Source organism: Pan troglodytes, chromosome 21 (assembly GCF_028858775.2).
Source record: "Pan troglodytes isolate AG18354 chromosome 21, NHGRI_mPanTro3-v2.0_pri, whole genome shotgun sequence".
Lineage (NCBI taxonomy): Eukaryota > Metazoa > Chordata > Mammalia > Primates > Hominidae > Pan > Pan troglodytes.
Window position 1 is genome coordinate 12,090,440 of NC_072419.2, and position 144,179 is coordinate 12,234,618.

The 144,179-nt window shown below is 42.5% G+C and overlaps 1 protein-coding gene and 2 pseudogenes across 6 annotated transcripts; 2 read left to right on the top strand and 1 right to left on the bottom strand.

Annotated features, from left to right (window-relative positions):
* Window positions 1–15,375: 15,375 nt before the first annotated feature.
* Window positions 15,376–15,857, top strand: LOC100612520 (small ribosomal subunit protein uS13-like; annotated as a pseudogene).
* An 11,098-nt stretch (window positions 15,858–26,955) lies between these two features.
* Window positions 26,956–93,679, bottom strand: GPCPD1 (glycerophosphocholine phosphodiesterase 1). Of its 6 annotated transcripts, none has more exons than XM_009436763.5 (21): window positions 93,421–93,679; window positions 87,846–87,904; window positions 86,983–87,059; window positions 81,333–81,429; window positions 75,866–75,950; window positions 68,716–68,791; window positions 66,799–66,840; window positions 62,870–62,993; window positions 61,242–61,473; window positions 58,686–58,848; window positions 58,283–58,415; window positions 56,785–56,839; window positions 52,950–53,042; window positions 49,998–50,075; window positions 49,248–49,287; window positions 47,533–47,594; window positions 43,989–44,054; window positions 42,462–42,598; window positions 41,201–41,336; window positions 40,463–40,623; window positions 26,956–30,371 (listed from the first exon to the last, which is right to left on the bottom strand). In XM_009436763.5, exons 3-21 carry the CDS (start codon window positions 87,029–87,031, stop codon window positions 30,182–30,184), a joined length of 2,019 nt encoding a protein of 672 aa, XP_009435038.1. In that variant the 5' UTR covers window positions 87,032–87,059; window positions 87,846–87,904; window positions 93,421–93,679; the 3' UTR covers window positions 26,956–30,181. The 6 variants fall into 6 exon arrangements, with proteins under 6 accessions (XP_009435038.1, XP_063658568.1, XP_514503.2 ...); XM_063802498.1 differs by lacking the exon at window positions 93,421–93,679 and adding an exon at window positions 92,223–93,306 and having other exon boundaries at window positions 87,846–87,926; XM_514503.6 differs by lacking the exon at window positions 87,846–87,904 and having other exon boundaries at window positions 93,421–93,655.
* On the top strand, window positions 30,710–32,020 carry LOC104003520 (eukaryotic translation initiation factor 4E-like; annotated as a pseudogene).
* Window positions 93,680–144,179: the final 50,500 nt, after the last annotated feature.

The window sequence follows — 144,179 nt, forward strand, 5'->3', positions numbered from 1 at the left end:
AGATACAAACAGACTCCTTTAAGGAATCAAAGTTGACTTATAGAGCCAATAAAAACCCCTTGAGAAAACTGGCCTCATACCTAGTCTATACAGTTCCTGTACAGGGTTCCTAACCTGTGATAAGTAAAGAATATCAGTTCCTAGCAGGCCCAGAAGGCCCAAGTTATATTAGGACCTCAGGAGGAGAGAAATTTACTCAACTCATACAGGTATGTGATGGCAAAAAACCGTGGCTGGGCTCAAGGCTTTAAAGTCTTATCTGAGATTCCTCATGGAACAATGTTTCATCAAAGCCAATATAAAAAGGAGCCTATATGGCAAACAATTATTCTTGCTGTGCTTTATGCAAATAATCAGGCCAAGTATAATAAGACTAAAGCTTATTTTGCAAACCAATCAGTCCTATCATGGTCTGTTTTTAATAAAAATGAGGACTGGAGAGAGGAAAATTATGTTTTAAGAACTATGGGGCCAGTTGCGGTGGCTCACGTCTGTTATCCTAGCACTTTGGGAGGCTGAGGCAGGCAGATAACCTGAGGTTGGGAGTTGGAGACCAGCCTGACCAACACGGAGAAACCCCGTCTCTACTAAAAATGCAAAAAATTAGCCAGGCATGGTGGCACGTGCCTGTAATCCCGGCTACTTGGGAGGCTGAGACAGGGGAATCACTTGAACCTGGGGGAGCAGAGTTTGCAGTGAGCTGAGATCACGCCATTGCACTCCAGCCTGGGCAACAAGAGTGAAACTCCATCTCAAAACAAAACAAAACAAAAAAACTATGACTATGGTACACCTGTTATTAGATTCTAGTCTCATCAATTGTTTTTGAGGGTTTTTTTCCTGCAATTTAGACTGATCCTGCTTACTTCTGTGAACCAACCAGTAATCTCTGGCTACAGCTCAGATGAAATAAGAGGCATGGGTAATGTAAAAATCTGGATCAATATTCTAATTCTGGGCACATATTGGAATCAGCTAGCAACCCCAGGCACCCAAGTCTTACCAGGTATGACAATAGCCATGAGCTACCTGGGCATGTTGGCAGCTTCAGGATTTTTTGAAGCTGTCCTCACCGACTTATTTCATTTGGACATCTCTACTTGTCTTAAAACCCAAGGAGCCATCTATATTTGTGGCCAATCAGTTCACCAATGCCTCCCCACTAACTGGAATGAAACTTGTACCATAGGCTATGTATCCCCAGATGCCTTCATAGTCCCTGGCAATCTCTCTCTTCCAGCACCAATCTACAGGCATCCTATCTTGCCCAAGGTGAAGAGGGCTATCCAATTAATTCTGCTTCTTGTGGAACATGGCATTATACCCTGTATGGAAATCAGAATTGCTGGAATCACAAAAGTCTCCTTGATCTATAGCCAACTCACAAAGGAAATAGCCGACAATATTGAGGCCATGGCTAAAATTTTAACAACGGTGTAAGAACAAATTGACTCTTTAGCAGCTGTAGTCCTCCAAAATCTCCAAGGACTAGATATGTTAATGGAAGCACAGGGAGGAATTTGCTTAGCCTTAGATAACAAATGTTGCTTTTGGGTAAATGAATTGGCAAAAGTACAAGACAACATCAGACAACTCCTATACTGAGCCTCTAGTTGATGGGAACAAGCATCTCAGGGTTTGTTAGATTAGGAAGCAACATGGAAATGGTTCTCTGGGTTTTTCCCTTTTTAGGTCCACTTGCTAATCTCCTACTTTTGCTCCTTTTTGGTCCATGTCTTCTAAATCTAATCACCTGATTTGTCTCCTCTCACTTTGGGGCTGCCAAGCACCAGATGATCCTCGGTGAGGGATACCATCCCCTCAATGATCAAGAGTCACCCTTCTACAGAAGATCAGTAGACTGCCCATCAGTGGGACACGGCAGAGGTGAATTCCCTGTCTCTGTTAGATCTGGCTGGATACTGTTTTCATCAGTCTATGGAGTCACCCTGCCCTGACAGCTAGCAAGAGGCCAAAACCCACAGAACAACCACCACCACCCCTCTGCCAGCAGGAAGCGGCTACAGAAGACTGACCTTCATCCATTTTTTCCAGAATTGGGTCTAGAATCTCGAGGGGGGAAATGTTACAGTAGGTAGTTAGACAGACATGAGCAGGGAAGGAGAGGCCCCCAACACCACCAGGACTGTCAGACAACCATCAGGTGATGGTTAGGTGGTTGTTAAACTGTCTCTCTAAAATACTAATTGGTCACAGCTGGCACAAGGGAACGGCCGTCTCCCAATAGATACAAAACACCTGAAGCTGGTGATTAGCCGCGTTAGCAGTTTCCTGATAAGATCTCAGGAGTTGGGTGAATGAGCTCAAGCATGCCTACTAAGAGGCAAAATGGCAGAGTTTAACTGGTATATGACCTTCCTCTAGGAACATTCCACTGGTAAGTGAAAAACACTTCAAGTGAGCATGCATACAACTTCAGTAAACACACTGTGCATGCAGACCCTCCCAAGTGCTGGTAGGCCACTCTGCATGGGGATATCCCACCCCAAGGGAAGAATAAGGGAAAGAGAGACACAACCCTCCAGAATCATGCCAATGTACAAAACCCCAAGTCAAAGGGCAATCTCTCAAGTTTCCTGCTTGGCCCTTTTCCAAGTGTACTTTACTTCCTTTCATCCCGCTCTAAAACTTTTTAATAGACTTTCACTCCCGCTCTAAAACTTGCCTTGGTTGCTCACTCTGCCTTCTGCCACTCAGATGAATTCCTTCCATCAAGGAGGCAAGAATTGAGTTGCTGCAGACCCATATGGATTCACCGCTGGTAACAGCATCATGAAAGATAGTCATTTTGATGGAGGAGGAATGAGAGCTGTATTCCTATGAATAGCCCTACAGTTACCAGTCACTGAGTAAAAAGTGAAGAGTTAATATTAATGCAAGAATCCAAAGTATTTGCAAGGAAGTAGAATAGGAGGAACCTGTTTTCACTGGGATGGGGGTGGCGGGCAAATGTCCAAATTAGTATGACCACTTTGGAAAACAGTTTGGCCTTATCCAATAAAGTTGAACATGCAACTCTTGCCCTGCAATTCCACTACTACATAGCACTTTGCACATGTGTCCTGGAAGACAGGTAAATATTGATCAAGGCAGCAAAACTGAAAACAATCCAAATGTACATTAACAGAAGAATGGAGAAATGATATGCGCTACAGCCATTACAGTGGAATACTGCACAGGCTCCATGCTCCAACATGCAGAAAAGTCACAAACAAGGTGTGGAGATCCAGAAGAACAGTAGGGCATAAAAAGCTTGCAAAACTATTCCATGTAATCTATGCAAATACAAAGAATTGAAGCAGACTACAAAGAAAGGCAATTGATTGAAAAACATAAAATTCTGGATAGTGGTTGCCAAGGTGGGTACAGAGAGGTCTGCAAAAATAGTCACAGAAGTTTGTTTCTGGAGCTGAGCAATGGCTACACTGGGATGAGTTCTGGAGTTAGTTCTCTTTCTGCATAACATATATGTGTTTATATGTACTTTCATGTTGGCTACTGTATTTCTTTTTTTTTTTTTTAGAGACAAGGTTTTTCTCTCCATCACCCAGGCTGGAGTGCAGTGGTGCTATCACAATTCACTGCAGTGTTGACCTTCCGGACCCAAGTGATCCTCCCACCTCAACATTCCAAGTAGCTGGTACCACAGGTATGTGCCACCATACGCGACTCATTTCAATTTTTTTTTTTTTTTGAGACAGAGTCTCACTCTGTTGCCCAGGCTGGAGTGCAATGGCATGATCTCAGCTCACTGCAACCTCCACCTCCCAGGTTCAAGCAATTCTCCTGCCTCAGCCTCCTGAGTAGCTGGGATTACAGGTGCGTGCCACCACACCCAGCTAATTTTTGTATTTTTTAGTAGAGACAGGGTTTCACCATGTTGATCATGCTGGTCTCGAACTCCTGACCTTGTGATCCGCCTGCCTTGGTCTTCCAAAATGCTGGGATTACAGGCGTGAGCCATCGCGCCTGGCCTAATTTTTGTATTGTTAATAGAGATGGGGTTTCACCATGTTGGCCAGGCTTGACTCTAACTCTTGGCCTCAAGTGATCCATTTGCCTTGGCCTCCCAAAGCGCTGGGATTACAGGCATGAGCCACCATGCCCAGCCTCATTTTTTTTTAACCTTTATTTTGTAGAGACAGGGTCTCCCTATGTTGCCCAGGCTGGTCTCAAACTTTTGGGCTCAAGTGATCCTCCTGCTTCAGTCTCCTGAGTAGCTAGGACTCCAGGCATGCACCACCATAACTGGCTACTTTTATTTTTTGGAGAGATGAGGGTCTTGCTATGTTGCCCAGGCTGTTCTCAAACTCCTGGTCTCAAGTAATCCTCCTGCCTCGGCCTCCCAAAGTACTGGGATTACAGGTGTAAGCCACTTCTCTCAGTCCTATATTTTATTTTTTTTTAATGGAGAAAAAACCTCACAGACAGAGACCTTGGCTTCCCATGATAATTCATCAGAATCTGGACCACAGTGCTTCTTCATCTTTCTCTAGACAAGCTTTCTGCTAAAATCAACTTAGGAAAAACTTGCCACATTCAGACATAAAAGTTAGCAAGAAAGAATGACCTGGAGAGAAGTACAAAAATCATATAAAAAGAAGAATTGAAAAGAAAAGAAAAAGCAAAGCAAGGCTTATGGAGAACATTCACCAGAAAAGCACTGCCATAGCCTAGACAACATGGCAAAACTGCATCTCTACAGAAAATACAAAAATTAGCCAGGTGTAGTGGTGCATGCCTGTGGTCCCAGCTACTCGGGAGGCCTGAGCCCAGGAGGCAGAGGTTGCAGTCAGCCAAGATCATGCCACTGTGCTCCAGCCTGGGGCAACAGAGCAAGACCCTGTCAAAAAAAAAAAAGAAAAAAGAAAAGAAAAGAAAGAGAGGAAGGGAGGGAGGGAGGGAGGGAGGAAGGAAGGAAGGAAGGAAGGAAGGAAGGAAGGAAGGAAGGAAAAGCATTGCCTTAGAGCAAAGACAACTGTGACCCGAATTGTTGCAACAAATTATGATGTAATAATCCTGAGATCTAGCCACTTACAGAACAGAAGGGAAGACAGCAGGCTGCCTTGAAATCGAGCTGGCAGATGTGGGTCATTGGGGGATGGGTATAATATGAGAGAAGCTCCTTGTGGCTCAGCTCGGAAAGGTTTGCATGTGTAATACCAATTATTCCGGAGGCTGAAGCAGGAGCCTCGCTTGAGCCCAGGAGGTTGAGGCCAGCCTGGGTAACACAATGAGAGCACCCCTTAAAAAAAATGGCTGGGCGCAGTGGCTCACACCTGTAATCCCAGCACTTTGGGAGGCTGAGGCGGGCAGATCACCTGAGGTCAGGAGTTCGAGACCAGTCTGGCCAACATGGTGAAACCCCGTCTCTACTAAAAATACAAAAATTAGCTGGGCGTGGTGGTGCACTCCCAGCTACTCAGGCGGCTGAGGCAGGAGAATAGCTTGAACCTGGGAGATGGAGGTTGTGGTAAGCTGAGATTGCACCACTGCACTCCAGCCTAGGCAACAGATCAAGATTCTGTCTCAAAAAAAAAAAAAAATGAGACAGAGAGGAGAAAATGGCATCCTGGCCGGGCGCGGTGGCTCATGCCTATAATCCCAGCACTTTTGGAGGCCGAGGCAGATCACCTGAGGTCGAGAGTTCGAGACCAGCCTGACCAACATGGAGAAAACCCATCTCTACTAAAAGTACACAATTAGCTGGGCGTGGTGGCGTATGCCTGTAATCCCAGCTACTCGGGAGGCTGAAGCAGGAGAATCGCTTGAACCTGGGAGGCAGTGGTTGCAGTGAGCTGAGATCGCTCCATCGCACTCCAGCCTGGGCAACAAGAGTGAAACTCTGTCTCAAAAAAAAAAAAAGAAAAGAAAAGAAAAGAAAAGAAAATGGCATCCTAAGGGGCAGGTACTGGGGACAGGCAAGGGGAGGAGTTTGCCGTTTCCTGAAATAAAACCTCTTAGAAGTTGACTGTTCAATTCATGCAAAATCTGAATAAGATATCAAAATAATAGAAAGGAACCTCTTTCCTGATCATCACCCAATGCCTGTCACACAGCACCAGGGACTGAGAGACCCTCCTCCCCATTGTCCTGCTCCCTTCTAGGACACCCCACCAGCACAAAGTTTTCCATTGTCAAGGCCCATGTGTGTCTTCCTGGGGCTGATCCTAGTGTTAGAATCAAGGATACAGGAACGTTCTCAGCCCCCTTAGCCATGACTCCACCTGCTGTCCTCCCAGTGTCCTATATTCCTCAGGCTCAGAGCCCCAGGCCTCAGCACCTCACCTTTCTTTGTTGAAGTCCCCAAGGCCTGACCATTCACCCGGGGACTCTGCTCTCTCTGTTCCTGCTCATCACATCTGGGCTGTCAACCTGTGGCCGTGTTACCCAATCTGAGCCTCAGGTTTGTCTCTTGTGCAAACTTAGGACAGGGAATAGAATAGGCTCATGATGGACAGGCGGAGGTGAGATGGGGTGAGAGAAACGCAAGAGCCAAAAGGAGGAAAAAACTCAACGAAGGGGTTCCTCTGAGACTGAGAGGTAGGCAAAGGCAGGTTGAGAGTCAGTTCCCGGACTCAAGTACCTGAGGGAAGGGCAGTGAAGTCATGAAGATCCCTTTGTGACACCAACATACCGGGAGGTAAAGCCAGAGACTGGCCAGGCAGGCTCAGAAAGGAATAAAAGGCCAGTTGCTTGGCAACCAAACTAGAACTCGGCAACAGAAAGATCGGAGGAAAATCTCCAAAGCACTTAGAAACTAGCCAATGTATGCTAAATAATCCATGGATCAAAGAGGAAGTCTCAAAGGAAATTTTTAAAATAGAATAAAACAAATGAAACTGAAAACACAACATACCAAAATTTGTGAGAACAGTTAAAGCAAGGCTAAGAGGAAAATGTGTAGCACTAAATGCATACCTCAGAAAAGAGGAAAAGTCTCAAATGAAAAACTTAAACTCTCCTTCAAGAACTTAGAAAAACGACCAAATACAGTGGCTCACGCCTGTAATCCCAGAACTTTGGAAGGCTGAGGCAGGAGAATCACTTGAGCCCAGGAGTTTAAGACCAGCCTGGGCAACACAGTGAGATCTCATCAATATTTATGTTATTTTTAAAAAAGAAGAAGAACTTAAAAAAAGAGAACAAAATAAGCCTGAAACCAGCACAAGAAAGGAAATAATAAAGAGCAGAAATCAATGAAATGAAAAACAGAATAACATTAGAAAAAGTTGGTGGAGTCAAGAGTGTGTTCTTTGAAAAGATCTGTAAAACTGACCAAGCTCTGACAAGACTGACAAAGAAAAAAATTACTAATATCGCTTATAGATTTTAGAAATTATAGTACACAGTTACCAATATCAGGAGTGAAACAGAGGAAATCACTACAGACGCTGCGGACATCAAAAGGATAACGAAATGCTACAAACAACTCTGCATACATAAATTTGATAACTTAGATTAAATGGACCAATTCCTTGTAAAGTACAAACTACCGCAACTCACCTAATTGAAATAGGTAATTTGGATAGCTGCATAACTATTAGAAAATTGAATTTTTAATTAACTTCCTGAAAAAGAAATCTCCAACCCAGATTGTTTCACTGGAGAATTCTATCAAAGATTTAAAGGGGAGTTAAGACCAACTCTACAGAAAATAGAAGAAAAAGGAACCCTTCCCAACTCATTCCAGAAAGCAGGTATTACCCTCATACCAAAGCCAGACAAAAACAGTGTAAAAAGACCCGGCACGGTGGCTCACACCTGTAATCCCAGTACTTTGGGAGGCTGAGGCGGGTGGATCACCTGAGGTCAGGAGTTGGTGACCAGCTTTGCCAACATGGTGAAACCCTGTCTCTACTAAAAAGACAAAATTAGCTGGGCGTGGTGGCACCTGCCTGTAATCCCATCTACTTGGGAGGCTGAGGCAGGAGAATCGCTTGAACCTGGGAGGCGGAGGTTGCAGTGAGCCGAGATCGCACCATTGCACTCCAGCTTGGACAACAGAGCAAGACCTTGTTGCAAAAAGTAAGTAAATAAATAAATATATTTGAAAATCAGTCAATAATTTAATTGAATCTACCATATTGGCTGAGCGTGGTGGCTCATGCCTGTAATCCCAGCACTTTGGGAGGCTGAGGCGGGTGGATCGTTTGAGGCCAGTTCAAGACCAGCCTGGCCAACATGGTGAAACCCTATCCCTACTAAAAATGCAAAAATTAGCTGGGTGTGGTGGTGCACACCTCTAATCCCAGCTACTCAGGAGGCTGAGATACAAGAATCGCTTGAAACCAGGAGGCAGAGGCTGAAGTGAGCCAAGATCATGCCACTGTACTCCAGCCTGAGCAAGAGTGAGACTCTATCAAAAAAAAATTTTTTTAAAGCCACCATATTAACAGGCTAAAGAAGAAAAATCACACAAGCATATCAATCTGCAGAAAAACCACTTGACAAAATTCTGTACCCATTGATAATAAAAATCTCTCATCAAAATAGAAATAAAAGTGAACTTCCTCAACTTGATAAATAATATCTACAAAAACCTTACAGCTAACATCCATCATACTTAGTGGTGAAATACTGAATGCTTCACCCCTAAGATTGGGAACAGACCAAGCATTTCCACCATCCAATGCTATCCAACATAATACCAGCAGTTCTAGCCAGCTCAACAAAGTAAGAAAAGGAAATAAAAGGCATACAGATTGAAAAAGAAGAAATAAAACTGTCCTTTTGCAGACTGCATGATGTTCTATTCAGAAAATCTCAAGGAATCTACAAAAAAAGAAGAAAAAATCCCTCCTAGAACTAACAAGTGAGCTCAGTATACAAGATCAACATATAGTAGCAATGAACACTTAGACACCAAAATTAAAAATCCAATGCCACTTAAAACCACTAGAGAAAGAAAAGAAAGAAGAAAGAAAAGAAAGAAAGAAAGAAAGAGAAACAGAAAGAAAGAAAGAAAAAGAAAGAAAGAAATTACTTAGGTGCAAAAGGAAAATAACATGGACAGGATTCTTGTATGCTGAAAACTACAAAACCTGAAAGAAAGTCCTAAATAAATGGAGGAATATACCATGTTCATGGATTGGATGACCCAATATATTAAAGATGTCAATTTTCCCCAGGTTGGTATATAAGTTTAACATGATTCCTATCAAAATCCAAACAAGACTGTTTTTGTAGATTTAGGCAAGATTATTATAAAATTATATGGAAAGGCAAAGAAACTATAATAGTTAAAACAATTTGGAAAGGAAGAATAAAGCAGGAGGAGTTAGTCTGATCTCAAAACATATTATATAGCTATAGTCATGACTGTACAGTATTGGCTAAGGGATAGATAGATCAGAGGAACAGAATACAAAACCCAGAAATAGCCACACATAAGCACAGTAAACTGATTTTTAGCAAAGATGAGAAAGCAATTCAATGGAGAAAGGAGAGGTTTTTCACCAAATGGTGCTGCAGCATTGGACATTCATAGGCAAAGAATGAATCTTGACTTAAGTCTCACACCTAATACAATTAACTCAAAATGAATCATGAACTTTAACGTAAAACACAACACTATAAAATGTTTAAGAAAAAAATAGAGAAGAAAAAAATCTTTGGGATGTGGAGTTAGGCAAGAGTTATTAAACTTTATACCAAAACTCTGATCCATAAAAAAAATGATAAATTGAATCTTACCAGAACTGAAAACTTTTCCTTTGTAAGAAATGCTTTTGGCTGGGCACAGTGGCTCACGCTTGTAATCCCAGCACTTTGGGAAGCTGAGGCAGGCGGATCACCTGAGGTCAGGAGTTCAGGACTAGCCTGGCCATTATGGTGAAAGCCTGTCTCTACTAAAAATACAAAAATTAGCCGGGTGTAGTGGCGGGCGCCTGTAATTCCAGAAACTTGGGAGGCTGAGGCAGGAGAATTGCTTGAACCCAGGAGGCAGAGGTTGCAGTGAGCCCAAGATCACTCCATCGCACTCCAGCCTGGGCAACAGACTAAGACTCCGTCTCAAAAAAAAAAAAAAAAGCTTTTAAATGGATGTGTCTCCAGACTAAAAGAAAATATTGGCAAACTACATATCTAACAAATGACTAATATCTAGACTATACAAAGGATACTTAAAACTATTAAAGTAATTTTAAAAACCCACAAAGCCAAATTAAAATGGGCAAAAGATGTAACTAAACATTTCACCAAAGAGGATATACAGATGAGGAATTAACACATGAGATGTTCAACATTATGAGTTATTGGGAAAATGCAAATTAAGACCACAATGAGATATTGCTGTATAGCCATCATCATAGCTAAAATAAAAAGAGTGACAATACCAAGTGCTGACAAAAATGAGGAGCAACTGTATCACTCATACATTGCTGGTAGAAATGTACAATGGTACAGCCACTCTGGAAACAGTTTAACAGTTTCTTTAAAAAGCTAAACATTTCTGGGCATGGTGTCTCATGCCTGTAATCCCAGAACTCTGAGAGGGGGAGGTGGATGGATAACTTGAGGTCAGGAGTTTGAGATTAGCCTCACTAACATGGTAAAACCCTGTCTCTACCAAAAACACAAAAATTAGCCAGATGTGGTGGTGTGCCTGTAATCCCAGCTACTCGAGAGGCTGAGGCCCAAGAATAACTTGAACCCTGGAGGCTGACGTTGCAATGAGCCAAGATCCTGCCACTGCTCTCCAGCCTGAGTGACAGAGTGAGACTCCATTTCAAAAAATAATAAATAAATAAAAAGGCCACGCACAGAAAAAGGCCGGGCACAGTAGTTCATGCCTGTAATCCCAGCACTTTGGGAGGCCAAGATAGGCGGATCATCTGAGGTCAGGAATTTGAGATCAACCAGGCCAAAATTGTGAAAACCCGTCTCTACTAAAAATACAAAAATTTGCCAGGCATGGTGGTGTGTGCCTGTAGTCCCAGCTACTTGGGAGGCTGAGGCACAAGAATTGCTTGAACTTGGGAGGAGGTGGTTGCAGTGAACTGAGCCGAGATTGTGCCACTGCTCTCCAGCCTGGGTGACAGAGCAAGACTCCATCTCAAAACAACAACAACAACAACAACAACAAAACTAAACATGCAGCTGAGCACAGTGGCTCATGCCTGTAATCCCAGCACTTTCGGAGGCCAAGGTGGGAGTATTGTTTAAGCCCAGGAGTTTGAGACCAGCCTGGGTAACATTGGGAGACCCCCTATCTCTACAAAAACTTTAAAAAATAAGCCAGGTGTGGTGGCCTCCCAGCTATTCTGGAGGCTGAGGCAGGAGGATTACTTGAGCCCAGGAATTAGAGACAACCATGAGCTATGATCATGTCACTGCACTCCAGCCTGGGCAACAAAGCAAGAACCCATCTCAGAAAGAAAAAAAAAAGCTAAACACGCAACTACCATATGACCTAATACTTAACTGTTCTTGGAATTAGCCAACAGAAATGAGAACTTAGTTCACACGAAAGCCCGTACACAAGTGTTTATAGCTGATTTATGCATAATAGTCCCAAACTGGACACAACCCCAATGCCCTTCAGTGCGTGAATGTCCAGAGCAGCCTGGGGACTGACACTGCCATGCTCTTACTTGGAATGTGTGTAGCTTTCCAGAGAATGAGTTAAGGTGTTTGTTGAGGGGCTGGGAGCGAGCAGTGCTGGCACACCAGCAGAACTGAGGAGTTCAGTCTAGAGTTGGGTACATCTTGAGCTGAATCTCCAAGGCCTTCAGTTTCCTAGATCTGCTTCCCTCGGAAGCACTTAGGAAACAGGGCCTCCCTCCACAGGACAGCCCCCTGGGCCTGCAAAGGGGCATGTGTTTCCTCCTTAGGCACGGATGTGCCTTGTCCTCTCTTCTACACTTAGAGTAACCTGTGAATAATTTGATGGGTGAAATAACCCACTGTCTGGGACACCATTTTTGGTGTGGCTTTATGGGTGCCTATGTACCGTGTGTATGCATGTAACATGTAACCCTGCTCAAAAAGGTTAGAACTCACCCAGTCAGCTAGCGACTCCAGAATAATCAGATACATGTTCCCCCAAGGTACCACAAGATGGCAGCACATGCACACAGCATTTCAAGCTCCTGCACACTGAGATGACAGCAATTAATCTGCTCTCTAATAATGCCTCTGCCATCCTGGAAAGCCCTACACTTAAACGGTTATGATGCCTGTTTCTATGATAATGTGTTGCAAACACACGCAGCATTTCTGAGGTAGATGAAGAGATTCAAAGGGTAACAGGAGATTATGTAGTTCAGCATTCTTCACCTTTTTTAAAAAAAAATTATTTATTTATTTATTTATTTATTTTTCATAGAGACAGGGTCTCACTATGTTGCCCAGGCTAGTCTTGAATTCCTGGGCTCAAGCGATCCTCCCACCTCGGCCTCCCAAAGGGCCGGGATTACAGGCGTGAGCCACTGAGTGTGGCCAGAATTCTTCACCTTTTGGTGCAGAGTGTGTATGTCGCACTTGAAGCCAGAAGTCAATGATACTCGATGAAAGGGTTTGTTCAGCGCAGATGACCTACTTGGGTTCATGGCTTGCATGTGTTATAATTGCTGCTGTTTATTTCCTGAAAATTTAGACGATTTGGGGCACATTATCAATGCCTTACAGGCATGGTCACATTAAACTTTACTGCAGCCATCTGTCATAGTGATTATTATCCTCATTTTACAGATGAGGAAAGAAAGAATTAGACCTTCAGGAACTTTGGCAATGGCACGCACAGCGAGTAGAGGCAGAGAGAACCTGCTTCCCTGACGGCCCACACTCCCCCGGCACACAAGGCTCCCTCTAGGTGGCGCGCGCGTCTCAGCTTCTACTGCGGAAGTCTCGGTTATATGATTATGTATACGCTCAATCCTACACCAATTGAGAATGGCCCTTAGCTTGGAATTAGTAAGAACAGTAATTAGCAATTTATTGTCAGAAAAAAGTTCATAAGATTATCGGCCGCAGTCTCTTTGCTGCACATCTTTCTCATCTAGACAGGACAGCCACAGGGAATCCAGGTCTTCTCCACCACCCCAGGCTCAGCAGTTCATGCTTACCCACCCAGCTCAGGCACAGATGCGACATTCAGCTTAGGATAGGGTGAACAGGCAGAGCTTTCCCTCTCTCTTATTTTTTTTTTTTTTTTTTTTTTTTTTTTTTTTTTTTTTTTGTACAGACAGAGCCTCGCTTTGTTGCCCAGACTGGTCTTGAACTTCTGGCCTCAGGTGACCCTCTGGGCCTCCCAAAGCACTGGGTTTACAAGCATGAGCCACCATGCCAGGCCTAACATCTCTAATTTTTTAAAATTGTTTTTAACATAATGAGACTGAGCTTCACCATGTTGTCTAGACTGTTCTCAAACTCCTGGGCTCAAATGATCCACCCACCTTGGCCTCCCAAAGTGCTAGGGTTACAGGTGTGAGCCACCATGCCCAGCCAGCATCTCTAATTTTTGACAAGCAGACTTTTGATATGTGATTTACCTAAGTTGTGTAAAGTTATATTCAACAATATCTGCCTTTTACAAATCAAGAAAACAGGGTATCATTAACTTTCCTAAGTGATATATTTAGGGGGAAAATGAATTTAGCAAAAGTGGAGGTCTTTTGTGTCCTTTTACAGATAGTAAAATAGCATCTAGGAGAATGGGAGGTTGAAGGGAACTGTCATAGATTTGGGGTCAACTGAGGCCAGTTAGTGGCCATGACCATGAGGGACCTTAGGTGCTGCTTGCTTTCCCCAGCCAGGTTCAGCTGTGTGGGTGCAGATTCAGACTTGGAGGTGAGATGAAAATAATAAGAGGGATGTGATGGAGCAAGACAGGGCAAGGGCCTTGAGCACACACAAGGAAGAGATTCCAGCAGCTGACAGTCTCATTACAGCTGGCAGGGCAGTCAGTGAGAGCATGAGATTAGGTGGATCATGCGCAGAGAAGCTGGGATGGATGCACTGGTGGCCTCAGCACAGGGAGGGCGCCAGGGGGAGTGAACAGTGGAGGGGAATGGGATGCATGTCATTTCCGTTATGGAAAGGGTGTCGCTACTTGATAGGACAGCTCTGGGATATGACCATGGGAATGAAAGGCTGGGGAGATGACAGGATCACTGGCAGGAAACTGAGAGGCCAGTATTTTGGAAATATTATTTACAAAGCTACTGATATCACCAAAGACAGGAAAGTGTTAGAGAAAGTGGCGATGATTGATTCTGAAAGTGAAATCTCCAAGGAAGAATGTTTGTACCCAGGCTTTGGTAGATGAAGGTAACCACAGGGTGTGGGAGAAACAGTTTGTTATGGGAAGGAGGAAGAATGTTCCAGGAAAGCAGCAATGACTGGCAGAAAAGACACTCACCCCACCCACCCCACCCTCAAGCCCACAGATATTCAAAAAGCACAGGGAAGAAAACATTCCCATTTTGAGAGAGCCGTAGGGGAAGTGTGGTTTCACACAGAGCTGCAAAGTCCATTGTGGCAGCCATCAACCACATGTGGCAACCAAGCACCTGAAATGCGGCTCCTGTGATCAGGGACTGAATTTTTAATTGAATTTAATTCAAATTAACTAAAAACTGAGGCAGTAGAAAATATTTTTCTGTTAATCACAGCTTTATTGGTTTGGTAGGACTTCATTTCACTTTAACCATTGAAAAGCCAAACTGGCCAGGTGCAGTGGCTCACGCCTGTAATCCCAACACTTTGGGAAGCCAAGGCAGGAGGATCACTTGAGGCCAGGAGTTCAAGACCAGCCTGGACAACATAGCAAGATCCCATATCTTAAAAAAAAAAAATTAGGCCCGGTGCGGTGGCTCACACTTGTAATGTCAGCACTTTGGGAGGCCAAGTCAGGCGGATCAGAGTTCAAGACCAGCCTGGCCAACATGGTGAAACCCCATCTCTACTAAAAATACAAAAATTAGTCAGACACAGTGGCACGTGCCTATAATCCCAGCTACCCGGGAGGCGGAGGTTGTGGTGAGCCAGGATGGCGCCACTGCACTCCAGACTGGGCTACATAGTGAGACCCCATCTCAAAAATAAATAAATAAATAAAATAAAACTAATAATAATAATAAATAAATAAATAATTAGTTGGGCATGGTGGCATGCTTCTGTAGTCCCAGCTACTCAGGAGGCCGAGGCAGAAGGATCCCTTGAGCCCAGTAGATCGAGGCTACAGTGAGCTATGACCATGCTACTGCACTCTTGCCTTGGTGACAGAGCAGACTCTGTCTCTAAAAAAAAAAAAAAAAAAAAAAAAAAAAAAAAAAAAAAAAAAAGAAGGGGTCATTTCCCTTCTGTCTTCCTTCCACCAGAGACCTACACACCACCACTTGTGCTGCCACCATGTCTCTAGTGATCCCTGAGAAGTCCCAGCATATTTTGTGAGTACTCAACACCAACATTGATGGGCATCGGAAAATAGCTTTTGCCATCATTGCCATCAAGGGCGTGTGTTGAAGATACGCTCCTGTGGTGTTGAGGAAAGCTGACATTGACCTCACTGAGAGGCCAGGAGAACTCACTGAGGATAAGGTGGATGTGTGATCACCACTATGCAGAATCCATGCCAGCCCAAGATCCCAGACTGGTTCTCAAGCAGACAGAAAGATATAAAGGACGGAAAATATAGCCAGGACCTGGCCAATGGTCTGGATAACAACCTCCGTGAGAACGTGGAGCAACTGAAGAAGATTTGAGCCCAGAGAGGGCTATGCCACTTCTGGGGCCTTCATGTCCCAGGCCAGCACAGCAAGACCACTGGCCGCTGTGGCCATACCATGGGTGTATCTAAGAAGAAATAAGTTTGTAGGCCTTGTTTGTTAATAGTTTATACACCTAAACAAAATAAAATAAAAATTTAAAAATTAAAAAAAAGTCAAACTATCATGTGCTCTACACATAAAATACACACCAGATATTAAAGACAGTATGGAAGAAAAAAGATGTAAAATATCTTTTAACATTTCTATATTTTTTGCATGTTGCAGTGTTTTGGGTTATATAAAATATGTTTTTTTGTGTTGGATTTATTGGGCTACATAAAATATATAGTTGAAATTAATTTCACCTGGTTCTTTTTACTTATTTTAATAGGGCTACTAGAAAATTTAGCTGGGTGAGGTGGTTCACACCTGTAATCCCAGCACTTTGGGAGGCCAAGGTGAGTGGATTGTTTGAGCTCAGGAATTCGAGAGTACCGTGGGCAACATGGTGAGACCTTATTTCTACAAAAAAATACAAAATTAGCTGGGCATGATGGCAAGTACCTGTAGTCCCAGCTACTCAGGAGGCTGAAGTGGGAGAATCACCTGAGCCTGGGAAGTTGGGGCTACAGTGAGCTGTGATCGTGTCACTGCCACAAAACAAACAAACAAAAAGAAAAGTTAGAATACATCTAGGGTTGCATTATGTTTCTATTGGGCAGTGCTAGCCTAGAGAAAGAAGATGAAGGGAATGTGTAGAGAGGAGAGGTGGATGAGGACATTTAGCTGATAATTCAAGCAGCACAGAGGAAAAGCTGCAGGGGATGGTGAGAGCTGGAAGAAGGGCTCAGAGAGGCAGAAGCACAATTGTATGGGACAAGTGTCTTAGGGCTGAGGGATCTCCAGGGAGTCCTGGGATTTTCGTGGTGCCTGGAATAAGCAGAGATCAGAGTCATAAAGAAGTTAAGTCCTGATTTTCTCAGTGGCGACCAAGTTGTGACCAGAAGCAGGGAGGAGGTCCAGTTCTGGCCAGAGATTCCAATTCATGCTGGAGAAAAGAAATATTTTGAAAGAAGCACCCTACAGGATTTGCTAATGAATCGGAGGTTGGGAATTAAAGTAAAAGAATCAAGGGTGGGCCGGGCGCAGTGGCTCATGCCTGTAATCCCAGCACTTTGGGAGGTCGAGGCATGCAGATCACTTGAGGTCAGGAGTTCGAGGCCAGCCTGGCCAACATGACGAAACCCTGTCTTTACTAAATATACACAAATTAGCCAGGCGTGGTGGCACTCGCCTGTAATCCCAGCTACTCGGGAGGCTGAGGCAGGAGAATCGCTTGAATCCAGGAGGCGGAGGTTGCAGTGAGCCAAGATCGTGCCACTGCACTCCAGACTAGGTGACAGAGCGAGACTCTGTCTCCAAAAAAAAAAAAAAAAAAAAAGAAGCAAAGGTGACTAAAGATTTGACCTGAGAAACTGGAAGGATGGAGCGCCTGTTATGCGGAAGACAGCAAGTAGAATGTTTGAGAAGGAGGGGTTGCACATGACTTCATACTGGGATATGTTAAGTTTGAGAGACCTGCTAGACCACCTGCTAGATTCTGAGTAGGCAGTTGTCTAATAGGGGTCTGCAGTTCACAGGAGAGATGAGGCTGCAGGTATAAATCTGAGGGTCTATACCACATAGATGGTATTTAAAGCTATGCAACTTGACTTCTGAAATTAAAAGAATTATAGATCAATCCACAGTCATCTCCCTGTCGCTTGCTAAATAACAAAGGCATAACTAACAGCTAATTCATTCTTAAGGGTGCATTTTTTTGCAGATGTATATTTCTATAGACATTTGGCTCAACCTAATATTACAGTCAATGTGTATGCCCTAGACAAATACCAGCTGACAGAGTTAAGAATTCAGAAGCCAGACTAGGGATTCTACATTTCATAATGCAGAAATCCTATAGCAGCTGCTCATCAAAAGCTCTCTACCCTCTGCTCACAAGTTGCTCTTGCCTCATTGCAGACATTTCCCTACATACCTAGAATTTTGTTTACGATGAACAGAATGTTGGGTAAGAGTCTCTTGAGCTGAAACAGTTACACCCCCGCAGCTGGGAAAAGCTATTCCCTCTGCGTTAGGCCAACGGGTGAGTAAGCAATTCTCTCATCTAGACCCACAGCATAGAGAACCCTGTACAGAAATTACCCAACAACATACACTGAAAAAATAAAAAGGTAGTGGGGGGAAAGTGCGTCAAATGAATCCTTCTTCCCCTTTGTAGCTCCTTGGTTAGCTAAGAAAACACAAATAAACTCTTCATTACCACTGTTTAACCCTGGACTGGTTCTGCTTTCCACTTCCCTCAGGAAGCCCACACCTCCTGATACAACCCATACCACGGTTGCCTTCCCTCCTGGATGTCACAGAGAAGGATTTAAAAATGACTCCCGGCCAGCATGGTGTCTCACGCTCATCACATTGGGAGGCCTAGACGGGAAGATCGCTTGAGGGCAGCACTTCAAGGCAAGCCTGGGCAACATAGGGAGACCCTGTCCCTATTATTTTTTTTTTTTGATGTTAAAAAAAATTTAATTTAATTAAATAAAAATGGTTCCCAAGTCAAAGAGAATAAAGAACCACAGAAGTTAGGTGTTAGATGGTCACCACTGAATTACTGATTTTACTGATAAGGAAATTGAAACCCAGAGAATTGAACTAACTTGCTCAAGCTCAAAACTGGTTAGGAGCAGATTCAGAACCAGTGCCCTGGCGCTCCCCTACTTTTTTTTTTTTTTTTTTTTTTTGCTTTCTCTTTTAACTTTTTGTTAGGGAAAATTTTAAACACATGCAAAGGTAGGCAGAATAGATACTCATCACTCAGCTACAATTATAACAATTACCAACAAGTTGCCAGAATCCTTTTATCTATCCTCTCTTTTTTGTACCGGATTGTTTTAAAGCAAATCCAAGATACTTGAACTTCTATTAAATGGGATGGAAACAAATAAAAGACAAACACTTTTTAAAATCCAAGATACTATATCATTTCTCTTGTAAATACTTTAGCATGCTTCTCTAACTGATAAGAATATTTTAAAAACACATGCCATCAAATACCCAATAAAGCTAACACCCAATAAAGCTAACAACAATCCCTTTAATATCACCTACTATCTGTCCATATATATGTATTTTTTTTCTTTTTTGAGACGGAGTCTCGCTCTGTCGCCGAGGCTGGAGTGCCATGGTGCGATCTTAGCTAACTGCAACCTCTGCCTCCTGGGTCCAAGAGATTCTCCTGCCTCAGCCTCCTGGGTTCAAGCAATTCTCCTGCCTCAGCCTCCCAAGTAGCTGGAACTACAGGTGCATACCAACATGCCTGGCTAATTTTTTGTACTTTGAGTAGAGATGGGGTTTCACCGTGTTAGCCAGGATGCATATTTATTTATCTGATTATCTCAGGGTATCTTTTTACAATTGGCTTGTTTGAATCAGGATTAGAAAGGTCCGTACGTTGCATTTGGTTATCATATCTCTTAAGTCTCTTTTATTCCATAGCAATCTTACATCTCTTTTTGTTTTAATGCCATTGGTTTTTTGGAGAGGATGAATCAATTACCTTCTAGAATATTCCGTGTTCTGAGTTTGGCTTTTTGCTCCCTATGGTGTCATCTGCATCCTATAGTACTCTGTCCCCTGTATTCCCTGTACACTGGAAAGTCAGATCTAAAGCCTTGTTCAGATTCAGCTTTCTAGGGAAGAAGAATTGATAAGAGATATTGTGCTTTTGCTATGGCTACCCATCTGGATGGCTCATTACTATGTTTGGTGATGCTAGGGCCAAATGCTCAGCAGGTTCAGGTGTCGTGAGCCTGATCTCTTTATCATAAAGTTCCCTGTAAACCTTTCACATCGTGGTTCTAGCATCTCCTGATGATCATTATTTACATTTATTGTTTCATTCATGCCTGCAAGATGATTTTTTTTAATTCTATCATTCCTTTTGCTTCTATTATAGAATTCTTCTATAAAGGAAAACTTTTCCTTATCACCGACTTGGTGTTTTTGAAATACAGCTGATGCGGGGCACAGTGGCTCATGCCTGTAATCCCAGTACTTTGGGAGGTCAAGGTGGGTGGATCGCTTTGAGTCCAGGAGTTCGAGATCAGCCTGGGCAATATGTCAAAACCCCATCTCTACAAAAAAATACAAAAGATAGCCAGGCCTGGTGGTGCATGCCTGTAATCCCAGTTAGTCAGGAGGCTGCGGTGGGAGGATCACCTGAGCCTGTGAAGTCAAGGCTGCAGTGAGCCATGATTGCACCACTGCACTCCAGGTTGGTCAACAGAATGAGCCCCTGAAGAAAGGAAAGAAAGGAAAGAAAGAGAAGAAAGATGAAAGAAGGGAAGGGAAGGGGGAAGGAAGGAAGGAAAAAAGGGAAGGAAGGGAGAGAGAGGGAGGAAAGAAGCAAGGGAGCTAATATAGAAAGGTAGGATAAATGCTTGATTCTGTCCCTTTATTTCTCAATTGTCAAAGAACTGACCTATTCCCTGGAAAATTCTAGTGGTGACAAATGCGGGGGGTCTTGCTGTTGTTTCATTTTGTAATTTTGTCATTATGATATGTTTCAGTCTATTGTAAACATCTGTTTTGGTGCTAAAACTTGTCCCATCATAGGTGAGTCGGTTCTGGGTTCCTTTGACTTCATCCTATTAGTGTTTGATACCTTCCTTGCTTTCGACATGATAAGCGGTCCAGTGCTCACCTCATTCATGCCCTGCTCTAGACCTGTGAAAATCTATTTTCCTGCTGGTCCAGAGTGACTCATGTGCCATTCCACAGCCTCCCTGTTCGTTGGACTTATTTGGGTCACCGTTGCTGGCAAAGAGCTGTGGTCATTAGAAGTTGGTTTTATTAGGCCGGGCACAGTGGCTCACACCTGTAATCCCAGCACTTTGGGAGGCTGAGGCAGGTGGATCACAAGGTCAGGAGTTCAAGATCAGCCTGGCCAACATGATGAAACCCTGTCTCTACCAAAAAATACAAAAATTAGCCGGGCGTGGTGGCATGCGTCTATGATCCCAGCTACTTGGGAGGCGGAGGCAGGAGAACTGCTTGAACCCCAGAGGTGGAGGTTGCAGTGAGCCGAGATCGCGCCATTGCACTCCAACCTGGGGAACAAGAGCAAGAGCAAGACTCCATTTGAAAAAAAAAAAACTTGGTTTTATTGGCCACGCATGGTGACTCATGCCTGTAATCCCAGCACTTTGGGAGGCTGAGGCAGGAGGATCGCTTGAGCCCAGGAGTTCCAGACCAGACTGGGTAACATGGCAAAACTCCATCGCTACAAAAATTTTTCTAAAATCAGCTGGACATGGTGGCATGCACCTGCAGTTGCAGCTACTTAGGAGGCTGAGGCAGGAGGATGGCTTGAGCCCCCGGCACCAAGGCTGCAGTGAACCGTGATCATGCCACTGCAGTCCAGCCTGGGTGACTGAGTGAGAGCCTGTCTGAGAGAGAGAGAGAGATTGAGAGACTGATGCTCAAACAGAGATTCACACAGGTGGAGGCAGGATTCCAATGCATTGCATGTTGCGGCTGTTGAGCTTCATGAGGGGGTAACCACGTGCTCACCACTGAGCCTCCAGTGCCTAGCCGTGACTTGGTGAAATTCTGTCTAGTAGGTATCTCTGCGTTATGTAAAATCATGAGCAATTCCTGTACCCCAAATAGTGCCCCACAGGGAAACTGGGAACTAAACAATACAAGCTATAGCACTTCCCTGCCCATACTTGAGCTAGTCCAGTACAGGATTCACTGCCAGAGTCACAGTAAAGGAGTCTTAGCTTCTGCATTTTTGCCATCAATAGTCATTGGCTTCCTTATTTCCTAATGTTTCCCAAACTTAAAAATGATTAGTTACAAGAGGTATAAACATTTTGGGGACTCCTCTTTGAGCCAAAGTCATCTCACTAAGACTCTACCAATGTGCTAGTGGAGTTGTTGGTCCAGACTCCACACACTTTGGTGACAACCATGAAATGCTTTCAGAGGGGAAGGTGGGTGGCACGCACCTGTAGTCCCAGCTAGGCATGGTGGCATGCGCCGTAGTCCCAGCTACTTGCGGGGCTGAGGTGGGAGGACTGTCCAACACATGGACATTGGGGAATCTTCCAAGACGCACCTACAAATTCCCAGAAGGGACCAGCTGGGAATTTATGTGCCATGTGCATCTCTGGGATATTTCCTAAGAGAAGAGAGGCTGAGGCATGGTGCACAAATTCCGTATCTCTGGCAGAGTCCTCCACATGAAACTGCCTTTGCAAAATTAGACAGAGAAATCTAACATAGCTGACTTCATCCTTCCTCTAACCTCCAAGCTGTTCTTGGTCATTTCTGGGCATAAGCCAGACTAACTTTGGGAGACATTTAGTTTATAGTTTAACCTTAGACTACCATAGCCCTTCCCAAAACTAAATCACCTTTGTAAAACTAATGAAAGGCCGCAAGGTTAGGAGAATGAGAAGGGCCTGAATTCTGCTAAGATGGAGGCGTAAAGGATAAACAGCCATTGTTCCGGAGGTCACAAGATTTGCAACTTCCCCAATCTCTCTTGTAGATAACATCACTATTGTAGAACCTAAGATTGGTCTTTTGAGGTGTCTTTTCAGACTTCTGCACTTCTGACAATTGGCTAACTCCACCCAGACTCATGACTCATGACTAAGCAGTCCTCTGGGACCCCCACTCAGAGGCAAACCATTTTCCATGCCCCTGTGATAGCATCCCCAACCAATTAGTAGCATTCCCTAGTCCCCTGCCCACCAAACTATACTTGAAAACCCCTAAACTCAAAGCCTTCACAGGGATCAGTTTGAGTAATAACTCCATCTCCTGTGTGGTGGTAGGTCTTGCATCAATTAAACTCTTCACTGTAATGCCATGGTCTCAGTGAGTTGATTTTGTCTGTGCAATGGGGAGGACAAGCCCATCAGGCAATTACAGAAACATGCTGGGAGCCTAGGCACCTCTGCGTCTGCTATCCACATGGCCACTTCCTTCTAACACCAAGCCTGGGATATCTTCATCACACTCATTCCCCAAACCTTGGCCCTTTTCTCATGGAACAACCTTGCTGAAAGTCAGTGGAGACAGACTCTCACTTCTATCTCAACTAGAGACACTAGTTGACACAAGAAACTGTGCTTCTAAAGATCACTTATAAAGTTGGTTTCTAGGAACTTGGAGACCATTTACCCATTGGGTATTTTTTTTGTTTTTTGTTTTTTTTTCCTGAGATGGAGTGAGTCTCACTGTATTGCTCAGGCTGGAGTGCAGTGGCATGATCTTGGCTCACTACAACATCTGCCTCCCAGGTTCAAGAGGTTCTCCTGTCTCAGCTTCCCGAGTAGCTGGGATTACAGGCATGTGCCACCATGCCTGGCTAATTTTGTATTTTAGTAGAGATGTTGACCAGACTGGTCTCAAACTCCTGACCTCAAGTCATCCATCCACCTTGGCTTCCCAAAGTGCTGAGATTACGGGTGTGAGCCACCAGGCCTGGCCTTCATCATGATTTTAATTTGCATTTCCTTAATGGCTAATGATGTTAAATGTCTTATCATGTGTTTGATATTCTTATATCATCTTTAATATGACATATCCTCATATCTTTTGCTCATTTTTAAACTGAATTTTCATTTTTTTTTTTCTTGGTTGTTGTTTTATGACAAGGTCTTGCTCTGTCACCCAGGCTGAAGTGCAGTGGCACAATCACAGCTCACTACAGCCTTGAACTCCTGGGCTCAAGTGATCCTCCCACTCAGCAGTAGTTGGAACTACAGGCATCACTGCACCTGGCTATTAACGTTGAATTTTCAGAGTTCGCTGTCAGAGATTTGTTTTGCAAATTTATCTCTCACTTTGTAAACTTGTCTTTTCTTTTTTTTTTTTTGAGACGGTGTTGCTCTGTTGCCCAAACTGGAGTGCATGGGCACAATCTCGGCTCATTGTAGCCTCAACCTCCAGGGCTGAAGTGATCCTCCCACCTCAGCCTCCTGAGTAGACGGGACTACAGGCATGTGCCATCACACCTAGCTAATTTTCGTATTTTTTGCAGAGATGAGGTTTCACCCCGTTGTGCAGGCTGGTCTTGAACTCCTGGACTCAAGCAATTTGCCCACCTCAGCCTCCCAAAGTGCTGGGATTACAGGCGTGAGCTACTATGCCTGGCCCTTTTTGTCCTTTTAACAGGTCTTTCATGGAGCAACAGTTTTACATTTTTACAAAGTCCAATTTATTGATTTTTAAATTTTATGAATGGTACTTTTGGTGTCATGTCTGAGAGATCTTTACCAAGCCCTAGGTCCTGAAGATTTTCTCCTACGTTATCTTTTTTTTTTGGAGACAGGGTCTTGCTCTGTTACCCAGGCTGGAATGCAGTGGCACAATCATGGCTCACTGCAGCCTTAACCACCTGGGTTCAAGCAATCCTTCTGCCTCAGCCTCCGGAGTAGATGGGACCACAGGTGCATGCTACCATGCTGGGCTAATATTCTAAATTTTTGTAGCAATGAGATCTCGCTGTGTTGCTCAGACTAGTCGTCATCTCAAAGGTCTGGGATTACAAGTGTGAACCACCATACCCAGCCTGTTATCTGCTAAAAGATTTGGGGTTTTATATTTTAATCTATGATTCTGAGTTACTTCTTGAATAGGTGTAAAATTTAGGCCAACGTTCACTCTCGTGGCATTGGATGTCCCATTGCTCCAGCATTTTTTCTTTTTTTTGAGACAGGGTCTCACTCTGTTGCCCAGGCTGGAGTGCAATGGCACAATCTTGGCTCACTGCAACGTCCGCCTTCCAGGTTCAAGCGATTCTCATGCCTTAGCCTCCTAAGTAGCTGGGATTACAGACGCATGCCACCACTAATTTTTGTATTTTTAGTAGAGATGGGATTTTGCCATGTTGGCCAGGCTGGTCTCGAACCCCTGACCTCAAGTGATCCACCCACCTCGGCCTCCCAAAGTGCTGGGATTACAGGCGTGAGCCACCACGCCTGGCCGCTCCGGCATCATTTCTTAAAAAGACCATCCTTCTTTCAGTCCTTCATTGAATTGCCTTTGCATGTTTGTCAAAAAGCATTTGGCTGTGCTTGTGTGGATTTTTCTATTCTAGGCCCCTGATCTATGTATCTATCCTTCCGCCAGTACCAGTTTTGATTCCTGTAGTTACATAAGTTTTAAAATCAGGTAGAGTGATTCCTCCCACTTGCTTCTTGCTCAAAATTGTTTTTAGCTATTCTAGTTCCTTTGCCTCTCCAAACAAATTTTAGTTTTTTCATCCAGGCTGGAGTGCAGTGACGTGATCTCGGCTCACTGCAACCTCCACCTTCCAGGATCAAGTGATTCTCCTGCCTCAGCCTCTCGAGTAGCTGGGATTACAGGCTCCTGCCACCATGCCTGGCTAATTTTATATTTTTAGTAGAGATGGGGTTTGACCATGTTGGCCAGGCTGGTCTCGAACTCCTGACCTCAGGTGATCAGCCTCCCAAAGTGCTGGGATTACAGGCATGAGCCACTGCGCCCGGCCCCTGCTATATTCTTAATATAGCAAATTAGTCCAACACTGATCAGACTCTCAAGCGAACTCTTCTGGCATTTGATAAAGTATCAAGTTATTTACAAATATTTAAAATATTTAAAAGTTATTTTAAAAGTTATTTTAAAATATTGAGCAACTACCCTAACACACATAACATAAAGCTATACTAATCGCATGGATGACTCCCAGGTACCACACACTGAGACAGAACTTGGGAGGAGGTGGAATGGGAGCAGGTTTGGCAGAAGGAAGGAGGAAGGAAGAGCTCTGTTGAGGTATGTTAAGTGTGAGATGCTTATTAGACCTTAAAGTGGAGATGGGGACACAGTTGGATGTATGAATCTAGAACTTATTTGAGAGGTCTGGTCTGCAGAGAGATACATTTAAAACTGTGGGATGCCACCGAACTTTTGCTGAGCTTTTATAGCTTTCTTCCTGTTAAATTAAGTAGTTTGGCTTTGCAAGTAAGCTTCAGAAGTTCACCCATCCGACCCACATTTCTATTTTCATGTTTAAGTAAATTTAGTAGAGGACTAGATAAATTATAGTATTCCTCTTATTATTCCTATACTAATATTACTTTCCTCATTACTTTTAAACACTTGACTTTCATGTCATTTCCCTTCTTAAAAATCATTAACTTTTATCTCCTATACCATGCTAAGCTTCTCTCTGGCATTCACAATATATTCTCCACTGTCAAAATGGCTCCTTCATTCCTCCTGAACACACCACGAGTATGACCCTGGCCTCTGACTTTATGCAGACTGCGCCCCAAACTGGTTTCACAACTCCCTTGACCTGCACCTCTATCTGTAAGAGCTTGAGAACTCTATGAAGTCTCCAACTGTTCCAGCCTATCATCTCCCCTCCTCATCTCCACATACATTTGCATGGTAGTCTTCATCATATGATCTCTTGCATTTTAAAAACCTCAGACCTACTTCTCAAATTGTACAAGCTCACTAAGAGGTCATATTGGAATGAGTTTCCAATCATGAATGCCAAAATCATGCAGTATTTCCAATACAAATACTTTGCTTTCTACCCAAAAATACATGATCCAAAACTAAAATGCAAAGGAATAAATCAACTATATCCAAATCTCAATTAATAGGACTCCATTATCAACCTAGAGTACCAAGCCAGTAATAATGTGAGAGGCAGAATTTAGTCAGAGGCATAGAGAGCGAGCCTAGGCAGAAAGGGCAGTGAGTGTCCACCAGGACTAATGAGGCGACCTGCCCCAGGCCACACAATTCCTATCCAAGGCAGCGCCCTTTTCACTACCAGTCCACCAACTGCGGGATTTAGGTGTGCTGTCCCAGGAAGAGGCAACCAGGCCTGGGGGAAAAACTGTACCTTCTTCTTCCACTTAAATGGAATAACTATCCCTGTATTTCTCCTCAGTCTGCATGGAGCAAAAAATTGGTTTTAGCATAATCCATCAAATACATGACTCCAAGCAACCAGGACAGAGATCTCCATGGGTAAACATACAAACACATGCAAACACACACACGCACATGTGAGCACACACATACTCCAGACATTATGGCCAAGCATGCCATACAAAACTGTGTTTATCGTGAAACAATCTGAGTTAGGAAACTAGGATTGTTGCCACCACCATTTATTTATCTAGTTCATAACTAAGGATAGAACACTATAGCAGTGCTAGAGATGCAAAGACGTCCCTGCCCTTAAGGGGCTTACAATCTTACTGGAGAATATAACAGGCACATAAGAAGCTGGACTACAAGGAAGCATAAGCTAACAAATGCCAGACTTCGGAAGGCAGCGTAGTTTGAGAACATGGGATTCAGAGTCACGAAACCCACATCCTAGTCCCAACCCAGTATATCAGTTAACCTCTCTGGGTTTTTTCCCAGCTACAACATTAAATAGTAAGACTGAGAGGCTGTCTGCATGTTTCCATCATCATTCAGATCAAAAGCTGAGATGAGCTTTAGGGAGGAGGCTGCACCTGAGCGGGACACTGAAGGAAGGCAAAGGAGGTGTTTCAGACAAGCAAAGCAGTACTGAGGTAGCTGTAAGCTTGGAGTCTGGAGGGGAGACGACAGACAAGTGTCACAAGGAGCAACGGCAGAGAGGTGGGTGGGTGGCAGGAAGTACCACCACACTTTCCACACAGGGGTGAGTGGTGTGCCTCACATTTACATCCGATCATTTACAGTACATAATTCCAGAGAGTAGAAAATACCAGAGGATAATGGCGGCATTTTTTCAAACATTTCACTTGATTTCCATAAAGTATAAAATAATTTAACATTATACCTCTACATTTCAAAATTCACATCAATAAACCATCCTAATTGTTAAAATGCAAACCAATTCAAAGTTTACATTCTTAGTAAACATAACTAAATCTCTTAATTCAAAAGGACATTTGATACAAATTATATTACTCCAGTAATTCCAACATTCATTTTCCACCATGTTCCAAGCACTGTGAAAATAAAAATGACTATGACAAGGTCCCTGCCCTTGAAGAGCCTGCAGCCTGGCAGATGAGACAAAGATCAACTCTGCCTACCTAGAACGGAATTCCTGTGATGCACAGCCTGATCAAGGTACGAGCCGTGGAGCACAAAGACGGATTCATCCTTCCTGAAGTTTCCACAAGGGCTCAGGAGAGAGGTCTTGGGCACAAGAAGAAATGAGTTTGGCAGAGAGAAAGTGACTATGGGAGGAGAGGGCTCCCAGGCAGAGGACACACGGGCACAGAGAGGAAGTCCAGGGCCAATGACAGGGACAGGGTGGCTGAAGCAGGGTGTAAAAGGCAACAGCTAGTGATACGAAGGCCCGGACTTAGTCCTGTGAAAATAAGGAGCCATTGCTTGTCATGTTTTAATCATCTACTGACACTGGTTCATAAGGTCAGGAAGAGATAGGACAGAAAGTGAGCAGGAAGGTTCTGTCTGTATTGTAGGCAGTGACTGTCTGCTCTCCCCAGCAACTAAACTGCTCAGAAGCCACACTCCCCATGACCTCCTTCCTTCATCCTTTCTTCTGTCTCCTTTCTCTCTTTATGATCTGCTTCCCCTCTGTCCTTGAGTCTTCAAAATGGAGCCAGCATTGGGAAGGCATAGGAGAGGAGCAAAGGAGCAGGACTAGAAACAAACATATATGGCTAATCGAGTTACTATAAAGAAATGGTAACCGTATTGGACAAAGGTCTGCTGATGAAGGAAACTAATTCTTTTTCAGGAGTTTTCCAAAAGTGCCCAATTCACACCAAAATGTTGGAAAATCTCATACAATGTGGGAAAAGTATACAGAACCCTTGCAGAAGACTCCATTTCCTAAACTATTTTGCATTAATATCAACGTTACAAATGCAATACCATAGGATTTCAGAGCCTATCTTCACACAAATAAGATCTGACCAAAATTGCATTGCTTAGCTTAAAAAATACTACACAATGTATAATTTCAAGTCTTAGGTTCTCAGCTACTACCAAAATATGTCAATATATGAATAAACTGCCTTGTGAAAAACATGCAGTAAAAGGTAGATGCAAATAAGCCATCCCTTTAGGGTAGACACTATATTAAAATTTCTTGTCATATTATAAAACCATTCTACAAAAGTAACACCTTCTTGAAATTTCATTTTGTAATGAAGAAAATAAATCTGTATCATTTTATTTAACATTCATTCTTTAAGTTACAGTTAACACAATCTGCTTCTAATCCAAGAAATCCTAGTATAATCTGAAATACATGCATATACATTTAGTAAGACCTACATTTCTAAATAAATTACATGCATGATATACAATAAAGAATACTAATATGAGAATTCAGGACATTTATTTTTCTGCATGGAAATTTAACTACTGTATAACACACGCACATAAAAAACAAACCCACAAAGCAACAGTGTGTAATAGGTAGTGAGAGACACACAAAATAAGCATATTTAAAACGCCTACAAACAGCCTTTTTTTTTTTTTTAGGCAACAAAATACGTCCAGTCCTTGACATCTTCTCATACTCACCTAGCACCACAGATGCAAGGACCTAACAGTAAACATGTACAATCTCATGCTTAACACCTAAAGCATGCACTGAATTGAATTTGTATGTTGTGATCTATTCTACTAAGTATGCAATACATACTTTTTCTTACTAATATTTTATACATTAAATTACCCTGCAGCATTTTGAAATTTTAACATTGATGTAAAACAACTTTTGAAAGATTTATGAAACAAGTTTCGAGGTTCACCTTCAGGCCGGTTTGGTTAAGTGGAAAAATGGCAGCAGCCTCAAGGTTCATACTGAATGAAAATGGTGTTGTGTGCATGTCAACCCATGTAAAAAATACCTATATACAGGATGGCACAAAGATTTGTGCAGTTGGAATCACCAGTGCAAATGCATGCATTTGAGGTACTTATTTTTTTCATGGTCAGGTATAATTATGCATAGTCATTTTCCTTAAGTGCTAAAGATTTCAGACCTGATCAAATGAAAAGCTCTAAGTGTAAATATGAGCTATTTATATAGTTAATTTCAAAGTGCTATGCTTTTAATGAACATACGTTTAACATTATAGATTTATATATTTAGTTTAAAATATTTATATTACCAACCAATAAATTTTCTCACTATAAAGAGACTGACTGGCAATCATACCTGGCCAAGTAATTTAAATAGCATACTTGCAAGAACTGTAGTGAAAGAGTTAAATACTTCATTATTGCTTCATTGAACTGAGAAGCCCAAAAGGCATAGATCAACAATGCTCAGTGATGAAAAATGAATACCCAGAACAGCGGTGCATGCCCCCAAAATGACCTCTGTGCGATAAAAACTAAGCATTCTCCACGTTATCAATGCCGTTGGCATCCACATGGATATCAGACTCCCCACACAAAGATGAGGGAACAAAGCGGCTAACAGTGGGACACAAACAGCTCTTAAGCTCTGGCAATTCCTGCTTCAGGCGTTCCAATTGCTCCACTTGGAATATATTTGGTTGTTCGGGCATCCAATCATATATCCTATGATGAAACAAATACAAAATACATAAAATACTGTAATTTTATGGTTTACCTAAGACCTGCCTGACTCAACCTTTTCATAAGAATTCATTTACAGAATGCCTGGAACATCCACATCAGAGTTTTTGTTTTGTTTTAAAGATGAAAGTATCCATTCTCTTTTTTAAAATTTCTCTTCTTCCCAGTCTTTCCAATAATCCAGAATAGCAGCATGGCCCTTTTGTACCCCCGATGCAATGGAGCTCAACATAAAGCAGCTGAATCAGAAAATGAAATGTCTAGTTTACTTGTGATCTAGCTTAAAGTATTTGCCCTCCAACTTGCCCTTTTTTTAACAAATGGAAATCTATAAAAAACTGACTGCTCTGACTTCAAAGTCACTAAAGATCAAGATAAGAAGACTGCTTACCAGCGTGGGAACTACTCTAAAGCTGCTCAGTAACGTCAGACACATCCAGAGTGGAGAACTCTGAAAGAGCCTCTGGTGACCTGACACTGGCACTACCCATCAGCAGAGAAAAGATGGCCTCCTGTGCCTGAATGTGACAGCCAGGCAACTATGTAAGGCAGTATCAGAGAATCTTTATGACATCACAGTAGGAAAGAATTTTTTCAACATGATAAAAAATATGGTGACTCTAATAAATATCTGACTGTATTAAAATAAAGAGTTTCTATTAATTATTAAAGACATATCTAAGAGAATGAAAAATGACCTCTGGGTCAAGGTATCAAGACAGAACAGAAGCATCTAACTTCGTTCTCTCCCTATATTCCATTAAAAATAAAACAAAGATTCTTTTTAATAAAATCTGTAAGTATGAGAAAAACCCAAGAGACAAAGCTACAACATTTTGAAAGCTGGAAAACAGATGGATAAATAAGAACTGAAAGTTTGTCAGTGAGAGAACTGAAAAGGCTGGCTCACAGGCCAGTGGTAGGAAACAAGAGCAGAGTTAAAAGCAGGAGCAGATCGATGTAAGACGGCGGACTGTCAAACCAGAAACCACCCCTACTCCTAATCCCCCTATGAAGAGGAGAAAACAGAATCTAATCAGGAGGTTGCTAACCCAGAACACTATATTAAACATCCTCTACAGAACAGATGGGCACTCTGGTTTTTTTTAAAAAAGATAAAAGCAAAACTTGACAAGCAAACCTGCCGCTGATCTCTAAGTTTGATCCTGTTGACTTTTGGGCTCTGTACAACCACATCCAGTTGTCTAGTAATTTAATGTCTAGCTGTGACTACTCACTTTTTAAGGATGGTGTTGAGCCCATGTGGGAAGATGAGAAAAACAAACGGGGAGGATGATGGCTAATTTACATTGAACAAACAGCAGAGATGAAGGGACCTCAATCACTTTTGGCTAGAGACTCTACTGTGTCTTACTGGAGAATCTTTCGATGACTCAGTGATGATATATGTGCAGCTGTTCTTAATGTTAGAGCTAAAGGTGATAAGATAGCAGTATGGACTACTGAATGTGAAAACAGAGAAGCTGTTACACATATAGAGAGGGTATACAAGGAAAGGTTAGGACTTCCTCCAAACATCGTGATTGGTTATCAGTCCCATGCAGACACAGCTACTAAAAACAGCTCCACCACTAAAAATAGGTTTGTTGTTTAAGAAGACACCTTCTGAGTATTCTTCTGAGTATTCTCATAAGAGACCAAGTCAAGCAATCGAGATTTTGGAGCTGAATCAAAGCCTCTTCAAAAACTACTAGAGTGGACTGGATTTAAATTTAATTTCCATCCAAATGTTGCTAAGATGTAAGAGAAGTCTCATTCACTGAGGTGGGAGGACTGGAACTCAGGAGGTCAAGGGAGCAGTGAGCTGAGATTGTGCCACTGCACTCCAACCTGGGCAGCAGAGTGAGAGAGAACCTGTCTCAAAAAAAAAAAAAAAAAAAAAAATCCTTAATGACTTCAGGGAAATAGCATGTTCATTAAATGAGAATAGGATGCTAAATATATGGAAAAAAGTACATTCAGAGAAAAAAAGATAGTTCTTGGAAATTAAAGACACAATAGCAGACATGAGAAACTCAACAGAGGCCAGGCAGGGTGGCTCACACCAGTAATCCCAGCACTTTGGGAGGACAAGAAAGGCAAATTGCCTGAGCTCAGGAGTTCAAGACCAGCCTGGGCAACATGGCGAAGCCCTGTCTCTACTAAAATACAAAAAATTAGCCAGGCATGGTGGCGTGCGCCTGTAGGCCCAGCTACTTGGGAGACTGAGGCATGAGAATTTGCTTGAACCCAGGAGACAGAGGTTGCAGTGAGCCCAGATTGCAGCACTGAACCCCAGCCTGGATGATAGAGTGAGACTATCTCAAAAAAACAAACAAAGCAAACAAACAAAAAACATAAAAGCTCAACAGAATGAGTAGAAAGTAAGATTGAGAAAACCTTTCAAATGAAGCAAAAAAAAAAAAAAAAAGACAAAATAGGAGGGAAAAAAAATGAAAAATCTGGTCCAAGAGCTATTTGATTCAAACAAAAAGACTTCTATAAAGAAAAAAAAAAAATCCAGAAAATTGAAAGGGTCAAAAATCAAAAGAACTATTTTTGAAAAAATTTTCCTGTGTTTAAGAACATGTATTGACAGACTAAAAGGGTTACCAAGTGTCCAGCAAAGTGGGCAAAGCCAGACCCACAAGAAAACACATCTCTATAGAATTCCCAAACTCTGGTAATAAAAGGAAGACCCTCAAAGCTTCCAAACAGGAAACACAGATTACATGTGTGAGAACATAATCAAGGTGGCTTCACACTCAGCAGCAACACTGGAATGGTAAAGATGATGGAGAATGTTTCTAAAATTCTAAAGTATTTCTAACATAGAGTTCTATACACAGCCATGATATTTCTGGACATATAAAACGTCAAAAACATTTACCTCCTGTGTCCACCTTTCTTAAGAAGATGCTGAAAGACATGTCCCATAAAACTCATTGAACCAAGAGAGGAAAAGATATGAGCTACAGGAAACAGGAGATCTAACACAGAGAATGGCAGGGCACAGGATGACAGCTGTGCACAATCAACCAATCAGTACTGGAGCAGCCCGGTGGAGAGGCAGACGTGTTGAGGGCTATTACTCCGAGAGAGACACTGTCACTCTAGCAGCTATGTTAACCTAAGAACAGAGTGCCCTCATGAGCCTGAACTGGCATATTACTTAAATATGGTCTAACCGTGTGCTGATTAAGTTTCCACATTACCTGAAGGATTATAATGCTTTGGCCTACTCCTGAGAACTGGTAACAGGCTACAGTGAGTGTAGAACCAGGAAATACAGGACAGCCCACTCCTGCTATACCTCCGATGCCTGACCCACAGGCAGATGTGCTGAGCTAGAGACCTAGCGGGTCACACAAACAGTTCGGAAAGTGAAGACTAGAATTGAAGCGCGCACACACACAAAGAAGGACACGCATGAACAGGAAGTATCTAAAGGACGCTTGGAATTGTTTCAGGTGCATACTTGTAAATATACCTTATCTGTGTACTGGGTTGCCGCATAAAATAAGCTGGGTGCAAAAAGGTTTGAAAGTCATTGTACTATCAATAATGTTCACAGCAACACTATAAAATAGCAATTACTTGGCAGCAACCTAAATGTTCCTAAATAGCAGTCTAAGTTGTGGTAAAGACAACAATGGAATATTAATAAGACCACGAAAAGGAGTAAGGTATAGCTACATGCAACAATATGTTAATTTTAAGAACATAATTACAAGTTTTATGAAGTATATTTAAAGCTTGAAACTATACAAAACTACAGCTGGGGCAGGAGAATCACTTGAACCCAGGAGCTGGAGGCTAAGGCAGGAGAATCACTTGAACCCAGGTTGCAGTGAGCCGAGACAGTGCCACTGCACTCCAGCCTGGGTGACAAAGACTCTGTCTCAAAAAAATAAAAAGAACGGCCTCTTACTCATCATCCTAAGTGCAAATTTTCCAAACAAAATACCAGAAAATGATATGTAGCAGTTGAGTGTTTGATAATTGAAAACACACTCACACACTCTCACCACACCTCTCTCCAATCCAAAATGCCTCAAAGGCTCCAAGTCACTAATCATTCAAAACCTTCTATGTGATATCTAAATTTGATAATGGAAAAAATAGCATAAGCAGATTATTTAGAAATAGAGGTAACTGCCAGAAGAGCCAAATAAAGATTTGAGGGGACACGGTCTTGGCCAGAGACAATGGAAGAAATAGGTACAAGAAATTATTGGTATTTTAAGACTTATCAAACTATTTGAATTTTAAAACTATATACACATGCTTTTTTGAATAAAATTTAAAAAAAATTTTTGAGGGTAAAAACCAACTCAACACAACCCACCTTTCCCCTCCTCAGACCCTATTAGGAATCCAGTGCCTGGCCACCTCCCTGAAACCCTCAACAGTCATGCCCTGATTTACACTCTTGCCTCTGCCTAGAACACAAATCTTGTCAAAGTAAACATAACCACTCCCCAAATTCCAACTCAATTCTTCCTCTTTAAAGCGCCCAAGCCAGGGAGAACTTTCTTGAGCACCTGTTATATCATGTATCTTCCTATTCTCCATTAAATGTCAACATTTGATTTCAACCAAGTAAAGCCCTTGAGATGAAGAATCTGCCTGAAATTTGTATACTCTACAAAACCATAAATGATATAATCTCATAATATACTTCCTTGTCAGAAAATATTTGTAATCATTCCTTGTAACAAAAATACACATATAACCATACACATTCAAAAATTTGCTAAAGCCAGTACTTGTTCCAAATTATTTAAAATTTTAATTAAATTAGTTGGAAATGCTGAAGAGCGCTATGCGTCACTCATGCTATTTCATGCAAAATTAACCAAATAGTTTAAAAGGCAAGTAGGTAGGATTTACTTGGACTACAATTTTAAAACCAAACTAATTGAGACAAAATACTGGAAGGAAAACAAGCTTTATTCAGAAAGTAATATAACTTTATGGGAAGAATAGTAATATGAACCAAATCTAAGGAATGTATTGTTTAAAGCAGGCCTAGTGAGATTTTATCACTTACTCTTTGTGTAACACTTCTCAAGCACAGGCAATCTTCGTTTTACTGCACTTCGTCTTCTTTTTTTAAATTTCTTATAATTTAATTTTATTTTATATGAGATGGGGTCTTCTCCCAAAGTGCTGGGATTACAGGCATGAACCACCATGCCCCACCTGCGCTTTTCAGATACTGTGTTTCTTACAAATTGAAGCTTTGTGACCACCCTGCACCCAGCAAGTCTGTTGGTGCCATTTTCCCAACAGCATGTGCTCACTTCATATCTGCGTCACATTTTGATAATTCCCACAATATTTCAAAGTTCATTATGATTCTATCTGATATGGTGATCTGTGATTAGTGATCTTTGATGTCACTATTGTAATTGTTTTGAGGTGCCACGAATCATACCCATAAATCAGTGTGTTCTGACTGCTCCACTGACCAGCCTCTCCCCTCCCTATCTTTCTGCCTCTCCTCTGGCCTCCCTATTCTCAGAGACACATCCATACTGAAATCAGGCCAATTAACCTTACAATGGCCCCTAAGTGCTCAGGTGAAAGAAGAGTCTTAAATCTCTCAATTTAAATAAAAAACTAGAAATGATTAAGATTAGTGAGGAAGGCATGTTAAAAACTAAGATAGGCTGAAAGCTGGGCCTCTTGAACCAAACTGTTAACCAAGTTATGAATGCAAAGTCCTTGAAGGAAATTGAAAGTGCTACTACAGTGAACACAACAATGAAAAGAAAGCAAAGCAGCCTTATTGCTGATAAGGAGAAAGTTTTAATGGCCTGGATAGAAGATCAAACCAGCCAAAACATTTCCTTAAGCCAAAACCTAATTCAAAGGGCTTAACTCTCTTCAGTTCTATCAAGGCTGAGAGAGGTAAAGAAGCTGCAGAAGAAAAGTTGGAACCCAACAGAGGTTGGTTCATGAAGTTTAAGGAAAAAGAAGCTGTCTCCATAACGTAAAAGTGCAAAGTTAAGTATCAAGTGCTGATGGAGAAGCCGCAGTAAGGTATCCAGAAGGTCTTGCTAAGATCACTTAAAGTGGCTACATTGAACAACAGATTTTCTTTTCTTTTTTTTTTTAAGACAGAGTCTCGCTCTGTCACCCAGGCTGCAGTGCAGTGGTGTGATCTCTGCTCACTGCAAGCTCCGCCTCCTGGGTTCAGGCCATTCTCCTGCCTCAGCCTCCTGAGTAGCTGGGACTACAGGCGCCCGCCACCACGCCCGGCTAATTATTATTATTATTATTATTATTTTGTATTTTTAGTAGAGACGGGGTTTCACCGTGTTAGCCAGGATGGTCTCCATCTCCTGACCTTGTGATCCGCCCACCTCGGCCTCCCAGAGTGCTGGGATTACAGGCGTGAGCCATCACGCCTGGCCGAACAACAGATTTTCAATGTAGACAAAACAGCCTTCTATTGGAAGATGCCCATCTAGACCTTTCATAGCTTGAGAGATGTCAATGCCTGGCTTCAAAGCTTCAAAAAACAGGCTGCTTCTCTTGTTAGGGGCTAATACAACTGATGATGAGTTTAAGTTGAAGCCAATACTCATTTAACACTCTGAAAATTGTAGGGCCCTTCAGAATTACGCTAAATCTACTTTGTCTGTGCTCCAGAAATGCAACAAAGTCTGGATGACAACACATCTGTACACAGCATGGTTTACTGAATATTTTAAGCCCATAGTTGAGACGTACAGCTCAGGAAGAAAAAATATTACTGATCATTGACAATGCACCTGGTCACCCAGGAACTCTAACAGAGATTGCTGCTTTCATACCTGTTAACACAAAATCCATTCTGCAGCCCATGGATCAAGGAGTCACTCTGACTTTCAAGTCTTATTACCTTAGAAATACATTTCAAAGACTGTAGCTGCCACAGACAGTGATTCCTCTGAAGGATCTTGGCAAGGTAAACTGAAAACTTTTTATCATTCCAGATACCATTAAGAACATTTCTGATTCATGGGACAAGAGCAAAATATCAACATTAACAGGCATTTGGAAGAAGCTGATATCAATCCTCATAGATGCCAGAGAGGTTCAAACCTTCGGTGGAAGAAGTCACTGCAGATGTGGTGGAAATAGAAAGAGACCTAGAAATAGAAGTGGAACCTAAAGATGTGACTGAATTGCTGCAATCTCATGATAAAACTTTAACAGACGAGGAGTTGCTTCTTATGGATGAGGAAAGAAAATGGTTTTTTGAGACAAATCCACCCAACAAAGATGCTCTGAACATTGTTTAAATGACAACAAGAGATTCAGAATATTACATAAACTTAGTGAATAAAGCAGCAGCAGGGTTTGAGAAGATGGACTCCAATTTAAAGATGTACTACTGTGGGGCAGGGAGTGGTGGCCACCTGTAATCCCAGCACTTTGGGAGGTAAAGGCAGGCAGATCACCTGAGGTCAGCAATTCGAGAACAGCCTAGGCCAATATGGTGAAACCCTGTCTCTACCAAAAATACAAAAATTAGCTGGATGTGGTTGTGCATGCCTGCAGTCCCAGCTACTCGGGAGGCTGAGGCAGGAGAATCACTTGAACCTGGGAGGCGGAGGTTGCAGTGAGCCGAGATTGTGCCATTGCACTGCAGCCTGGGCGACAGAGCGAGACTCAATCTCAAAAAAATAATAATAAAAATAAAGATGTTTTGGCAGGGCGCGGTGGCTCACACCTGTAATCCCACAGCACTTTGGGAGGCCAAGGCGGGTGGATCACTTGGGGTCGGGAGTTCAAGAACCTGGCCAACATGGCAAAACCTCTTCTCTAGTAAAAATACAAAAATTAGCCAGGCATGGTGGCAGGCGTGCGCCTGTAATCCCAGCTACCCAGGAGGCAGAAGAATCGCTTGAACCCAGGAGATGGAGGTTGCAGTGAGCCAAGATCATGCCACTGCACTCCAGCCAGGGTATTAAGAGTGAGACTCTGTCTCAAAAAGCAAAAACAAATAAAAAAGATGTTTTACTGTGGGTGAAAAATGCTCTTAAACACCATCATGTGGGACAGAGAAATATTGTGTAAAAGGAAGAGTCCACGGGTACAGCAGACTTCATTTGTGTCTTATTTTAAGAAATTGCCACAGCCACCTCAACCTTCAGCAACCACCACCCTAATCAGTCAGCAGCCATCAACATCAAAGCAAGACCCTCCAGCAGCAAAATGATTATGATTTGCTGAAGGTAGATTGTTAACATTTCCTAGTAATAACGTATTTTAAAATTAAGATATATACTGTGTTTTCTCAGACACAACGCTACTGTACACTTGGTAAACTACAATGTAGTATAAACATAACTTTTTTTTTAGACAGAGTCTCACTCTGTCACCCAGACTGGAGTGCAGTGGCACGATCTCGGCTCACTGCAACCTCTGCGTCCTGGGTTCAAGTGATTCTCCTGTCTCAGCCCCGAGCAGCTAGGATTACAGGCACGCACCACCACACCCGGCTAATTTTTGTATTTTTAGTAGAGACAGGGTTTCACCATGTTGGTCAGGCTGGTCTCAAACTCCTAATCTCATGATCTGCCCGCCTCAGCCTCCCAAGGTGCTGGGATTACAGGCGTGAGCCACTGCGCCCGGCCTAAACATAACATTTATATGCACTCGGAACCAAAAGATTTAGGACTTGCTTTGCTGTGGTGGTCTGGATCCCAGCCTTCACTATCGCTGAGGTACACCTGTATGCGCAAGTCTACTAATCCCTCAGCAGAGTAAATGACATCCCTTCTAACCCCAAATGTCTTTATACTAAAGAAACCTTTTTGACTCTCAGATTAGTGGCTGCCAAAGAAGCTGATGGAAAAAAAAAGATTTGTTCAATAAATTATTTGAATCCCTACTGGATGCCCCACATTGTTCTAACCTCAATAGCAATGAACAAATCAGGCAAACAGCCTTGCCCTCCTCATGGAGCCTATATTCTCATTTGCATGTGTGCATTAGTGCCAAGGAGGATGGAGGAAAGGGGCTAGGGAGAAAAACAAGTAAAATACAACACAGAATATGTGGTGTGTCAGATGATGATAAATGATATGGAGACAAGTCAGGAAGTGCACTGTGAATAGAAGTTGTTATTTGAAATCAGTTATTCAAGAAAGTCCTCACTGAGGTGACATTTAAATTGTTACGGAAGTCTTTCTCCAAAGAATGGGAAACAGCAGATGGGGGAATTTTGTGGAAGGTCAGAGAGGGAAAGAGGGTTGGAAGGTCGTGGGGTGGCAGATTGGCTCATATAGGGCCCTCAGGCTTCAGCTTTTCCTTTAGGTGACACAGAAAACTGTGGGAGAGTTTTAAGTAGCAACATGATCAGAGATAGGTCTTAAAAGCTTCCCTCTCACTACTGTAGTAAGAATAAACAGCCTGACCGTTAAGGGTAGAGGCAGTCACCAGGGGGCAGACTACCTCAACAATCCACACCAAAGATGAGCTGCTTTACTTGAGTGACAACAGTTAACTTGGTGAGTAGTCTGATTCAGGATATATTTTGAAGACAGAACAAAAAGATTTTCTATCTGACTGGATTTGGGGTATGAGATAAAGAACAGTCATGGAAGACTAAGAATATGGTCTGAATTGTCACTTATACTGAAATCAGGAAGACTGTAAGAGGAACAGGTGTCAGTACCTGGAAATAAAAGTCTACAGAGGTCTAGGGAAGGGTCTGAGTTGGACATACGTAAGTGTGAGAACACAGAAAGTTATGAAAAGCCACAGAATTGGACAAGAGGAATGAAAAAGTCGGTATAGACAGAGAAGAGGTCTAAGGGCTGGCAGTCACCCTCACCCTCAGGGTGATTTAGTATATATATCTGAGTTAGGGCCCAGTCATTTGAATCCTTAACAAGCTTCCCAAGTGATTCTGCTATCCTTCAAACTTTGAAAACACCCACAGGCAAATGTCAAGATAACCTCAGGCTGAACTGCAGAATTTTAACTTAACTAAGTTTAATTTTATTTATAATTTCGTAAGATGAAATCTATACTTCTAAATTCCATGAAAATTTTTCATGAAAAACAAATACCTATCATAAATTAGACCATTAACTCCAAGTTCCTTCAATTTCCTTCTGTTTTCAGGATCATTGGTATCATCACCCCAGCAGAATATGACTAGTCCCTTAGCTTTTGCCTCTTGAATATAGGATGGGTTTCTGAGCAAGTCTTCAGTATGTACATTTATCCCCTAGAAGAAGAAAAATTAGTTGTGCATGAAAAAGAAACATTAACTGCAAAGCTAAATGCTCACACTCTAAATCAGTGCTCTCCAAAGTACAGCAGGCGGGAAAAGAAAATGGTAGATTTTTTTCTTCCAATTACTTTATCTTATTCTTTTTAATGGACACTTCATACATAAATATATTCACAATATATTAATATATACATAATGTATAAACATACATATTGAATGTGCAGTCAAAAAATGTACTAATGGAATGCTCTATCAAAACAAGTTCACGTTCATCTGTAAAATGGGAATAATATTTTTAAAAGCATACAGTCTAAACATTTTTAAATTATTCATAAAATCTATTCAGAAAGTTAAACTAAAAAATTTAACGTATGCCTATAACCAATTTTGTACTTAATGTAATTGTTTTTCATCCTGAGATCTAATATCCTCGCTTTTAAGTAGAGCCACTTGTTTGCTACTGTTTAGTCAAAACATTAACATTCGATGGGTAAAGTAATATGAAATCTTTACTACTACTCCAAAATAGAAAACAGAACATTAAAAAGATAAAAATTCAAACATAACTTACCAGTAGATTTTCAAACTGTGCAAAGCTCATTGCAATGGGGGTTGTCCGAGATCTGAGGTCCATGAGTTCAGGATAAATCTCAGATTTTCCTTGAGTTAAAAATAGTATGGGATATTTGTTCTGCTTTTGCCGAACCCTGAAAAGAAACAATTTAAAAAATACCTTTCAGTGGGGGGTAACTGTAATATTCCTTTTTGGAATTTTAGAAAACACTGAAAGTATAAAGAAAACAAATGAGGCCGGGCACGGTGGCTCACAACTGTAATCCCAACACTTTGGGAGGCCAAGGTGGGCAGAGCACTTGCGGTCATGAGTTCAAGACCAGCCTGGACAACATGGCGAAATCCCATCTCTACTAAAAATACAAAAATTAGCCGAGTATCATGCACAGGCCTGTAATCCCAGCTATCGAGGAGGCTGGGGCACCAGATCACTTGAAACCTGAAGGCAGAGGTTGCAGTGAGCCGAGATCACACCACTGCACTCCAGCCTGGGCAACAGAACAAGACTCTGTCTCAAATAAATAAATAGATTTAAAAAAAAAAGAAAGAAAGAAAACAAAGAAACATATTCCCATTTCTCAGCTAAAACCACCATTATTAACATGTGTTGCCTTTTCAGGCCAGGTACAGTGCAGTGGCTCATGCCTGTAATCCAAACACTTTGGAAAGCCAAGGCAGGAAAGTCACTTGAGCCTAAGAGTTTGACACCAGCCTGTGAAACAGGAGGAGACCTCATCTCTACAAAAAAATACAAAATTAGCCAGTCTTAATGGCACGCATGTGCAGTCCCAGCTACTCAAGAGGCCAAGGCAGGAGGACTGCTTGTGCCCAAGAGGTCAGGGCTGCAGTGTCATCATCACACCACTGCAGCCTGGGTGACAGAGTGAGATCCTGTCTCAAAAACCATTTTTTTTAATAAAAGATAAATACAAATTTAAAATTTTTCTATACAAGAGCTAAAATATTCTCAGATATCGGCAGTGATAAATCCCTAGGGAGCTTACAATATGGTAAGGAGTATATGACCTGCCTGTAAAATAAAGGGTGTAAGGCTCTAGGACCTAGTAGGTGTGGACTTCACAGGAGTAGTAGGCACCCTAGCAAGCAGTCAAGAAAGGGCATGAGGAAACACACAACCTGACACGATTTCAGAGGACAGACCATGGGGGAAAGCTGGACAACTACCCCACCTCCAGACTGCTGCCTTAAGTCCTAGACACATTCTAAGAGTATAGGAAAAAATACAGAGTATTACTCACATTGTGCAAATATCTGCATCAAATGAAGAAAACACTATTCTCCTCTTCCCAGAATTTTCTAAAACAGTTTTTAAAATTATATCCAAAAACAGATTCATGTCAAAATATGTTGATAAGTTACCATCCCACATTCCATCCTAGTGAAAGAGAAAGCAAAATAAAAGTCACTGCACATCCTAAAATCAGTGCTAGCAACTCTGTTTTTATTCTGGCAAGCTATGATGAAAAAACTCCTGACAGTATCTAGTCCAACTATTATCTTATAGATGATGAAACCTGAAAAGATTAAGTGATCTGCCCAAGCTCACAAAGCTATTTAGTGATGACACAGGTCATAATTCAGACATAGAGACTCTCATACAAAAAGCAAGTAACTATTAACTATATCATCAATACACTTTTGCATTAATAAAGTTAAAATAAAAGCTAAAACTCTAGAATTTTGCAGTCTGCTATGACTTTATTTCCATAAATTATAAGACACACACATCGTCTGCTAACAAATTAATAAAATGTCCCTACTAATTATTAATTACCAGTTTAAAAGTCTCATTCTTTGGGTCTTGGGCATATCAAGTAACCAAAAATTAATTAAAGTAACTCAATAAATATAGCCAAGACACCAAGCCAGCTCTATTGACATTCAAATGTTAAATGTTTTAAGTATTAGTCACTGAAATAATTCTAGAAGCTCAGAAAACTAAAAATCACATTATTAGGGAAACCTTAGTCGAGAATTCACTACATTAATGAGGACCAGCTTGTCACAAACAGCATAATTTGAGGGCAATTACAGATTATTCTGACCAAAACAAATTCAAGGGTATTGCTCAATGCCCAATCATGACATCTGAATTAACTACTTTCAACAGCCCACACTCTACTACCCCAAGCCCCTTGCAATGCATCCCATCAATCTGCACATATTCTCTCTGATATATTCAATAGTTAGCTAATTGTTTTCCACAACTGAAATATAAGTCCCAGGAAGACAAGGCCTTATTCTCTTTTGTGGACTACTTGTCCCGAGCACTTGGAAAATGCCTGGTCCACAGCAGATTTTCAAAAAATATTTGTTGAACAAAAAAATGACTAAATTTGTAAGTGATTTAAAACAACTGCAGAAATTTTTTTCCTGAGTAATTATTACTAGCTACTGTTAACAACAGAAAACTGCTTAGAAAATTATTTAAAACATCCTTACATGGGAATAAGAAAGTAAAAACTAAATGCAAGAGATGTGACTGTCCACTTTATAAGTATCTCCCCCAAACCATCATATTGTTCACACAAGACACATGTAAACTGAAATTTTTACAATATTCATCATTAATTTGAAATACTCACATACTAGCATGAATGCAAGATATGTTTTATTTAAAGGGTCCAATAAGCATTGTGCTTGATGGAGGAAGCCACAATGAGATTTTAATTTAGCTTATTCCATTAAAATACAAAGACAGGAATGAAAGAATTTTTTAGATAGGCATAGAGAGTACAGAATGTGCTGCATAGAGAATTACTTACCCTTTGTTGGCAGATCCATTTTATTTCAATGTTAAACCCTACATCTTCTGGCAAAGACTCTAAAACCTACAGTTTTGTTTGTTGGTAAATTTTGTTTTTGATGAGATGGATAGCAGAATAAGAAAACAAAAAAAATACAATTATTACTAAAAATAATAAGAATTTATCATTAGTAGCAATAAAATGTTTTGTGCATAATGCACAAACATATTTTGTCATACTCAAAGTGACAACCTGGTAGATGATTATGTTAAATAAGGTCAAAAGAAATTAAGCAGCAAAAGCAGGAGTCTCAGGCACCGTCTGTGATAACTGACCAACACAAAGATGGTCCTTAACCTCAAATCCTTTTCGCCATTACTAGTAAACATCCAAAGTGAACTCTAACACAATAGGCAACATCATGAATTCAAGACATTTGTCATGTATTCTACATTGCATTTGGGGATGTCAATCTACTTGCCTAAAATCTATGGAAAACCATGATTTTTAGATTGTTTTGAAGGTGATGATGCTAAACAAATACCATAACTTCCTGAAAAGATGTATCCCCAAAATGAAAACATTATGCTGCAGCTCATAAATCAAAAAAGTTATAATTTATATAAATGACAAATGCTATCAGTGTATCTAAACTAAATTATCTAGACACTTTGCCATCAGATTATTTTGGCAGTTTTAACTAGAAAATGACATTGAAAATATGAAACTTGGTTAGTAACCTCCAAAGAACGGACTTGTTCAGTCTTAAACAAACATGAAGCCCAGACATATACATAAATATGCTCAGGGCAAAATGAATTTGACAGAGATTATGTTATATTATTATTATTTTTGAGGCATAGTCTCACTCTGTCACCCAGGCTGGAGCACAGTGGCACAATCTCGGTTCACTGCAACCTCCACCTCTGGGGTTCAAGCAATTCTCCTGCCTCAGCCTCCCGAGTAGCTGGGATTACAGGTGCCTGCCACCACGCCTGGCTAATTTTTTGTATTTTAGTAGTGATGGGTTTCACCATGTTGACTAGGCCAGTCTGAAACTCCTGACCTCAGGTGATCCACCTGCCTTGGCCTCCAGAAGTGCTGGGATTACAGAGGTGAGCCACTGTGCCAGGCAGATTATTTTAGATACTTCAAAATTATAGGTATCAAAGAACATGTATAGCACATACGGTATTTAATTTTTAATAGCAAATAAATGCATACAAACAGAATAATATAGTGGTAAGAACACAGCCCAGGAGTCTGGTGACCTGGCATCTAGCTCTGGGTCTACTCTTAACCAGCTGCATGTAAAGTACAGCATCTAAAACAGTTTGTATTCAATTTTGTGTGGGGCTTTTTAAATTTTCTCCTATATTTAAAGACTTATTTAACGTATCTGTCATATTTTTGCTGGACTAATGCAAAATGAGAAAGACTAGGACAATATATTAGTGTTGAGATTGCTAAAAGGCAAATTTGCCAGAAAAGTGTCTATATAATGAGATTATATTTGGTATTATTTTGGCGTTAAAATTTCTTTTTTTTTTTTGAGACGGAGTCTCGCTCTGTCATCCAGGCTGGAGTGCAGTGGCGCGATCTCGGCTCACTGCAAGCTCCGCCTCCTGAGTTCACGCCATTCTCCTGCCTCAGCCTCCCGAGTAGCTGGGACTACAGGCACCCACCACCACACCTGGCTAATTTTTTGTATTTTTAATAGAGACGGGGTTTCACATGTTAGCCAGGATGATCTTGATCCCCTGACCTCGTGATCCACCTGCCTCGGCCTCCCAAAGTGCTGGGATTACAGACGTAAGCCACCACGCCTGGCCAAAATTTCTTTGTGATTGAATTATAATGGCAAAGTGAGTAAATGAGTTTGCGTGTGTGTTTTAACTTATTTGACTAAAAGGTTGTCAAACCTGTATTACAATTTAAAATTTTTTTCCTGGGAATCATGAGATTTCTAAAAAACAAATGATTTTAGAAAATTGAATTAGAAGAAATGATCTTACTTAGATGGGCTTCATAAGTACCTTAAAAGTTATACAAATTACATTTTACTTATTTATTTTTTGAGACAGGATCTCTCTCTGTTGCCCAGGCTGGAGTGCAGTGGCACAATCACAGCTCACTGCAGCCTCAACCTCCTGAGCTTAAGTCTGCCTGCCCTGGCCTCCCAAAGTGCTGGGATTACAGGAATGAGCCACCATGTCTGGCCAAAAATGATGTTTTAAATGCACTAGGATAATGTTCATTGCAGGGGCTCTCTTTTAGCATCCTTTTTGCAGAGTGAATAATCAATACTTAATTTACCTTTAACCACTGAGATTTTAATGATTTAGATTGTTTTATGAACCCCTCAAGAAATACATACCTAAATATTTTAACAAAACCTTCATTATAGTCACTTCTTTCCTTTCTAAATCATATATACATTTATATACACGTTTTAGCAAGTAGCTAATATACTAGATAAAACCCATCAAGCTAATAAGCTCCACTCCCCAAATAAGAATTTCCACATAATAGTAAACTAAAATTACCTATTTTTGCCTAAGAAATCTACTATACCTGACACGAGCAGAAAAAGACAATGAGAAAGACCAGAATTTAGAAACTGGAGTCGGTGGAACAAAAGCAGAGCCAGCATCTCCTTGGCATCTGTGTGGGCTTTCCTGATGCTGTCAAGGGTGTTCCCGTATTAAACTGTATCTAGTTTTTAAGTCTTCATGCTAGTTTTTGTGTGAAGATCTATTTTTTCAGAGTGAATTTCTGAAATTTCAATATCATCTTAAGTAAGAGGGGCACTTATTTTCTTTGGTTGAAGAAACTCGCTTCCCTCTCAAAACTAAGGAACAGTTTAAAATATTGTTAAAAAAAAAAACAAAAGCTGCCTCTCCCACCATCACCTTTCTCTCACTCCTATACCTGTGCCCTCTCCTTCCCATTTATAAACAGAAATATATGGATTTGCTACTCTTACCAAATTACCATACTGAGATGGGAATTTTTATTTATTTGAGTAGAAGTTACTCTTGGGGAAAGAAAAAAAGCAGCACAAGTATACTACACAAGAATGAATCTTATTGGCTGGGTGTGTTGGCTCATGCCTGTATTCTCAACCCTTGGGGAGGCTGAGGCTGGGGGACAGCATAAGTCCAGAGGTTTGAATTCCCTTGAGACCAGCCTCGGCAACAAGGTGAGACCATCTCTACAAAAAAATAAAAAAATTAGCCAGGCATGGTGGTGCACACCTGCAGTTCCAGCTATTTGAGAGACTGAGTGAGGTGGGAGGATCACTTGAGCCAAGGAAGTTGAGGCTGCAGTGAGCCCTGATCACGCCACTGCACTCAGCCTAGATGTCAAAGTGGGATTGTCACTCACACACACACACACAAACACACAAAGTATCTTCTCTAAAAGGCACCAATGATGATAAATTCATATTAACATTGTCTTTAACACAGCCTTTTTAGGATCCTTTTAAGAAACAAAAGTAAATTATTCATACATAACAAAGTTAATGATAGCCTTGCCTTGGTTTTCCTCAATAACTTACCATCTTAAGAGAAGGAAATGGCTGATTTTCTGAAAAGGAATTTTCCTCCTGGACCACAGATTCTGAAATTTTAAAACACAAAATCTCAGTAAATAAAATACCACTATATCACTAAGAGCTTTCTTAAATCCTTAGCGCCAAAAAAAAAACAGGGAAAGAGAGAGAGAGTGTGTGTGTGAGCAAGTGCGAGCGCATAAGTAACTCTGAGATCCCTTTTTTTTTTTAATAGAGGTAGGGTCTCACTCTGTCATCTAGGCTGGAACACAGTGAAATGATCATTGCTCAATGTAGCCTCAAACTCAAGCAGGCTCAAGCATTGATCCTCCAGCCTCAGACTCCCGAGTAGCTATGCCCACAGACATGCACTACCACATCCAGCTCATTTTAAAAATTTTTTTGTAGAAATGAGGTCTAGTTGCTCAGGCTGATCTTGAACTCCTGGCCTCAAGCAATTCTCCCAACTCGGCTTCCAAAACTGCTGGGATTACAGGAGTGAGCCACCGTGTCCAGCCCCTATATACAGTATTTTTTAAAGGCTCTTGTATGTATTAAACATCAAAAACCCATTTTCTAAATAAGCATCATGAAAACCAGTTTGCAACGATTAATAGACACCAGTCTGTAGACCCAAGAGTGATTATTTTCTTATAAAATTTGTACTAAAGTACTACTCTTTAAAATGTAGTCATAAGCTGTGGTTTTGCTATTTCTCCAGAGAATTAAGAGTTGTGTGATTTTGCTAAGACTACTATTTGAAATACTAAAATCAGCTCAGAAATTACAAATTAAGAGAATATACAGCAACTATTGTGCTTTTGTTATTATCAATTAATCAATATAGACTAAAAAAAGAATTATTTTCCAAAAGTGGAAAAAATTAAAATATCAAGTTTTTCTTAAAAACGCACACACAAAACCTGTATTACAAATTCAAAGACAAAATCATGTATAATTTTCCAGTAGAATAAACTAAAGGTAAAATTCATTTTATTACTAAGACTCATAAAATATCTATAAGCCTATATAGTTACGTTTATGCTCTGGGTGGGGATAATCTTTGGTCTTAAGCACTTCACAATCTTTATAAAGATATTAAAACTGTATGGTTATCACAATTACAGATAAACACCTATATCTATAGTACACCTACTATATGTACAGCACCATCAGTCTCTGGGAATATAAAAACATTTTCCTACCCGTGAGGGGCTAACACTCTAGTTGAAAAGACAGGACATATATGAAAATAAAGGATTTAAAATGAATACAATAAGCCTCATATGAATGGCACAGCCATTAATTTCTATGGGAGTAGAAAAGTGAAGTGAAATTATAAAGGGATGTGGTAGGCAGGACAAAGCTTGCCCGCGGTCATAACAGGTAAATGAAGAGCTGGTTCAAATTGACCCTGTAGCCGGATTCTATAGTTGATTTACTTTCTACTTTGTAATGGTTAAGAATGTTTGGAAAGATTGATAGGTATTAACACTTTGATCATCAAGCTAAGAAAAGCAATGCAATGGTTACTATACACATGATATATATTTAGTAGAAAACAAATGCAAATTCATTTCCGAGCTATAAAATTACTTTTAGAAGGCCCAGTATTATACTCATAAAAGTGACCAAGTATCAAGTATGTGCTAAAATCGAGTTTAAAAATCCTATTAATGCTAACTACAAAAGGAAAACAGTGTTTCCATATTGGTACATACCTTTCCGATCCTTAGATTTCAGTGCAGTCACATGAGTGAGCTAGAAAGCACACAAACAAAATGAAATCAGAAAGGAAGGCTTAGTTTATGAAGAGATGGTTAACAGAAAATATCTTGAAAAACTAGCAAGATAAAAAAGCCTATAAAACGTAGAACTATCAGTTTAATAAGAATAAGCACTAGCCACTGTATATATTTTATATGTGCATACACATTTAAGATAATGATCAAATACTCAATTAGGGAAGAATATAAAAATTCTTCACTAGATAACTGTTAATAGGGAATCATGCATTTATTTAGGTTCCTAATAGGGATAGGAAGAGGTACCATGTAAAATTACATGATACAAAATATTCAAAGGTATTGGAAATTAACATATATTTACCAACTATTGCATAAAAGGCCTATTGTAAAATAATGACCATTATATGAAGAAGGGCTACTGCAGAACAGAATCAACCTAAAGATTATGAATGAGAAGGACTAGCCACTGTGGCCTACAAAAACTTATGGTCTAGTTCGTTCCTTCATAAATACAAAAACCAGTGGGGTCCATGGAAATGGTTGGAGAAGACAGCTGGATCAATACAGAACCCTTCTCCCAAACAGAACAGAATACCAAAGCACACAGTCTACACATTAAATTTAACAGTCATCCCCATGTGCAAAGAGAACATAACCATATACAAGCAAGTACAATAGTCCTAAAGCTAAGGGATAATTTACATTTCATGTTATTATTAATACCTTTAACAACTGGAGTTGGTCAAATGTTAATTCTTTTACTGGAATTTCAAATAATTCAACTGGATCAGCATCAAATTTCTAAAAAAAAAAAAAAGAAAGAAAGAAAAAGAAAGAATAAAGAAAATTAAGAGAAAAGTGAGCCCTAAATTATTACTGAATGCTTACACTAGACAGGCCTAGCAACTCTATTTACTCAACAATGAGAATAACTGTTAGTAGCCATACTGAGCCCATGCAGGACAGCCCTTCTAACCTAACACCACCTCCCAGCCCTTATATTCTGGCTTTCATTTTTATTGCAGTGTAGAATACCTGGAAGGAAAATGCAGCTGGGAGAAAGCTGTAGCGCTGAAGACAGCTGAGGATAGAACCAGAAGTCAGTCATCTCCCCTACTTCCTGTTATGCTGTCTATACATTTTCTTTGATACTTTTTTTTTTTTTTTTTTTTTTTTGAGACGGAGTCTCGCTCTGTCGCCCAGGCTGGAGTGCAGTGGCGCGATCTCGGCTCACTGCAAGCTCCGCCTCCCGGGTTCACGCCATTCTCCTGCCTCAGCCTCCCGAGTAGCTGGGACTACAGGCGCCCGCTACCACGCCCGGCTAATTTTTTTTTTTGTATTTTTAGTAGAGACGGGGTTTCACCGTGTTAGCCAGGATGATCTCGATCTCCTGACCTCGTGATCCGCCCGCCTCGGCCTCCCAAAGTGCTGGGATTACAGGCGTGAGCCACCGCGCCCGGCCCATTTTCTTTGATACTTATCCATACTACGTGACTAGAAATCAATATGAAAGTACTATATAAAATTTATTTCTGTAAGTTTCTAATCTTTTCGAAGACTTTTAAACATTTGATTAAAAACAGCAGACACACCAAATGTCATGAAAAAATTGTCTGATTAGCTATAAACCATAATACTTAAGCACTCTGAGCTATCGTGTTTCCCCCACAAGCAAATCTGTTGTATTAGGTTTTAATGTCTATCAAATGATCAATGTCACTCTGTTGAAGGCACTTCTACAGGAAATGAATTAAGGTATCACCAATAAATCATCTGTCCAACAAATATACTAAAATCCATCACATATATATTCATTCATGTACATTGGTATGAACCTGTACATGCATAAAGTTTTTCTGGAATACACAAGAAACTATTAAAAGTAAGACAGTGAGAACAAGGAAAAACAGGAAAGATTTATTTCTCATTTCATAATCTTCTGAAATACTTATATTTTTTCTAATGAAGATGAATTGTTCTTATAAGAAAAACACCAGCTTAAAAATCAAAATTCAGTATAAAAGTTCATTGCTTTCATTTCTCAATTAACTCATTCAGGTTCAACTTCAGATCAAGATATAGCCTGGTGAAAATGGGGCATTAGTAATATTTGAACTCTCATTGATTTTCAGAAGTAAACTGTAGCTTGGCCGGGTGCAGTGGCTCACATCTGTAATCCCAGCACTTTGGGAGGCTGAGATGGGCGGATCACCTGAGGTCAAGAGTTTGAGACCAGCCTGGCCAACATGGTGAAGCCCCGTCTCTACTAAAAAATACAAAAATTAGTTGGGCTTGGTCCAGCTACTTAGGAGTCTGCAGTCCTAGCTACTCAGGAGGCTGAGGCAGGAGAATCGCTTGAACCCAGGAGGTGGAGGTTGAGCCAAGATCACATCACTGCACTCCAGCCTAGGCGACAGAGCGAGACTCGGTCTCAAATAAATAAATAAATAAATTGCAGCTAGATCAATTAATCTCAATCTTGGCTAATAAGATCATTTATCACTTCACTCTTTCTCATTTATCTTTTCATTAATGTTCTTCCATGACTAAAACAACCTGTTCCATGTGTTTGGTCACTCTACTCATGTAATCTGAATAGATGCACCTCCTTCCTTTCCTCCCTTCCTCCCCTCCCCTCCCCTTCCTTCCTTTCTTCCTTCTTTCTCCTAATACTATTTCGCAGAAACAAAAGGGTCCTTTCCTATACATAATATATACATCATAATAATCCAACCCCTAGGAACTCTGATTAAAATTCACCAGCAGGTGGTGCCAGGGTCCTTGTCACACTCTTTAATACAACAGACAGTATCTGGTACAGTGATGTTAGCCAACTAGACTAACTTCAAATCAACTCAGTTGGAAATTAATACCCAACACAGTTTTAGAGTCTAAGTCCCCGAGAAATCACTTGGTTACATAGTATACTGACGTTTAGGGACTATATCATTATCATGATTATGTTTGTACAAAAACAATTACAGTTTTTTTAAAGCTATATAAGTTTTTAAATCTCATTCTGGATCCCCCTCACCCCCCATTATGCCCTCTTCTCCATTCTTCTGGTCCCCCACTCCAATTCAGGCTTACCTTTCCTGTAGCCCACATTGCTGCTCACCCTGCCTGCAGTCTCTGTCCTCTGAAATTCCTATTTCATCAGCTACCAAAACATTAGTCTTGAACATTTCCCTTTTCAGCTAAAAAGTATTTCCTACCCCCCTAGTTCTTGAGTCTAAACCTCTTCACTGAGGCCCTCCACCATCTAACTCCAAACCTCTTTTTGAATTTTTCACTGTGGCTCACTAGCCTTATTAATTGAAGAAGCTTGAAGCAGAAACAGCTGGAATCCTAGAAAACAAACACTATGATATCTTCCTCTCTTGCCTCAATATAGTAGCACAGACAGACCACTACAGAAACCACCTGGAATGTCCCTTTTTTGTAACAAAATAAAGTATTTTCAGCAATAGAGACCCTACTCTAGGAAGGCAGTATTCCCATCTCATCACTGTCTCAATGTTGCAAGAGCATGAGAGGGAAGGACTGGCAGTAATTCACCAAGAAAATGAATTAACCAATTCTATTTAATAAGTAATTAAAAATATAAAAAAACTTCCTAGTTTTTAAATCTTTTACTTAACATTAAGAGTTTGAAATGAAGAAATTTCAACGTACCTTTTTCATAGTCAAACAACAGGTAAGATCATGATATACCACGGGCACAAAGTCCTTTGAAAGGTGTACGTCAAATTCTACAAAGGCTGCACCCTGACAGAAGGAAGCAAGTATTTGAAAAACATTGCCTGGTACACAGTACCTCTCAAACTGCAAGAACATAAGAAATTTTTGTTCACTATAAAATTACGGACCTGTACAAACTTTTTCTAAAAAGTAATGTATTCTCTTAAAACAATGGCTTTTCTCTTTTGCAAAAGCACAGCTACTTTTTCCTGGCAAAAAAAAAAAAAAACGGACACAGATTCACTTCAAAACACTCAGAGGCACCGCAGTGGCAGTGAGACAGCCTTCGGGGCTGTTACTTCTGCAACTGCTATTGGCAGAAAAGGAACCCAACAAAAGCCCTGAGCTCAGGGATCCCACACATTGCTGCCCACTGCCCCTGCAAACCTTAGCTGCACAGCTAACATGAAAGATTCAGTGAGGGAAGGAATAAGCTGCAAAGTGCCTTAGCTCGGCTCCTTAGGGCACCTGAGCAGTCCACTGTACAGCCTTTCTCAGCAAAATGTCAGTACTGAATGAAAGAGGAAGCCATAACTGCTGATGAACAGACAGAGACAACAGAAACAGGAAAAAGATGATGCTCATGTCCGGTTTCCTAATGAAAGCCAAACAAATGAGGAAGACATGAATTATAGTTAAAGCCAAATTTCTAAAAAGCAGATCCACACAGAAGGAGCAGGACTGAAATTAAAGAAAAAAAGAAAGAAAGAAAGACAGAAAAAGGCAGATCCACTCACCCCTATGAATTAATTCAGTTAAAGTCTGTATGTCATAAACTGACATACAAATATGTACCTTTTCTGAAAGAAGGCCAGCTGCGATAGAAGGAAGCAAGGTTTGAAAATTCTGTAACACTACTTTACTGAAAAGATGGGTGCATTTCTACCCCTTACACTAGCTCTAAGTTGTCAAGGGGTAGAACTCAACTTGGGAATACACAGGGATCACAGACTAGAGTCAAAGGAGTTCAAGAGTCTGGCAAGGAAGCCTGCTTCCTTGCAGACTTCTGAAGCGGGAAACTTAGCACCTCTTATTTTAAACAAGACAATACCAAAACCCTTTCTACCAGAGAGGACAAACCCTACCATTCCCAAGTAGTTCTAACTATTAAACATTTTAAGTTGTAGCTTTCTAATTTTTTTGGTTTTAGACAACCATAATCCTTATAGAAAATAATTTTAGTAGAAGACAAAACTTAATCCCAAAATTCATTGTGAGGTTTAAATAATAAGCCAATAACAGACCGAAACATCTTCATAGATATGTATTTCACATTAAAATAAGCCAATAATAATTAAAATAACACATCTGAAAATGTGATCCTTGTGAGTTATAAAGGATTTCATTAGAATATGGAAGAAAAAGGCTTAATGAAATCCTGTCTCAAAAAGCACATATCTAAAAATTATTGGCAGGGTGCAGTGGCTCACGCCTATAATGCCAGCACTTTGGGAGGCTGAGGCAGTCAGATCACCTGAGGTAAGAAGTTCAAGACCAGCCTGGCCAACATGGCAAAACCCCATCTCTACTAAAATTACAAAAATTAGCTGGGCATGGTGGCAAACACCTGTAATCTCAGCTACTCGGGAGGCTGAAACAGGAGAATCGCTTGAACCTAGGAGGTGGAGGTTGCAGTGAGCCAAGATCACGCCACTGCACTCCAGCCTGAGTGACAGAACAAAACTCCATCCAAAAAAAAAAAAAAATTTAACAGAGTCATCACACCGGCATGATGGCTCATGCCTGTAATCTTAGCACTTAGGGAGGCCAAGTGAGGGGATCGCTTGAGCCCACAAGTTCGAAACCAGCCTGAGCAACATAGTGAGATCCTGTCTCTACAAAAAATACAACAATTAGCCAGGTATGATGACACATGCCTGTGGTCCCAGCTACTTGAGAGGCCAAAGCAGGAGGATCACTTGAGCCCAGGAGGTTGAGGCTATAGTGAGCTATGATCCTGCCACTGCACTCCAGCCTGGGTGACCAAGCCATCACATTTATAGCTAATGAAATGATGTTTAGACTAGCTATGACAGTAAAACTGGTTCCAAATTAATTATAAACTACAGCCTAATAATACTAATAAATATCATATTTTCAACAGAAAGATAAAACAATCTATTAACATTTTAAACATTAAAATTATAATCAATTCAAGATGTCATGAATTTTAAAATGCATTATTTTATATACCACTAAGAGGGGGAAATAAGCTGTCAATTAAATTATGACTCAAAGCTAAGTTGTAAACCCATTCCAATTTCCAAGAGGTTAAAATATTTTAAAAGTACACCTTAGAATAGATGTTAGTTCATGTAAGTAATAAAGCTAAACACTGACTAACCAAGTTTACTTCCCGAATTATTTTTTACAAGGCAAAGTTGAGGGCATATGGAGTACACTGTGGAAAAAGTGGAAATTAAAAAATGAGACGTTCCTCCATTTTTCCCCTAGTTTCACTTTGGAATGTGAGGCGGTCCAGACAAGTACAGAGGAATAGGGGAGAAAAATCTCAGGTTATTGATTAAAAATGTCCAAGTTGCAGTTGCTGAAAATACTAACAGCTAAAAAACAGACTCTAACTGGATTAAAAAAAAAAAAAGGAGTTAAGGAAGACAAGTTGGTATGCAAGGGAGGAAACTGATACTTTTTTATTTATTTATTTTTTAAAAGAGATAGAGTCCAATTCTGTCACCCAGGCTGGAGTGCACTGGATGGATCATAGCTCATTGTAGCCTCAAACTCCTGGGCTCCAGCAAAGCTCCAGCCTCAGACTCCCAAGTAGGTGGGACTATAGGTATGAGCCACCACACTCAGCTGATACACTTCTTTCAAGTGTTACATAAAATCACCATCAAATCTTCCCTTCTTTTTTTTCTTTTTTGAGACTGAGTCTCACTCTGTCATCCAGGCTGGAAAACGGTGGCATGATCTCAGCTCACAGCAACCTCCACCTCCCAGATTCAAGCAATTCTTGAATTGCCTCAGTCTCCCAAGTAGCTGGGATAACAGGCGCGGGCCACCACGCCAGGTTAATTTTTTGTATTTTTAGTACAGGCTGGGTTTCACCATGTTGGCCAGGCTGGTCTTGAACTCCTAACCTCAGGTGATCTGCCCATCTCGGCCTCCCAAAGTGCTGGGATTACAGGTGTGAGCCACCACGCCTGTCCCATCAAATCTTTCTAAAGGCATTTTTTCCAAAGTGAGTATCTGAATAAGCACATTATTCAGGTAGTGAAAACCAATGCTTAGTGGGAACTTTCTTTTGTCTCAATTACTCAAAATTTATTATCTCAAAAAAGGATGCTGGCTGGGCACAGTGGCTGATGTCTGTAATCCCAGTACTTAGGAAGGCTGAGGCGGGAGGATCGCTTGAGCCCAGGAGTTTGAAACAAGCCTGAGCAACACAGTGAGACCCTGAATCTACAAAAGAAAAAAAAAATTTTTAAATTAGCCAGGCATGGTGGCACATGCCTCTAGTCCCACTACTACGGAGGCTGAGGTGGGAGGAATGCCTGAGCCCAGGAGGTTGAGGCTGCAGTGAGCCATGTTCGCACCATTGCATTCCAGGCCCAGGTGACAGAACAAGACCCTGTCTCAAAAAAAAGAAAAGATGCTTATGGTTCTATTGTCTTCATCCCGATCTTCACCATGGATCTGAATATAAATGCCAAGAGATATTCCCCTAACTATTAATAAAAACTGGAGGAGACTCCCTGATCCATATTTCTCTACCTCAGCAGTCTAAAGTTGTTTAAAGGTTACTTACATGACTAGCAGCATTTCTTAAAGAAGCAATAGTATTTTCTTGAACTTTAGCCAGCCTGAAAAGAAGAAATACAGTTATCATAGACTATAGAGAAGATAAAGAAACAAATGTAGTAAAGAAGCAAAGTGTACTTTCAACAATGGGAAATGGTACTTATTCCGTATTTTGAGGCCAATTTTGACATCCCCAAAATATGACTATGGCTGTCACTAGGAATTTATTCCTTAAATGCAAGCTCTAACAATGATAGATATTTACAAGCTGAATACTGACATAGCCAACACAACATACACTTGCCTTGTACTATGGACTTTTTTCTTGGAGACATGCAAAGTGTTCAATAAAAACAATCCTTTTCAATGGCAGAAGAAATAGAGACATAGAAACCTGCTCCTTGCAATACAGCCTCCAAAGGACTTAATACTGGCAGACTGTGGGGGAATGAGAAACAACTGACACACACACAGGATAGAAGTATGGAAACTCTATTAATAATAAGAACAGAAAGGGGGAAAATGTATTGTTTAAGATGGGGCCTGAGAAGTTGCGGTGGCTCACGCCTGTAACCCCAGCACTTTGGGAGGCTGAGGCAGGCAGATCACTTGAGCTCAGGAGTTCAAGACTGGCCTGGGCAACAAGGTGAGACCTGGTCTCTACAGAAAAATACCAAAAAAACAGCTGGGCATGGTACCACGTGCCTGTGGTTCCAGACACTGCGGAGACTGAGGTGGGAGAATGGCTTGAGCTCCGGAAATTGAGGCTGCAGTGAGCCAAGAATGTGCCACTGCACTCCAGCCTGAACGACAGAGACTCTGTCTCAAAAACAAACAAATAAAAAAGGTGGGGGCAGGTGAGGGTGCTTCTTCCTTAAATAGTTATTTTTTTATAGACCTTAAAATTAAAAAATCCTAATGGTCTCCACGCATCACTTTAAAATAAAATGGGGAGGGATTAAAATTTACAGTAGAAAATCTGTGGCATGAGCTATCGCACTGGTAATTAAATAAACTTACAAAAGTAGAAGGGGAAGACAACTATTCCAGGCTACAACCTAATGTCTGTTGAAAAGACAGAGCATCTTTCGGTTGAGGTCCAAGTTAACTAATATTCCTTGAGTTTAGTCACACTTTTCTAGACATGGGATAATGTTGTCCAAATCTTTCCATTTTATAGATGCGGAAACTCAGACTCAGAGAGGGCAACACGTCAAAAGTAAGGACCATGACACAGACACACACACTGATGCTCCCAAAGCTTTCTGCATCAAGCTTTCCTTCCTGCCTTTCTACTTTTAATGTCTTCCTCCTTATCAATTCAGTAGATATATTAAAAAACTGACCAGAATCTTAAGGTTGGTCTCTAACCCCAATTACCAAATTACACTAAATTCCCTTGGTAAATAATAAAAACATCATTTGACCTTTGCTGAGAAAACCAGTGTAACTCTACCAAACATAAGCTACACCAACTGCTAATCCTACTCAAATATTCAACTTACTGGGCAGTTGTTGTAGAGTTTCCTGCACCTCGATGGCCAACATCCAATGGTATTCTTGGCTTCCAATACTTGGAAAATGAAGATTTCATGTCACAACTGTATCCTGGTAATGGCTTAATAATTATATAGTCAACTTTCATAGGAAAAAAGAGGGAGGAACAAAAATAAAAATGATTAAAAGGGCCATTATGAGCTGCATTATATTTAAATACCACTCAAGTCAGCTTTATCAGTTTCTGTCAAACAGAAAAAAAAACAAGATTCAAAATGTAACAGACATGCTCCTTAAATTGATACTAAAGCAAATTATTAATTTCATCTTTATCATTATCAAATACTTAATTTGAAACTAATTAAAATTCTAACTTAACCTTGGGTTATTTGGCAGTGTCTTCAACCTTACCTCTCACTTTGCCTATTGTTTTCCGGGAATTTCTGCTCATGATGGGAAGAGTAAGAATTCCAGCACTCTTTCCACTCTCAGCAATGGTGGATGATAAGAGACAAGCTGTACCCACATGTCCAGGAAGGGCATCACCCTGAACTACGTGCTCACTGAGATCTTCCTGAAAAAATGAGATTTAAAATAATCTTAATTTTTAAACTTCTACATTACATACATACATATACACACACACACACACACACACATATATATCTTCTATATATGAAATGTGTATATATATTTTTTTTTCATAAAAACTTCAGTATTTTCGGCCGGGGTCAGTGGCTCACGTCTGTAATCCCAGCACTTTGGGATGCCGACGCAGGCAGATCACGAGGTCAGGAGTTTGAGACTAGTCTGGCTAACATAGTGAAACCCCGTTTCTACTAAAAATACAAAAAATTAGCCGGGGATGGTGGTGCATGGCAGTAGTCCCAGCTACTCGGGAGGCTAATGCAGGAGAAACACTTGAATCCGGGAGGTGGAGGCTGTGGTAAGCTGAGATCGTACCACTGCACTCCAGCCTGGACAACAGAGCAACACTCCATCTCAAAAAAAAAAAAAAAAAAAAAAATTCAATATTTTCAATTTAAAGATCAAAAACCTCACTTAAAGTCAACTGAGAATCTCTGGGGTAGAACTGATAAGAGATATAATCAAATTTATATTCAAGTGACTTGATGGCTTCTCTATGATTAAATACATTTTCTCTGTACATTTTAAAATATATATATTGTTTTGAGACAGAGTCTCATTCAGTTTAAAGCACTGCTCGAAAATTTCTAATCACTTTTATGTTGTTGTAAGACTAAGATATATTTGTAGTGAATTTTTAACATATTCTCTAAAAATGTTTCTACACAAGTGTCACATGGGATAGGAACTCTCTAGGAAACCAAATACTATACTCACTTTGGGATTACACTGGATATTTTATCAGCCTAGTCTATGAACAAAACGCTATTACAAAAAATGCTAAACAAAGTAAAGGGAAGGTAGGACATTCAAGATATAATTTATTAAAAGGTAGGTTTATTAAAAGGAAGCAACAAGAAAATGTTCAGGCCAGGAGCAGAGGCTCACACCTGCAATCCCAGCACTTTGAGGGGCCGAGGCAGGAGGATCGCTTGAGCCCAGGAGTTCAAGACCAGCCTGGGCAACAAAGACCCCATCTCAACAACAAAAAAAAAGTTGTTTTTTTGTTTTTTTGTTTTTCTGAGATGGAGTCTTGCTCTGTCACTCAGGCTGGAGTGCAGTGGTGTGATCTTGGCTCACTGCAACCTCCGCCTCCCAGGTTCAAGCAATTCTCCTGCCTCAGCCTCTCGAGTAGCTGGGATTACAGTCACGTGCCAACACGCCTGGCTAATTTTTGTATTCTTACTCTTGACCTCGTGATCCGCCTGCCTTGGCCCCCCAAAGTGCTGGGATTACAAGCATGAGCCACCGCGCCCGGCCAAAAAAGTTTTTTTTAAATTAGCTGGGTGTGGTGGTACACACCTGTAGTCCCAGCTACTTGAGAGGCTGAGGCATGAGGATCACTTGCACCCAGGAGACTGAGGCTGCAGTGAGCCATGATCATGTCACTATACTCCAGACTGCGCAACAGAGCAAGACCCTCTCTCCAGAAAAAAAAAAAAAAAGGAAAAGAAAAAAGGAAAGAAAAAGAAAGAAAGAAGTCATCAAAATTTCATACTTTTATAATACAGTCCCACAGATCTTACTGCTTAAGATTAGATTTTTTTAAATCCATTCTGAATTCTGTTGTTCTCAAGAAACTGGCTGGGGGCTACTGGTGGTCAAGACATATTCCCTACCCTCCAAGATTTCAACTCTAATCTAGTATAAATGGGTGTGGAGGTGGAGCTAGAGGGTAAGGAAACCACTACATACCACTACCGAGCCAGGCCCACAGCAGTAAGGACCTTAGGGGATGTACCAAGTATTATGTGTTAGGGAAATATGAACAGCCAGTGGTCTACAAGCACTAGTGTAAGTATCACATGTAGCTCCAGAAAGTTAGCAGCACAGATTGTCAATAACCTGGCACAAGCTTTATAATTTCATTACATATTTACAATATCAAGTTGCAAGTCAGTCCCATCAACAAATCCTAATAAAGTACCTCAATAAATGACAGGCTTCCATCATAGTGAGAACTCAATCACGCTTGTTACATCGGGATGCCCGCCAAGAGGTACAAAGCCTGCCCTGGTCTCTATTTACCACTGATGTTTCCTTTGGATACAATTCATTTACATTTAGATTATTTAACATACAGGCATCAAAGACATCTGGTCTTGATTGGAAACATCAATACTGCTGTTCTCTTAATTATATTCTTAATAGTACTTGAAGATGACAACTCTTAAGTTTTTTAAGCTTAACTGTACAGAAGAGCATACCTCTAAAAAGTCAGCTTTACACAAATTAGATTAAAATAAAAATCAAAACCAACGTTAAAATAAGCTTGTCCCTGCATTGTTTCTCAATCCCCTCACTGCAGTAACTACTCACTTCAAAAAAATCAAAGATTAGTTCCAGGTTATCTGGTTCCATCGTCTGTATGCTGTACTCTGTCCAACGATCAGGCTGCAAGCCATAACCACACTCCGGCTGTGAATGCCTGCACTTGAACTCATTGTCGCTTATTAAGGATATCTCCAAGCTATTGGACATTTTGTGGAGTACAGTGGGAGATACCCTATCATCATCATCTTCTTCCAGGCCTTCTAGTGTCAGCTTCACCCTACGTAATAAAAAAAATAATGAGATGCAAGAAGTGGCAGAAAAGAAAAACTCATACAAATGCTGCCTAAATTCTACATTTTAAAGTGCCCCCAAATATGCTAAATCTTCGAATAACAAAAATAATGTATTATGCAAAGATTACACATACTACAGGTAAAGGAATTAGGTGTGTTTTATAAAATACTGATGTTATTATCTACACATATTTTTGCAAAGTATTAAAATGGGATAAATGACCATTATGCCTACTAAGGTTGTTGATTCTTTCATTAAAAAAAAATAAATAAATCTAGGGCTGGGCCAGTGGCTCACGCCTGTAATCCCAGAACTTTGGGAAGCTGACGCGGGAGGATTGCTGGAGCTCAGAAGTCTGAGACCAGCCTAGGCAACATGGTGAAACCCCATCTGCAAAAAATGTAAAAATTATCCAGGCATGTGTCACATGCCTGTAGTCCCAGCTACTCGGGAGGCTGAGGTGGGAGGATCACTTGAGCCTGAGAGGTGGAGGTTGCAGTGAGCCGAGATTGCACCACTGTACTCCAACCTGGGTGACACGGCCAGACCCTCTCTCAAAAGAAAAAATATATATATTATTAAACACATATAATATTCAAAAATTTTCTCTTGTGTGGAAAATTTTTCATTTTCAAGACAAAATAAAATTTAGAACACTGAAGAATATTTCCAAAAAATATTTTCTCTTTATGGCATTCTTATGTCGCAGACAATCATTTCCATTATATCAATTTTTTCTTTTTTTGAGACAGAGTCTCGCTCTGCCTGGAATGCAGTGGTGCGATCTCGGCTCACTGCAACTTCCGCCTCCCGGGTTCAAGCGATTCTCCTGCCTCAGCCTCCCAAGCAGCTGGGATTACAGGCGCCCAACAGCATGCCCAGCTAATTTTTGTATTTTTAGTAGAGACGTGGTTTCACCATGTTGGCCAGTCTGGTCTTGAACTCCTGACCTCATGTGATCTGTCCACCTCGGCCTCCCAAAGTGCTGGGATTACAGTTGTGAGCCACCGCGCCCATTGGCCTCCCAAAGTGCTGGGATTACAGGCGTGAGCCAACACGCCTGACACATTATATCAATTTTACAACAAACTATTGCTACACTATGAAAATTTAAATAGAAACTATAAAAATACATAAGCTTAGAAAACCACTTATCTATATAAATAAATGTTTTCTGGTTCTACATGTAGAAATTAAGACTAACTGCAACAGTAGCAATCTGAGCGGGGATAAGTAGTTCACTATTACAAAGCCCTGTAGTTACTAGAATATGTAACATTATCCCAAACTGTACACTTAAAGGCTAAAACCAATTGAATCTGAAATCTACAGCATTAGTGAAAACAAATGGCCTAAGTAACACATAAACATGGTCATACCTAAATCTAGATTTTTTTAATTTTTTCTTGGTTATTGACACAGGAGGTTTTTCAGAATAATGCAAACGTAATCTTATTTCAGTCTGACATGTCAGCCATCCAGAATCCAGAGTTTCAACACCATCTGACAGAATAAATATGAAGAACAGTAATTATTATACATGTTTTTTTAAACAACACAATAAGTACCTATAGGCATTGATAATTCTAGTTCACATTCACTTTTTTTTTTAACCTCCAAAGGAAATACATTTTTTAATGAGATCTAATCCATGATTTGTTTCCTAAACCCCTGCCTAAACCATTGTTCATATGCAACCGAAGGGTGCCAAAGGTAAAAATCTGAAGGAAAAGAATCCTTTCAGCAAGTAAGTATTTTTAGAATAACAATAAAAAAAGAATTAACTTTTTTCCTTTCTAAATATGAAAATAGGCCAGGCATGGTGGCTCACGCCTGTAATCCCAGCACTTTGGGAGGCCGAGGCAGGCGGATTACGAAGTCAGGAGATTGAGACCATCCTGGCTAACACGGTGAAACCCCGTCTCTACTAAAAATACAAAAAAAATAGCCGGGCGTGGTGGCAGGCGCCTGTAGTCCCAGCTGCTTGGGAGGCTGAGGCAGGAGAATGGCGTGAACCCAGGAGGCAGAGCTTGCAGTGAGCCGAGATCACACCACTGCACTCCAGCCTGGGCGGCAGAGCAAGACTCCATCTCACAAAAAAGAAAAAGAAAATAATCCCAAAATAATGAATCATTGTGAACAGGCAGATTTAGAATACATATTCCAAAGGCCTTCAGAAAAGATCCTGGTTCTATCAATATCATCTTTGAAAAAAATCTAAAAGGAATCAATTCCATTTTTTTTTTTTTCGAGATAGAGTCTTGCTCTGTTGCCCAGGCTAGAGTGCAGTGGCACGATCTCAACTCACTGCAGACTCCACTTCCCAGGTTCAAGAGATTCTCATGCCTCAGCCTCCCAAGTAGCTGGGATTATAGGCGCCCACCATGCCCAGCTGACTTGTATTTTTAGTAGAGACAGGGTGTCACCATGCTGGCCAAGCTGGTCTCAAACTCCTAAACTCCTGACGTCAAGTGATCTGCCTTCCTCAGGCCTCCCAAAGTGCTGGTATTACAGGCATGAGCCACCTCGCCCTGCCCACATTCACACTGTAATAATACATTGAGGTTACATAACACTGGTACTCTTCTCCCCAAAGCAAATATACAGGTAGTCTTAAATTCTTCATTAAAATATAACTTTTATATGAAGTAGGGGGAAAAATTAAATGAATATTAATAATTAGCTATGCTGTCACAACACAAATAAATTAAAATATTCATATTGAATCCATGACTAAAATAATAAAAATCTATTTCAGAAAGAGCACATGGTACAAGATAGCATCTAACCTAGCAATTGTTCTACTAGGGATCACTGTTACACTTCCAAAGCGTCACTTTAGATATTCAGCTGCAACCAGTTATGCCACTAGTGCTGGGGGTGTGAGATATCAGAAGGTAAGAACAGAACTGCGAGTCAAATCCATAGTCTCAAATTTATATATTCTGCCATAAATAAACTGCATGATCGTGACAACACTGTTGGCATTAACTTGAAGCTACTCACCTACTTAACATAGGTAATAAAATGTTCATAAATACCAGAGAAGCTGTCAACTGTTTTGGATCTAAGCTTTTTCATCAACAGAGTTAAAATAAATAAATACCAAGAAACTTCTCTCCTTAGAAATTCTCTCCTAACTTAAGAATGCTTAATAATTGTGGGACTTTAACCTTTTTTTTTTTTTTTGCAGAAAAGACAAGTGAGACCATGCATTACAGCTCAAGCAAAAACTACTACTCCATAAAGCACTCCAAAACATGTAGTGTAAATATTACTTATGAAGTACTAAAGACTCCAAAACACTTAACACTAAAGCTATTCAAGTACTGTACACTGTTTTCTGATGTAATATAAACAATCCCAAACAAAATCAAGGAAAAGATGTCAAATTCCTATCTAAATACTGCCAGAGCATGTTCATTTCTACCATACATAAACATATATACCTAATAAAAACCACAACCAAAACATTCAGGCCTGTTCTTTCCTGTGCTTAGCAGGAAAGCAAACTGGTTATCAGCAATTTATCTCTGATTCAGAGTCAGTACAAACACAATTCCGCCCACCCTCTTTCCACCTTTTGACTCCTACAGTACAGCATCCAAAATGAGGATGCAGGCTGGGCATGGTGGCTTACGCCTGTAATCCCAACACTTTGGGAGGCCAAGGCAGGCAGATCACTTGAGGTCAGGAGTTTGAGACCAGCCTGACCCACATAGCAAAACCCCATCTCTACTAAAAATACAAAAATTAGCCAGGCGTGATGACACTCACCTATAGTCCCAGCTACTCAGCAGGCTGAGGCAGGAGAATTGCTTGAACCCAGCAGGTGGAGGCTGCAGCAAGCGGAGATTGCACCACTGCATTCCAGCCTGGGTGACAGAGCAAGACTCCATCTCAAAAAAAAAAAAAAAAAAAAAAAAAAAAGAATGCAGTTTAGTATAATAGCCCTGATACACTGTAAGAATTCCAGCCAGGTGCGGTGGCGCACGCCTGTAATCCCAGCACTTTGGGAGGCTGAGGCGGGAGGATCACCTGAAGTCGGGAGTTCAAGACCAGCCTGACCAACATGGAGAAACCCCGTCTCTACTAAAAATACAAAATTAGCTGGGCATGCCTGTAATCCAAGCTACTCAGGAGGCTGAGGCAGGAGAATCGCTTGAACCTGGGAGGCAGAGAGTGCGGTGAGCCAAGATTGTGCCATTGCACTCCAGCCTGGGCAACAGGTGCAAAAACTCCATCTCAAAAAAAAAAAAAAAAAAAAAAAAAAAAGAATTCCAGTCACCCAGCTGGGCGGTGGCTCACGCCTGTAATCCTAGCACTTTGGGAGGCTGAGGTGGGTGGATCACTTGAGGTCAGGAGTTTGACACCAGTCTGGCCAACATGGCAAAACCTCATCTATACTAAAAAAAAATACAAAAATTAGCTGGGCATGGTGGCAGGCGCCTATAATCCCAGCTACTCAGGAGCCTGAGGCAGGAGTATCACTTGAACCTCAGGGTCGGAGGTTGCAGTGAGCCGAGACTGCACCACTGCACTCCAGCCTGGGCGGATGGGGGTAAGAATTCCAGTTACTGAAGAAAATTAGAATTCTCAGGATATAGTATTTACTAAAACAGAAAGTACACAAATAACATTTTCAACATATTCAGAAGTTAAAGCATTTTCTACTCTATCTCAAACTAACTTTTAAACATTCAGCCAGAATTACTAGAACACTTTGGTTAGTCTGAATTTTACTGTATATGCAGATATACAAACACACAAAATACACAAACTTAGCCTAAGTGTAACATTTCACACTTTAGATATTTAGAAACATTAATGTAATTTCAAACATAAAAGAGGTAAAAGGCTACATTAGCAGTTCAGTATACTACACACTTTTAATTATATAACATCATATACCTGAAATTGCTAGTCAAATAAAAACCAAAAGGATAACATTTTAAAGTGCAACAATTATATTAGAAACTAATTATTTAACAGTAGGGATTTGTTTTTTGGATCCAGTCTCTATTTTCAAAATCATACTACAGTCATGCATTGCTTAACAATGAAGATAAGTTCTGAGAAATACATCATTAGACGATTTCATTGTTGTTTGTGTAAGCACAGGGAATTTTTCAGCTTCATTATAATCATATGAGACCGCTGCTGCATGTGTGGCCTGTCTTTGACCAAAATATCGTTATGCAGCACATGACTGTATGTTCTATTTTCCTGTGCTATATAACTCCAGTGAGATGTAAAGTAACGATCTCAATCATTTCAGTAAACATTTAAGTAAGTCAGTCTCACTTACTGTGGATTCCAAATTGTCCATCGTCAATAATAATTTCGCTTTCTAGAATTTAAGGAAAATAGAAAATTTAGTTAAAACTCTTGATGCATACCCAATGAACAACTGAGAAATTACCCACCTTAAAGATCATTTATAATATTAAATCTACAGCTTAAAAGCAGCCCAAGGTGAATAAGCATATTTATTGTAGCCCTCAATAAAGAATTCCCTTTAAAGGAGGCTAGCAAACAGTAATGGTTCTTACATACTTCGTTGATTGTCCATTATGTTAAAAAGAAGAAAAAGAAAACTCTTCAGAAAGGTGCTCTAGAGGCACTGGGATTAACTTCTACACTAACCAATGTACAAGACTCACAGGTTGCTGGACAACGGTAACTCCTTCTTGATTTTCAAACCAAAGGTCTTGGCACAATTAAAATGCTTATTCTTATGTAGTGCATATTCTGAACTTGTCTCAAATGTAATTCTCCTCATATCCCAACTATTGACTATTGCCAGTTAAAAGCTTTACAAACAGCATGAACTTACCTGTATGTACAGAGCTGTGAGGAACTACCAAAAGAATAAACGCTAGCACAACCCCTTCTCCTAACAGAAATTTCAACTCAATGAGAAAAGCTGTAAAACCCCACCCTTTGAGTAAAATACAATTTATCTTCCTTGCCTACTTCCCTTCCCAGTTTACTTTAAACGTTAGTCTGAAATACTTGCAAAATGGATGTGACAGTTCCTAATAAAGATTCTCTGGTAAGTTTCAGCTTTTAAGTTCAAAAGTTATATTTCTCAAAAGTATACATTCCTTTCTAAAAGACAGAAACAAAATCATCCCACTTCTCATAATAAAATATATTTAACTGCAAGATGCTTTAAAATACAATTTTTTAAAACATTCAATACCTAGTAAGTTCCAACCTCAGTATGGGAATATTATAATTTTAAGTATACTCTCATAAAAATCCTAAATACACTATCAAAAATGTATTAAAACATACAAAAAGAAAATCCAATAAAGAGGATGGAATGAGATAACTGTTTAAATGAGATGTGTCCTTACTCCAGGATAAAGCAGAAACTCCCACTGCTTTCTAATTTAAACCAGAAAACTGGCATCCAGTTATCTTTCAATTTTAACTTTACCTAGAAACTAAAAGATACATTTCTCAGCACTGAGTCAATTTATAGATGAATACATGTGGGTAATTTAATGTATGTGAAGTGAACTTCAAATTGGATTTTCAATATGGACTAAGAAATTCAAAAATACTTGTATGAAGAGAAATGCCATATTTAAGCATAAGAAAAGTGAATGTGTTTAAAAGAAAACAACTTACAAAAAAAAAAAAAAAGACAAAAAAAAAAGAAAACAACTTTCCAAGTAGCAATTCTAGCATAGCCAATAGGGAATTTAAGAAATTTGAATTCATTCATACAAGTTTATTCAAGTATTTACCAATTTCTTTAAAAAAAATTAAGATGAAAAGAAAAAACAGAATAACTTACTCTATTAATATTCAAAGTTAAAAATTTAAGAATCTTTGTTTTGGATTAATTTTTTCTTCAAATGTTCGTTAAGCCTGAGCAAGTAAACAAATAGAGCTATGGATGCTCAGTCAAGAAGAATGGTATCTTATAAACTTCCTAACCATTCCAAATGAAAGTAAATATTTCATAATAAACTAATCTAACCCAAGAAAACAAAAATATCTAGGTAAATATTTCTAATAAAGTTTATTTTAAAAGGCAATTAAAAACTGTTCAGTTTTGAAAGATCCATGAAATGCTCAGTGAAATTTGTAGCACTGACAATGCATTGACCTTAACTTTAGAATAAAAATTTATTAAATCCCACTAAGCCATTGTGCAGCATATTAGTAACTTTATGCATATGCCTCAAACAGATGCAGTTAATGCCCATACCTAAAGGGGTTATTGATCGTGGTTGTAGATGAGTCTCCCACTTGTGAACTATCACTTGACATGGACCACCGATAGTCTGCAATTTAAAAGTTAAACGTCTGCAATAATTTCTTATATCTTATTTTCTACCCATGACTCCATTAGATGTTTGTGGCCTAAATCTTATACTAAATATGAGACCAAAAGATTCATCTTATTATCAATATTATATGCCAAAAGCCTGGAATGTACCAGATCACAAAACAAGATGAAATGCTGGAAGAAAATTAGAGTGAGGCAGTAAACAAAGAAAAATGAGATGAACTGGCACACAGAACTGTCTCAAACCCATTCCTAAATCTGCCTACAATACTCAATTGTTTCAAAGAAATTTTCATTTTTAACTGATATTAATTCTTAAGATAAATATCATATATACTTTCTTTGGTATGTCAGCCATCAATGAGGTATTGCTAGATAAAGTATGTACCTCCTGCTCTATGCATTTAGAAAAAGCCTAAACAAGCCTACAATAGTAAAAATAGTAGGAACAAGTACTCAAGAGCAATTATCGCAAGCTACTCAAGGAACTAAAGAACCATAATAAAGTTATTTATTACATTTATTTAAGAATACTAAGTGAAAAAGAGGAAGATTTCTCATATCATAGGAACCAGTGTTTCTAAAGAACACGGGAAATTCCAGAAGGGACATGTGGCCAGGTAAACTTGAAGAGCAAGTGTGATAAAAGAGGAACTAACATCCGGTTTCATTCTTATGCCTTAGTTTAAAATCTCATACAGTGTGACAATTCCTCATACTGTTTTCCATTATCAAGCTCCCCTACTAAAAAAGAACATAAAGCTATGTGTTGATAACATATGCGGTAGTGAGTAACCATGAAAGATTCCCTGAGTATACCTAAAAGACTAAAATTTAAGTGTTCTAATTTTCCTTTAATTTTTAAAAAGAAACTCACTAGTTATAATTATATGCTGAAATAAAACCCTTAAATACACATTTTGGAAGCACATTTTCAGACTATAATCTTACAAGGTATTTTATTTGTTACATAAATGTAATTAAATACAGAGAAGCAAAAAGAAAATACAAAACTCACCCATATCATACCATTTAGGGATAATCACCATCAAGATTTTCACATATAATCTTTGAGCCCTTTTCTAGGCATTATATTACACATACTCTTTTTTTTTTTTTTTTTTTTTTGACAGAGTCTCACTCTGTCACCCAGGCTAGAGTGCAATGGCACAATCTCAGCTCACTGCACCCTTGCCTCCTGGGTTCAAGTGATTCTCCTGCCTCGGCCTCCTGAGTAGCTGGGATTAAAGGCACGTGCCACCACACCCAGCTAATTTTTGTATTTTTAGTAGAGATGGGGCTTCACCATGTTGGCCAGGCTAGTCTCGAACTCCTAACCTCGTGATCCACCCACCTCAGCCTCCCAATGTGCTGGGATTACAGGTGTGAGCCACTGTGCCCAGCCTATACATACTCTTAAAAAGCCTAGACATAAAAGCTTCTCTATTATCTTTAGAAGGCATTAATAATGGATTAAAATATTCTCCTACACTTTCTATAGGATTTTAATATTGATTAAATTTGACGATAAGCCAAATAACAAATATGTAACAAATTACGCACATTATTAATTATTAAATGCAATAAATAATCCTGTCACTTAAAATAACCAGGCTAAATTCTTTTCTGAAATCCTCAAACTTCTGAAGTTTAAAAACTAAAATAGCATGATATATTTCCTCAAATCATTACTCCTGGGATACTAAATAAAATTCTCTTTTTCTCTAGCTAAACACTTCCCTGCTATAATAGTTCACCTTAATTGGTAGACTGGGTAGATTTTTTAAAAATGTAATGTGAAATTGCTCTTTTAAAAATATGGTGACTTTCGTATCCATTATACTAAAAAGAAAATCAAATTAATTCTAGATGATGTTTACTATAACATTTTTCCTGAAATATTTTTAAAATGTGTTTTTTAAATATCAAACTTTCTAAACCTCAAAAGTTGCAAATATAGGACAGGCATGGTGGCTCACGCCTATAATCCCAGCGCTTTGGGAGGCCAAGGCAGGTGGATCACTTGAGGTCAGCAGTTCGAGACAAGCCTGGCCAACATGGTGAAACCCCATCTCTACTAAAAATACAAAAATTGGCTAGGTGTGGTGGCACACAACTGTAGTCCCAGCTACATGTGAGGCTGAGGCACGAGAATTGCTTGACCGTGGGAGGCAGAGGTTGCAGTGAGCCAAGATCACACCACTGCACTTCAGCGTGGGCGAGAGAGTGAGACTCCTTCTCAAAAAAAAGTCGCAAATACATACATAAAAATAGAAACAGCCTGGGCACAGTGGCTCATGCCTGTAATCCCAGTACTTTGGGAGGCCAAGGCAGGCAGATCACTTGAGGTCAGGAGTTCGAGACCAACCTGGCCAACATGGTGAAACCCCATCTCTACCAAAAATACAAAAATTAGCCAGGCATGGTGGCGCATGCCTGTAATCCTAGGTACTTGGGAGGCCAAGGCAGGGGAATCCCATGAATCTGGGAGGCGGAGGCTGCAGTGAGCTGAGATTGCGCCACTGCACTCCAGCCTGGGCGATAGAGCGAGACTATGTCTCGAAAAAGAAAAAAAAGAAAAAGAAAAGGGCGCTATGAATATAATATTAAATGTCAAAAAGAGATAACGGCATAGCAGACTGTTTGTTTTGTTTTAATTCAGATGTCAGGGGAACTTTATAGACTGTTGATAGCAGTATCTTTACTTAATCAGGTAAGAATAGTCCTTTGGATTAAATTTGATAGGGAACATATTTCAGTAGCAATTTTAACAACTCCAGTCTCATCTGCCCACTACCCCACTGCATAAAACCACCTAGACTTGAATAGAATAGCATATCTGAGGAACAGTCCAAAGGGCCAGGTAAACTGAGGACAGAACTATGTCTATCATCATTCAGACTACAAATGTACATTGGTTGGTAAACTGTTATAATATAGAAAAAAAAGAACCTAGTTTTAAAATACACTGAATTTCCAAAATTGTTAAGCCTACTTTATTAAACTTTAGAAGGCAATCTTAAATTTTCAGCTTTACTTCTTTAAAAAAAATTAACAGGCCAGGCGTGGTGGCTCACGCCTGTAATCCCAGCACTTTGGGAGGTCAAAGCGGGTGGATCACCTGAGGTCGGGAGTTAGAGAACAGCCTGACCAACATAGAGAAACCTCATCTCTACTAAAAATACAAAAATTAGCCGGGCATAGTGGTGCATGCCTGTAATCCCAGCTACTCGGAAGTCTGAGGCAGGAGACTCACTTGAACCCGGGAGGCGGAGGTTGCAATGAGCCATTACACTCCAGCCTGGGCAAAAACAGCGAAACTCCATCTCAAAAAAATAAATAAAAACTAACAACTGAGCATTGGGAAATTCAAAATCTCAGTGATAACCCCAAAACATGCAATCCTTTCATTTATTTTTTAATCCTGGTCTCATTGTACATGCAATACTTTCTAATATATTATCTGTAATAACTTATTCTTTAAGATCTAAGAAAAGGAAACAGTTCTGAAAGAAAACATTCTGGAAAAGTCTGCCAAAATTTTCAGCTTTTTGGAGTAACATGGGAGATAGATCTTTGGAGAAAAAAGTAATGATGTCAATCTAAGACAATATTCCATTAACAGTACTGGTAGAGCTATTTCACAATTTAGCATACATAATGTCACACGACTGTAGAAATGTTTCCAAACATGTATATTAACAAAAATATTTTTAAAAATTTCTTCCCACAAGAATAAGTCTTAATGATTGTTTTCTTAAACAGTTACTGACATCACTCAGTCATACCAAGCACTGAAATTTAAATAAGACTATCCAATATGTAGATTGGAAGTTTGTTTTTTAACAAATCACCAAGCAAAATTATTAGCTAGCCATGTAATATCACTGCTTGCATATATCACAAATTTTTAAAACTTTTACTGATTGTTTTCCTTCCACAATTTTGAAAACAAACTGAATGTAAAAGGGGGTCTGAGGAATCAAGGCCACGTGCGGTGGCTCCTGCTTGTAATCCCAGCACTCTGGGAGGCTGAGGCGGGTGGATCACCTGAGGTCAGGAGTTTGAGACCAGCCTGGCTAACACGGCAAAACCCTGTCTCTACTAAAACAATACAAAAATTAGCCAGGCATGGTGGTTGCATGCCTGTAATCTCAGCTACTTGGAGGCTGAGGCAGAAGAATCACTTGAACCCAGGAGGCGGAGGTTGCAGTGAGCCGAGATCGCGCCACTGCACTCCAGCCTGGGCGACAGAACAAGACTCTGTCTCAAAAAAAAAAAAAAAAAAAAAAAAAAATCTCTATTTTTAGTACAACCAGTAAAAGAAACAGTCACCTAGGCATGAGTAAAGCAAAGGAAGCTAGGCCAACGGACTCTCTGAGAGTATTCAAATCTCAAGTTAACACCTGACAGTATTTACTATTCAGAAGAATTTTAGATACGAATAAACTATTGTACAAAATGACAAACTAGACTATTCTGAAAATAATTATCTATCGCAGGTGACTGATTGTCTTGTTAAAGGACTTAAACAAAACTCAAGGGAGATCGAGGTCAAAATAAGATAGTTTGTAATGAATCTAATTATGAGTGAATGTTAGCAGCTATGAAAGTTAGAAACATAGATATGTGCTGAAAAATAAAGATGTATTTCTACAAAAATGAAGGAAAAATTTCAAAGGATACAATGAAAAACTGGCTAACATTTGACTATGAGGAAACATCCCTAATTCTACCCACAAGCAAAGAGGGGTGGATACAGAAAAAAAAAAAGTTGAAATTACATGTTAATTCAGAAAGTATCTTTGGTGAAGATGTGACATCAGTGGACTACCTGCAGATTCATACCAATGTTTTCATTCCAGGAATACTCACTACTTTTGTGTGCTATGTTCAAATAAGATAATATTTTGTTTTGTCATCTGTGAAATTATTTTAAAATGTAACACATTAACACCTTATCCTAATTCACAAAGAGAACACGTCATTGTGAAAAACTGAGAAAAACGATTTCAGGACTCTTCTAAACTAAAAGGAATATGCCAGAAAAAGCAGTGCATGGGAGAAAAATGAATGGTAAAATTTCATTTACTCAATAAAATTTTGCAATGAAAGGATCTAAAAATCTGTAGTTCAAACCTTTTGTTTTACAGATGAGGAGGCTAAAGCCTAAAGGTCAACTGGCTTGTCCATAATCGCAAAACTTTTAGCTTTGGTTCCAAAACTGCCTGGGTAGATTACCTCCTAAAACTTTCAACACAGTAAAATTAACCTTTCTCCCATTTCAGCTTTTTAATGCTTTCATTATTTGTTTTCCTATCATTCTTTATATTCGTAACATTATGTATTCCAATAATTTACATCATTTCACAATTTAAGATGCCTTGCACATTACTTCTATTATTTGACAATGTACAACTAGACAAAGTTTCATAATACTTCTATTAAAAATGTTTTATTTAAAAAGCGCCACCAACTTTTTAAAAGTGTCACATTAAGCTGGCATGTGGAGAAAAAAACTGTAGCCATATGCATGGGATTTTATGTAGCTATGTACTCGATTCCATGAAAAACATACTTACCATGGCAGCCCCTGCATCACACGGTACATGTGTACACGATACAGAGCACCTACTTAAAGAAACACACTCACCAACACATACTGTGAACTTTTGCAAGTATTACAAGGAGAAAAACTTGTTTTTACTGTTAAGCAGACTTCTTGCCAATTTCTTCAAAAGGTATTTTGGACTGATCTGCTGCTTTTGGTAACATTTTCAATGAAGAGGATAAATACTTAGGTTGGCTTAATTTGACCTGTGTTGACAATAGTCTTACTTTAGAAAACTATGCCCAAAGAACTCATTATCATCTTTCTCATCCAAACTCCCCTAAGTAAAATTTGGTTGGTTTCACATATTACAAAGCTAAATTTCATATACCAGGATCCTCAGGTAAACTTTCCATATCTATGACCTATGTATCTACACACGGTTGCTTAAGTTATACTAAAGAACTTTACCATGATGCATAACCCCATGCCAAATAAATGAGATGCCCTTTTCTTAAGTTAAAGTGAAACTATTGTCAAGAAAAGCCAACACAATGATCAACCACAATGTAATTTAAGTTCAATTACTGGGTATTCACAAAATATTCTTGGAACAAGAAACGTAATAGGTGCAAAAGACAGCTAAAGTGGGTTTGTCATTTTTTGTCATTTTGTCTCTTTTCTTTGTATAATGGTGGCTAAGAGCACGAGGTAAGAGTGGCTGCTTGCATTTTTCACATGTAACAAAAACACTTAATGACTCCCAAAGGAAATACATTTTTTAACAAGAGCTAATCCATGATTTGTTTCCTAGACCCCTGCCTAAACCCTTGTTCATATGCAGCCCAAGGGTGTCAAATGTAAAAGTCTGAAGGAAAAGAATCCTTTCAGCAAATAAGTATCTTTAGAATAAAAGGAAAATGATTAACTTTTTTTCTTTTCTGAATATGAAAACAATCCCAAAATAACGAATTGTGAACAGGCAAATTTAGAATAGATATGCCAAAGGCCTCCAGAAAAGATAGGGGTCTTATCAATAACATCTTTGAAAAAATCTAAAAGGAATCAATTAAATTTTGATCAGAGTTAACACAGCCACTAAGAGATGGCTGCTGTGAAATAATTTTTTAATTACTCACTTAAAACGGCTATATACTTCTCTAAATGTGTTTACATCACATAAGGATTAAAAAACAAAACCAAAAGTAAAACCTCTGCAAGTGGTTCCTAACTAGTTTACAAAAGTTACCGAAAATGCACACTTATAGAGAACACATTAAAACCAATTTCATAAGAATATTGCAGAACATACTTACTATGTCTTTTTAAAATTCCATGGCAGACATCATCTGCCTCTGAAGTGGCTACTTCCTTGGTTTTGGTAAATTTTATTAATCAAGAGTTCTATTCCTTATTTGACCAAAGCAAATGCATTTTACTTTGAGCGTGTTCAAACTTAAGTGAGTTGCTTTTGAAGGAAGTGCTGAAGAAATTGGAAACTAGATAAAGAAAACATACCTTCGGTTCTAAAAAGTACCCTTTGAAGTAGCGATACTGAACTGATGCTCCTCTACTGAGTACAATGGTTGCTTTCCATAACATGCTGTGAAGAAAGAAAATTAAAAGCAGCAGCATCAATATCAAACTACAGTGCATAAAGACTTCTTAATTCACAAAAGCCCTCAAATAAAACGTATGACCAATATCACTTATTTATTCCTACACAAGATTTTACAGGCCTACTCTGTAGCAGGCAATGGGAACACAGGGGTATATATTGCAGAAAGAGCCTCATCTTCAAAGAGCTTCCTTTGCTGTGTGGGTAGATAGAAAAATAACCAAAGAAGATAGACACAACCAAGTTCTGGAGGAGGCTTTTAAAAGGAAGGAAGGTTTTAATGAGGAAGCGCTGTCTGAGCTGAGGTCTAAATGATGAGAAGGAACCAGCCATATAAGGAGCCAGGATAAGTTTCCAAACAGAAAATTCAAGTTGTACAAAAGTGGAAGCCAGAGTCAGACTCTTCTGTGACTTCCCACTTAGTGAGGGATGTTACATGGCTGATAAGAGACTTTGGGTGGCAGCTTTCGTGTCACAAATGAGAGATAAACATGAGTTACACTCCTGTTCTTGACTATCCGTTATTCTAAGCTGTCCTACCCAGGCTCTGGCTATTCCTCAGACAAGCAGTCAGAACCTGTATCTTGTTTCAGGCCAATGTCTTTCTCTGAACTATGTTATTCTAACAGAAACTAAAGATTTGACTCAACAGCTGCCTTAAGGTCAAGAATTCACTACAATTCTCTCTGAACTATGTTATTCTAACAGAAACTAAAGATTTGACTCAACAGCTGCCTTAAGGTCAAGAATTCACTACAATTCATTACTGTAACTGAGTTTTAGCTTCAAATAATAAACTAGTGCTATCCACAGCATGGTCCCAGACCATCATTAGTAGCTGGGAGCTTCTTAGAAATGCAAATCCTCAGGCCCTACTCAGACTTATTGAATTAGGAACTCTGGGGGTGGGGGCCCAGTAACCTGTATTTTAACAAGCCTTCAGGTAACTTTTTTTTTTTTGAGACGGAGTCTTGCTCTGTCACCCAGACTGAAGTGCAGTGGTGCTATCTCGGCTCACTGCAAGCTCCGCCTCCCGGGTTCATGCTATTCTCCCACCTCAGCGTCCCCAGTAGCTGGGACTACAGGCACCCGCCACCACGCCTGGCTAACTTTGTTTTTTTATTTTTAGTAGAGACGGGCTTCACCGCATTAGCCAGGATGGTTTCGATCTCCTGACCTCATGATCCACCCGCCTCAGCCTCCCAAAGTGCTGGGATTACAGGCATGAGCCACCAGGCCCGGCCGCCTCCAGGTAACTTTTATAAACACTTTGAGAACCCCTGTCATAGACCATTAACCAAACGTTAATTCAGCATGAGTAGTTTAGCCCTACCTGGCTCTGCTAAGACAGGTTTTAGGGCATTGTCCTTACTCTGATACAAGCTTAGCTCCTAAAATAAATACAGATATAGCTCATTGTATTGCACTTTATTATACTTCACAGATACTGTGTTTTTTACAAATTGAAGGTCTGTGGCAAACTTGAGTCGAGCAAGTCTATCAGTGCCATTTTCCCAACAACATGTGCTTACTTCGTGTCTATGTCACAGTTTGGCAAATCTCATAATGTTTCAAACTTTTTTGTTATTATATCTGTTATGGTGATTGCATGCTACAGAAAAATCTTTCATGAAAGGAACAGTTAATCAATGTAGTAAACTTCACTGTCTTATTTTAAGAAATTGACACTGTCCTTCAACCTTCAGCAACCACGACTCTGATCAGTTAGCAGCCATCAACATTGAGACAAAACTCTCCACCAGCAAAAAGACTGCAATTCACTAAAGGCTCAAATGATTGTATCATTTTTTAGCAATAAAGTATTTTTTAATTAAGGTATGTACATTTTTAAAAATCACTGCTTTAAACAAACCAACATGGAACATGTATATATAGGTAACAAACCTGCACCTTCTGCACATGTACCCTAGAACTTAAAGTATAATAATAAAAAATAAATAAATAATAAATAAATAAAAATCACTGCTTTAAAGCAAGAATAGCAAATGCTGCCAGGCGTGGTGGCTCACGCCTGTAATCCCAACTCTTTGGGAGGCTGAGGTGGGCGGATCACGAGGTCAGGAGTTCAAGACCAGCCTGACCAACATTATGAAACCACATTTCTACAAAAAATATAAAAATTAGCCAGGCGAGATGGCACATGCCTGTAATCCCAGCTACTCAGGAGGCTGAGGCAGGCGAATCACTTGAACCCGGGAGGCTGAGGTTGCAGCGAGCCCAGATCGCGCCACTGTACTCCAGCCTGGGTGACAGAGTGAGACTCCATCTCAAAACAAAAACAAAAACAAAAACAAAAAAAGAATAGCAAATGCTTGACACATGTTCCCTAATTTTCCCCAATAAGCCTCAGAATCCTTTTCAACAGAGGTTTCCAGGTGGACTCTTCCAATTAAGAATAGAAAGTTGCCATTTCTGCTACCCCAAAAAGAAAAAAAGGTGGGGGGACAAATTCCCAGTACTACCTCATCTACAAAACAGCCAGCTGGAGCATGTGAAACTAGCCCCACTAGTGCAGAGTAGAATTACTAATAAGCTTTGAAAAACGTGCTGCCGCCTCTCCCTCAGCCATTATTTCTCAATCTCCAGGAGCAGGATCTAGGTATGTGTATTTTTTTTCAAGTCCTCCCAAGTGATTCTAATGCGATCCCTGGTAAAGAACCACTAAATGAAAACAAGAGATGAAGGCAAAGCAGTGAGTCTTTTTACTCCACTTGTCTAAGCAAATGTGGCAAATTTAAGAATGAACCAGAACCCAGGCATAGTAGCTTATACCCAGCACGCTGGGAGGCTGAGGCGGGAGGGCAGCTTGAGCCCAGGAGTTCACAAACAGCCTAGGTCTCAACACAGTGAAACCTAATCTCTATAAAAAAATTTTAATGAGCTGGGCATGATGGTGTACACCTAGCTACTCGAGAGGCTGAGGCAGGAAGATCACCGGAGCCCAGGAGTTTGAGGTTAGAGTGAACTGAAATCGTGTCATTGCACTCCAGCCTGTGTGACAGAATGAGACCCTGTCTAAAAAATTTTAAAAAAAGAATCAGAACTATTTGGTGAACTAAAGACAAAATAATCTAATGAAATTAAATCAAAACCAGGAAAGACGGGTAGTCATATGGTGGTTTAGTGCAGCTGCCTAATTCTGAATTGCCCTTATATCCTTTCCCAAAATACCATAAAATCTACAAGGAGGGCAAATGAAACCACAAGTGACCCACATCTTCAGCAGTATTAGGAAACAATACCATGACCTTCAAGTTATCTCTAAGCAGAAAAAAATTCCAGGAGAGCTCTAGCTGCCATGAGCCTGTGGGTAGGGAGAGCTGGTAAGAGAAAGCTTAAGACGCTCCCTGAAAGACAGGGGCACAGCAGACTTAGATGCAGAGCACATTAAAATTCCAAAGAAACACAATTCTAAAACTCATGAATATTGTCTAAAGGCACATGGATTCCTGTGTATCTACTCCCTTCTCCCTGTGAAACACTGTTTATCTGCTACCTGTGAATCAGTTCTATTTCATTGCACATGCACAACATATGAACAGCTGGTCCTCTTAAAATTGTTAAGTGTCTTATCCTGTTCACATCTTTTTGACCAAGTTGGCTGAAACTGACTTAGGACAGGCAGGGGTGTGTTTTAGAGACAAGTTCAGAAAGATACGAGGTTTCACTTCAGACCAGAGTGGCTGATCTGAAAATCGAAGAAAAAATAGCCACTTGAAGGAAATACTAGTCTGTGAAAGACTAGTAAAGAATATATACTATTAAAGTAATACTATTTACCAACAGAACTCTTATAAGGAGAGCTGAGAATTGGCTGAGAAAATATGTCATACTAGTGACAAACTAGAAAAAAAGGGAGTTCTGTTGTTTTTTAATTTTCTTTCTCCTAGCTTACATTACTGTTATTTTTTTACTTTCCTTTGTTATTTTCCGTTGCTTTACCACCAGTGCTCCTCAAACTATTTGCTGTGAATGACCAGCATTTTTTGTTTGCTTTACTCAACCTGTCTGGTGACCAATATTCTGATCTACATACCCAGTTCAATGAGATGTGTCCACAGTGACATGCATGGAGTCAAACTGCTATACACATTTCTAAATGCTTGCTCTCAGTTTTTGTATTTCTCACATCATGGATTGATTTTTTTTAAAGTCTTTTGGACTGGTACTGGTGCACAGGCCACATTTTAAGACATGCTGCTCTACAGGAAAATAGAGCCTTAGCAATCACCTAATCGGGCACTGGATATACTTGTATGCTATTTAGGAAAACCTATAACACTTCCAACTATCCACAGTGGGGTAAGTGCCACCTCTGCTGACATCCACTCATCTATGCTAACCCCTTTATCATGCAGATGAGGTAACTGAGGCCTACAGACACCAGCCGCCCAAGCTCACACTTAACTGCAGAAGAGTGGCTGACACCCAGATTCACCTTTCTCCATCCACTGTGCCCATACTAAGTTTACTGATGGATTCAATGCCACTAGTGAATACATTTCTTCATATTAGCTAAGCTATCTAAGTATGTGTTCCACTCTCTGCTCCTTTTAACACCACATACTTCAAGGAAATACTTTTATAGGCAAATACAAAAATTAGATCTCTTATCAAGAATATGTACTTACCATTAAAAAAAAGAAATCAGAAAAAATTAAAAAGAAGAAAATAATATATACTGACCAGACAAATGTTAATGCCTTAAAATGTTTCTTTAAATAAGAAAGCAAGGTGGGAGGATCTCAAGTCCAGGAATTTGAGATCAGCCTGGGCAACATAACCAGACACCACCTTTGTGCCAAAAAAACCCCCAAAAAACAAACAAAAAAGTAATGCCATCTCCACACCAAAAACAAAAAACAAAAAAACAACCACAATTAACAAGGCATGGTCATGGGTGCCTATAGTCACAGCTACTCAGGAGGCTGAGGCACAAGGATCGCTTCAGCCCAGGAGTTCAAGGCTGCATTGAGCTAGGATCACACCACTGTACTCCAGCCTGGGTAACAGAGTGAGACCCTGTCTAACTAATTATGGTGGTAAGTACCTAAAGAACCAGTCAAGAATTAAAAGTATATTCAATTATCCTGAGTTGTAAAAATAAAAAATACATCTAAAAAAAAAAAGAAATGAAAGTGATTGAGAGGCGGGGATTAACAGTAAGAGAGGAACCTGTTTTTCCCACACAAATTTTGTAAAATTATTTCACTCATAAAACTATGCAACGTGATAATGTTGATAAAAATTATAACTAAAAGAAAAAATACCAAGATATCTTAAAAGCCCCTAACATCATAAGGTTAATGTCACAGTTATTCTGTAACCTCACATTTCCATACTCACCTTTCACCTGTGTCATTCTCTGGAAGAAGAGCCACAGCATTTTGAGGATTCCAGTTTCCCAAAGCATCACAGCTTCCACATATTGCAAAAACTTCTCCTAAAGAAACAGAACAATCAGTCACAGAGAAACAGAACAATCAGTCACAGTGGGATAAGCAGGGAAGTTTGCATTAGTTCAACCAGATATGCTGCCCCCTTTAGCAGAGATGAAAGAGCCTCACTAGATATAGGTTTGGGCCCAGGTACCTACCACTCACTAACACCTGCCAATTAACTCGACTCACCTTTCTAGAACCAAAGCCAGAGAAAAGGGGGAAGGCATACGGATGAAGTTTTCCTCATCTGTTCAACTACTCATTGAGCCAGTAACAAGAACCCAAGAGTACAAAAGGGATAAAACCACAGTCTCTGCTTTCAAGACAGCTTCCAATTTTAACAGACAAACACTAAATGCCTATCAGTACTCTAAAGGGTTATTAATCAATATTTTCTAGAAAGTCAAACAGTAGCTACTAATAAGTTTCACATCAAGAACATTATTAAGGCCAGGTGTGGTGGCTCACACCTGTAATCCCAGCACTCTGGGAAGCTGAGGTGGGCGTGTGGGGGCAGATGCCTGTAATCCCAGCTACTCAGGAGGCTGAGGCAGGAGAATTCACTTGAACCCAGGAGGCAGAGGTTGCAGTGAGCCGAAATCACACCACTATACTCCAGCCTGGGCAACAGAGCAAGACTCCATCTCAAAAACAACAGAAACAAAACTATCAATGAGAGAGCAGAAATGTAATTAAAAACCCATCAAAACAAAGACTTATATAGTTGGAAAATCTAGTACTTCTTGGTTTTTGGAGATGGAGTTTTTCTCTGTTGCCTGGGCTGGAGTGCAGTGTCATGATCTGGGCTCACTGCAACCTCCACCTCCCAGGTTCAAGCAATTCTCCTGCCTCAGCCTCCCTAGTAGCTGGGATTACAAGTGCGCACCATCACAACCGGCTAATTTTTGTATTTTTAATAAAGATGGGGTAACCATATTGGCTAGGTTGGTCTTGAACTCCTGACCTCAGGTGATCTGCCCGCCTTGGCCTCCCAAAGTGCTGGGATTACAGGCATGAGCCGCCGCGCCCAGCCAAAATCTAGTACTTCTTAACTAAGGTAATGTATCATTTCTTTTGAACACTTATCAATAGACTTTAAAAGCCAACATAAAGCTACCACCTCTTCTTGCTAAATTTTATATATTTAGCAGAACACACTTGGATAAAAGTACGTAGAAGTCTCTGACTTAAATATCAACACATTCTGAATACAATTAAAATTCATAAAGAAAAAGATAATGAACTGAGTCCAACTGCCAATTTGGCTCAAGACAGACTCCTCCACATTCTGAGAACAGCTGGGATTCCAAGCTTGAGGCACTGCTCTAGTAAGACTAGAATTGTACTCAGCTTTAGCCACCTGCATGAGCATTTTATTAGCTTGGACTATCTAAAAATTAACTAAAATTCCAAGTGTGACAGTCATTCAGATTTCAGGGCTCTAAATACATGTGGGCCGGGCGCAGTGGCCCATGCCTGTAATCCCAGCACTTTGGGAGGCCAAGGCAGGGAGATCACTTGAGGCCAGGAGTTTGAGAACAGCTTGGCCAACTAGCAAAACCCTGTCTCTACTAAAAATACAAAAAGGCCAGGTGAGATTGGCTCATGCCTGTAATCCCACCACTCTGGGGGACTGAGGTGGGTGGATCACTTGAGGTCAGGAGTTCAAGACCAGCCTGGACAACATGGTGAAACCTCATCTCTACTGAAAATAAAAAATTAGCTGGGTGCAAGCCGGGTGCGGTGGCTCATGCCTATAATCCCAGCACTTTGGGAGGCCAAGGCGGGCAGATCACTAGGTCAGGAGTTCAAGACCAGCCTGGCCAACATAGTGAAACCCCATCTCTACTAAAAATACAAAAATTAGCTGGGTGTGGTAGCAGGCGCCTGTAATCCCAGTTACTCAGGAGGCTGAGGCAGGAGAATCAATTGAACCCAGGAGGCTGAGGCTGCAGTGAGCCAAGATCACACCAGTGCACTCCAGCCTGGGCGACAGAGCGAGACTCTTAAAAAAAAAAAAAAATTAGCCGGGTATGGTGGCAAGCACCTGTAATCGCAACTACTCAGGAGGATGAAGCAGGAGAATCGCTTGAACCTGGCAGGTGGAGGGTGCAGTGAGCCAAGATCATGCCACTGCACTTCAGCTTGGGTGACAGGGCAAGACTCTGTCTCGAAAAAATATTTTTTTAAATAAAATAGATAAAAACACAAAGTTAGCTGGGCATGGCAGCACACACCTGTAATTCCAGCTACTCGGGAGGCTGAGGAATGAGAATCACTTGAACCTGGGGGAGGTAGAGGTTGCAGTGAGCCAAGATTGCATCACTGCGCTCCAGCCTGGGCAATATAGTGAGACCCTGTCTGTACAAAAAAAATTTTTAAGTAAGAATAATTTTAAAATTAGCCAGGCACTGTGTTGTGCACCTATAGTCCCAGTTCCTCATGAGGTTGAGTCAGGAGGATCACCAGAGTCCAGGAGTTTGAGGAGCTATGACTGCACCACTGCACTTCAACCTGGGCAATAGAGGGAGACCCTGTTAATCTTTTTTTTTTTTTTCGAGATGGAGTCTTGCTCCATCGCCCAGGCTGGAGTACAGTGGCGCAATCTCAGCTCACTGCAACTTCTACCTCCAGGGTTCAAGCAATTCTCCTGTCTCAGCCTCCCGAGTAGCTGGGACTACAGGCACGCGCCATCGTGCCCGGCTAATTTTTGTATTTTTAGTAGAGACGGAGTTTCACCTTGTTGGTCCGGTTGGTCTCAAACTCCTGACCTCAGATGATCCACCCACCTCGGCCTCCCAAAGTGCTGGGATTACAGGCATGAGCCACCATGCTCAGCCAACCCTGTCTCTTAACAAAAAAAAAAAAACTTCTTCATGGACTCGTTATTTCTCATCTCCCACATAAAACAGCAGGCTACTTTTTGCTAAGAAAAGAACAAACTCCAATTGGAAAAAGTAAAATGGGGACTCAGTGGTTCACTTTCCTCTTATAGGTGCTCCTGCATTTTACCAATTCCCCCTGCAACGTTACTTTCTCTTTCTGCTGATTCCAGGGGAATATGGCTGCTGAAAATGAGGAAATTTTTCACGAAAACAAACAGACCTTTCTTTAATTGGCTCTCATTTATAAAAGATTATGAAGACTTGAATGCTTACTAAAGAAATCTGCAAACAGCACCTCCACATACTCTATTTGTATCCTCTCCTGGTTGTACTTGTTTCCCCCAAGGTCAGTCCTCTCTGCACTACCATTCTCGCCACATTTAGCAGAGGGTCCTTCCTCCTGTGCAGTGAGGAAATCAAGGTGATGGGGGAATTGAGGTGGGGTCTCCCCCAGTATCCCCTTGCTGTCCCTCAGCCTCCTCCTTGGCACGTACAGAGTCATCTATATCCACATCCACCATTATCTCCTTCCCTCGAATCCCTGACAATAAGCATCCCCCTGACCCCAATCAAGCTGACACTTCTGTGGCCAGTTCTGCGGTCAGTCCATTTGCCCGACATGGCCAGCTCCTTCTAGCTTCAACTGCCTGCCTACAACTCCCCAGAAAGAGAAAATTCCATCTTCTCTCCACGGAAGCGGCCACACACTAAACCAGAGGTGAGCACTTGGCTCAAGGGAGCCAACCCATCAGCTGACTAGCAATCTTCAATCTGCTCAATTCTGCCCAGGGGTAGAACTATACCAGATCATCTTGGCTAAGAATTTGAACTTAGACTCACACATACTCTGCCAATTGCTGTGATGAATGCTAGAATAAAGAAGCTAGATGTAGTGTGAGTCATTCACTCATTCTTTGAATACAGATATACTATGCCCCTGCTCTGATCCAGGCTCTCTGCTAGGTGCAGGAATTCAGCATAAACAAGACAAGGTCATATTTTGACCAGGCACGGTCTGTAATCTCACACCTGTAATCTCAGCACTTTGCGGGGCCAAGGTAGGCAGATGACCTTAGGTCAGGAGTTTGAGACTGGCCTGGCCAACATGGCAAAACCCCATCTCTACAAAAAATACAAAAATTAGCCAGGTGTGGTGTCAGGCGTCTGTAATCCCAGCTACTCAGGAGCCCAAAACAGAAGAATCGCTTGAATTCGAGGAGCAGAGGTTGCAGTGAGCCGAGATCGCATCATTGCACTCCAGCCTAGGCAACAGAGTGAGACTCCATCTCAATTGAAAAAAAAAAAAAAAAAAGAGGGGGCTGGGCACGGTGGCTCCTACCTGTAATCCAGCACTTTGGGAGGCCGAGAGGCAGGTGGATCACGAGGTCAGAAGTTTGAGACCAGACTGGACAAGATAGTGAAACCCTGTCTCTACTAAAAATACAAAAATTAGCCAGGCACGGTGACGGACACCTGTAATCCCAGCTACTTGGGAGGCTGAGGCAGGAGAATTGCTTAAACCCGGGAGGCGGAGGTTGCAGTGAGCCGGGATCACGTCACTGCACTCTAGCCTGGGAGACAGAGCAACACTCTATCTCAAAAAAAAAGTAATGTTTTCAACAGAGTTTACAATCTGTCACTCAAATAATTCTATAAAATCTCCAAGAGGTGCTATAAAATAGGGCCAGAACCTAGTGGAATCTGGAGGCTGGCAGTGGGGACAGGGGAGAGAAGAGAAGGAACAGGGGGAGTATGAGAGTGGGCAAAGATCTGGGCAGAGGAAACAGCATTTGAGAACGTCCTAAAAGAGGAAGAAAGGAGGAAGGAATGCAGCACATTTAAGGAACTGAAAGGCCAGTATAGCCAGAGTACATAAAACCGAGAGGTACCTCAGTTTTATGAGAGCCCAGGCGTGATACGGCTTTGACATGCTATCTTACACTAAAATTATCTCACAGCACTTTAAGGGACAGCAAAAAATACAATGAGGCTAAAAACATATTCACACATAGGAACAAGGTTATCCCAGCCAATTGTTTCACCAACTTATTCTTTCTTTTTTTTTTTTTTTGAGACGGAGTCTGGCTCTGTCACCCAGGGTGGAGTGCAATGGCACGATCTCAGGTCACTGCAACCTCTGCCTCCTGGGTTCAAGCAATTCTCCTGCCTCAGCCTCCCAAGTAGCTGGGATTACAGGCACATGCCACCATATCCGGCTAATTTTTGTATTTTTAGTAGAGATGGGGTTTCACCATGTTGGCCAGGCTGGTCTTGAACTCCTGACCTCAAGTGATCTACCCGCCTCAGCCTCCCAAAGTGCTGGGATTACAGGCATAAGCCACTGCGCCCGGCCTACCAACTTCTTGCACTAGCAAAGTTTCCTTCATTTTCATACTGCCTAGAAACCACAGCCCAACCATCTCTGCCCTGTGCAAAATTAGGTATAAATTCATAGCTTTCTTGGGAAAACATGAGAACAAGACAGAGTTTGAGGAGGTTTTTGGTGTGTTTACTATGCTCCAAGCACATTTCTGCTGTCAGGCAAGACCTATAGATATTTTCATCTAAAAAATCAGGCCCACTCTAATAGCAACTCCATATTTAAGGTAATCCAGATAAGAAACATGCTAATTTAATTTTAATTGTTTTAAAGTAAAACTTTTACAATACCTGGTAAAAGAGTTCCTCTTATTTCAAAGGCAACCTGAGAAGGTGTCATTCTGATGGATTTATTTTATGATGTCGTGCTAGGAAAAAAAAAGAAAAGTAACTTATAGTATAAAAATATATGCCTTAGCTAGCCATCATCAAGAAACAACTTCAACCAAGAGCTATTTATATTTTTAAAAGCAATATTTAATGTCTTTGCAGTTTTATGGTGGGATTGTTTTTTTGTTTTAAAGTAACTTTAGTGCAGGGGGGGAAAAGAAACAAGTGAAAAAGCAAAAAAATAAACCAGTCACAGTGCCTCATGCCTGTAATACAAACACTTAAGGAGGCTGAGGCAGGAGGATGACTTGAGCCCAGGAGTTTGAGACCAATCTGGGCAATATAGTGAGGCCTCATGTCTACACACACACACACACATATGCCAGGCATGGGGAGCATGCCTGTAGTTTCAGCTACAGATTGAGACTGAGCTGGGAGGATCACTTTAGCACAGGATGTTGAGGCTGTAGTGAGCTGTGACTGTGCCACTGTACTCTAGCCTGAGCCACAGAGCAAGACCCTGTCTCAAAAAAAAAAAACACAAAGTCTCAATAAAGTTTTTTTTAAAAAAAGCAAAAAATGAAAATGAATCTCAATTATGAGCAAAAAAAAAGATTAATTTCAGAGTCCTTATATAAACAGTGACTCAATTACTTGGGAAGTATCTAGCAAGTTTGAAGCCTAGTGCTACAAAGCTATTCTTTCAGAATATATGTTCAAAAAGAAAACAAAACAAGACAGAATACATGCCCGAAATACACACTGTAAAACAAAGTATCCAAACTTGTTATTTTTTAAGTCGTCAAGATTCTTTTGCTACATACTTTCTCTTCTGATAAGCAGCTGTTCTGAATTCAACGTATCTTTCCTGACCAGGGTAATACTGTGGTAGAGAAGAAAAATAACTATAGAGAGAAAAAAGCTTCACTTAATGAATTTCTACTTTAACACAAAGGAAACAACCAAAGTATCACCCACTAAAACAAACTACTTGTTATGTTGTGGAACAAGTTTGAGAATCTGCTTCTAAGACACAATGTAACTTATCATTAAAAGAAAAAGAAAAGAAGGAGTCCAGGCAAGTGGCTCATACCTGTAATCCCAGCACTTTGGGAGGCCCAGGAGGGCAGATCACTTGAGGTCAGGAGTTCAAGACCAGCCTGACCAACATGGAGAAACCCCGTCTCTACTAAAAATACAAAATTAGCCGGGCGTGGTGGCACGTGTCTGTAATCTCAGCTACTCAGGAGGCTGAGGCAGAAGAATTGCTTGAACCTGGGAGGTGGAGGTTGAGGTGAGCCCCCCCACCTGCCTCCCCCTCCAAAAAAAAAGAAAAAACTTTCTACACAAATAACTTTTCAGATTTTCTCTTTATTAACCCTAGGACCATCATTACTCAGGTCCTACAGGCTCAAACTTACAGTCTCAACTCTACCTACAACCTATTATCAAATCCTGATGATTCTATCTAATTGACCTTATATCCATTTTGTCAATTAGGATTCTTCCTCACATCCCTGGCTTGGAATCACTTTGATTATTTATAGAAATCTGAACTCCACAGTAAAAGGAATTTAAGGAGATTAAAAAAAGAATAAGAAAGAAGTCTAAACTCCAAGCTTTTGAAGTTCTTTTCCACTTATCCACATTTTGTCTAGCTAATTTTTTCATTTCTTCCCTGTCAGTCAAAGGAATCTGTTTCCCATCCACTAACTTAAGTACCTAAAGGAATATAAAAAAACCTTAATACACACATGTACATATAATATACTTCGAGATACTTACATAATTTAAATGGAGAAAGAACATACTCCATCCAAAGACACACCATATTCTACATCATAACTTCTCCAACACCCCTCAAAAAAACCTTTGCCCCCCCCACCAACGTTACAAGAATTCCAATCACATCTTTATTCTGCATCATGTACATTACTCTACCAGCTTAAATTTCATTTGCATTTATATATTACCTTAGGAAACAATTCTAAAGTACCTTTCATAGCTACCTTACATAGTCATTTTTCTAGTTCTGCTTTGCTCCCTTCCCCTCCCCCTGAATCATTTAATGAACACTGCTACACACAATTAACCACACTTCCCAGTCAAGGTAGATAGATCTATACCAGCAGTTCTCACCAAAGGCAATTCTGCCCTCCAGGGGATTATTTGGCAATGTCAGGAGGCATTTTTGGTTGTCACAACTGGGAGTGGCACTCCTAGCATCTAGGGGTAAAGGCCCTGCTGAACACCATACAATACGCAGAACAGCCCTCCACAAATAATTAATTGTCCAGCTCCAAACATCAACAGGGCTCAGGTTGAGATGAGGGTCAAGAGTCCAGGCTCCATGTTAGCTATAAACTATGTATCATCACATTTACATCAATTATAAAATGTAACACTGAATACATACACATATATATATTTATAAATGTACACTGTCAAATATTCATCTCACAGAGTGCAAGACCACCAATGTGCAGTCATGTCACATTCGGATATGAAATTCCCTATTTGGCAACTCTACCATTTTGGTTAGAATACCCAATACTACACTAGTGCAAACCTTCCCTTTGGCCAGGCACGGTGGCTCATGCCTGTAATCCCAGCACTTTAGGAAGCCGAGGCGGGTGGATCACCTGAGGTCAGGAGTTCAAGACCAGTCTGGCCAACATGGTGAAACTTTGTCTCTACTAAAAATACAAAAATTGGCTGGGCATGGTGGTGGGCACCGGTAATCCCAGCTACCCAGGAGGTTGAGGCGGGAGAATCACTTGAACCTGGGAGGCAGAGGTTGCAGTGAGCAAAGAGAGTGCCACTGCACTCCAACCTGGGCAACACAGCGAGACTCTCTCTCAAAAGAAAAGAAAGAAAGAAAAAAGGCCGGGCATGGTGGCTCATGCCTGTAATCCCAGCACTTTGGGAGGCTCAGGAGGGCAGATCATGAGGTCAGGAATTCAAGACCAGCCTGGCCAACATCTCTACTAAAACTACAAAAATTAGCTGGGCATGATGGCACGTGCCTGTAGTCCCAGCTACTCGGGAAGCTGAGGCAGGAGAATCACTTGAACCCAGGAGGCGGAGGTTGTGGTGAGCCAAGATCATGCCACTGCACTCCAGCCTGGGCAACAGAGGGAGACTCCATCTCAAAAAAGAAAAAGAAAAAAAAAAAGGCTTCCCTTCATCAAAATAATTTCTAAAATAAATAATTTCTTCTTCTACTTTCTGCATCTAAGAGTAAACATAGCGGCCAGGTGTGGTGGCTCACGCCTATAATCCGAGCACTTTGGGAGGCATGAGAATCACTTGAACCCAGAAGGTGGAGGTTGCAGTGAGCTGAGATTGTGCCACCGCACTCCTGCCTGTGTGACGGAGTGAGACTGTCTCAAATGAAAAAAAAAAAAAAAAAAAAAGCCTGACATTTAAGTTACTGAATTAATTTTAAGAGAGCAAATACTCTACCACCCATCAAAAGGGCTGAATGACCACTTCAGTCTTAACCTTAACCAAATAAGGTGCCCTTTCATTTGGTGTTTACTGCTGCGGTTCTCAACTAAAGACAACCTCATATACATGATTAAATAGTTTGCATTTTGCTATTTGTTGACTAACTTTAAATAACTATTTTAATCAACTTAAGGGAAATCATATTATTCCTATGTACTAAAATCAACAGCTAGTACAAAATTATCTCTAGATTTCTACTGCATTAAAGCAAATGGAAAACTTAAGTAAATATAATAAAAGAGAAATGAACTGATTATAGAAATTGAGTCTTTTATTCTCAAAGATGTTTGGAAGAGTGACTACAGTAACTTAGCGGTAAACAGCTGCAGTAAATGTACTATACAAAGCTATATACACAAGCACAAAAACACCTCCCAGAAAACCTCTCCAAAAGTCAACAAAGCATCATCTTCCACTTGATTTACCAAAGTCAAGCAATCTGGTTTGATTTCCACCCTGAGCGCCCCCTCTCCCCAAATTTGATACCATACCAAATAAAAGCCTCAGGAGCTGTTCCAAATGCAATTCACTTGATTATGGACAGAGGCCAAAAGGCTGGTGCAGTGTTGAAGTATACAATTTTGGCATCCAGTTACCACCAAAACAGCAGTGACCAAGTAAAAAAACGACTGTGTTGTGAAACAAAAAATGTATGCACCCACCCATACACCTTCTTCTAAACAAGGAAGAAAAAAAAAATCACAACTTGGAAAGGGAAGGTCAGTTCTGGATATACATAAAAACAAGAGTAAGATGAAAAATGTTAGTCATTGTATGCACACGAGCTGACCAGATAATTTAACCAACTCGCCTATTACCTCACATACAGACTACACTTCCTGAAACAGGCTTTTGCTTTTTGAAAACGTAACATCTATTCTGTACTTTTTGAAGAGAAACACTAAATGGCATTCTCATCTGAGATTCTGGGTAGTATTTAAATAACCCTTTTTAAAAGACTCAAGCAATCAGCAAAATACAACATGGTAATTAATCCACATTTTAAAAAATTTCAGAGTTCACACTACCTGCCAAAATAAATTTTACTCTATTCTTTTCCTCAAATAAACTTTCCCGACACGTGACACTACTGATTTACCAGGCTGGGAAACAAAAGGGATATGAAGTAAACCAAGGTAAAGGGACATTCACTTTAGAGCTAAATTGAAGTCAGATATTTTTAGCTAAAGTGTTTTTTTGGCTACAAGGAACATGTCAGTTTTCCTTCGAATTTTTTCAAGGAAAAAAGCTGTTTCCAATTCTTCTTGCCTTTTCCCAGGCCTTGGCAGCTTTGATCCTCCTAACTAGCTAAATAAAGTAATATATAAAATGCCTAACTTTCCCTGAGTTAATTTTTGCTCACCTTGGTGAAGGATCATTACGACCCTTGCTACATTTCTGACAAGTTGTGACTGTCATTCTGATTCCCATATACTTGAAGCCAATATCTTAATCAAATATGTTAAGACATTAATGGATCTTTATTTTAAAAGTGTTTCTGGAATAAGTTTCTTTACGCCAAGTTAATTCCTTGATCAACTTTCTAAACAATGCAGTAACATTTTCCCAAATGTTTTCCATTCATTTTACCGTGATATTATTCTCTTGTGTATGTTTCATACCTTTTTTCCTGTTTTAACTCATACGTAAAGATTCGATTCATCAACGTGTACGTATCAAATTTTACTCACTTTGCTACGATGAGTTTTCTTTTGTGGTCATTATTTCTCAAGAGTCCAGCTTTCCCACTTCGTTATTTTGCAGATTTAAATTTTGTCTAGAATACTGGTTTTCTCTAGCTCTTGGTTCTTCCTAGTTCTTAAATCAGGAATGGATTGCACCATGTGCAGTTTTGCTTGTTTGCTTGGTGTTATTTGTATCCACGACATTAGGAATTTTGAAAAAAAAAAAAAAAGACTGATACCTTGTATTTATTTCTTAGTTAAGTCACAACTCGTCAGCAACGTAGCAAGGGGAAGCATGACGGGGTAGAGTAGTGGGTGAGAACTGTGCAGAAATGGGAGGAGGCGACAGAAGAGTATGAAGAAAAAACATCGGGTCCAAACATCCTGCTCAGTTCCATCAGTTCCTCTGTGCAGGTCTACATCAGACTAACAGCTGCCTTAAGGTGGAAGAATCCTCTACAATTCATGCCCGATTTCTTTCCCAGCCAGCCAGTGGAGTCTGGGGAGAGGGCTGATGAGGACACCTAAGTGACTGAGGCTCTCTCTCCTACCTCAGCAAGGCAGTCTGAAGAGCTTTGGGAAAAGTAGAGCTTTGGAGAGAAGGGGCAGCAGACCTAAAAAATTGTATCGAGGGCACTCATGACTATTCCTGGAACCTTTTCCTAGGAAAGGCACTTTAGTTTCTTGGAATAACTGAATTATACAAGCATGCCCTAGACTACGTGTCCGGGCAATTTCAGAAAATAAGCAGTTGTCAAAACACGATGAGTAACTTAGGGACAGAGAGCGGCGGTGAGCCGGGGGCCGCCGTGGGGCAGGGGATGTCCCCGGAGGACCTCATCTGCATTTTTGGTGTCTTTGTTCCCCGACTCAGTACTCTGCATATTTGCGGTGGTCCTATGCTCCACGCACCCTGCTACTCCTCAAATGCTCCACGTATTTTTTAGAAGGGAACTAAGCCCCAGGCAGCCCAGCAGAAGCGCGGCAGTGAACAATAAAAGTCGAAGAGCGCGTCCCAGCCACCGATTTAGCGCAGCGAACGCCCGGCCGCCGTTCCCCTGCGGGCAGTGGCCGGCCCGGCCCGAGGACCCCGCCCGCGCCTCGGCCCCGACGCCCCCAGCCCCGCCGCGTCCCGGGCCGCCCTGACAGCTCAGCCCGCCACGTGAGTGGCCGCCCGGCCCCCGCACCCGGCTCGCTGCCTCACCTCCGGGTTCGCTAGTCCGCAGGTCCGCGTCGCCGCCGCCCCGCCCGAGAGCGAGGACCGCGGGCAGAGGTACCGGGCACCCGCCGTCCGTGCCTCGCCAGCGCTCCCCCAGGCGGCCTGCCGCGGCGTCGAGCGGCAGGAAGCAGCCACGCTCAAACCGGTTTCAGCTGCTCCAGACCAAACTGCCAGGCCACCCCGCGGGGCGGGGCCGGAGGGCGGTGGGGCGGGCCCTGACGTCACGCCCGGCGCCGTCCCAGCCAATCGGCAGCCGCGTGCGGGGGGTGCGGGCCCGCGCGTTCCTGGAAAGGGCTGACGTCCGCGGCCGAGGGCGGCCGGGCATCCCCCGTGTCCCCGCTGCCCTTCTCAGCCGACCCCGGCGCCCGCACCTTGGAGAGCTGCCCTGGGGTCATAGGCGTGTACTGTGGTCCACCAAAGCCGCCTTAGAAATAACCCACGTGAGCCGGGCGCGGTGGCTCACGCCTGTAATCCCAGCACTTTGGGAGGCCGAGGCGGGCGGATCACCTAAGATCAGAGTTCGAGACCAGCCTGGCCAACATGGTGAAACCCTGTCTACTAAAAATACAAAATTAGCCGGGTGTGGTGGCGCATGCCTGTAATCCCAGCTATTCGGGAGGCTGAGACAAGGAGAATCTCTTGAACCCGGGAGGCGGAGGTTGCAGTGAGCCGAGATCGCACCATTGCACTCCAACCTGGACGAGAGCAAAACTCCGTCTCAAAAAAAAAAAAAAAAAAAACCGACTATGGATCCTGGAGCTACAATTCAGAGTTGTATTTTTTTTCCCCATTTGAAAACGGGGGAAATTACCAGTACTGATGTTTTCTAGAAACTTTCTTTCGTTGCAAAACAGCAATCACACTTGGATCAAATCATTAGTTGAAAACTATTAAGTCACCTAAGCTGGATGAGAGTTTATACCCTTGCTACGCAAAGTATGGTCGACAAGCCAGTAGCACCTGCCAGAACTCAGAATTGCACACTCCCAGGACCATCCCAGACCTACCCTATCAAATCTGCCTCTAGCAACATCCCCACGTTAACAAGTATGCAAATTAAAGTTTGAAGGAACTTTTTTGAAAGCTGACTCTCCCTGCCAGAGTTGTAGTTTATTTTCTAAAAAATGAACCGTATCAAAAAAAAAATTTTTTTTTTCCTCTCCTTTGGTGGTCTCCAGAAAGTTAATCAGCATTTGCCACTTGAAGTTCTCTTACGAAACTTTGCAACTTGCGGGGCGTGGTGGCTCACGCCTGTAATCCCAACACTATGGGAGGCCGAGGCGGGCGGATCACGAGGTCAAGAGATGAAGACCATCCTGGCCAACATGGTGAAACCCCGTCTCTACTAAAAATACAACAATTAGCCAGGCATGGTGGCGCACGCCTGTAGTCCCAGCTACTTGGGAGGCTGAGGCAAGAGAATTGCTTGAACCTGGGAGGTGGAGGTTACAGTGAGCTGAGATCGCACCACTGCACTCCAGCATGGCAACAGAGAGAGACTCTGTCTCAAAAAACAAAACAAAACAAAACAAAAACTTTGCAACTCATCTAACTTACACTGTTACCTTACCAGTATCAAAGTTACCCTCTGGTTAGTGTCCAATATAAAATTATATCAGCAGCTTTTACTTAAATCAAGTGAGATATTGAAAAGTAAAAAGAGGCTTGGTGCGGTGGCTCATGCCAGTAATCCCAGTACTTTGGGACCCCGAGGCGGGCAGATCATCTGAGGTCAGGAGTTTGAGACCAGCCTGGGCATCATGGCGAAACCCCGTTTCTACTAAAAATACAAAAATTAGCCGGGTGTGGTCGAGCGCCTGTAATTCCAGCTACTCGGGAGGCGGAGGAACTAGAATAACTTAAGCCTGGGAGGTGGAGGTTGCTGTGAGCCAAGACTGCACCACTGCTCTCCTACTTGGGTGACAGCTAGACTCTCGCAAAAACAACAACAAAACAAAACAAAAAACCGACTAAAAAGAACCACCTTTCGGGAGATGTCGAAGTTCTCTTACAACAAGACATAGAGAAATAGCTCGAGTTGCACACTGGTTCAAAATGGGCCTACTAAAAATGTGTTTGGATTAGATGCGCTCTAGCTTTAGGCAGAATTTCTGGTTTTATAAATCGGATTGTCCTCTACCACATTTGATATTTAGCTTGGATTCAATCCCAGAAAATTTCTGACAATGTCACCCATTCAGTTAAATAATTAAGTGCCTGCTTTATGCTAGGCTCAGGATGCAATAGTTTTTTGATAGTACTCATTTTAATCCCAGATTTCTTAAAGAATTAAAATTCCTTCTGGTTATGTGCCATTACCCATTAAACTCTGCTGTCTTACATTTGCTATGTAGTTTGGAGTGAATTTCCTCTGTTAGTCATACTTCAGTGACGAATTTTTTCATAAGAGTTTGCTTCCTTAAAATGTTTATACATCTTTATTTTTCTTTTTTTTTTTGAAATGGAGTTTTTGTTGCTGTTTTTGAGACAGAGTTTAGCTCTTGTTGCCCAGGCTGGATTGCAATGGCGTTATCTCGGCTCACCGCAACCTCCACCTCCCAGGTTCAAGCGACTCTCCTGCCTCAGCCTCCTGAGTAGCTGGGATTACAGGCGCCTGCCACCATGCCTGGCTAATTTTTTATTTTTAGTAGAGATGGGGTTTCAGCATGTTGGCCAGGCTGGTCTCGAACTCCTGACCTCAGATGATCCACCCACCTCGGCTTCCCAAAGTGCTGGGACTACAGGCGTGAGCCACCACACCCAGCCAGATCTTTATTTTTCTATAACCACCATTTAGTCAAGCTATTTGCCTAGTGTTTATAGTTCCAGTTAGTAGACCTAATCCATGCTCCTTCCCTAAATCCTTTTGAAATGACAGAAGAATTATACATATTCAAAGGATGCCATCAATGGCCAGAGACTGAGAAATGTCTAGAATAGGGGTTCTTTTGGCTCCCCTGGGTCACATTGGAAGAAGAATTGTCTTGGGCCACACGTAAAATCCACTAACACTAAAGATAGCTGACGACCTTTTTAAAAATCGCAAAAAAATTTTATAAAGTTTTAAGAAAGTTTACGAATTTGTGTTGGGCTGCATTCAAAGCCGTCCTGGGCCACATGTAGCCCCCGGGCCATGGGTTGGACGAGCTTGCTCTAAAAGATATGGAACAAGCCAGTAGCATTAGAAGACCGGCAGAGAGGCTGGGCGCGGTGGCTCACTCCTGTAATCCCAACACTTTGGGAGGTCAAGGAGGGCGGATCATGAGGTCAGGAGATTGAGACCATCCTGGCTAGCATGGTGAAATCCTGTCTGTACTAAAAATACAAAACATTAACCGGGCATGGTGGCACATGCCTGTAGTCCTAGCTACTCAGGAGGCTGAGTCTGGAGAATCGCTTGAACCCAGAAGACAGAGGTTGCAGTGAGCCAAGATCGTGCCACTGCAGTCCAGCCTGGGTGACAAAGCCAGACTCCATCTCAAAATGAATAAATAAGAAGACTGGCAGAGAAACCTATACTCATCCAAGAGAAGAAGGAATTCCTACAGATGCCATTTTACACAGCCTTGCTTAGAAACTCTTTGATAATGCAATGTATTTTAGATTACTCCATAATCACACTGTTCCGATTGGGATACTGAAGTAGAATATAGAGAATTAGAATATAGGTAATGCATTCCCACATTCCTTTCTCCCAACACTCTGTGAAATGTTAACTTTTCTTTTTTCTTTTTCTTTTTTTTTTTTTTGAGGCGGGGTCTTGCTCTGTCGCCGAGGCTGGAGTGCATGATCACAGCTCACTGCAACCCTGACCTCCTGAGCTCAAAGGCTCCTCCCACCTCCACCTCCCTGGTAGCTAGGATCACAGGTGTGTGCCACCATGCCATTATGCCTGACTAATTGTTTCTTATTTTTTGTATAGATGGGGTCTCGTCATGTTGCCCAGGCTGAATTTGAACTCTTAGGCTCAAGAGACCCTCCCACCTCAGCCTCCCAAAGTGTTGGGGTTACAGGCATGAGCCATGGCTCCCAGCCATAACTTTTCAAACATATGGTTAATGAGATCAATTTAGGTCTTCACTGATTACTTCCAGAAGAGCTCCATATGTTTTGAATTGTATAAAATATTTAACATTCATTATTGTACTTGATTAAATAATGAAATACGTTACCTCATTTGCCTGAAATCAGGACCACAGGATCTCACCTTATACAATCATTTTTTGAAAAACATTAGCTCAGGAGGCTGCCTGATTTAAAAAAAAGAAAGAAAGAAAAATGGTAGCAGTCCAGCCTGGGCAACAAAAAAGTGATTCTAGCTCAAAAAAAAAAAAAAAAAAAAAAAAAAAAATATATATATATATATATATATATATATATATCCATGTCAGATATATGGCAGAATATGGTGGCACCAGCCAGCAGCACTAGCTACTCCAGAGTCTTAGAGGGGTGGATCTCTTGAGTCTGGGAGGTCCAGGCTGCAATGAACCATGATTGCACCTCTGCACTCCAGCCTGGGTGACAAAGGGAGGCTGTGTCTCTTTAATAATAAAAAAAAAAAATTAGCAGTATTGATGCAAAAAACTCTAGACATAGAAGCCAGACATGGGCTTGAATCCTACCCTTTACAAGTGACAAGTGGCTTTTTTTTGGACACAGAGACTCACTCTGTGACCCAGGCTGGAGTGCAGTGGTGTAATCTTGGCCCACTGCAGCCTCCACCTCCTGGGTTCAAGCGATTCTCCTGCCTCAGCCACCCAAATAGCTGGGATTACGGGTGTGTGCCATTACGCCCAGCTAATTTTTGTATTTTTATTAGAGACAGGGTTTCGCCATGTTGGCCAGGCTGGTCTTGAACTCCTGACCTTAAGTTATCCTCCAGCCTCGGCCTCCTAAAGTGTTGGGATCACAGGCATGACCCACTGCACCCAGCCTGTGACATTGTGAACATTAATCTTTGGTGAAAATTTTGCTGCTACTGGTGTATGTATGTATGTATGTATGTATGTATGTATTTTGACACAGAGACTTGCTCTGTCCCCCATGCTAAAGTGCAACGGTGTGATCTTGGGTCACCGCAGCCTTCGTCTCCTGGGTTCAAGTGATTGTCCTTCCTCAGCATCCCAAGTAGCTAGGATTACAGGTGTGCACTATTATGCCCAGCTAATTTTTGTATTTTTAGTAGAAACGGGGTTTTGTCATGTTGGCCCAGCTGGTCTCAAGCTCCTGACCTCAGGTGATCTGCTGCTTCAGCCTCCCAAAGTGTTGGGATTACAGGAGTGAGCCACTGGGCCTGGCCAAGACAAGATCTTGTTCGGTTGCTGAGACTATGGGTGGACATCACCATGCCTGGCTAATCTGGGGTGTGTGTGTGTGTGTGTGTGTGTGTGTGTGTGTGTGTGTGTGTGTGTAGAGATGTAGTCTCACTATGTTGCCCAGGATCGTAGAGTGATTTTTTTTTTTTTTTTTTTGAGACGAGATCTCACTCTGTCACCCAGGCTGAAGTGCAAGTGATGCAATCTCAGCTCACTGCAGCCTCCACCTCCCAGGCTCAAGCAATCCTCCCACCTCAGCCTCCCAAGTAGCTGAGACCACAGGTGCATGCCACCATTTTTGGTGGAGGGGAGCTTCTCCATGTTGCCCAGGCTGGTCTCAAACTCCTGAGCTCAAGCGATCCTCCCACATCCACCTCCCAAAGTGCTGGGATTACAGGCATGAGCCACCGTGCCCAGCCAATACAGGGATTTTTTTAAACCAACCACCAACTATAGCTTCTACCATTATGAGTTGGCTTTTGTGACCATTATTTCATGAGTCCAATTTTGCAAGTCTATATTTTGTTACAAAGTATTGATTCTTCCAACAATGTTTAGGTAATAGCACAGCTTACCTTGGCAGTTTTGCTATTATCAGCTTTGTTTTGCACTGATTCTTCTCCCAGAAATATTAATTATGAGTTGGATAAAAGAATAATCACTTATAGGCCGGGCGCAGTGGCTCATGCCTGTAATCCCAGCACTTTGGGAGGCCGAGGCAGGTGGATCACCTGAGGTCGGGAGTTCGAGACCAGCCTGACCAACATGGAGAAACACCGTCTCTACTAAAAATACAAAATTAGCCAGGCATGGTGGCACATGCCTATAATCCCAGCTACTAGGGAGGCTGAGGCAGGAGAATCACTTGAACCTGGGAGGCAGAGGTTGCAGTGAGCCAAGATCGTGCCATTGCACTCCAGCCTGGGCAACAAGAGTGAAACTCTGTCTCAAAAAAAAAAAGAAAAAAAAAAAGAATAATCACTTATATTTATCTCTTGGCCAATTCATGAAAATATTTGGATTATTCTCAGATATTCCACAATTGCTCTACTATGAGAATCTTTTTTTTTTTTTTTTTTTTTTTTTGAGACGGAGTCTCGCCCTGTCACCTAGGCTGGAGTGCAATGGCAAGATCTCAGCTCACCGCAATCTCCACCTTCCAGGTTCAAACAATTCTCCTGCCTCAGCCTCCCAAGTAGCTGGGATTACAGGTGCCCGCCACCACACCCAGCTAATTGTTGTATTTTTAGTAGAGACAGCGTTTCACCATGTTGGGAGGCTGGTCTCAAACTCCTGACCTTGTGATCCACCTGCCTCGGCCTCCCAAAGTGCTGGGATTACAGGCGTGAGCCATCGCCCCCAGCCAATACAGTGATTTTTTTAAACCAACCACCAACTATAGCTTCTACCATTGTGAGTTTCCTTCTGTGGCCACATTATTTCATGAGTCCAATTTTGCAAGTCTATATTTTGTTACAAAGTATTGATTCTTCCGGCAATGTTTGGGTAATAGCACAGCTTACCTTGGCAGTTTCAGCTATTATCAGCTTCGTTTTGCACTGATTCTTCTCCCAGAAATATTCATTATGAGTTGGATAAAAGAGTAATCACATATACTTATCTCTTGGCCAATTCATGAAAATATTTTGACTATTCTCCTCAGATATTCCACAACTGATCTACTGTGAGAATCTTTTACCAGACTCAAACACTATCAATTTTATGTGTTTTATGCACCTCATTGGTGGCCCTGCTACTCAAAGGAACTTTCCATGCCTTTTACTCCCTTGGCTTGACTCCATGTGGCAGTTTCCCAAATTATAGTATGCACTACCTAGGCTTCATGTAGGTGATAAAATTGTTAGTGTTTGCTATTGATTGTTCTTTTAGATAAAGATCAATCCTAAAGGCTGGGCGCGGTGGCTCACACCTGTAATCCCAGCACTTTGGGAGGCCGAGGCAGGCAGATCACCTGAGGTCAGCAGTTCGAGACCAGCCTGGCCAACATGGAGAAACCCTGCCTCTACTAAAAATACAAAATTAGCAGGGCGTGGTGGCACATGCCTGTAATCCCAGCTACTCGGGAGGCTGAGGCAGGAGAATTGCTTGACTCCAGGAGGTGGAGGTTGCAGTGAGCCGAGATGGCGCCATTGCATTCCAGCCTGGGCAACAAGAGCGAAACTCTGTCTCAAAAAAAAAAAAAAAAAAAAGAAAAGAAAAGAAACAAAACAAAAATAAAGATTAATTCTATATGGAGAAGACCAAGGATTTGCTGATTTCTGAAGCAATTTAAGTGCCTCAAATATGAGCCTTTAAACCAATTTTAAATTGGCTGCAGTTTTTTGGGTATATTGCTTTCCAACTTCTTGAATCCATCATAAGATCCAAATGTCTGGAGCAAGAAAGGTTCACATGGTAAGGTCAAAAGGTCTTCCTTGACCCATTTCTTCCTTTATGAAATGGGAATTTAACACTATAGGACGGCCTGGTGTGGTAGCTCATGCCTGTAATCCTAATGCTTTGGGAGGCTGACGGGGGAGGATTGCTGGAGACCAGGAATGTGAGACCAGTTGGGCAACATAGCAAGATCCCATCTCTAAAAAATAAAAATAAAAAATTAGCCAGCCGTGGTGGCTTACGCCTGTAATCCTAGTTACTTGGAAGGCTTGAGGTAGGAAAATTGCATGAACCTGGGAGGCAGAGGTTGCAGTGAGCCAAGATTTCACTGCTGCACTCCAGCCTGAGTGATAGAGCAAGACTCTGTCTCAAAAATAAATAATAAATAAATAAATAAGGGCCAGGCATAGTGGCTCACACCTGTAATCCTAGCACTTTGGGAGGCCCTAGCAGGTGGATTGCTTGTGCCCAGAAGTTTGAGACCAGCCTGGGCAATGTGGCAAAACTCTGTCCCTATAAAAATACAAAAATCAGCCAGACCTGATGGCATGTCCCAGTGGTTTAAGCTACCTGGGAGGCTGAGGTGGCAGGATTGCTTGAGCCTGAGAGGTTGCGGCTACAGTGAGCTCTGATCACACCACTGCACTACAGCCCAGGCAACAGAGGGGAGACCTTGTCTCCAAAAGAAAGAAAAAAAAAATTCAAAAGCCATCTCAAAAGTCTAGTCTTAGGTTCTACAACAGTGATGTTAATTACAGGAGTAATTGGAGAAGTTGCAAATCTTGTGATTTCCAGAATAAAGATTTGTAATACATCTGCATCTTAGTCAAATTTTAACCCCTTCCATCCTCCTAACCTGTGGCCTTTCATTAGTTTTACAAAGGCAGTTTAGTTTTGGGAAAGGCTGTTACCATTTTTTAATTTTTCAAATCTTTTTCTTTTTCAGGGTGGGTGAGGGGGCCAGACCCTGCCTCAAAGAAAAAAGAAAAGAAAAGAAAAAATCTTTTTCTTTTTTATTTCTTTTTTTTGCTTGTTTTTTGAGATGGAGTCTCACTCTGTCGCCCAGGCTGGAGTGAGTGCAGTGGCGCGATCTCAGCTCACTGCAACCTCCACCTCCTGGGTTTAAGTGATTCTCCTGCCTCAGCCTCCCGAGTAGCTTGGATTACAGGCACCTGCCACCATGCCTGGCTAATTTTTGTATTTTTAGTACAGACAGCGTTTCACTGTGTTGGCCAGGCTGGCCTCGAACTCCTGACCTGAGGTGATCTGCCCGCCTCTTCCTCCCAAAGTGTTGGAATTACAGGCATGAGCCACCATGCCCAGCTTTTCTTTTTTCCCTTTTTTTCTTTTTGAGAAGAAGCCTCACTCTGTCGCCCAGGCTGGAGTGCAATGGCGCAATCTTGGCTCACTGCAACATTCGCCTCCCAGGTTCAAGTGATTGTCGTGCCTCAGCCTCCCAAGTAGCTGGGATTACAGGCATGCGCCACCATGCCTGGCAAATTTTGTATTTTTAGTAGAGGTGGGGTTTCACCATGTTGGTCAGGCTGGCCTCGAACTCCTGACCTTAGGTGATCCGCCTACCTCTGCCTCCCAAACTGCTGGGGTTACAGGCGTGAGCCACCACTCTTGGCCGGCTTTTCTTTTTCATTAAGAAACATATTAATGCTTTTTTCTCCCCCCCGTTTTTTGAGATGGAGTCTTACTCTGTCACCCAGGCTGGAGTGAAGTGGCGTGATCTCGGCTCACTGCAACCTCTGCCTCCTAGGTCCAAGCGATTCTCCTGCCTTAGCCCCTGAAGTAGCTGGGATTACAGGCATGCACCACCATGCCCAGCTAATTTTGTATTTTCAGTAGAGATGGGATTTCGCCATGTTGGCCGGGCTGATTTTGAACCTGTGACCTCAGGTGATCCACCTGCCTTGGCCCCCCAAAGTGCTGGGATTACAGGCATGAGCCACCGCCCCCGGCCCAATGAAGCTTTAAAGAAAAATTACCACCTTTAACACAATGTAACATAATTGCAGCCTTTTGTTGTTGTTGTTTTTTGTTTTTTGTTTTTTGAGACAGAGTCTCGCTCTGTCGCCCAGGCTGGAGTGCAGTGGTGCGATCTCGGCTCAATGCAAGCTCTGCCTCCCGGGTTCATGCCATTCTTCTCCCTCAGCCTCCCAGTTGCAGCTCTTTAAGGCATGTGTAATATAGACTCTTTAGAAATCAAAACCTTATAAAACTGCCAGGCGTGGTGACTCACACCTGTAATCTCAGCACTTTGGGAGGCCGAGGCGGGTGGATTGCCTGAGCTCAAGAGTTCGAGACCAGCCTGGCCAACATAGCGAAACCCCGTCTCTACTAAAAATACAAAAAATTAGCCGGGCGTGGTGGCGGGCACCTGTAGTCCCAGCTACTTGGGAGGCTGAGGCAGGAGAATCGCTTGAACTCGGGAGGCAGAGGTTGTGGTGAGCCAATATTGTGCCACTGCAGTCCAGCCTGGGTGACAGAGTGAAACTCCATCTCAAAAAAAAAAAAAAAAAAAAAAAAAAAAAAAAAAAAAAAAAACCTTATAAAACTAAGAAGCCAAAGTTACTTCAGAAAACATTGAACTGAGCCATTTTGTTTCCTCCCTGGTCCATTTACTATGATGATGAAAAATAATGTTATTATGATTAATTTTTTGTATCTTTCCAAATGCCTCTCAGTCTTGTGCATTCGGCATTAAAATGGATTCCCCAAGGGAATTCTTTCTACTGCTTAAAGGTTTCAGCAATTCACTGGCTATCATTTTATCATTTTAGTGAAAATATTGATGACTGTCCACAGAATGAGCTGCTGTTTGCAGGGTATATCCTTACTGTGAACAAAAGAGCTCTAACAGCGCGGTTACCACACACCAGGCTCAAGAACCCAGCTGCCAACTCCAGGCTGGAAGCCAGCCAAAGTGAGCTAGGACTGGAGTCAGGAAGACAGGGGTTCTTGGCAATGACACCCAATAAATTATGTGCATGATTTAGATGGGGGAAGATTAGAGGCCATGCTTTTGCTCTCTGTTCTACTCCTGACTTGCTGGCTCATACCCTACCTTTGTTATTTACTTATAACATGAAAACGAGAGTGACGACTAATACTTCCTTGCCTTTATCTGTTATATCTCTATTTTGCTTTCCTATAAGCAGGCTTTCAAGGCAAGGAGGTCTTTTTTATTTTATTTTATTTTATTTATTTATTCATTTATTTTTTGAGATAGAGTTTCGCTCTTGTTGCCCATGCTGGAGTGCAGTGGCACAATCTCAGCTCACCACAACCTCCACCTCCAGGTTCAAGCAATTCTCCTGCCTCAGCCTCCCGAGTAGCTGGGATTACAGGCATGCACCACCACACCTGGCTAATTTTGTATTTTTAGTAGAGATGAGGTTTCTCCATGTTGGCCAGGCCGGTCTCGAACTCCCGACCTCAAGTGATCTGCCTGCCTCGGCCTCCCAAAGTGCTGGGATTACAGGCATGAGTTACTGCACCTGGCCCTGGTGAGGACTATGTCTTATTGATCATACCAGTTGTTATGTGCACAGTTGCTGGCACATAACAGTGCAAATATACTCACAGACAGCACTGAAAACTTCAGGAAAAAGTACTAGGTTTGTCAACCCTCGATGTCAATATTTTATTTATTAATCATATAACAATGCTGGGCTTAGCCACTGGAGAGGTTTTTTTTAAAAATGTATTGACTTTGGGCCAGGAGTGGTGGCTCACGCCTGTAATCCCAGCACTTTGGGAGGCCGAGGTGGGCAGATCACGAGGTCAGGAGATCGAGACCATCCTGGCTAACAGTGAAACCCCGTCTCTACTAAAAATACAAAAAATTAGCCAGGCGTGGTGGCGGGCACCTGATGTCCCAGCTACTCGGGAGGCTGAGGCAGGAGAATGGCGTGAACCTGGGAGGCAGAGCTTGCAGTGAGCCAAGATTGCGCCACTGCACTCCAGCCTGGGTGACAGAGCGAGACTCCGTCACAAAAAAAAAAAAAAAAAATGTATTGACTTTGGAATGCATACCCCAACCCAGCACAGGCCCCCACCATGCCCTGTTGCTCACTCACTCTCCTAATCATGCATTTCATATTTCCAGCCTGGCCCAGGATTCCAGGCTTTGGATTTCAGGGTAAAGAACAAACTCCTGATTATCTCAATCCTGTTGGGTAAAGGGAACTTTATCCTCTTTCATGAAAATAGTTGGGCATCCTGGCTATGTCCCTTGCTATATTTTCCTGCTAAAAGAGCAAATTAAATCCAAACCCAAGGTGCATGGAGAGAAGGTGGAAATCATCCAAACCACTTGGAATTAACCAATGCTATCATACAATCAATTAATATGACTACATATAAACAGGCTAAGAGATCAAAAATGAAATAATAAAAATATTTTCCTAAAGAAAAAGGAAGACAGACTAGGTGGGGTGGCTCATGCCTATAATCCCAGCACTTTGGAAGGCTGAGGAAGGCCAATCACTTGAGCCCAGGAGCTTGAGACCAGCCTGGGCAACATCGCGAAACCCCATCTCTACTAAAAATACAAAAATTAGCAGGGTGTGGTGGGGTGCACCTGTAGTCCCAGCTACTCAGGAAGCTGAGGTGGAAGGAACACTTGAGCCCAGGAGGGTAAGGTTGCATTGAACCAAAATAGCTCCACTGCACTCCAGCCTGTGTGGCAGGAGGGAGACTCTGTCTCAAAAAAAAAAATGAGTAAATAAAATAAAAATAAATAAAAAAGAAAAGAAAAAAATACCAAGGGAATATGAAAGTAATGATTAGCATTCTAAGATTTTTTTTTTTTTTGAAACGGGGTATTGCTCTGTCACCCAGTAGCAGGGACTCCAGGGGCATGCCACCATGCCTGGCTAATTTTTGTATTTTTTTGTAGAGATGGGGTTTCGCTATATTACCCAGGCTGATCTTGAACTCCCAAGCTCAATGAATGCACCTACCTTGGCCTCCCAAAGTGCTGGGATTACAGGTGTGGGATTACCCTAGCTGGTACTTTTTAAAATCAGAATAAATGGTCTTTACTTATTTAATACAAACATTATACCTATAACTCATGATTGGAAAACTGAATTAGGGCCGGGTACAGTGGTTCATGTCTGTAATCCCAGGACTTTGGGAGGCTGAGGTGGGCAGATCACTTGAGGTCAGGAGTTCAAGATCAGCCTGGGCAACATGATGAAACCCGGTTCCCACTAAAAATACAAAAATTAGCCAGGCACGGTGGCACACACCTGTAATCCCAGCCACTTGGGAGGCTGAGGCAGAAGAATCGCTTGAACCAAGGAGGCAGAGGTTGAAGTCAGCAGAGACTGCACCGCTGCACTCCAGCCTGGGTGACAGAGCGAGACTCTGTCTCAAAAAAAAAAAAAAAAAAAAAAAAAAAAACTAAATTATAATGTGTGCAGTCAACCAATGCCCATCAGAAATGAAAACTATCTCCTAAGTTACTTTATTACTCAGCCAGGTATGGAAAATAGCATTTGCGTGGGCATGGTGGCTCATATCTGTAATCCCAGCAGTTTGCAAGGCTGAGGTGGGAAGATCCCTTGAGGCCAAGAGTTTGAGATCAGCCTGGGCAACATAGTGAGATACCATCTCTGAAAAAAAAAATTAATAGGGATTAATAAATTCTAATATTAGTTGAGGCTGAGCGCTGGTGGCTTACACCTGTAATCCCAGCACTTTGGGAGGCCGAGGCAGGTGGATCACTTGAGGTCGGGAGTTCGAGACCAGCCTGGCCAATATGATTGAGTTGTATGTTTTACCTCATGGCATGAGTAAAACATACTCATCTTTTAGTAGAGATGGCAAAACCCCATCTTTACTAAAAATACAAAAACTAGCCGGGCGTGGTGGTGAGTGCCTGTAATCCCAGCTACTCAAGAGGCTGAGACAGGAGAATCGCTTGAACCTGGGAGGTTAAAGTTGCAGTGAGCCAAGATCACGCCATTGCACTCTAGCCTGGGCGGCGGAGTGAGACTCCATCTCAATCAATCAATCAATCAATAGTATTAGTTGATTTTAGAGAATTTGTAACCACCCAGTGGGTTCACCTTGCCTGCTATCTAGATAGAGCTGATTTCTCAAGACAGGGGAATTGCAATAGAGACAGTAATTAACACAGAGCTGGTACAGGAGACTGGAGTTTTATTATTACTCAAATCAGTCTTCCCCAGCATTTGGGGATCAGAGGTTTTTCTTTTTTTTGTGAGAGAGTCTTGCTCTGTTGCCCAGGCTGGAATCCAGTGGCTCAATGCTCAATCTTGGCTCAATGCAACCTCCGCCTCCCAGGTTGAAGCAGTTCTCCTGCCTCAGCCTCCCAACTAGCGGGGATTACAGGCACACATCACCACACCTGGCTAATTTTTGTATTTTTAGTAGAGACGGGATTTTACCATGTTGGCCAGGCTGGTCTTGAACTCCTGACCTCAGATGATTTGCCCACCTCGGCTTCCCAAAGTGCTGGGATTACAGGTGTGAGCCACTACACCTGGCCAGGGGATCAGAGTTTTTAAGGACAACTTAGTGGGTGGGAGGAAGCTGGTAAGCCGGGAATGTGGATGGGCCATGTCAGAGATGAAATTATAGGGAGTTGAAGCTGTCTTCTTGCACTGAGTCAGTTCCTGAGTGGGGCCACAAGGTCAGATGAACCAGTTTATCTTTCTGGGTGTTGCCAGCTGATCCATCAAGGGCAGAGTTTGCAAAATATCTCAAGCACTAATCTTAGGAGCAGTTTAGGGTGGGTCAGCATCTTGTAGCCTCCAGCTGCATGACTGCTAAACCATGATTTCTAATCTTGTGGCTAATTTGTTAATCCTACAAAGGCAGTCTAGTCCCCAGGCAAGAAGGAGGGTTTTTTTGGGAAAGGACTGTTATTGTCTTTGTTTTAAACTATAAACTAAGTTTCTCCCAAAGTTAGTTCAGCCTATGCCCAAGAATGAACAAGGACAGCTTGGAGGTTAGAAGCAAGATGGAGTTGGTTAGGTCAGCTCAGTTATAATTTTGCAGTGGTGGCTTCAACATTTTTCTGGGTTTGGGGAGAGAAGTTCCAGGCAGGGAATTGACCACAGAAGGGTTCTATAGAAAAATGGCCTCAGGTGGCGGGGCGCGGTGGCTCACGCTTGTAATCCCAACTCTTTAGGAGGCCAAGGCGGGTGGGTCACCTGAGGTCAGCAGTTCGAGACCAGCCTGGCCAACATGGTGAAACCCCATCTCTACTAAAAATTCAAAAAGTAGCCGGGCGTGGTGGCAGGCACCTGTAATCCCAGCTACTCAGGAGGCTGAGGCAGGAGAATCACTTGAACCTGAGAGGCCAAGGTTGCAGTGAGCCGAGATTGTGCCATTGCACTCCAGCCTGGGGGACAAGAGTGAGACTTCATCTCAAAAAAAAAAAAGAAAAGAAAAACGGCCTCAGGTTGGGTGCAGTGGCTCATGCCTGCAATCCCAGCACTTTGGGAGGCCAAGGTGGGATGATCACTTAAACCCAGGAGTTCAAGACCAGCCTGGGCAATATGGTGAGACCCTGTCTCTACAAAAACTAAAAAATTTAGCCAAGTGTAGTGGCCTGTGCCTGTGGTCTCAGCTTCTTGGGAGGCTGAGGTAGGAGGATTGCTTGGACCTGAAAAGTCAAGGCCATAGTGAGCCACGATCACGTCACCATACTCCAAGACACTTTGAGACAGTATGACCCTGTCTCAAAAAAAAGAAAAAAAAAAGGAAAATAAAAGAAAATGGTATCACTGTCTAATAAAGTATCGAAACATCATTAAAATCAGTGATTATGTCCTTAGGTCCCAGATCAAACTCCAGAGAAGCCATTTTCAAATCACCAATTCATGATTCAAATTATAGAATTATGACCAAGGTGAGGACCCATAGTATAAGGCAAACAGCCAAAATTCTTTCCCTAGAAGATCAAAACATCTTTTGAAAATTTTAAGGAACTCAGAGCTCTAAGATTCCTGTGTTACCCAGAAATCTCTTTTTGTCTTCAAAATAATGCTGATCTGTAGTATGCCAGTGATAGGGACAGGAGTCAGAGAAATTGTAGGCAGAAAAGGGCAGGGTCCCTGGTAAAGCCCTACCCTCAAGCCTGGAACCTTGGCCCAGAATGAGAACATGCATTCCTGTTTTCCCACTTGAAAGTTGTCTTTTCCAAAACCACCCATGACCCACTCTGCCACTCATCCTGTACCCATGGAAACCCCTGACCTGACTGGCAGAGGGCAGAGAAGGGGAGAAGAGAAGCAGCTGGACATCAGAGACTGCAGTTTGATGTCAGAGAGAAGCAGCTTGACTTCAGAGGGATGGCTTGACAACCTTGCTTCCGTCCCCAGCTGGACTCCAGGGGAAGATCACCTTCCCACTCCATCCCCCTTCTGGCTCCCCTTCCTGCTGAGAGCCACTTTCATCAGCAATAAAATCCTCTGTATTCACCACTCTTCAGTTCATTTGTGTGACCTGATTTTTCCTGAATGCTAATCAAGAGCTCGGTTGCCACGGGTGCGGACGCTAAATGCTGTCACACTGACCTTCTGCCCTCGCTGGCAGAGAGCAACCACCTCACAAAAAAAGAGAGGGCCCACTGAGCTGTTTAACATAGATGGCAAAGCTAAAAGAGCACTATAACACACACCCTCTGGGGCCTTGGGGGTCGTGGGTACTCCCCGCTAGACACTGCCAGGGGCCCACATGGAATTTTGCTCCTGTTGTCACCCAAAAGCACTCACTCTGGCACCTGCACCTGCTCACCTGCATCCTCCCCCTCCTGTGAGGGGTTGAGAGCTGTGAGCTGAGTAAGCGAGGCATCCCTGTCATGAGGCCCATGATGGGATCAAGGAAAATTTCCTGTTTCACCAGGTTCAGCCAAACCAAGATGCCCACATCTCTTTATATAGTATGCAGTTTTCTTTTCATCTCTGTTTTTTTTTATGATGTCGCTTTTCATCTCTCTTTTTAAATACTATTGGTGCATGTTCTCTGTGTTCTATATACCAAAGTCATATCATAAACTATATTATGAATCTATAGTTTCAGAAGGCTTCCCTTTGCTTGCTTCAAGTAATTCTCTTCCTTTTGGCCTCAATGCAATATGAGGAAGAGGAGGAGGCAGATGTGATGAACACGAAGCCCTGTTGCACCTCCGCAGAAGAGGCCCCACAGTCATTTTCAACACAAGGCTCCAAGGAGAACCCACCAGCACAGTAGGCTGGAAAGAAACACATTTGCTCCCCTGTCTAGCTGTGAATGTGTTCAACTCAGTTCTGTCTTCCTGTCTCTCTTACAACACTCATGAGAAATATCATTTACAGACACCACTGTGTACCCATGGGTGTCTCATCCAACTGTTATTAAATGCCCTGGGGCCTTGGCTGCATCTCCTTTCTTGGTACTCCCACCCCAGACAAAATATCATAACATCCATGAGTGGCAATGACATTATTATTCCTGCTCTAATTTATTTTTTAAAATAATTTGCATGCATCAGTATACAACCCAATCTTGCTTACTTGCTTGCTTTTCTTTTCTTTTTCTTTTTTCTTTTTTTGAGTCAGTCTTGCTCTGTCGCCCAGGCTAGAGTACAGTGGTGCCATCTGGCTCACTGCAGCCTCCTCTGCCCGGGTTCAAGCAATTCTCGTGCCTTGGCCACCAAAGTAGCTGGGACTACACATATGCACCACAACTCCTGCCTAATTTTTGTATTTTTTCTAGTAGAGATGTGGTTTCGCCATGTTGGTCAGGCTGGTCTCGAACTCCTGACCTGAAGTGATCTGCCCGGCTTGGCCTCCCAAAGTGCTGGGATTACAGGCCTGAGCTACACTGCCCTGCCTCTAAACTTTTATTATAATCCAAACAGAATTGCATTCAACAACTGCTCAAGGCCGGGTGTGGTGGCTCACACCTGTAATTCCAACACTCTGGGAGCCTGAGGTGGAAGGATTGCCTGAGGCCGGGAGTTCAAGACTAGCCTGGACAAAATAGAGAGACTCCATGTGTCCCCCCCCAAAAAAAAAAAAAAAAATTGGCCTATAATCTCAGCACTTTGGGAGGCCAAGGTGGGTGGATCACCTGAGGTCAGGAGTTCAAGACCAGCCTGGCCAACATGGCAAAATCCCGTCACTACTAAAATTACAAAAGTAGCTGGGTATGGTGGTGCATGCCTGTAGTCCCACCTACTGGGGAGGCTGAGGCAGGAGAATCACTTGAACCCAGAAGGGGGAGGTTTCAGGGAGCCAAGATCATGCCACTGCACTCCAGCCTGGGTGACAGAGCAAGGCTCCCTCCGTCTCAAAAAAAAAAAAAAAAAAAAGCAAAGCCAGGCGTGATGGTACATGCTTATAGTCCCAGCTACTCAGGAGGCTTAGGCAAAAGGATGGCATGAGCTGAGGAGTCTGAGGCTGCAGTGAGCTGTGATAATGCCACTGCACTCCAGCCTGGGTGACAGAGCAAGACCCTGACTCTAAAAAAGAAAGAAAAAAAAATTAAAAAAAAAAACAAAACAATTGCTCAAATGCTTCATCATCGAAAAAAAGCATTTCATATGTTGGGACTGCCTTTCATAAGTCATATTAAGCCAGAACTGAATTCTCCATCAAGACTGCTGGCAGTTAATGGCATTTTAAATTTTCTTCTTTTGGTACATTGGTATTTTCTAATTTTCTATCATGAACACTTGTTGCCATTTCAAGTAGAGAATAACTGCATACTAGGCAATGTGCTAAGAATTTTACATGCATTATCTTACTAACTGCTCCCAACCATCTTTGGGTTTTTTTGGTTTTGTTTTGTTTTTGTTGTTGTTGTTGTTGTTGTTTTTTGAGATGGAGTCTTGTTCTATCGCCCAGGCTGGAGTGCAGTGTCACAATCTCAGCTCACTGCAACCTCTGCCTCCAGGGTTCAAGTGATTCTCCTGCCTCAGCCTCCCGAGTAGGTGGGATTACAGGCCCCAGCCACCACACCTGGCTAATTTTTGTATCTTTAGTAGAGACGGGGTTTCACCATGTTGGCCAGGCTGGTCTCAAACTCCTGACCTCAAGTGATCCACCCGCCTCGGCCTCCCAAAGTGCTGGGATTACAGGCGTGAGCCGCCACGCCTGGCCCATCTTTGAAATACTATTGTTAGTACATTTTACAGCAAAGGAAACAAAAGCCATAAAGGTTAAATAACGTACCTAGTTCAGCTTGGCTGTGCAGCTTTATACAAACCACTAATTCTCTTAGGCCCTTAGTTTTATGGCCTATAAAACTGAGATAGTATCTCCCTCATTAAATGTAAGGATTAAAAAAGAATGCCAACTGTGAAGGAGTTCTTATGTGAGATACCTGGTCTACGGAAAACAATACTCTTCCTTTATGTTCTCTGCAGATGTTGAGTACTACTATTAAAACAGACTCCTTAGCAATACAGTTCGGAAGATAGCTCAAATGCTTGGTACACGTATCTCCTCTCAACTTCAAGTTCACTGTCCTCAGCCTGGGGACTTGAAATTGGCCATCATGGGAATCAGAAGCCAGCAGAAAACACCATTCGTCAGGGCTATCCTCCTTGGAGAGCCAGTTGTTCGATATTTACCTGCAAGTACAATTCCTAAATTGAAAGATGATTGATGAACTTACTAATCTGGCTCTAATTCAGGCTTCATTTATTTATTTAGGTAGAATGCTTCAGAACTGGGCTCTGCATATCATGAGGGCTATCTTCCCAACTGTAACATGAAGGAATTCCAAGAATGGCAAAAAAAAAAAAAAAAAAAAAAAGTCTCCCAAAGATTTTTCCCATTTCAGCTGTTTCAATCTGATTAGGGAAACACAATACACTATACATAACATCTTTGAGTGTTGATGTGAGCTTGTTTTTCTTTTTTTTTTGGATCTCTGTGCTGCCTGTTGCTTCCATAAAAGGCCCCGATTAATGATATTTATGAATAGCCCAATTTGGTTTTTTTTTGAGGCAGAGTCTCGCTCTGTCACCCAGGCTGGAGTGCAGTGGCGTGATCTGAGCTCACTGCAACCTTTGCCCCCTGGGTTCAAGCAATTCTCCTGCCTCAGCCTCCCATGTAGCTGGGATTACAGGCGATTGCCACGCCTGGCTAATTTTAGTAGACATGGGGATTCACCATGTTGGACAGGCTGGTCTCAAACTCCTGACCTCAAGTGATCCGCTAGCCTTGGCCTCCCAAAGTGCTGAGATTACAGGTGTAAGCCACCACTCTCAGCCATGATAGCCCAATTTGTTTGGCATACTTGCATCTTGGAGTAACTATTTTACCAACCAGACAGTGTTTCTTCTCCTAAGGGACCATATCGTGTACAAATGCTTGGCATAGAGAAATTATGATATTTTATTAAGGCCAGGTGAGGTGGCTTATGCCTGTAATCCCAGCACTTTGGGTAGCCAAGGAGGGCAGATCATTGGAGCCCAGGAGTGTGAGACCAGCCTGTGGAACATGGTGAAACCCTGTCTCTACCAACAATTTAAAAACAAAAAAATTAACCAGGTATGCTGGTGCATGCCTGTAATCCCAGCTACTCGGGAGGCTGAGGTGGGAGGATCACTGGAGCCCAGGATATAACCACCCAACAGGTTCACCTTGCCAGCTGCCTAGACAGAGCCAATTTATCAAGACAAGAGAATTGCAACAGAGAAAGAGTAATTCACACAGAGCTGGCCACAGTTGTATTATTCAAATGAGTCTCTCCGAGCATCTGGGGATCAGTTTTTAAACATAATTTGGCCCAGGTGTGGTGGCGTACACCTATAATTCCAGCACTTTGGGAGGCTGAGGTGGGCAGATTCCTTGAGGTCAGGAGTTCTAGACCAGCATGAACAAGATGGTGAAACCCCATCTCTACATTTCAACAACATGGTGAAACCCCATCTCTATAAAACACAAAAAATTAGCTGGGTATGGTGGAGTACACCTGTAGTCCCAGCTAGCCACTGCACCCGGCCAACCCACTGATTTAGAGTGAAATAAATTTGTACTATCACAGTTCTGAAGGTCAGAGGTCCAAAATCAAGGTGACAGCGGAACCATGATCTCTCTGAAGGCTGTAGGGGGGAATCTATTCTATGCCTTTCTCTGAGATCCTGGTGCTCCCAGCAATGCTTGGCACTTATTGGCTTGTAGACGCAGCACTTGAATCTCTGCCTGTGTTGTTGCACAGTGTTCTCCTGTGTATCTCGCTTCCTGTTGTCTTCCCTGTGTGTCTGTCTCTGTGTTTCTTCTCCTTTTCTTAGAAAAGGAGACCAATTAGGGCTCACCCTAATGACTTTATCTTTTTTATTTATTCATTTATTTTTGAGACAGAGTCTTGCTCTGACACCCATGCTGGAGTGCAGTGGCACCATCTCAGCTTGCTGCAACCTCTGCCTCCTGGGTTCAAGCAAGTCTCCCACCTCAGCCTCCTGAGTAGCTGGGATTACAGGTGCCTGCCACCATGCCCAGCTAATTTTTGTATTTTTTGGGGGGGTGGGGGGGACAGAGCTTTGCTCTTGTTGACCAGGCTGGAGTGCAATGGCGCAATCTCAGCTGACCACAACCTCTGCCTCCCAGGTTCAAGCAATTCTCCTGCCTTAGCCTCCCGAGTAGCTGGGATTACAGGCGTGCACCACCATGCCCGGCTAGTTTTGTATTTTCAGTAGAGACGGGATTTCTCCATATTGGTCAGGCTGGTCTCGAACTCCCCACCTCAGGTGATCTGCCTGCCTTGGCCTCCCAAAGTGCTGGGATTACAGGTGTGAGCCACCGTGCCTGGCCTAATTTTTGTATTTTCAGTAGAGACGGAGTTTCACCATTTAGGCCAGACTGGTCTCGAATGCCTGACCTCAAGTGATCTACCTGCCTCAGCCTCCCAAAGTGCTGGGATTACAGGCATGAGCCACCACACCTGGCCTAATGACTTAATCTTAATTTGATTACATCTGCAAAGACCCTCTTTCCCAATAAGGTTGCATTCACAGATATGGGGGTTGGGACTTGAACATGTGTTTTTGAGGAACATGAGTCAACCCATAATAGACACTGAGAAGGTTGTTCTCAGAAAATGCTAGATATTTGGCGCAGGAGGTTGTAACTAATCAGGCCAAGTTCAAGAGGATCAAGGGACAGAGGGGCAGAACAGATGTATAGAGGGAAGCAGAGAGAGAACATCCCAGAAAGTTGAAGACTGTGGTCTCCACAACATCCCTTGTGTCAACTCACCATTCCATTCTTTATTTTTATTCACCTGAGTAACTTTTTCTTCTCTCTCTTTTTTTTTTTTTTTTTTTTTTTTTGACAGAGGGTCTTGTTTTATCACCCAGGCTGGAGTGCAGTGGTGTGATCATGGCTCACTGCAGCCTTGATCTTCTGGGCTCAAGCAATCTTCTGGTCTCAGCCCCCCAAGTAGCAGAGACTACAGGCTTTTGTCAGAGATGGAGTTTTGCCACGTTACTCAGGCTGGTCTGGAACTCCTGAGCTCAAGCAATCCTCCCACCTCTGCCTCCCAATGTGCTGGGATTACAGGCGTGAGCCCAGCCTGGCTTTCTCTTTCTATACTCTAAAATCATTAGAACCCTGAGCAGAAGAGTAATTTTCCCAAAGTCAGTGTGGAACGGGTCATGATTTCTGAAAACAAGCTCACCAGCCAGAAGAAAACTGATAAATACAAAGGAAACGTGATAGGTTCTTCCTAAAGCAAAATTTGGCCGGGCGCGGTGGCTCACACCTGTAATCCCAGCACTTTGGGAGGATGAGGTGGATGGATCACGAGGTCAGGAGTTCAAGACCAGCCTGGCCAAGATGGTGAAACTTCATCTCTACTAAAAATACAAAAAACTAGCTGGGCGTGGTGGCACACACCTGTAATCCCAGCTATTCGGGAGGCCGAAGCAGAGAATTCCTTAAACCCTGAAGGCGGAGGTTGCAGTGAGCCGAGATCGCGCCACTGCCCTCCAGCCTGGGTGACAGAGCAAGATTCTGTCTCAAAAAAAAAAAAAAAATGCAAAATTTATCCCATAAAAAGGTATCCTTCCATAAATGTCTTTTGTTTCTACTTTTTTTTTTTTTTTAGACAGGTCTCACTCTCGTTGCCCAGGTTGGAGTGCAATGGTGTGATCCTCCCACTTCAGCCTCCTGAGTAGTTGGGACCACAAGTGAAAGCTACTACACCCAGTTAGGTTTTGTTGTTGTTGTATTTTTAGTAGAGACGGGGTTTCACCATGTTGCCCAGGCTGGTCTCAAACTCCTAGACTCAAGCAATCCTCCCAACTTGGCCTCCCAAAATGCAGGGATTACAGGTGTGAGCCACTGTGCCCAGACAGTTTCTACTTTTTATGGATCAAAATATCCATTAAAATGGAAGTGACGGCAGGGTGCGCTGGCTCACACGGGTAATCTTAGCACTTTGGGAGGCTGAGGCGGGCGGATCGCCTGAGGTCAGGAGTCGGAGACCAGCCTGACCAACATGGAGAAACTCCATCTCTACCAATAATACAAAAATTAGCCAGGCGTGGTGGTCCATGCATGTAATCCCAGCTACTCGGGAGGCTGAGGTAGGAGAATCGCTTGAACCCGGGAGGCGGGGGTTGCAGTAAACCGAGATCTTGCCATTGCACTCTAGCCTGGGCAACAAGAGTGAAACTGCGTCTCAAAAACAAAAACAAAAAATCCCGGAAGTGACAGGAGTGTGTTTTGTTTTACAGTGTTCCCTGTGGCAAAATTAAAACTGGCAATCCTATGTCTAGACCTAGAATTTTTAAAAATTTACTTTCTTGGATCAAAAATGATCTAAAGCAGGCTGAAACCAGTGTTCTGCCTGCAGAACACCCGCAAACTTTGCTGAGCAGGAGATCTCTCCTGGATCCCACCTCTGCTTCTTTTCCCCCAGATATCTCCTGTCATATATGTTTTTTACCAGGCTGAGTGTTCCTAAAGGCTTCCCTTGCATTGACTATGGAGCTCACAGCAATTTTTTTGTTGCTTGGAAATGGCTACTCCTCTGTAAGGGTGTGTTTCAGGAAAAACTCTCCCAAACTGTGCTTTTCCACTGTTCTCACACCACCACAACGATCGTCAACACAGAAGAAGGCTTCTGTGGCCAAATATGTGGGAGTTTTTCCCCATACACCAAGCAGCCGACACCAGGTGGGGGCCCTACAATTTCATTCTGACATTATCTACTTGGAGATAGCATCAGATCCCATGGGTTGAGGGCTCAGTCCCCAACACTGCCTCCCTTGCAGAAGACATCAGTTGCAACTGTGTGCCACTGGAATTTCGGACCTACCAACAACAAGTTGAAGTCTCCACGACCCCCAATTTGGGTTCCTTTAATTTGCTAGAGAGGCTCACAGGACCCAGGGAAACAGTGATGTTTACCAGTTTATTATTATAAAGGATACAGATGAAGGGATGCACAGATATGAAGAAAGGGGTGCGGAGCTTCCATGCCCTCCCTGGGTGCATCACCCTCTAGAAATCTCCACACGTTCAGCCATCCAGAAGCTCTCCAAACCAATCCTCTGTGTTTCTATGAAAGCTTCATGGCCTCAGCATTCCTTCTGTCAGAGGCATTTGAACCAGAGCAACTCCATCTTGAATATGAGCTGGGTAAAAAAGGCTGACACCTACTGGGCTGCATTTCCAGATGGTTAGGCATTCTAAGTCACAGGATGAGATGGGAGATCAGCACAAGATACAGGTCATAAAGACCTTTCTGATAAAACAGCTTGTCATAAAGAAGCCAGCTTAAACTCACCAAAACCAAGATGGCAATGAGAGTGACCTCTGGTCATCCTCACTGCTACACTCCCATCAGTGCCATGACAGTTTACAAATGCCATGGCAACATCAGGAAGTAACCCTATATGGCCTAAGAAGGGGAGGAATGAAGAACCACATTCATGCTTTTGTTTAGCATATATTCATATACATGTTTAGCATATATGCTTTTGTTTAGCATATATTCAAGAAATAACCATAAAAATGGGCAACCAGGGCTGGGCGCGGTGGCTCATGCCTGTGATCCCAGCACTTTGGGAGGCCGAGGCGGGTGGATCACGAGGTCAGCAGAGGTGGAGCTTGCAGTGAGCCGAGATCGCAGCACTGCACTCCAGCCTGGGCAACAAACAGAGCCAGACTCTGTCTCTAAAAAAAAAAAAAAAAAAAAAAAAGGGCAACTAGCCAGACGTGGTGGCTCATGCCTATAATCCCAGCACTTTGGGAGGCCGAGGCGAGTGGATCACCTGATGTCGGGAGTTCGAGACCAGCCTGATCAATATGGAGAAACCCGTCTCTACTAAAAATACAGAATTAGCTGGGTGTGGTGGCACATGCCTGTAATCCCAGCTACTCGGGAGGTTGAGGCAGGAGAATTGCTTGAAACCGTGAGGCGGAGGTTGCGGTAAGCCGAGATCATGCCATTGCATTCTAGCCTGGGCAACAAGAGCAAAACTCCATCTCAGAAAAGGCAACCAGCAGACCAGCAGACCTTGGGGCTGCTCTGCCTATGGAGTAGCCATTCTTTCGTTCCTGCTTTCACTTTATTCTGTAGACTTGCTTCAAATTCTTTCTTGCCCGAGATCAACCCCCTCTTGGGGTCTGGATCCGGACCCTTTACCAGTAACACTCGAGTGTATAGGGCAGGACTGTCCCTGGGGAGGTTCCTAAGGCCCACTGCACCTGGCCTCCATGGGTTTTAAAAGCTTCCAGCACTCTAGGCTGGGCACAGTGGCGAGCACCTGTAGTCTCAGCTATTCCGGAGGCGGAGGCACAAGAATGGCTGAACCCAGGAGGCGGAGGTTGCAGTGAGTCGAGATAGCAGCACTACATTCCAGCCTGGGCCACAGAGCAAGACTCGTCTCAGGAAAAAAACAAAAAACAAACAAACAAACAAAAACCTCCAGCATTCTAAGAAAAATGTTAACAATAAAGATAATGTGGGGCTTTACTTTGGGAGGCTGAGTTGAGAGGATTGCTTGAAATCAGGAATTCAAGACCAGCTGGGCAACAAAATGAAACCCTATGTCAACAACAACAATCAAAAATCAAAAAATTAGCCAGGCCTGATGGCACATGCCTGTGGTCCCAGCTACATGGGAGGTTGAGGCAGGAGAATTGCTGGAGCCTGGGAGATCGAGACTGCACTGAGCCATGATAGTGCCATTGTGCTCCAGCCTGAGTGACAGAGCAAGACTCTGTCTCAAACAAACAAACGAAAAAGATGGGGATGTTCCTGCAGGGGCCAAGGCCCTTGGCCCCCTGGAGGTTTGAAAACCACTGACAGGCAGATTAATTGGAGAAAGGCATACAAATTTATTTGACATGTATACACGGGAGCCTTCAGAATGAAAACTCAAAGATACAGGAAAAAATGTCGATTTTTATGCTTGGGTTCAACAAAGTATGGACAGCCAGGTAACTGGAAAAAAAGGGCAAGATCTAATGTTAATAGACTGAGTGAGGAGCCCAGCAAGGCCTGTCTGTCTAGATTCCTGGCCTCTCTGAGTAGCACTACTTCCTTCTGGGCTTCTGGGTGTGGGGCAAGACCCTCTCTGGAATAGGGGTCTTATGGCCTACAGTCAAACAAGGTAGGCCAGATAATTAGAATTTTTTCTTTTCTTTCTTTCTTTTTTTTTTTTTTTTTTTTTTTTTGAGATAGGATCTCTCTCTGTCTCTCTGCCATGTCCGGTAACTTTTTTTTTTTTTTTTTTTTGAGACAGAGTCTTGCTCTGTCACCAGGCTGGAGTGCAGTGGCACGATCTTGGCTCACTGCAACCTCTGCCTCCCAGGTTCAAGCCATTCTTCTGCTTCAGCCTCCCATGTAGCTAGGATTACAGGTGCCCGTCACCACGCCCAGCTAATTTTTGTATTTTTAGTAGAGACGGGGTTTCATCTTGTTGGCCAGGATGGTCTCGATCTCCTGACCTCATGATCCGCCTGCCTCGGCCTTCCAAATTGCTGGGATTACAGGCATGAGCCACCATGCCTGGCCAACATGTCTGGCAACTTTTTAAATTGTGTTCACTGCAACTTCCATCTTCTGGGTTCAAGCAATTTTCTTGCTTCAGCCTTCTAAGTATCTAGGACTACAGGTGTGCATCACCATGCCTGGCTAATTTTTATATTTTAGTGAAGACAGAGTTTCACCATGTTGGCCAGGCTAGTCTCGAACTCCTGACCTCAGGTGATCTGCTTGCCTTGGCCTCCCAAAGTGCTGTGATTACAGGCTTGAGCCACTGTGCCTGGCCAACTTTTAAAATTTTTTTGCAGAGATGGTGTTTTACTATGTTGCCCAGGCTGGTCTCAAACTCCTGGCTTCAAACAATCCTCCCACCTCAGCCTCCCAAAGTGGGATTACAGGCTTGAGCCACCACGCTTGGCCCCAATTTTATTAAATGCCCATTTATCACGCATAGGGTGTTTGATGTCACTTCATGTGCCACGGTAAAATGAAAATCTTGCATAAGCACTACTGTTTATTACCTCTCCTCTTGAACCTGAGAAGCTGAGCTGGAGGAGGTCATATAGCCAGACAAATGGTTCCGTTACAAAACAAGGATTCCTAGTGTTTCCCTGATTAATTCCTTCTTTCATTGTTCTGATTATTTTTGCTACAGAACAAATCACTCCAAAACTTAGCAGCTTAAAACCACCATTTTATTATCTTTTTCAGTTCTATAGGCTGACTGGGCTCAGCAGGAAGGTTCTTGTTCAGGATTTCTATGCAGTTGGAGTAAGATGGCAGCTGGGGCTGGAGTGGGCCTAAGAGCTGAACCAGATTTCCAGAATGGCTCCTCCTCTTCCTCCTCCTCCTCCTCCTCCTTCTTCTTCCTCTATTACTATTATTATTGAGACAGGGTCTCACTGTCACCAAGGCTGGAGTGCAGTGGCTCAATCATAGCTCATTGTAGCATCAAACTCCTGGGCTCAAATGTTCCTCCCACCTCAGCCTCCTGAGTAGTTGGGACTATAGTCATGTGCTACCACGGCCAGCTAATTTTTAAATTTTTCATAGAGATGTGTGTGTGTGTGGGGGGGGCGGTTCTCACTATGTTGCAGGCTGGTCTTGAACTCCTGGCCTCACTCAATCCTGCCTTGGCCTCCCAAAGTGCTGGGTTTACAGGTGTGAGCCACCATGTCCGTCCAAAGATGGCATCTTTTTTTTTTTTTTTTTTAATTGATCATTCTTGGGTGTTTCTCGCAGAGGGGGATTTGGCAGGGTCATAGTACAATAGTGGAGGGAAGGTCAGCAGATAAACAAGTGAAGAAAGGTCTCTGGTTTTCCTAGGCAGAGGACCCTGGGGCCTTCTGCAGTGTTTGTGTCCCTGGGTACTTGAGATTAGGGAGTGGTTATGACTCTTAACGAGCATGCTGCCTTCAAGCATCTGTTTAACAAAGCACATCTTGTACCGCCCTTAATCCATTTAACCCTGAGTGGACACAGCACATGTTTCAGAGAGCACCGGGTTGGGGGTAAGGTCATAGATCAACGGCATCCCAAGGCAGAAGAATTTTTCTTAGTACAGAACAAAATGGGAGTCTCCTATGTCTACTTCTTTCTACACAGACACAGCAACCATCCGATTTCTCATCATGTACTTTTCCACATGGCTAAATTGGGCTTCCTTACAGCATGGTGGGTTAAAGAGAATCAGACATCTCACATGGTAACTGGCTTCCCTAGGGGGTTATTTTTAATCTACCATGATAATGTAATCAATAAAAGATTTTTTAAGTGTAGGGAGGTAAGAAGCCCTGACAAATACAGGCTGGGCAGTGTTTGATCTGAAGGCAAGTTCTCAGGACCTACTCAACTATATGTTAGCTCCTTTTGCTTTTTTTGAGACTTAGTCTTGATCTGTCATCCAGGCTGGAGTGCAGTAGTGTGATTTCGACTTACTGCAACCTCTGCCTGCTGGGTTCAAGTGATTCTCCTGCCTCAGCCTCCCAAGTAGCTAGGGTTACAGGTGCCCACCAACCAAGCCTGGCTAATTTTTGTATTTTTAGTAGAGACGGGGTTTCACCATGTTGGCCAGGCTGGTCTTGAACCCCTGACCTCAAGTGATCTGTCTGCCTCAACCTCCCAAAGTGCTGGGATTATAGGCGTGAGCCACCATGGCCGGCCTTTTTTTTTTTTTTCTTCAGACAGAGTCTCACTCTGTTGCCCAGGCTGGAGTGCAGTGGTGCAATTTGGCTCACTGCAACTTCCACCTCCTGGTTCAAGCAATTTTCCTGCCTCGGCCTCCTGAGTAGCTGGGACTACAGGTGCCCACCACCAAACCCTGCTGATTTTTGTATTTTTAGTAGAGACAGGGTTTTGCCATGTTGGCCAGGCTGGTCTTGAACTTCTGATGTCAGGTGATCCACCCTCCTCAGCCTCCCAAAGTGCTGGGATTACAGGCGTAAGCCACTGCACCCGGCCCCTTCTGCTCTTTCCTGCATCTCAAAACATGCATATGCACAGAAAAACTGTCTCCTCTCCTTACCCCCTGCCTTGGATCCTTCACCCCATGTTTTCTGTTTTCTAAAATTCCTCAATTACATACCTGAATTTAAAACATCCTCTTTAATATAAGTGAACCTTTCCTTCCCGGAGGTCATGAAGCTGTTCCCAGTCATTTAATCCCAGCGATGTATTATTTATCTATTGCCATATAACAATTCACCCCAAACTTAGTGGCTCGAAACAATAAACATTTTATATTGCAGTTTCTGTGGGTCAGAAGACTAGAAGCAGTTTAGCTGAGTGGTTCTGGCTTGGGGTTTCTTGGGAGGCTGCAGACAAGATGTCAGCTGGGGTTGTAGTTATCTGAAGGCTTGCCTGGGGCTGGCAGATTTACTTCCAAGAGGGCTTGCTCACATAGTGCTGGTTATTAGCCGGAACCTTCAGAGCCTCCCTATGAGGGACTGCTTTACTGTTCTCATGATATGATGGCAGCCTTCCTCAGAGTAAGCAATCCAAGAGAGAACAAGGATCAGGCTGCAATGTTTTTGTGTGAGCTAGCCTCAGAAGCCATCCTCTGTCATTTCTGTAATATCCCATTGGTCACATAGGTCAGTCCTATTCAATGAGAAAGGGTATGAACACTAGGAGGTGGTGGGAGACTGGGCCAAGGGAAAGCTAATATTGAGGGGAGAAAAGAAGAGACAGGCTAAGCGTGGTGGCTCATGCCTGTAATCCCAGCACTTTGGGAGGCTGAGGCAAAAGAATCACTTCAGTCTAGGAGTTTGAGACCAGCCTGGGCAACATGGTAACAACCCATCTCTACAGAAAATTTTAAAAATTAATTTTAAAAAGGTGAGGAGGCTGGGTGCAGTGGCTCACGCTGTAATCCCAGCACTTTGGGAGGCCAAGGCAGGCAGATCACCTGAGCTCAAGAATTCAAGACCAGCCTGGCCAACATGGTGAAACCCAGTCTCTACTAAAAATATAAAAATTAGCCAGGAGTGGTAGTGTGCACCTGTAATCCTAGCTACTCAGGAGGCTGAGGCAGAAGAATCGCTTGAACCTGGGAGGCGGATGTTGCAGTGCGCTGACTGTGCTCCAGCCTGGGCAACTGAGCGAGACTCCATCTAAAAAAAAAAGAGGAAACAAAGGAGGTATGTAATATTGGAGCCAGGATCATTTTAAGGAAAACTCAAGCACTAATTTGAGTCCCAGAGCTGGGAATGGAGATGAGGTTCTTGAGACCTGGTTGTCCTTGACACGTGTTGCAGAAGATAAGAGGAGGGAAAACAGAAGTGAGAATGACCGACCCATTTTTCCTCTTTCAATGTTATTTTTGCACTAACAGAAGGAGACAAGCTGCCCTTGCCCTTAAAAGGTCATTTTCAATCTCTTGGCCAAACTAGAAGGAGAATATTTCTCCTGAATAATTAATTGGTTTTAAGAAGATGGAAAGATATTTTTAGCTTCTAAGAAGAAATCAGGGTCGCTTGAATGATATCTTTATTCAACAAGGACACAGTCTTTCAGGAAGTTTACTTGTGCCAATGTAATTAGTAGTTGCTTTACAGGACAATGCTGTGCAGGTTTCACGCTGTGATGAAAGGAGATGATTTTCCAGTTACTGTTAATTGAAAATTGAAGCAAAGTGAACTTTGCAATCAAAACAGGAAGGGAAAACCAGACTGCAATAAGACAATAACCTTAGAGCTTTGTTCTTTCACAACACACAGAGAAGAAGCAAAGGGTTTTTTAAACTACTTTCATCTGGGCCAAATTTCTTGGAAGAATGCCCTCTGCCTGCCATCTACTTCCCTCTGGCTTGGCTTTTGCCCCCACCACCACTTCACTGAACCTGCTTTCATTATGGCCAACAAGGACTCCATGTTGCCTAATGCACTGGACATTTTTCTGTTTTGTGTTTTCTGATCTCTAAGCAACATTGACTCAGTTGACCACTCACTGTTTCTGAAAATACTTTCCTTCTGGTTTCAGGGATTCCACTTTCTCCTTGTTTGTCATCTCCCTGGCCATCTATTTAAGGTCTCTCTCCATTATCCAACCTCTAAATGTTAAGGATCCTGGTCAGGCACAGTGGCTCATGCATGTAATCTCAGAACTTTGGGAGGTTGAGGTGGGAAAATCACTTGAAGCCAGGAGTTCAAGACCAGACTGGACAGTAGTATAGTGAGACCCCCATCTCAACTTTTATTTATTTATTCATTTTTTTGAGAGGGAGTTTCACTCTGTCACCCAGGCTAGAGTGCAGTGGCATGATCTCAGCTCACTGCAACCTCCGCCTCCCGGGTTCAAGAGATTCTCCTGCCTCAGCCTCCTGAGCAGCTGGGATTACAGGTGCCTGCCACCGTGGCTGGCTAATTTTTGCATTTTAATAAAGATGAAGTTTCGCCATGTTGACTAGCCTGGTCTCCAACCCTGGACCTCAAGTGATCTGTCTGCCTTAGCCTCCCAAAGTGCTGGGATTACAGGTGTGAACCACCGCGCATGGCTCCCATCTCTACTTTTTAATAAAAAGAGAATAATAATAATAAAGCTGAGAATCTTAATCATTGCGTCTCTTCTCTTTTTCTTTTCTTTTTTTTTTGAGGTGGAGTCAGGCTGGAGTGCAATGGCAGGGTCTCGGCTCACGCAACCTCTGCACTATCCTGCCTCCCAAGTAGCTGGGATTACAGGCGTGTGCCGCCACTCCCCGCTAGTTTTGGTATTTTTAGTAGAGATGGGGTTTCACCACATTGGCTAGGCTGGTCTCGGAATCCTGACTTCAGGTGATCCACTCGCCTTGGTCTCCCAAAATACTGGGATTACAGGCGTGAGCCGCCACACCCAGCCACATCTCTGCTCTTTCTGTGCTTTCTGTCATATAAGTACTGCACATTAAGCAACTGCACTACTGGAGCTCTTCTGTTCTCTTTCTGAATGATTTTATCCAATCCCATGGCTTTAATGCCATCTTGATACCAGCATTATCAACATTTATATCTCCAGCCCTGATCTCTTCCTGGAACTTCAGACTGTTATCATTCACCTGCCTTCTTAATATTCCAACCAGGAAATTCATAGACAGCACAATGTATCGCCTTGGTTCCTCCCTTCCCAAACTTGTTCTCCCACAGTAGGCCTTACTTGTCTTGTAGGTAGCACCACCTCCTATTTAACCACACTAGTAGGAAATTCCATTATATCTGGATTCATTTTTTCTCCTCACTCTCTACATCCAATTCATCACAAGTCTTGTTCATTCTGTATCCAAAGCCATTTCAAACTTGTCCACCTCCATTACCACCCCATCTCCTTGCCCTATCCAACCCATTCTCTACCCAGAAAATAGGTCTATCTTAAAAAATAAAAATCAGATCACTCACAGTCTATGCAACATCCTTCATTGGATTCCCACTACACTTAGAACTAAATATAAACTTAGGCCTGGCACAGTGGCTTACACCTGTAATCCCAGCACTCTGGGAGGCCAAGGCAGGCCAATCACCTGAGGTCAGGAGTTGGAGACCAGCCTGGCCAACATGGCGAAACCTGTCTCTACTAAAAATACAAAAATTAGCCCGGCGTAGTGGCAGGCACCTGTATTCCCAGCTACTTAGGAGGCTGAGGCAGGAGAATCGCTTGAACCCAGGAGGCAGAGGTTGGGGTGAGTTGAGATCGCGCCACTGCACTCCAGCCTGGATGACAGAGCAAGACTCCATCTCAAAATAAATAAATAAATAAAAATAAACCTGTAGTGTTCTCTAAACTGCTACAGGACCTGGCTTCTACCCATCCTCCCAAGCTCAAGCTCACTTCGTGCCACTCTGTCTTTGGCACACAATGCCAGTCCTGTCCAGCCTAGAGGTCTTTGCTATACTGTTCCTTCATCCTAGAAGCTCTTCCCCTACTCTTCCCATGCTAGCTTTGTCTCTTCCTCTGGGCCTTAGCTTAATTATTGTCCACTAAAGCAGACTTTCTGACCATCCTATCTGAAGTACGCTTCTTTGTTTCCCTTATTCTCTTTTTAGCTCCTTCTTCCCCTCAATCCTCACAGTTATTCCCACAGTCATAATGCCAACCCAATTTTTCCACAAATGAGGAAACAGAAAGACTTTTTAGGAACTTGTTAGATTTTAGACAAATCAAACACCACATAAACAACAAACTGCTTCTCTCCTAACTGGGCATCCTGCTGGATATGACCAGTCATACCCAATTCCACCCATATCTAAAAATTGAAAGGCTAACTGGGCATGGGGGTACACACCTATAGCCCCAGCTACTTGGGAGGCTGAGGTGGGAGGATCACTTGAGCCTGGGAAGTTGAGGCTGCAGTGAGCCAAGATTGTGCCACTGCACTCCAGCCTGTGTGACAGAGTGAGACTCTATCTCAAAGAAACCCAACTAGTTTTTAAAAAGTAAATACTGATAAGGTGAATTGGCATCTCAAACCCAAAATGAGGATACTCTTGAGACCCCCTTCAGTGGAAAGTGTGTAATGACCCAGATCCTGTTTTGCTGCAATCTTGGCCCTACATGACACAGCGGCATTCAACCGAACACGTAAAGACGAGAATAACTTTCTCACGAGTCTCATTTCCTGTGTTTTATATTAGAGCTCATTGTTGTTCTCTTTTTATTCCTCCTCTAAGACCAAAGTCCCATGAGATGGACCTTGGTAGAGTGAAAAAGGGTTTGAACTCAACTCAAATGCTATATGAGTGCATGCATGAAACTCCAGAATGGGCTCCAGCACTTTCAAATTTTTTTTCATTGACACTATCCACATGTAGAAAACATACCCTGTAAAGTACAACTTCTCCCTTTTGTTTCTAAGGTCAAAACTTAGATCATATGCACGGAGCTGACAACAGATCTCCCAATAATTATGTGATTGAAGTTGTCACTTATTTGGGTAAAACCTACTCAGGAATTTGAATTCTCTTCTAACAACTTGAACAGCTTCTCTTCTGTTTTGTTAATAAATCACTAAGTGTGGCATACAAATCACCAGCAAGTTTTCGGAGAATTAAACTTACTGAAGCTCCTGCTTTCCAGCATTTTTATTTTATTTTATTTTATTTTTTGAGACGAAGTCTCGCTCTGTCGCACAGGCTGGAGTTCAGTGGCACAATCTCGGCTCACTGCAACCTCTGCCTCCCAGGTTCAAGCAAGTCTCCTGACTCAGCCTCCCTAGTAGCTGGGATTACAGGCACGTGCCACTATGCCCAGCTAATTTTTTTTTTTGAAACGGAGTTTCGCTCTTGTTGCCCAGGCTGGAGTGCAATGGCATGATCTCAGCTCACTGCAACCTCCACTTCTTGGGTTCAAGCGATTCTCCTGCTTAGCCTCCCGAGTAGCTGGGAGGCTGAGGCAGGAGAATCGCTTGAGCCCGGGATGAGGAGGTTGCAGTGAGCCGACATGGCGCCACTGCACTCCAGCCCCAGCCTGGGCAACAAGAGTGAAACTCCATCTCAAAAAATAAAAAATAAATAAAAGAAAAATAAAGTGAGTCACTTGATACCACAAAGAATATAGGCTCCTTTGTGAGCTAAAATTTCTAGATCTATAACTAAACAAAGGTGATTTATGACTTTTATAAATGTTGGAGGCCGGGCACAGTGCCTGACACTTGTAATCCAGCACTTTGGGAAGGCAAGGTGGGCAGATTGCTTGAGCCCAGAAGTTTGAGACCAGCCTGGGCAACATGATGAAACCCCATCGCTACAAAAATAGAAAAATTAGCCAGGTGTGGTGGCATGCACCTGTAGTCCCAGCTACTCAAGACGCAGAGGTGGGGGGATCACCTAAGCCCAGGAAGTCGAGCAAACCGTGATTATGCAACTGCACTCCAGACTGGGTGACAAACTGAGACCCTGTCTCAAAAAAATAATGAAGTTAAATTAAAAATTAAGTGCAGCTGGGTGCGACGGCACATACCTGTAATCCCAGCATGTCCAGAGGCTGAGGTGGGTAGATCACAAGGTCAGGAGTTCAAGACCAGCCTGGCCAAGATGGTGAAACCCCATCTCTACTAAAAATACAAAAATTAGCTGGGCATGGTGGTGGGCACCTGTAGTCCCAGCCACTCGGGAGGCTGAGGCAGGAGAATGGCGTGAACCCGGGAGGTGGAGCTTGTAGTGAGCAGAGATCATGCCACTGCACTCCAGCCTGGGCAACAGAGCGAGACTCCATCTCAAAAAAAAAGAAAAGTGAGTCACTAGATACCATAAAGGGCAAAATTCCCAGGCTCATCTGTCCCTGAGGAAACGTTGAGGAGGAAATGTGGTTAGTTGTTTGTTTATATTTGTTTCTATAAGGAAGAAAGCTTGAGGTAGAGCTGAAATGCTTTTGCATTTTCTCATGCCACTTTAATACAGTCTCTATTCAGGACTCAATGAAAACTTTTAAAAGAATATCAAGAGAAATATTTTTGTTGCTGTCGTTGTTTTAACCATAAGAATCATATGACTGGGCGAAGAGATTTCCCTAAACTGTCCAAGCATGCTGTAGCTGCTAAGGCCATTTTCTTGGCTGCTTCTATTTTTCTTTTTTTTATGACCTATATTGCCTCCAGATTGGCTGCTTCTAAAGGGGTTGTTCGTACTGGGCTCTGAACTGAGTTACCCAGTTTAACTTCTATGTAGAAAATTACACCAGCTCTGGCCAGGTGCAGTGGCTCATGCTGTAATCCCAGCACTTTGGGAGACCAAGGCGGGTGGATCACCTGAGGTCAAGAGTTTGAGACCATCCTGGCCAACATGGTGAAACCCCGTCTCTACTAAAAATACAAAAAATTAGCCGGGTGTGGCGGCGGGTGCCTGTAATCCCAGCTACTTGGGAGGCTGAGGCAGGAGAATTGCTTGAACCCGGCCGGGATGAGGAGATTGCAGTGAGCCGACATGGCGCCACTGCACTCCAGCCTGGGCAACAAGAGCGAAACTCCATCTCAAAAAAGAAAAAGAAAAAAAACGACATCAGCTCTATCTCGAATTCAGTGTCTGGTGAAATTCTGAAAGAACTTAAGAAATGCTATGAGACAGGAGACACAAGACGCAACTCTGTCTTCATTGCTCAACAAATGCTAACAGGGTGCGTGCTTCTGTTCTCAATGAGTCAGACAGATTGGCCAGCTCTGAGCTCTGTTTAATTCGGTCCCACAGGCATGGGCCTCCTTCAAACACTGTCACTTTCAGAAAGTAAAGCAAGACACAAAACAAAACAAAATATCTCAGAGCTGGAAGAGACCTGAGGGGTCACCTCCTCCAACATTCTCACTTAAAAAAGAAAAAAATCTAGGCTGGATACAGTGGCTTATGTCTGTAATCCTAGCACTTTGGGAGGCCAAGGTGGGCAGATGACTTGAGGCCAGGAGTTTGAGGCCAGCCTGGCCAACATGGTGAAAGCCCATCTCAACCAAAAATATAAAAAGTAGCCGGGTGTGGTGGCATGCGCCTGTAATTCCAGGTACTCGGGAGGCTGAGGCACGAGAATTGCTTGAACCCAGGAGGCAGAAGTTGCAGCGAGCTGAGATGGCACCTCTGCACTCCAACCTGGGCAACAAAGTAAGTTCTTGTCTAAAAACAAAAACAAACAAACAAAAACCTATGACTTCTATTATTACTATTATTATTATTGTTATTATTATTTTCTTTGAGATGCAGTCTTGTTCTGTCACCCAAGCTGGAGTGCAGTGGTGCTATCTCAGCTCACTGTAACCTCCACCTCCCGGGTTCGAGCAATTTTCCTACCTCAGCCTCCCAAGCAGCTGGGACTACAGGCACGCACCACCATGCCCAGCTAATTTTTGTATTTTTAGTAGAGACAGGGTTTCACCATATTGGCCAGGCTGGTCTGGAACTCCTGACCTTGTGATCCACCCACCTCAGCCTCCCAAAATGCTGGGATTACAGGCATGAGCCACTGTACCCAGCCAAAAACCTATGACTTCTAATTCAATTTTTTTGTTGTTGTTTTCGAGACAGGGTCTCACTCTGTTGCCCAGGCTGGAATGCAGTGGTGCCATCTAGGTTCACTGAAGCCTTGACAGCCCAGGTTCAAGTGATTCTCCTGCCTCAGCCTCCCAAGTAGCTGGGATTATAGGCCTGCACCACCATGTCTGGCTATTTTTTTTATTTTTTGCAGAGACAGGATTTCACCATGTTTCTCAGGCTGGTCTTGAACAGGCCTGGGCCACTGTACCTGGCCTGAAAATTTTGTTTTAAAAAATCATTGACCAATTTTTTTGTTTTGGAGTTTTGATGAAACAGAGTAGAACTTTCCTACGTTCTTTTTTTTTTTTTGAGACAAAGTTTCACTGTTGTTGCTCAGGCTGGAGCACAATGGTGTGATCTTGGCTCATTGCAACCTCTGCCTCCCGGGTTCAAGCGAGTCTCCTGCCTCAGCTTCCTGAGTAGCTGGGATTACAGGTGCCCGCCACCACGCCCAGCTAATTTTTGTATATTTAGTAGAGACGGGGTTTCACCATGTTGACCAGGCTGGTCTTGAACTTCTGGCCTCAGGTGATCCACCCTTCTCGGACTCCCAGTGTGCTGGGATTACAGGCATGAGCCACCACACCCGGCTCCTACATTCTTAATGAATGCCTATATTAGAAAATGAGGCCGTGGTGGCTCACGCGTGGGCCTGTAATCCTAGCACTTTGGAAGGCCGAGGCAGGTGGATCACGAGGTCAGGAGTTCAAGACCAGCCTGACCAACATGGTGAAACCCCATCTCTACTAAAAATACAAAAATTAGCCTGACATGGTGGCGTGCGCCTGTAATCCCAGCTACTCGGGAGGCTGAGGCAGGAGAATCGCTTGAACCTGGGAGGCGGAGGTTGCAGTGAGCTGAGATCACGCCACTGCACTCCAGCCTGGGCGACAGAGCAAGACTCCATCTCAAAAAGAAAAGAAAAGAAAAGAAAAGGAACAACAACTATATATTTTAGGGAGAAAAACTGAAAGAAAGAAATTAGGCCAGGCATGGAGGCTCACGTCTGTAATCCTGACACTTTGGGAGACTAAGGCAGGAAGATTGCTTAAGTCCAGGGGTTGGAGACCAGCCTGCGCAACATAGTGAGACCTTGTCTCTGCAAGAAAAAAATAAGATAAAATTAGCCTGGCATGGTGGCTACTTAGGAGGCAGAGGTGGGAGGATTGCTTGAGCCTGGGAGGTTGAGGTTGCAGTGAACTGAGAACACGCCACTGCACTCTAGCCTGGGTAACAGAGCGAGACCCTGTCTCAAAAAAAAAAAAAAGAAAAGAAAAGAAAAGAAAAAGAAATAAAAAGAAAGAGAGAAAAGGAAAAAAGGAATAAAGAAATTAGTTTTTCCACTCTGAAGTATATTTGACTCACACCACAACCCAGGAAGAAACCCAAGGGTGGTTTTGTAGCAACTGTTTATCAATAGAAAAACATTTAGTAAATTTCAACTCTTACTGCTGTGACATGTATATAGATTCTACTTCCTTATTCTCTTGAAAAGGTGACACTGTCAAATCTCTTTATTTTTCCTCCACTCAGGTGATTAGTTCTCACCAAACATTTACGTTGGTCTGTGCCACCTCCCCTTTCTGTGCTCATCCTCCACCTTAGAGGTCTACACCACATCCCTTCCAATTATCTTTTCTCCTCCATCCAAGCCTGTTCTTGAATAAGTTCACTTTAGCATAAATACCTAATGATTAGACCTTTCTTTTTGCCTTATGATTATTATTATTATTATTGAGATGGAGTCTCCCTCTGTCACCCAGGCTGGAGTTCAGTGGTGCAATCTCAGCTCATTGCAACCTCTGCCTCCTGGGTTCAAGTGATTCTTGTGCTTCAGCCTCCAAGTAGCTGGGATTACAGGTGCACACCACCATGCCCGGCTAATTTTTGTATTTTTAGTGGAGATGGGGTTTCACCATGTCGGCCAGGCTGGTTTTGAACCCCGTCTCGGCCTCCCAAAGTGCTGGGATTACAGGCCTGAGTCATCACACCTGGCTTTGCTTTAATATTAATATTATTATTATTGTTATTATTATTTTTGAGACGGAGTCTCACTCTGTTGCCCAGGAGGGAGCGCAGTGGCACAATCTCGGTTCACTGCAACCTCTGCCTCCCAGGTTCAAGCGATTCTCCTGCCTCAGCCTCCCGAGTAGCTGGGATTACAGGCGCCTACCACCATGCCCAGCTAATTTTTGTATATTTAGTAGAGATGGGGTTTCACCATGTTGGCCAGGCTGGTCTCAAACTCCTGACCTCAAGTGATCCACCCACCTCGGCCTCCCAAAATGTTGGGATTACAGGCATGAGTCACCACACCTGGCTGGTATGTGTATTTTAGCCGGAGGAAAGACATTAGGATACAAAAATGAATCTCTAATGGTGAAATCTGCAACCCTTTCATGGTAAAGAAGATAAATCTGAGGCACCAAGAGGCTGAAGTGACACTACTGGCTGCTGGCGTCTTGAGCTGGAGCCCCTTCTTTCTCGTCCCACACCACGCTTCTCTCTTGCCACCTTGACATCCTGCCATGCAGCAACCCCTACCAAAAAATGCACTTGGATGTTATGGACCTGGGTATGCGAAAGGAAACTAAATCTCGTGACGCCAAAGTAACTAAGCCAAAGGGAAAAGTCAACCTGGGAACTGCGTCAGGCAAACTTGCCTCCCATTTTATTCCTAAATAAGATAGCTACAAAGATTAAAAAAAAAAAAAAAAAAAAAGCTACATACCTCCCTTGCAGTTTGCCCACAAAGAAATTCCCTGTGAGCCTCAAGATCTTTACTCTAAAATAGTTCTGTTGGATTTCACCCTGGCAATGTAAATCGAAAGCTATCTTCACAGGTGTGGGACAAAGGCCAGAAATCAAAGTCATCCCTCTGCTCACCTGAGACAAATGTGTATCTAATTGCCCTACTGTTTATGGAAAAATGCAGATTCACTGAGCCAGGCTAAGGCATAAGTGACTATTCCTCTACCCTGCTCTCATATGTAAATCAGCGAAAGGCTGATCAGGGACTCAAAATAATGCAACCGTTTGCATCTTATCTACCTAAGACCTGGAAGCCCCTGCTTTGAGTGGTTCTGCCTTTCCAGACCGAACAAATGTACATCTTAAATGTATTGATTGTTGTCTCATGTCTCCCTAAAATATATAAAGCCAAGCTGTACCCTGACCACCTTGGGCATATGTCATTAGGACCTCCTGAGGCTGTGTTACTGGTAGGTCCTTAACCTTTGCAAAATAAACTTTCCAATTTTTTTTTTTTTTTTTTGAGACAGAGACTCACTTTGTCACCCAGGCTGCAGTGTAGTGGCACAATCCCAGTTCACTGTAACCTCTACCTCCCAGGTTCAAGCAATTCTCCTGCCTCAGCCTCCCAAGAACCTGGGACTACAGGCATGCGCCACCATGCCCAGCTAACTTTTGTATTTTTAGTAGAGACGGGGTTTCACCATGTTGGCCAGTTTGGTCTCGAACCCCTGACCTCGGGTGATTCCCCTGTCTCAGCCTCCCAAAGTGCTGGGATTACAGGCGAGAGCCACTGTGTCTGGCCCAATCATGCTTATAACTCAATAGTCAGTTTTCTGGATTCCTGAAGCACAGCACTTTGAATTATATGTAGGGCACTGAAGGATTGTTTGACATCCACATCCTGGATCCCACCAGTTCCCTAGGCCTGAGAGGCCCGTCTCTCACTTCTTTGCCTTGGACTGCCACACCATTTTTCAGCCTGTCTCCCATGTCCCATCCCCCCAAATCTCCATGATTCACAAGGTATGTGAGTGTGTCACATTTCATTAAATGGTTGCGGTAATCTCAAACTACATATGAAATATATGAGTAAAGTATATAAAAATTAGGCTATGTAAGAAGTTTCCTCTTGTTAAGGGGAAAATCTGGCTGGGCATGTTGGCTCACACCTATAATCCCGACACTTTGAGAGGCCAAGGTGGGTGGATCACTTGAGGTCAGGAGTTTGAGACCAGCCTGGCCAACATGGTGAAACCCCATCTCTACTAAAAATACAAAACTTAGCCGGGCATCGTGGTGCATGCCTGTAATTCCAGCTACTCAGGAGGCTGAGCCTGGAGAATTGCTTGACCCTGGGAGTGGAGGTTGCAATGAGCCAAGATGGCACCACTGCACTCCAGCTTGAGTGACAGATGGAGACTTTGTCTCAAAAAAAAAAAAAAAAAAAAGGAAAATCTGAAAAGTTCAAATCTTCACTGGGTTTTCTTGTTGGCACACTTCAGTTTCTAAATCTTCCCCCACCAACTCACTTCCTACTTCCTGTCGAACATCCTCTTTGACTGCCATGCATAGCTCTATAGCCCATTCAAAACCCCAGCCCCTACCCACAGGACTTAGTTTTGGTTCCTTGTCTATGTCCCTCCCTGAGCAGAGAACATGGTCCTGAAACTGATTTACTAGGTCTGGAGTAATGCCTTGGGGCAAGGGGGTCAGGACAGTTCTCGAAGTCTTGGCATTCCTAATCTCATCAAAGAGTCCAGTGTGGACGTGGATGCCCTAACTCCAAATCTTCCTACCAGTGTAGTTGCAGATACAACTCTTAATTTCTTTTTTTGAGTCTAGCTTTGTTGCCCAGGCTGGAGTGCAGTGGCACAATCTCGGCTCACTGCAACCTCTGCCTCCCCAGTTCAAGCAATTCTCCTGCCTCAGCCTCCCCTAGTAACTGGGATTACAGGCGTGTGCCACCATGCCTGGCTAATTTTTTATATTTTTGGTAGAGACAGGGCTTCGCCATGTTGGCCAGGCTGGTCTCGAACTCCTGACCTCAGGTGATCCACTTGCCTCAGCCTCCCAAAGTGCTGGGATTACAGGTGTGAGCCACTGTGCTCAGGCACGACTCTTAATTTCTTAGTTGCCCACCAGGGAACCAAAGGATCATATACACACAAACACACACACATAGTCTCCTAAAGACAAACATAAATTCTCAGTGAGGTCTAAGGGCAAATGGAGGAAGTAAAATGTTTTCCAAACACCCCCTATAATTTGCACAGTTTCTGTTCCCCTATGAATATTCAATTTCACATTTCTTTTTTTTTTTTTTTTGAGACGGAGTCTCGCTCTGTCAGGAGGCTGGAGTGCAGTGGCGTGATCTTGGCTCACTGCAAGCTCTGCCTCCTGGGTTCACGCCATTCTCCTGCCTCAGCCTCCCAAGTAGCTGGGACTACAGGTGCCCGCCACCACGCCCGGCTAATTTTTTTTGTATTTTTTAGTAGAGATGGGGTTTCACCGTGTTAGCCAGGATGGTCTCGATCTCCTGACCTCTTGATCCGCCCGCCTCAGCCTCCCAAAGTGCTGGGATTACAGGCATGAGCCACTGTGCCTGGCCTTCACATTTCTGTATAAGGCAATATTAATTCCTTTTCTTAATTTGCCTTCCCCTTTCCCCTTTCCAGTTGTGTCTTCTCAAGCCTGTTTGGAATATGAAAGAGGTCTGTGACTGAGCTGCTGCACCTCTCAACAACTGCTGTCAGCTACACAAAGACCCAGCTAAAGCTCTGAAATGAATATTGTGTGTGTGTGTGTGTGTGTGTGTGTGTGTGTAGTTATTACTTTGGGCTATTTGTCCTACATATATTCTATTTCCTGCTTTTTAACAAAAGTCTTGTGACCCAAAGCTGATTCAAAGTATCCATTATTCAGAGTAAATAGAGAGTCATAGTCATCAAATTCCACATGAGATCCTCTGCACTCTTGTGAGTGCAGAGGGAGAGGCTCCCTAAGAACTACAATAGAGATAATAATAGTGCTTACCTCATGGGGTTGTTGGGAGGTTTCAGTGACTCATATATAACGCAAGTGTACACACAGAATCTGTAAGTAAAATGCTAAGCATGGTACCTGGTAAGTGCTTTATACGTTTTTAAAAATTATTATTATGTATATCATAGCTATGGTTTCTACACAGGATTTCAAAAAAAAATTTTTTTTGAGACAGAATCTCACTCTATTGCCCGGCTGGAGTGCAGTGGTGCGATCTTGGCTCACGGCAACCTCTGCCTTCTGGGTTCACGTGATTCTCCTGCCTCAGCCTCCCGAGTAGCTGGGACTACAGGTGCACACCACCATGCCTGGCTAATTTTTGTATTTTTAGTAGAGATGGGGTTTCAGCATGTTGGCCAGGATGGTCTTGATCTCTTGACCTTGTGATCCACCCACCTCGGCCTCCCAAAGTGCTGGGATTACAGGCATGAGCCACTGTGCCCGGCCAGGATTTCAATTTTTTAAAATGGCACTGCTCACTTCGGGAGGCCGAGGCAGGAGGATTGCTTGAGGCTAGGAGTTTGAGATCAGACTGGGCAACATAGCACGATGCTGTCTCTACAAGAATTTAAAAAATTAGCCAGGCATGGGCATGGGGGCACGTGCCAGGAGTCCCAGCTACTCAGGAGGCGAGGTGGGAGAATTACTTGAGGCCAGGAGTCTGAGGCTGCAGTGAGACATAATTGCATCACCGCACTCCAGCCTGGGTGACAGAGCAAGACCCGTCTCAAAATAATAATAACAATAGTAATAAATAATAAAAGGTCATTGCTTTAAAATTGTTTGAAAATCTCAGCTCTGGATCAAACTTCAAAGTACAGGCTGAAGGAAAGTATCCATTGTCAAAGAAAGACCTTTGTACTTTCAAGGAACCCATGCTTAAAGAAAACACACTGTCTTTCATCATGTAAATCAGCCATGGGTTTTGAAAACCATAAGAATCAGGAACAGGCCAGGTGCAGTGGCTCATGCCTGTAATCCCAACACTTTGGGAGGCTGAGGCCAGAGGTTTGCTTGAGCCCAGGAGTTCAAGACCAGCCTGGGCAAAACAGTGAAACCTCATTTCTACAAAAAATTAGCCAGGCTTAGTGGCACACACCTATAGTCCTAGCTACCCATTCAGGAGGCTGAGGCAGGAGGATCACTTGAGCCTGGGAGGTTGAGGCTGCAGTGAGCTACGATCTCGCCACTGCACTCCAGCCTGGACAACACTCTGCACTTCATTCTGGACAACAGAGCAAGACCCTGTCTTAAAAAAAAAAAAAATCAGTAACATTTGTGGAGCACTTTCTATGTGCTGAATGCATTGATGGTTTATTCTCTAAAACATCCCCATAAGGTAGGCTGCAGTATCATTAATGCCATTTTACAGATGGGGAACTTGAAGTCAACTAGCCTAAGAGTAAACATATTGGCTCACAAATTGGGAAATCCAGGGGAAGGCTGTCTTCCGATGCGGCTGGGCAGGTGTAGTGTGAGCCAGTAGGTCAAATCTTGTGATTATTTCTCGCCTTCTCCTTCCCAGGTCAGCTATGATCTCAGCAAGCGTCTCTCCTCATCAAAGGCTCCATGCACGTTCCTCATTCACATCCAATGATGTAGAAACTTCTCTTCTGGTGGATCTTTTGGAAAATTAGGAAAGCTACTTTTTTGTTTGTTTGTTTTTTGAAAGAGTCTTGCACTGCCGCCCAGGCTGGAGTGCAGTGGCGCGATCTCGGCTCACTGCAAGCTCTGCCTCCCGGGTTCACGCCATTCTCCTGCCTCAGCCTCCTGAGTAGCTGGGACTACAGGCGCCCGCCACCGTGCCCGGCTAATTTTTTTGTATTTTTAGTAGTGACGGGGTTTCACCGTGTTAGCCAGGATGGTCTCGATCTCCTGAGCTCGTGATCCGCCCACCTTGACCTCCCAAAGTGCTGGGATTACAGGCGTGAGCCACCGCGCCCTACCGGAAAGCTACTCTTTTGAAAGGCTTCAGCCGGCTTCTCATTGTCTCACTGCCCTGATTCAGAAATAATTGTGGCCCAGGGAAGGAGGAGAGGCTGGCTTTTCCTAATGCCTTAAACCTGAGGCTGAGTATGGAATAAATCACTCCAAAATTGCACTCCATAAATAGGGGAGGAACTTCCTTTGGGAAGTTCAGAGTTGTTGCAGGTTTGTATCCCAGGAGCTGATTCTGAGAAGAGCATTCATGTGCAGGTTTATTAGGGGGTGTCCTTAAGACCTGCACCTGTGGAAGGGAAGGCCAGATAGCAAGAGGGGGCACAGGGAGAAGCTGGGCTGCGAGGCAGAGTAAGGGCTGCAGCCAGCCAGGTGACCCTTCAGACGTCCCTGCATTGGAGCAAGGTGGGCGGGAGTGAGGGGGCCAGGCCTTTCTCCCATCCCCTCCACAAACCAGGTATGGTCTGTGGGATGCCCAGGAAGGAAGCAAAGCCTGGAGTGGGGTGGATGGCCCTTTTTTTAGAGGAGGGTAGTTCCTGGAGAGGCAATCAGCCATCAGCTGACAACACTTCCAGCGGCTGAGAGAAGAAATCCTTCCAGCCCGAGGAGGAATCAGGGCAGCACATCCCAGGAATCTGGAAGCAGTCATGGAAAAGGAAACAAGTCACTGAGAGGCCAATCCTGGATCTCAACTCAGTCCTTTCAGAGGCCACTGCTACAGCCCCCACCTCATCGCTTCCTGTTCAATGTATGCTGATTTCTACACACTGACCGCTGTAGGCCTTTCTGGAAAGAATCCCAGATCAGAGTTTGTAAGTATCAGCTGCCTATCCACGTGTGTCTTGTGAGCAACTAAGAGGGCTGAAGGCAAGGAGGAAACCGGTGGTGATACACCTCATTGGGTGGTTAAAGAGACAAGATGTCTGGCCAGACTCTCACCAGAGAACTGTCCAGTCTGAACAAATGAGGAACGTGAAGAACTTGGAAAGGTTACAAGGAAGTCACCACGATGATGAATGTTTTCCTGAACCAGCACGGACAGGAAAGAGCAAAGGCTGCAAATCAGGGCTGACCTTGGTGATCTCCGTCTTTTACATTGGGATGCAGAATTCAGCATGCACCCACATGCAATTTACAAGCACAGGCTCCTTCTGGGAAATGTGCCAAATTAGTTCATTCCTGACAAAATAATTAAAATCCTACAAATATTAGGCTCATGCATTTAGCCATTTTATTTCAGCTGTTTTGTGTGTTCATAGATAGTGAAATTAAAAACACTTGTGGCCTGGCATGGTGGGTCACACCTGTAAACCCAGCACTTTGGGAGGCTGAGGCAGGAGGTCTGCTTGAGCTCAGGAGTTTGAGACCAGCCTAGGCAACATAGTGAGATCTTGTCTCTGCAAATATTATTTAAGCTCACAACTATAATCCTAGCCCTTTGGGAAGCCAAGGCAGGTGGATCACTTGAGGCCAGGAGTTTGAGACCAGCCCAGCCAATGTGGTGAAATCCCATCTCTACTAAAGATACAAAAAAAATACAGGTGCACACCTGTAGTCCCAGCTACTCGGGAGGCTGAGGCACAAGAATCATTTGAACCTGGGAGGTGGAGGTTGCAGTGAGCAGAGATGTGCCACTGCACTCCAGCCTGGGCAACAAAGCAAGATTCTGTCTCAAAAAAAAATTATTAAAAAAATTATCCAGGGGTGGTGGCACACACCTGTGGTCCCAGTTACTTGGGAGGCTGAGGCGGGAGGATCACTTGAGCCCAGGAGGTGGAGGCTGCAGTGAGCTATGTTCATGCTACTGCACTCCAGCCTGGGAGACAAAGCAAGACCCTGCCTCAAAAATGTAAAATTAAATATTTTAAAGCAGGACAACATTACAAAATACAAATAAAAACACATGTATTGGGGTCAAGCACAGGGACTCGTGCCTGTAATCTCAACACTTTGGGCATATAAAGTGGGAGCATCACTTGAGCAGAGGAGTTTTGGGCCAGCCTGGGCACCGTAGTGAGATCCTGTCTCTACACAAAATAAACATTAAAAATTAGGAGGCTGAGGCGGGAGGATTGTTTGGACCCAGGAGTTCAAGACCAGCCTAGGCTACACAGAGAAACTCCATCTGTATTGTTAAAGAAAAAAAAATTAAAAATTAAAAAAAAAGCAAAAACATGTATTGGAAGAAAATACTCTGGCAGCTTCAAAACACCTGACAAGAGGGGGAAACCCTGATACAGCTTCAGAACTTCAGCCCATGGAAGCTGCATTCAACAAACTACTGAATCACGTCTGGTTCCCATGGCAACAGCCCTGAAGCGGCTTCACTGAACAAGACTGAATGTGATCAACTGCCAACATGGAAATATCAACCCTTCCTCTTCTCTGTTTTTCAGCATTTCTCTCACTGACATTCTGTGTTGCAAAGCAGGCCTTGGAACGCTGCCCGTATCTCCCTCCTAGATTCACCAAATTTCAGCGGTGAAGCCCCCCTCCACTGCATTTTTAGTGTAGAACCTTGCCAGGGTTGGGGGTGGGGGAGGTGGGGGCCACTGCATACATTCTAAAGGACAAGGAAAATAATTTCAGATAGTTCCTTACCCACCCATGTCCCTCACTAAGAGCCCTGGTTTTTCTCTCAGGCAGTAACGCTTCTTTCTGTTGGACTCAAATCAGCATATTTATGTTCCACAGCAAGACAGATTTCCTAAGTAAGAGAGAAGCTATTTTTAGAGGATCTTGAAATGGGGGAAGATCTCAGAAACGACCTAAACTTAGATCCAGCTTTTGGTACAGTGTGCCTCACAGGGACATAGACTGCACGTGCACAAACATTTCTTGCAGCCTGTTATAAACTTCCTGAGATGCCCTCAAAGCCTGCGCTGGGGTGGGGCCCAGAGCTTCCCCCTGGAGGTGCCATAGATCCTTGCCCTTCTTTCCCTTTAAGAACAGCACACTGTCAGTTCTCCAGCTCTTGAAGAGCCCTACAATGAGGTCAGACCATATCAGTGGTACATCTGGGCTGTCTGTCAATGCGTTTGGGTGAGTTCGCTTCGAGGGAAACAATGTCAGCCGTAGTGAGTTTGTGGTTAGAGATTCACTTGTAGATATGAGTGTGGACCCCACGCTGGAGTGCAGTGGCACCATCTCAGCTCACAGATGGAATATTTGATGATTTCTATCACCAAATGAAGCCAGGGGATGGGTGTGTGGGAGGTTATGATACTATTCTCACTACCATGGTGGATAGTGAGCATAAAAAGTACACGTGGCCGGGTGCGGTGGCTCACACCTGTAATCCCAGCACTTTGGGAGGCCGAGGCAGGCGGATCACCTGAGGTTGGGAGTTTAAGACCAGCCTGACCAACATGGAGAAACCCCGTCTCTACTAAAAATATAAAATTAGCCCGGCATGGTGGCGCATGCCTGTTATCCCAGCTACTTGGGAGGCTGAGGCAGGAGAATCGCTTGAACCTGGGAGGCGGAGCTTGCAGTGAGCTGAGATGGCGCCACTGCACTCCAGCATGAGTGGCAGAGTGAGACTCTGTCTCAAAAAAAAAAAGAAAAAAAAAAAGAAAGTACACATAACCAGCCCTGGTGGAAGGTTATAAGGTTATGTGTTCCTGGAGGAAGCATCCTTTCCATTGAGACCTCAAGGATAGGATCAGCTAGCAGGCCCAAACTGAGGGTGGAGGGATGAAGTGTGAGGTATTGGTTGGATAAGTGTTCCAGGCAGAGAAAACAATGTAGGCACATGCCTGAAGGTGAAAGCAGCTCCTTGGGACTGGAAGAAGCTCAGTAGGATTGCATTAGAGCCTGGCAATAGATGAGGCAGAGCACTGGAATGGACGGTCAGGAGACAGTGGTAAAAAGTCTGGGCATTTCTCTGAAGAGCAATGGGAAGCCAATGAACCAGGGATTTACTTGACTGTATTCCTGCTTTAGGAAAATTACAATTAAGCTTTATTGTCCCAAGATAGTCCTGACTTTAGGAAGTCTTTCTTGGGCAGGGAGTGGTGGCTCACACCTATAATCCCAGCACTTGGGGAGGTGGAGATGGGTGGATCACTTGAGGCCAGGAGTTCAAGACCAGCCTGGCCAACATGGTGAAACCCCATCTCTACTAAAAATACCAAAATTAGCCCGGTGTGGTGGTGCGTGCCTGTAATCCAGCAACTCAGGAGGCTGACACATGAGAATTGCTGAAGTCCAGAGGCAGAGGTTGCAGTGAGCCGAGATTGTGCCACTGCACTCTAGCCTGGGCAACAGAGCAAGACTCCATCTCAAAAAAAAAAAAAAAAAGTCTTCTTTGAAGATTTCTCAAAGAACTACCATTCGACCCGGCAATCCCCCTACTGCATACATAACCAAAGGGAAAGACATCATTATATACTAAAGATACTTGCACTCATATGTTTATTGCAGCACTATTTATTCACAATAGCAAAGATGCAGAATCAACCTAAGTGTCCATCAATGGATGATTGAATAAAGAAAATGTAGTGTATACATACACGCACACACACACCATGAAATACGACTCAGCCATAAAAAAGAATAAAATCATATTATCTGCAGCAAAATGGATGGAATGGAAGGCTACTATCCTAAGGGAGATAACTCAGAAACAGAAAGTCAAATACTGCCTGTTCTTACTTATAAGTGGGAACTAAACAATGCGTACACATGGACATTCAGAATGAAATAGTAGACATTGGAGACTCTGAAAGGCGGGAGAGTGGGAGGGGAATGAGGTTTGAAAAATTACTTATTGTAGGCTGAGTGCAGTGGCTCACACCTGTAATTCCAGCACTTTGAGAGGCCAGGGTGGGAGGATTACTTGAGCCCAGGAGTTTTCAGACCAGCCTGGGCAACACAATGAGACCTCATCTCTACAAAAATAAAAGTAAAAATTAGCTGGGTGTGGTGGCACATGCCTGTATTCCTAGCGACTTGAGAGGCTAAGGCAGGAGAATTACTTGAGCCCAGGAGTTCCAGGTTGCAGTGAGCTATGATTGCACCACTGCACTTCAGCCTGGGAGACAGAGCGAGACTCTGTCTCTTTTTTTTTTTTTTTTTTTTTTGAGATGGAGTCTCGCTCTGTCACCCAGGCTGGAGTGCAGTGGCACGATCTCGGCTCACTGCAAGCTCCGCCTCCTGGGTTCAAGCCATTCTCCTGCCTCAGCCTCTCAAGTAGCTGGGACTACAGGCGCCTGCCACCACGCCTGGCTAATTTTTTTAGTAGAGATGGGGTTTTACCGTGTTAGTCGGGATGGTCTCGATCTCCTGACCTCGGGATCTGCCTGCCTCGGCCTCCCAAAGTGCTGGGATTACAGATGTGAGCAACCGTGCCCGGCCCTGTCTCTTAAAAAAAAAAAAAAAAAAAATTACTGGCCAGGCGTGGAGGCTCACACCTGTAATGTAAAAAAAAAAAAAATCTAGTGGGTACAATGTTCACTATTTGGGTGATGGGTACACTAAAAGCTTAGGTTTACCACAATGCAGTATGTGCATGTAAGAAATCTGCACTTGTGCCTCCTAAATCCATACAAATAAAAAAAATGGCCGTGTACAGTGGCTCATGCCTGTAATCCCAGCACTTTGGGAGGCTGAGTGTGGATCACAAGGTCAGGAGTTCGAGACCAGCCTGGCCAACATGGTGAAACCCCGTCTCTACTAAAAATACAAAAATTAGCTGGGCGTGGTGGCAGGCACATGTAATCCCAGATACTCGGGAGGCTGAGGCAGGAGAATTGCTTGAACCCAGGAGGCAGAGGTTGCAGTGAGCTGAAGTCACGCCACTGCACTCCAGCCTGGGGGACAGAGTGAGACTCTGTCT

What these genes read in the sequence shown, in the direction of transcription:
- GPCPD1 (XM_009436763.5), bottom strand. Translation starts at nt 87,031, where the DNA reads ATGACACCTTCTCAGGTTGCCTTTGAAATAAGAGGAACTCTTTTACCA. An exon ending in AACTCTACAACAACTGCCCA is followed by an intron (nt 56,840 to 58,282) that starts GTAAGTTGAATA and finishes TCTTCTTTTCAG; the next exon opens with GCTGGCTAAAGTTCAAGAAA. An exon ending in GTTGTTTGACTATGAAAAAG is followed by an intron (nt 50,076 to 52,949) that starts GTACGTTGAAAT and finishes TTTTTTTTTTAG; the next exon opens with AAATTTGATGCTGATCCAGT.